The 144,179-nt window shown below is 44.4% G+C and overlaps 2 protein-coding genes across 3 annotated transcripts in view; both read left to right on the plus strand.

Moving 5' to 3' along the window:
- Positions 1 to 11,340: 11,340 nt before the first annotated feature.
- Positions 11,341 to 52,877, plus strand: BCL7A (BAF chromatin remodeling complex subunit BCL7A). 2 transcript variants are annotated; one of them, XM_069755508.1, is made up of 7 exons: positions 11,341 to 11,566; positions 31,045 to 31,126; positions 32,231 to 32,293; positions 34,629 to 34,725; positions 37,678 to 37,842; positions 44,256 to 44,374; positions 48,016 to 49,327. In XM_069755508.1, the coding sequence occupies exons 1-7, from the start codon at positions 11,475 to 11,477 to the stop codon at positions 48,088 to 48,090; spliced, it is 693 nt and encodes a 230-aa protein (XP_069611609.1). In that variant the 5' UTR covers positions 11,341 to 11,474; the 3' UTR covers positions 48,091 to 49,327. The 2 variants fall into 2 exon arrangements, with proteins under 2 accessions (XP_069611609.1, XP_069611615.1); XM_069755514.1 differs by lacking the exon at positions 32,231 to 32,293 and having other exon boundaries at positions 11,342 to 11,566; positions 48,016 to 52,877.
- Positions 52,878 to 111,230: 58,353 nt separating this feature from the next.
- Positions 111,231 to 144,179, plus strand: part of MLXIP (MLX interacting protein) — a 107,167-nt gene continuing 74,218 nt past the window's right edge. The window contains exon 1 of the mRNA XM_069755524.1: positions 111,231 to 111,717. Coding sequence (XP_069611625.1) covers positions 111,398 to 111,717 — 320 coding nt within the window. The 5' untranslated portion in view covers positions 111,231 to 111,397. The remainder of the gene's footprint in view (positions 111,718 to 144,179) is intronic.

Here is a 144,179-nt window from a genome sequence, read left to right on the forward strand (position 1 = left end):
CGAACCACATGCTGGAAGAACAATGGCACCAAATCAGAGGAGGAAGGTAATTTAGACAAGGGTACCAAATGGACCATCTTAGAGAAGCGATCACAGACCACCCAAATGACTGACATCTTTTGAGAGACTGGAAGATCTGAAATAAAATCCATAGAGATATGTGTCCAAGGCCTCTTCGGGACCGGCAAGGGCAAAAGCAACCCACTGGCACGAGAACAGCAGGGCTTAGCCCGAGCACAAATCCCACAGGACGTCACAAAAGTACGCACATCCCGCGACAGAGATGGCCACCAAAAGGATCTAGCCACTAACTCTCTGGTACCAAAGATTCCAGGATGACCAGCCAACACCGAACAATGAACCTCAGAGATAACTTTATTCGTCCACCTATCAGGGACAAACAGTTTCTCCGCTGGGCAACGATCAGGTTTATTAGCCTGAAATTTTTGCAGCACCCTCCGCCAATCAGGGGAGATGGCAGACACAATTACTCCCTCTTTGAGGATACCCGCCGGCTCAGATAAATCCGGAGAGTCGGGCACAAAACTCCTAGCCAGAGCATCCGCCTTCACATTTTTAGAGCCCGGAAGATACGAAATCGCAAAGTCAAAACGGGCAAAAAACAGCGACCAACGAGCCTGTCTAGGATTCAACCGCTTGGCAGACTCGAGATAAGTCAAGTTCTTATGATCAGTCAAGACCACCACGCGATGCTTAGCTCCTTCAAGCCAATGACGCCACTCCTCGAATGCCCACTTCATGGCCAGCAACTCTCGGTTGCCCACATCATAATTTCGCTCAGCAGGCGAAAACTTCCTGGAAAAGAAGGCGCATGGTTTCATCACCGAGCAATCAGAACTTCTCTGCGACAAAACAGCCCCTGCTCCAATCTCAGAAGCATCAACCTCGACCTGGAACGGAAGCGAAACATCTGGTTGACACAACACAGGGGCAGAAGAAAAACGACGCTTCAACTCTTGAAAAGCTTCCACAGCAGCAGAAGACCAAGTGACCACATCAGCACCCTTCTTGGTCAAATCGGTCAATGGTTTAGCAATACTAGAAAAATTGCAGATGAAGCGACGATGAAAAAATTAGCAAAGCCCAGGAACTTTTGCAGACTTTTCAGAGATGTAGGCTGAGTCCAATCATGGATGGCTTGGACCTTAACAGGGTCCATCTCGATAGTAGAAGGGGAAAAGATGAACCCCAAAAATGAAACCTTCTGAACACCAAAGAGACACTTTGATCCCTTCACATGAGACTCCCAATCATCCGAGAAGATCAAAATGTCATATAAGTACACAATCAGGAATTTATCCAGGTACTCTCGGAAGATGTCATGTATAAAGGACTGAAACACTGATGGAGCATTGGCAAGTCCGAATGGCATTACTAGATACTCAAAATGGCCCTCGGGCGTATTAAATGCGGTTTTCCATTCATCGCCTCGCTTAATATGCACAAGATTATACGCACCACGAAGATCTATCTTGGTGAACCAACTAGCCCCCTTAATCCGAGCAAACAAATCAGATAACAACGGCAAGGGGTACTGAAATTTAACTGTGATCTTATTTAGAAGGCGGTAATCTATACAAGGTCTCAGTGAACCATCCTTCTTGGCTACAAAAAAGAACCCTGCTCCTAATGGTGACAATGACGGGCGAATATGCCCCTTCTCCAAGGACTCCTTCACATAACTCCGCATAGCGGCGTGCTCAGGCACAGATAAATTAAACAGTCGACCTTTTGGGAATTTACTATCAGGAATCAAATCGATAGCACAATCACAATCCCTATGCGGAGGTAGGGTATCGGACTTGGGCTCATCAAATACATCCCGGTAATCAGACAAGAACTCTGGAACCTCAGAAGGGGTGGATGACGAAATAGTCAGAAATGGGACATCACCATGTACCCCCTGACAACCCCAGCTGGACACAGACATGGATTTCCAATCTAATACTGGATTATGGACTTGTAGCCATGGCAACCCCAACACGACCACATCATGCAGATTATGCAACACCAGAAAGCGAATAACCTCCTGATGTGCAGGAGCCATGCACATGGTCAGCTGGGTCCAGTACTGAGGCTTATTCTTGGCCAAAGGCGTAGCATCAATTCCTCTCAATGGAATAGGACACTGCAAGGGCTCCAAGAAAAACCCACAACGCCTAGCATACTCCAAGTCCATCAAATTCAGGGCAGCGCCTGAATCCACAAATGCCATGACAGAATACGATGACAAAGAGCAAATCAAGGTAACGGACAGAAGAAATTTTGACTGTACCGTACCAATGGTGGCAGACCTAGCGAACCGCTTAGTGCGCTTAGGACAATCAGAGATAGCATGAGTGGAATCACCACAGTAGAAACACAGCCCATTCAGACGTCTGTGTTCTTCCCGTTCAACTCTGGTCAAAGTCCTATCGCACTGCATAGGCCCAGGTTTAAGCTCAGGTAATACCGCCAAATGGTGCACAGATTTACGATCACGCAAGCGTCGACCGATCTGAATGGCCAAAGACATAGACTCATTCAGACCAGCAGGCATAGGAAATCCCACCATGACATCCTTAAGGGCTTCAGAGAGACCTTTTCTGAAAATAGCTGCGAGCGCACCTTCATTCCATTGAGTGAGTACGGACCACTTTCTAAATTTCTGACAATATACCTCTATCTCATCCTGACCCTGACACAGAGCCAGCAAATTTTTCTCTGCCTGATCCACTGAATTAGGTTCATCGTACAGCAATCCGAGCGCCAGGAAAAGCGCATCGATATTACTTAATGCAGGATCTCCTGACGCAAGAGAAAATGCCCAGTCCTGAGGGTCGCCACGTAAAAAAGAAATAATGATCCTAACTTGTTGAACTGGGTCACCAGAAGAGCGAGGTTTCAAAGCCAGAAATAATTTACAATTATTTTTGAAACTCAGAAATTTAGTTCTATCTCCAAAAAACAAATCAGGAATAGGAATTCTCGTTCTAACATAGAATTCTGAACCACAAAGTCTTGAATCTTTTGTACTCTTGCCGTGAGCTGATCCACACATGAAGACAGACCTTTAATGTCCATCGCTACACCTGTGTCCTGAACCACCCAAATGTCTAGGGGGAAAAAAAGGCAAAACACAGTGCAGAGAAAAAAAAATGGTCTCAGAACTTTTTTCCCTCTATTGAGAATCATTAGTACTTTGGGCCTCCAGTACTGTTATGATAAGGTAATTCAGTACCACAATGGACATAGAGGTCAGAGCACATACAGTGACCTGACAATAACCCAAAAACATAGAACGAGCTCTGAGACGTGGGAACTCTGCTGACCGCAATCCCTAATCCTCTCCAACCACACTAGAGGCAGCCGTGGATTGCGCCTAACGCTCCCTATGCAACTCGGCACAGCCTGAGAAACTAGCTAGCCTGAAGATAGAAAATAAGCCTACCTTGCCTCAGAGAAATACCCCAAAGGAAAAGGCAGCCCCCACATATAATGACTGAGTTAAGATGAAAAGACAAACGTAGAGATGAAATAGATTTAGCAAAGTGAGGCCCGACTTTCTGAACAGAGCGAGGATAGGAAAGGTAACTTTGCGGTCAACACAAAACCCTACAAAAACCACGCAAAGGGGGCAAAAAGACCCTCCGTACCGAACTAACGGCACGGAGGTACACCATCTGCGTCCCAGAGCTTCCAGCAAGCAGGAAAAAACAAATAGACAAACTGGACAGAAAAATACAGCAAACAAAATAGCAAAGCGAAACTGCAGCAGGCCACAGGAACGATCCAGGAGGAAACAGGTCCAATACTAGAACATTGACTGGAGGCCAGGATCAAAGCACTAGGTGGAGTTAAATAGAGCAGCACCTAACGACTTCACCACATCACCTGAGGAAGGAAACTCAGAAGCCGCAGTACCACTTTCCTCCACCAACGGAAGCTCACAGAGAGAATCAGCCGAAGTACCACTTGTGACCACAGGAGGGAGCTCTGCCACAGAATTCACAACACCGACCCCCCTAATTTGGCCACAAAAAACTGGGAAAACTTAATGACTCGAGTATAAGCCTAGGGTGGGAAATGCAGCAGCTACCGGTAAATGTAAAAAGTAAAAATAGATACCAATAAAAGTAAAATTAATTGAGACATCAGTAGGTTAAGTGTTTTTAAATATCCATATTGAATCAGGAGCGCCATATAATGCTCCATACAGTTTATGATGGGCCCCATAAGATGCTCCATATTAAAATATGCCCCATATAATCCTGCATAAAGGTTAATAATGGCCCCATAAGATGCTCCATAGACACATTTACCCAATATAATGCTGCACAAATGCTGATTATGGCCCCATAAGATGCTCCATAAAGATATTTGTCCCATATAGTGCTGCACAAACCTTGATTATGGCAATATAAGATACTCCATACAGACACTTGCCCCATATACCGTAATGCTCCACAAACGTTAATTATGTCCCCATACAGACACTTGCCCCATATAGTGCTGCACAAATGTTATGGCCCCATACAGTGCTGCACAAACGTTATGGCCCCTTATATTGCTGCACAAACGTTATGGCCCCATATAGTGCTGCACAAACGTTATGGCCCCATATAGTGCTGCACAAACGTTATGGCCCCATATAGTGCTGCACAAACGTTATGGCCCCATATAGTGCTGCACAAATGTTATGGCCCCATATAGTGCTGCACAAATGTTATGGCCCCATATAGTGCCATAGTGCTGCACAAACCTTATGGCCCCATAGATGCTCCATACAGACACTTGCCCCATTTGCTGCGATAAAAAAAAAATCAAAAAAAAAAAAATCGCATACTCGCCTCTCTGTCGCTCAGGCCCCGGCACTTTCAATAGTTACCTGCTCCTTGTTCCGGTGCGGCTCAGTCTTCTGCACTGACGTTCAGCAGAGGGCGCGCACTAACCACGTCACCGCGCCCTCTGACCTAAGCGTCACAGCTGGAGACAGAGCGACGCCCAGAACGAGGAAAGGTGACTATCGCGCAGCGCTCCTTCTCCCGGTATACTCACCTGGTCCTGGCGCGGTGCAGTCCCTGTTTCCCCGACGCCGCAGCTTCTTCCTGTATTGAGCGGTCACCGTTACCGCTCATTACAGTAATGAATATGCGGCTCCACCTCTATGGGAGGTGGAGCCGCATATTCATTACTGTAATGAGCGGTACCATGTGACCGCTCAGTACAGGAAGAATCTGCTGCTGCCGGGGAAGCCAGAGACCTTCAGGGACTGCACCAGGAGTAGGTGAGTCTAATTTCACAGCCCCCGCTCCCCCTCCCCTGCGTATGACTCGAGTATAAGCCGAGAGGGGGACTTTCAGCCCAAAAAAGTGGGCTGAAAATCTCGGCTTATACTCGAGTATATACGGTAATTAGCATGTCTGAGCTTCCTGATTGAGGGCTTGGCACATTTCCTGTCACCTGCTGAACTCTTGCGTATTTTACGCTAGTCACACGCATAGTCCATGTGTAGTCCGTATTTTTTGCGCACCCAGACTTTCATTGGCGGATTTTTTGCGCAATACGCTGACAAACGCAGCATGCTGCAATTTTCTACGCCCGTAAAATACAGATGTGTAATATACGCTAAATAGGGGTTGCCCCATAGAGAATCATTGGTCCATGTGCAATGCGTTGTTTTTGCGCCTCGCATACGTCCGGAAAACTCTCTAGTGTGATGCTGGCCTTAGTGGTAAAGTGGATTTATTTTTCGGGTCGGTGCGATTACAGCTATACCAGATTTTTTTTTTTTAGTTTCTGCTGCTATCACGCAGTAAAAATGCTTGTTTATAAAAAGTAGGGGTTTCTTTCACCATATTCTGAGGGTATGTGTCCACGTTCAGGATTGCATTAGAATTTGGTCAGGATTTAACGCAGGTAAAATCTGCACCAAATCTGCACCTGAGGTCACTGGCAGGTCACCTGCGTTTTTCATGCGTTTGACGCGTCGCCGCATTGTAAGGACATGCTGCGTTCTGAAAAGACGCGCCGTATGTCTTTTTCCGCGGGTATGCCGCATGCGTCTTTTAATGCATAGTGGAGACGGGATTTCATGAAATCCCCTCCACTATGCTGTAACATCTGGACGCTGCGTGTTTGACGCTGCGGCTCTATGCAGCGTCAAACACGCTGCGTTTCCTGAACGTGGAAACATACCCTTAGAGCTGTAACTTTGTTTTTGGTGAGCAGAGCTGTTTGAGGGCTTAGTTGGAGATGTTTTTGGTACCATTTTGGGGTACATAATATTTTTTGATCGCTTTATTCAGATTTTTCAGACAAAGAATGAACAAATGTGTAAACAAGTTCGGACTTGCATAACAGTAGCCGAGAAAGATAACCAGAAAATTAAATATAAAACCAAATTTTACTAATCAGATTTAAAATAACACATCAAAAGAAGATCAACAGCAGATTGCCCAGAAGGGGGAAAGGCATGCTATCCTGTATGGTACATGTAAGGTTAATATATAATATTAGTGTGCGCTCTTGCCAAGCAAAATATAAATCCAATTGATACAGATTACAATATAGGGGTGCCTGCCTGTAAAATATTTGTGGTGCATATCACTAGAAACCAAAATGAATAACCAAATCCTAAATATATCAAATGTAGACCATATATAGCCTACTAATGTATCAAATCCTTTCATAGAAAAAATGCGGCAGCACTCACCGATCCTGGAGTGAGGAAGGTCTTTATTGAGACATGTGACAAAGCATCTTCACGGCTCGGGGGATGTGCAGTGACAACAGGAATGTGCAGGAGTCGACGACGGCCGTTTTGCGCTCTGTCTAGCATGGATCCGTAGAAGCGCTAGCCACAGCACGAAACGGCCGTCGTCGACCCCTGCACATTCCCATTGTCACTGCACATCCCCCGAGCCGTGAAGATGCTTTGTCACATGTCTCAATAAAGACTTTCCTCACTCCAGGATCGGTGAGTGCTGCCGCATTTTTTCTATGAAAGGATTTGTTACATACCTATGTTCCATGCGAGCACACGTGATCAGCGGTCAGGATTTCAGCTGGTTCAGTACGCATCTTGTTCTTTCCCCTCTGTGCCCAAGCAGTGCTGCCCTACTGTTTTTCTTTTTTTGGTTCTACTAATGTATCTATGGCAGTGACACAAGTGCCCATGGAAGATCAGAGAGGACTGTCTGACGAAAAATAAATGAATATGAATTTTGTTGTGCTTTTTACAGCAATCCCCAAACAGAATAAATAATGTCCCAGTTTTATAGAGTGGGTTGTTCCGGACACGGCAATACCAATTATGTGTACTTTTGTTTTATCACAAACGCTACGTTTTGAGTGGCTAAACAGATTTTAAAAGGGAACCTGTCACCCCCAAAATCGAGGGTGAGCTAAGCCCACCGGCATCAGGGGCTTATCCACAGCATTCTGTAATGCTGTACATAAGCCCCCGATGTATCCTAAAAGATGAGAAAAAGAGGTTAGAATATACTCACCTGGGCAGGCGGTCCGATCCGGGGCCTCCCATCTTCATAGGATGACGTCCTCTTCTGGACTTCACGCTGCGGCTCCGGCGCAGGCGTAGTTTGTCTGCCCTGTTAAGGGCAGAGCAAAGTTCTGCAGTGCGCAGACGTCGGGAAAGGTCAGAGAGGCTGAGCCTGCGCACTGCAGTACTTTCCTCTACCCTCAACAGGGCAGACAAAGTACGCCTGCATCGGAGCCGCAGCGTGAAGACCAGAAGAGGACGTCATCACATGAAGATGGGAGGCGCCGGACCGCGACACCCATCGGACCGGACCAGGACCGCCCAAAGATCGGGACCGCCCCTGGGCGAGTATAATCTAACATCTTTTTCTTATCTTTTAGGATACATCGGGGGCTTATCTACAGCATTACAGAATGCTGTAGATAAGCCCTGATGCTGGTCGGCTTAGCTCACCCTCGATTTTGGGGGTGACAGATTCCCTTTAATGATTTGTGTGCATTTTTTGTTTTTTACGTTTTATTTTACTTTTTTTCACTTATACAGTTGGATGTGTATAATTTTTTATTTTGTTCACTTGACTCACTGACAGTGCCCATGAGACTTGACTAATTGCTGGATCTCACATGCCACCATACCCTGGGGTCATCACATGACCTCATAGTACCATAGTAACCATCGGGACCCGCGATCTCATTCCGGAGGTCGGGTGATTACTAAGGGGATCTTGTGAACCCCTTTCAACAACTTAAATACTGCTATTGCGATTGACAGCAGTATTTAAGGGGTTCATCGGCCCCGATTGGTCGCAAAACTGGTCACGTTTAATACTGCAGGGTGTCAGCTGTCATGTACAGCTAACACCTGTGTGAATCGCCAGCGCTCGGCGGTGCGATTCCCTTATGAGGGAATAAGTACCCTTAACCACCATTTTAATGCATATCGGCGGTTAAGGGGTTAAATAGAAGCACCTGCAGTGTGATTGGACAGGCTACATAGCAAATGGAAAACACATGCTGTCCGAAAAGAATGGACAAAAGGTAATCAGCACCTGGACAGCAACAGAATCTGCTGAGGCTCAGTGGACAGAGACGCTGACAGAAGAGAACAGGACTGTTGCATCGAATCCCGAGGCATAACAAGACTTTTGGCAGATCGATGGAGGCTTCTTAAGATTATGTTTCCAATGCCCCTTTAAATCTTTATCAATGCAAATGTTCAAAAAAAGTTAAGGAATCCTGCCTTATCTTAGACTTATTTAACTAATGTTAAAACTATCCATAAATCTTTTAAAAGAGCAATCAAATGACCATGATATCAGTATATGGGGCACCACCAATATGTGTTGACCTTCCTGAAAAACAAATTGTGTCCTCCTACCAGCACAGGAGAAATTAACATAAATAGGGGCGCATAAGATCCCCATAGCTGGTGGTAGAACTAAAACAGAAATGGTTATGTGTCAAGGGCGTTTTTCCCGCAGAAAAAATGGAGATCGCGGCGGCCGTTTTCCTGCAGCCGAGATGCGAACTCGGCTTCAGGAAAATGGCCGTCGAGATCGCCATCTGCGCACGCGCAGCATCCGGCGGCCATTTTCCTGAAGCCCCGGGAAGCCGAGAAAACCATCTGCGCACGTGCGGCCTCACAAAGATGGCCGCGCCCACCGATAAACGGCTGAATAGCGCAGATCGCGCTATTTTCCTTGAAGCTGCGCAGTGGATTCGCCACTTGGACATGCGCACACCACTACGCCACCAACGGAGATCTGGGGGAGAAACAGCGCTGTCACCACGCCCATATGACCTGACGAGCGAGAGTGACAGCCCAAAATGGCGACTTTACAAAGGTATTTCGGCAGCATAGGTGGGGAATAAAGGCTCCAAAATACACTAATGTAAAGCCCAGCTCTGCCCCTATTTAACGCTATTTTTAGCTCTTCTTGAAAAAACGGGGTGACAGGTTCCCTTTAATGGGGGCAGAAAATCTGCAACATCACAAACTCACTAAAAGCTCATTGTGGAAATGTAGCCGAAGTGTATTCTGAGATCAGAAAAATGTTTCTAGGAACAGCACCGTCCCTGACTTTGCTGTCCTGCTATTGTCGTCCGCCCTGGTGCAAGATCCTTTACTGTAAACTCAGCACACTTTCGTGGATTTTTTGTGTGCATATTTGTCAATCGAAAAAGACTAAAGGTATGTGCCCACGATCTGGAGTCACTGCAATTTGAAACTGTGTATTTATGTAGCATCAAACCTGCAGTGGACAGATGTTACAGCACAGTGGACGGGATTTCAAGAAATTCGCGGAGACGGACATGCGGCGCGTCTTTCCAGACTGCAGTATGTGAATTTACATCAATAGAATGTATTGGACGCGGTAATTACGCACAGTTCAGTGATCACATGTGGATTCACCTGAGTTCAATAGTTGGCAGCGCTTTACATGCAGCGAACATGTGCGGTGTCCATAGCGCTGCCACTTCCGGATTGTGGACACCTGGCCCAATAAGAAAAATGGCGTGCCATGTTTTTTCTTATCAAACGTGGAATTAAAGATCATTTCTTTAAAGCAGGGGTCAGACAAGCTAATGAAAAATTGGCCGTTTTTCACCTTGCAAAAAAAGATTTTTGTCATCTGCATTTTACCTGTATGCCCCTTCTTGGCACCTGTATGACACCTGTCTTTATACATCGACAATACATGGACAAATACCGTTCCCATGTTAATAAGTGCAATGGACCTGTTAAACCCTACAAGTCTCAGTTTTGCTTTTTTTTTTGACGGGCGAGATTTATACCAAAACGGATTGGAGTAGTGTACGGTGGGGTCAGGGAGCACTACCCCATTCATAGGGGCGTAGGGCCCGCTTGGCGCAGACAGTACTTGGATCCAGTGTCGGACTGGGATGCCAAGGGCCCACCAGTAACATTGCTTTTGGGGGCCCACTTTTCACCTGCATACAAATATTATACTACCGTCATTCACAAATTTACTTATAACTCTACATAATAATAAAGTGGGCAGTGTGGTTATTGAATGAGGAGATGCTGCTTTTTTCTGTACAGAGAGAATGAAGTGAATTATAATAATAATCTTTATTTTTATATAGCGCTAACATATTCCACAGCGCTTTACAGTTTGCACACATTATCATCACTGTCCCCGATTGGGCTCACAATCTAGAATTCCTATCAGTATGTCTTTGGAATGTGAGAGGAAACCGGAGTACCCGGAGGAAACCCACGCAAACACGGAGAGAACATACAAACTCTTTGCAGATGTTGTCCTGGGTGGGATTAGAACCCAGGACCCCAGCGCTGCAAGGCTGAAGTGCTATCCACTGAGCCGCCGTGCTGCCCTTATGCCAAGTACTGCCCATACAGTGGGGTTGGGGGCCCAGATCTACACAGGGGCCCCCCGGGGGATTCCCTGATGGGCCAGTCAGCGCCTGCTTGGCTCCTCATGTGAAAGCGCCATCCTGGCTCCAACATATGATAGCGGCACAGTGCGCCATTGTCCTGTATGAAGGCCCTAGCCTGGTGATGACCGTGTAATGCACCTGTGACACTATATAATTCCCCTATATAATGCCCCTAACAGACCAAGCTAAAAACTTCCCTGGGCCATACACCCCAGATTCTTATCTGACGACCTACCCCCACAGCATACCAGAGCCCACAGTGTATATGTCTGCACACACAGGCATTATGTCCCCTCTGTCTCCCCAGCATCTCTCCGCCATCAGCGCCCTAGAACAGGGCACAGAACAGGGTGCAGGACTGATGCATTGTAATTGTGGGTGTGCAGCGCTTCCCTTCCCATCCCCCCGCTGCGAGTCCCGGCAGGCAGGATACTGCGCATGCGCGGTGTGCCTGTGCTCGGCCGTATGTGAGTGTGTGTGTGAGAGAAAAGAAAGCTACAAGTAACCGGCGGCGGCTCTCCTCCGCTCCCCCTCCCTGAGCACCCGCTGCAGTCATGTCGGGACGTTCGGTCAGAGCCGAGACGCGAAGCAGAGCTAAAGATGATATCAAACGGGTTATGGCCGCCATCGAAAAAGTACGGAAATGGTAAGAAAAAGGACAACAAAGGAGAGAAATGGAGGGAGGTGGCGGCAGCGGCGGCGTGACTGGAGAGCGGTGCTGTGGGGAGCCCTGCGCCTCCTGGAAGCCCCCGATACCTCACCGTCACCACAGGAGCTCCGCGCTCCCGCCAAAGCCGGCAGCCATGTCAGCTCCGAGAGCCGGCAGAGGGGAGGCCGGTGCTGCCGGTGGTAATGCTGCTGCCGCCGCCTCCTCCCCGCTCACTGCGGAGCGGCCTCCTATTTATATCTGAGCAGGGAGCGCAGATTTGGTTTAAATTTAGCGCTTTGGCCCCGAGGCTCGGAGCTCCCTCCTCCCCGTGCGGAGGGAAGATGGGGCTGGAGAGGAAGTGCGGCTGCACGGCCGAGCTCCCCCCGGGGCGGGAGGCGGCGGGGCCCCGGTCTTCTCCCGCTCACACGTGTGTGCCGGGCTGGCACCGGTGCGGTCCGTCACCCCGGCGGTCGCCGATTGCATCACCCCAGCCTTCATTGTCTGCCATCACTCGGAGCGGGCGGAATTCTCGGATGTTCTCCCGGCCCGGATGAGCGATCTGTGCGACACCTCCATCAGCAGCACGAAAAGTTTCATCGAGTTGTTTTCATCTATTTATTGTGAAATAGACACCTCGGTCAGACACACGGGAGCCAATGGGAAGCCGCCGTCTTATTGTGGGATGACCTTATTGGACAGTCATTTAAATGGCCGTGAAGTTTCTATATGATTAGGAGCCCTGCGATCTGTGGTGGAGGTGCAGTGTGCGACCCTCACTGTAGCCAGGGGGTGGGAGTGCAGATTGGCCGTCACTGAGACTCTCCAGAAAAGACAAACCATGATCTGATACCTATTCAAAACAAAAGAGAGGTTGGGGCATAAGAGCTAACCATCTACACAAATTTACACTGCTCACCTTCATTAACTATATCGGAGCATAGTGGTTATGGATGAGCTGTGGCTCCAGCCCCCTACAGAAATATCCTGTTCTGGTCCCAGTGTACTGTTATGTGTGGGGTGCATTACTCACTTGTGGGCCATAGGCCTCCGCTGGCTCTGGCCTTCCACCTTCCAGATCATCATGTGGGCCATAGGCCTCCGCTGGCTCTGGCCTTCCACCTTCCGGATCGTCATGTGGGCCTTAGGCCTACACTGGCTCGGGCCTTCCACCTTCCAGATCGTCATGTGGGCCATAGGCCTCCGCTGGCTCTGTCCTTCCTCCTTCTGGATCGTCATGTGGGTCATAGGCCTCCACTGGCTCTGGCCTTCCACCTTCCAGATCATCATGTGGGCCATAGGCCTCCGCTGGCTCTGGCCTTCTACCTTCTGGATTGTCATGTGGGCCATAGGCCCTCCGCTGGCTCTGGCCCTCTACATTCCAGATCATCATGTGAGCCGTAGGCCCTCCGCTGGCTCCAGGCTTCCACCTTCTGGATCGTCAAGTGGGCCATGGGCCTCCGCTGGCTCTTGCCTTCCACCTTCCGGATCGTCATGTGGGCCATAGGCCTCCGCTGGCTCCAGGCTTCCACCTTCCAGATCGTCATGTGGGCCATAGGCCTCTGCTGGCTCGGGCCTTCTACATTCCAGATCATCATGTGGGCCATAGGCCTCCGCTGGCTCTGGCCTTCTACCTTCTGGATTGTCATGTGGGCCATTGGCCTCCGCTGGCTCTGACCTTCTACATTCCAGATCATCATGTGAGCCATAGGCCCTCCGCTGGCTCCAGGCTTCCACCTTCTGGATCGTCAAGTGGGCCATGGGCCTCCGCTGGCTCTTGCCTTCCACCTTCCGGATCGTCATGTGGGCCATAGGCCTCCGCTGGCTCTGGCCTTCCACCTTCTGGAACCGTCGCACACAATCCATGGGACACCAAGTGCTTTTCAACAGTCACATATTTACTTAACAGTTCATGGTTATTGCAGTGGAGCATGTGAGAGAGACTGTAACCTGTTATGCCCCTTTCTCTCAGGTACCGGGCATAACTTCAGCGCTTGCACTTGTTCTGCATGGAGCATCCCTTTTCCTGCTGAAGTCACTAACACTAGGAATTACTCTCCACTGATGGCAATGCACCCGAATTCCATTACTGGCTGCCTTAGAGAGTCTGTATCCATTTTTCCCTGCAGGCTCCCATGGCCCTGACTCCAGTCTCGAGGTGCCGGGCCCAACCGACGCATCCGCATTGAAGGGTTATATGGCAATCCACTGTCCGAGTTATAGGCCCATGGTGGCCGTAGCAGCCCACTGCACTTGACCTCAACAGTGAACTTGCTTCTCCTTTTATCTACTACGGACTTGCATCAATCGGAAAGTGCTCACTTTTTATTAACACTATTGCACTCCCATCTGTGGGCTTGTACCTAACATGAACTGTTCCTTATCTATTTCCTATCTTTACAGTGTATTACTAATAACCTTTTCTCTTTATTATCTAACATCACTCATAGGCTATCATGGGATTCCCACATTTGCCCCACCACTATTCTGCATATTACCATAACACATTACATAGGAATTGTTCATATACACATTAAATGCATAAAAATGCATAGCACTGTTCACACTACACAGATGCATGTCAGTTGTCGTCAGGGCAGGAAGAAAGTAGACAGTCCTCATCCTCCCATAACAAGCATTGATCAACTATATTAAAGTCTCAATGTTCGTTTATGCACCCAGTGATGGGGACAGACTGATCACACTGCTCCATATACAGTATCATGTTATCGGCAGCATATCCAAAGTTTTTACTAGGCTATGTGTTGTTAGTAACTGAGTCTTATTTATACGTAGAAATCATATTGCCCAACAAAGAGGCTTTTTGCTCCTGATTGCAGCATGTTTAAAGTGCCAGATAATCCAGAAAGAGTATTACTATAAACGCTCATTCACCAGTTATTTTCTCATGTATAAGGGCTATAAGACTATTCACATCTGCAGATGTTTATGACTGAAGCCATGGCCCAATGTTGGAACCAGTGTACAACTGTACCAATGTGCCCAACCTACCTCATTAGCTTATCGCAGCTTCTTTTAAAAAGAAAGAACTAGTCAAATCTGAATTTTCAATTTAGGGTCCAACATAAACATGAGCACAGCTTAAAAGTGCGTATACATTGAGAGATTATCGTAGATAGAGGGAACTTGTCATGTCCTGCTGATGTAGGCTTCATTTATGGGTCATATGAAACCAGAACACATGAGCTGCGCGCACAGTGAACAAGCCCGTAGAGACATGTTCACACCACCAAGAGACTTGAAAACACAAAAAAGCACAGTAAAACCAAAAACACACTGTTGCAAAAAAATCACAGTGGACAGCAAGTGCTAGTAAAAAGATGGAAAAAACAGGGTATTTGGTTGATACGTTTTTTGCAAAAAATGTATATTAAGCCGCTCTACCAAGCGTCAAGGAATACCCATATCAGAGCAGTCCTAACTAATGTATGTAATCCCTATCTGATATATTTAAAACCTGGTCATATGTACAATACCTGTATGAGCAGGATTCAGAAAAGGAATGTCCGTGTGGACACGCTGGACAGAACGGCTCCTGTGCGCACAGCTCAAAAAAAGAGGGGTGGAGGCCTCCCCAGTCTTGTGGACACAAGAAAACAATTATATGAAACCAGAACACATGAGCTGCGCGCACAGTGAACAAGCCCGTAGAGACATGTTCACACCATCAAGAGACTTGAAAACACAAAAAAGCACAGTAAGACCACACAGTTTTACTGTGCTTTTTTGTGTTTTTAATTTATGGGTCAGTAGCCTTCCAGTGCTGCCTGGCTCCCTTACTGAAAGCACATCTACCATGATAGAATCTACTTTATTTCTCCCTGGAGCTGCCGGCTTTCAGTCACCGCTCAGTACTTGGTCACCTCTGCACTTACATGTACAGCCTGCTCTGCAGCCATCTGTGCAGAGGGAGCTGTCCATCAAGGTGTCGGGGTGTGCTTACTACCAGTTCTGTGAGTGGTGCAGCCACCCTGGCACTCCTCTATGGCTGAAAGACGGAGGATTGTGGGAGGAGTAAAGTTAATTTCCTCCCAGAAGCTGCAAATTCAGATAGGCGGTCAGGCAGCACTGGAACACAACCTGCAGATTAACGCTATATTTACAGGCTTGTAGCATTTGTGGACATGACTGTTTCTTTCTCACAATTCCATATTCTCGATAAGTTGGGTGACACGATCTTTTGTACTGCACAAAAGATTGTTCTTGGCATCACATCACCCTGTGTAAACAGGATGAGCACTGCTGAGAAGAGTATGATGGCAGCCTATGCGCACTGAGAAATTCCTTACCGATCATTCAGTGTGCACCGTTCACTAGTCTGTATATGTAAAAAGGCTATTAAATAATGGCCAATCACCCGGTTAGAGGCCATGGCGCTCCATGTAAACTCATTTTAAGGGAGCTACATGCCGACAATGACATTATCTCATTATGCTACTACTGCATTGCAGCATAATGCAAGTTAATGCGGTTGCATTGCGTCACACACATTTTTGCCACTGCAACAGGCAAGGTAAAAAAAATCTGATTTTAAATGTTTGCAACTTGATTGTTGTGGTTGCTTGAAATTACCATAACTTTTTTTGTGACAGTTCTGGTGAGCGTCAGAGCTGGATTAGTAGAACTATAAAGCTCAGCACAAGTTCTGCTGTTACAGATTGAGCCGACAGTGGTTTGTTCTGAATCTATGCTGTTAGAACTATGTTTACTCAGATAACAGGGCATTTGAACAAGCACAGGGCTCTGGACAGTGAGAGCCCTGAGGCTGAGTGCTAGTGATTGTGATTCTTCATGATCGATAAGAACAACTGTTGTCAGGCCTTGAAGGGCAGGTAGGTGAGTAAGGGTACCGTCACACTATACGATTTACCTACGATCACGACCTGCGATATGACCTGGCCGTGATCGTAGGTAAATCGTAGTGTGGTCGCTGGGGAGCTGTCACACAGACAGCTCTCCAGCGACCAACGATGCCGAGGTCCCTGGGTAACCAGGGTAAACATCGGGTAACTAAGCGCAGGACCGCGCTTAGTAACCCGATGTTTACCTTGGTTACAAGCGTAAAACTAAAAAAAAACAAACAGCACATACTTACATTCTGGTGTCTGTCAGGTCCCTTGCAGTCTCTGCTTCCCGCACTGTGACTACCGGCCGTAAAGTGAAAGTGAAAGCACAGCCGCTGTGCTCTGCTTTCACTTTACGGCCGGCAGTCACAGTGCTGGAAGCAGACGGCAAGGGACCTGACGGACACCAGAATGTAAGTATGTGCTGTTTGTTTTTTTTTAGTTTTACGCTTGTAACCAGGGTAAACATCGGGTTACTAAGCGCGGTCCTGCGCTTAGTTACCCGATGTTTACCCTGGTTACAAGCGAACGCATCGCTGGATCGCATCGCTAGATCGGTGTCACACACACCGATCTAGCGATGACAGCGGGAGATCCAGCGATGAAAGAAAGTTCTAAACGATCTGCTACGACGTACGATTCTCAGCAGGATCCCTGATCGCTGCTGCGTGTCAGACACAGCGATATCGTAACGATATCGCTGGAACGTCACGAATCGTACCGTCGTAGCGATCGAAATGGTATAGTGTGACGGTACCCTAACTGTTCTACATAGATAGTGGGCTGGAGAAAGGTGATTGATATGTCAGACGTTAACACCTATCCTGGAGTGTAATTACTGTACATATTCAGCCAGGATCTGGGTTGGCAGTAGTTGTCAAATTCCATGGAAACCAGCTGCACATTATGAAAGATAAAAGCTCTCACTACAGAATATCAGAAAGAAAAAGCAAGTCCAACTTGCCTATTTTATTCTGTCTAATTAATGCCATTCAATAACTGGAGAATACATGTTTAACCCCTTCCCGACCTGTGACACAGCGTATGCGTCATGAAAGTCGGTGCCAATCCGACCTGTGACGCATATGCTGTGTCACAGAAAGATCGCGTCCCTGCAGGCCGGGTGAAAGGGTTAACTCCAATTTCACCCGGCCTGCAGGGACAGGGGGAGTGGTAGTTTAGCCCGGGGGGGTGGCTTAACCCCCCCCCCCCCCCCCCCGTGGCTACGATCGCTCTGATTGGCAGTTTCACTTTCAACAGCCAATCAGAGCGATTTGTAATATTTCACCTAAAAAACTGGTGAAATATTACAATCCAGCCATGGCCGATGCTGCAATATCATCGGCCATGGCTGGAAACACTGATGTGCCCCCACCCCACCGATCGCCCCCCCCAGCCCTCCGATCTGTGGTCCGCTCCCCTCCGTCCTGTGCTCCGCTCCCCCGTCCTCCTGTCCGCTCCCCCCCGTGCTCCAATCTCACCCCCGTGCTCCAATCAAACTCCCCCGCACTCCGATCACCCCCCCGCACAGCGATTTCCACCCCCCTGCACAGCGATCCCCCACCCCGTGTTCCGATCCACCCCCCCATGCTCCGATCCACCCCCCGTGCTCCGACGCCCCCCCCCCGTGCCCTGATCTCCCCCCCCCCCCCCTTATACTTACCTAGCCTCCCGGGATCCGTCCGTCTTCTTTCCTGGGCGCCGCCATCTTCCAAAATGGCGGGCGCATGTGCAGTGCGCCCGCCGAATCTGCCGGCCGGCAGATTCGTTCCAGAGTGAATTTTGATCACTGAGATAGGTTATATCTCAGTGATCAAAATAAAAAAAATAGTAAAGGCCCCCCCCCCCCCTTTGTCACCCCCATAGGTAGGGACAATAAAAAAAAATAATAATTTTTTTCCACTAAGGTTGGAGTAAGAACTAGGGTTAGGGGTAGGGTTATTGCTAGGGTTAGGGTTTCGGTATGTGCACACGTATTCTGTTCCTCTGCGGATTTTTCCGCTGCGGATTTGATAAATCCGCAGTGCTAAACCGCTGTGGATTTATCGCGGATTTACCGCGGTTTTTCTGCGCATTTCACTGCGGTTTTACAACTGCGATTTTCTATTGGAGCAGTTGTAAAACGGCTGCAGAATCCGCAGAAAGAAGTGACATGCTGTGGAATGTAAACCGCTGCGTTTCCGTGCAGTTTTTCCGCAGCATGTGTACAGTGATTTTTGTTTCCCATAGGTTTACATTGAACTGTAAACTCATGGGAAACTGCTGCGGATCCGCAGCGTTTTCCGCAGCATGTGCACATACCTTTAGAATTAGGCTATGTGCACACGGTGCGGATTTGGCTGCGGATCCGCAGCGGATTGGCCGCTGCGGATTCGCAGCAGTGTTCCATCAGGTTTACAGTACCATGTAAACATATGGAAAACCAAATCCGCTGTGCCCATGATGCGGAAAATACCGCGCGGAAACGCTGCGTTGTATTTTCCGCAGCATGTCAATTCTTTGTGCGGATTCCGCAGCGTTTTACACCTGTTCCTCAATAGGAATCCGCAGGTGAAATCCGCACAAAAAACACTGGAAATCCACGGTAAATCCGCAGGTAAAACGCAGTGCCTTTTACCCACGGATTTTTCAAAAATGATGCTGAAAAATCTCGCACGAATCCGCAACGTGGGGACATAGCCTTAGGGTTAGGGTTGGAATTAGGGTTGTGGTTAGGGGTGTGTTGGGGTTATGGGTGTGATTAGGGTTATGGCTACAGTTGGGATTAGGGTTAGGGGTGTGGGGGGGTTAGTGTTGGAGGTAGAATTGAGGGGTTTCCACTGTTTAGGCACATCAGGGGTCTCCAAACGCAACATGGCGCCACCATTGATTCCAGCCAATCTTGTATTCATAAATTCAAATGGTGCTCCCTCACTTCCGAGCCCCGACGTGTGCCCAAACAGTGGTTTACCCCCACATATGGGGTACCAGCATACTCAGGACAAACTGTGCAACAATTACTGGGGTCCAATTTCTCCTGTTACCCTTGTGAAAATAAAAAAATGCTTGCTAAAACATCATTTTTGAGGAAAGAAAAATTATTTTTTATTTTCACGGCTCTGCGTTGTAAACGTCTGTGAAGCACTTGGGGGTTCAAAGTGCTCACCACATATCTAGATAAGTTCCTTGGGGGGTCTAGTTTCTAAAATGGGGTCACTTGTGGGGGGTTTCTACTGTTTAGGCACACCAGGGGCTCTGCAAACGCAACGTGACGTCCGCAGACCATTCCATCAAAGTCTGCATTTCAAAAGTCACTACTTCCCTTCTGAGCCCCGACGTGTGCCCAAACAGTGGTTTACCCCCACACATGGGGTATCGGCGTACTCAGGAGAAACTGGACAACAACTTTTGGGGTCCAATTTCTCCTGTAACCCTTGGGAAAATAAAAAATTCTGGGCTAAAAAATTATTTTTGAGGAAAGAAAACGTATTTATTATTTTCACGGCTCTGTGTTATAAACTTCTGTAAAGCACTTGGGGGTTGAAAGTGCTCACCACATATCTAGATAAGTTCCTTTGGGGGTCTAGTTTCCAAAATGGGGTCACTTGTGGGGGGTTTCTACTGTTTAGGCACACCAGGGGCTCTGCAAACGCAACGTGACGCCCGCAGACCATTCCATCAAAGTCTGCATTTCAAAAGTCACTACTTCACTTCCGAGCCCCAGCATGTGCCTAAACAGTGGTTTACCCCCACATATGGGGTATCGGCGTACTCAGGAGAAACTGGACAACAACATTTGTGGTCCAATTTCTCCTATTACCATTGGCAAAATAGGAAATTCCAGGCTAAAAAATCATTTTTGAGAAAAGAAAAATTATTTTTTATTTTCATGGCTCTGCATTATAAACTTCTGTGAAGCACCTGGGGGTTTAAAGTGCTCAGTATGCATCTAGATAAGTTCCTTGGGGGGTCTAGTTTCCAAAATGGGGTCACTTGTGGGGGAGCTCCAATGCATAGGCACACAGGGGCTCTCCAAACGCGACATGGTGTCCGCTAACAATTGGAGCTAATTTTCCATTCAAAAAGTCAAAAGGCGCGCCTTCCCTTCCGAGCCCTGCCGTGTGCCCAAACAGTGGTTTACCCCCACATATGAGGTATCGGCGTACTCGGGAGAAATTGCTCAACAAATTTTAGGATCCATTTTATCCTATTGCCCATGTGAAAATGAAAAAATTGAGGCGAAAAGAAATTTTGTGTGAAAAAAAAGTACTTTTTCATTTTTACGGATCAATTTGTGAAGCACCTGGGGGTTTAAAGGGCTCACTATGCATGTAGATAAGTTCCTTGGGGCGTCTAGTTTCCAAAATGGGGTCACTTGTGGGGGAGCTCCAATGTTTAGGCACACAGGGGCTCTCCAAACGTGACATGGTGTCCGCTAACGATGGAGATAATTTTTCATTCAAAAAGTCAAATGGCACTCCTTCCCTTCCGAGCCTTACCATGTGCCCAAACAGTGGTTTACCTCCACATGTGAGGTATCATTGTACTCAGGAGAAATTGCCCAACAAATTTTAGGATCCATTTTATCCTGTTGTCCATGTGAAAATGAAAAAATTGAGGCTAAAAGAATTTTTTTGTGAAAAAAAGTACTTTTTCATTTTTACGGATCAATTTGTGAAGCACCTGGGGGTTTAAAGGGCTCACTATGCATGTAGATAAGTTCCTTGGGGCGTCTAGTTTCCAAAATGGGGTCACTTGTGGGGGAGCTCCAATTTTTAGGCACACGGGGGCTCTCCAAACGTGACTTGGTGTCCGCTAAAGAGTGCAGCCAATTTTTCATTCAAAAAGTCAAATGGCGCTCCTTCCCTTCCAAGCCCTGCCGTGCGCCCCAACAGTGGTTTACCCTCACATATGAGTTATCAGTGTACTCAGGACAAATTGGACAACAACTTTCCTGGTTCAGTTTCTCCTTTTACCATTGGGAAAATAAAAAAAATTGTTGCTGAAAAATCATTTTTGTGACTAAAAAGTTAAATGTTCATTTTTTCCTTCCATGTTGCTTCTGCTGCTGTGAAGCACCTGAAGGGTTAATAAACTTCTTGATGTGGTTTTGTGCACCTTGAGAGCTGCAGTTTTTAGAATGGTGTCACTTTTGGGTATTTTCAGCCATATAGACCCCTCAAACTGACTTCAAATGTGAGGTGGTCCCTAAAAAAAATGGTTTTGTAAATTTCGTTGTAAAAATGAGAAATCGCTGGTCAAATTTTAACCCTTATAACTTCCTAGCAAAAAAAAATTTTGTTTCCAAAATTGTGCTGATGTAAAGTATACATGTGGGAAATGTTATTTATTAACTATTTTGTGTCACATAACTCTCTGGTTTAACAGAATAAAAATTCAAAATGTGAAAATTGCGAAATTTTCAAAATTTTCGCCAAATTTCCGTTTTTATCACAAATGAACGCAGAATTTATTGACCTAAATTTACCACTAACATGAAGCCCAATATGTCACGAAAAAACAATCTCAGAACCGCTAGGATCCATTGAAGCGTTCCTGAGTTATTACCTCATAAAGGGACACTGGTCCGAATTGCAAAAAACGGCAAGGTCTTTAAGGTCAAAATAGGCTGGGTCATGAAGGGGTTAATGACCTATGACATACATTTCATGGGTGACTGAGGGCTGTATGAAGATGGCTCATTAGTTGAGCTTGCTTCATACCAGGCAGATGCCAGCTGTGTTATTTATCCAGCATCTGCCTGTAACTACAGCAACTTGAGCTTTCCCCGATCCCTACAGTGTAACCAATTTAATGCTGCTCTCAATCTAATGTACTGTAGATTAAGTAGTTGCCATTGCCTTATTAAAAATAAATGGCAACAAATATACTTAGTATTGTCATGTCCCAAAAAGTTTGAGCTATCAAAATGTAAAATTATTGAAACCGTGTGTTAAATGGCAAAAATAAAATCAATTATCTTAAATTCTTTTTTTTTTTTTTTTTTTAAAGCAAACCTGTCGGCAGTTTTTGGCCACTATAAGATAATGCTGTAGATAAGCCCCCGGTCTGACCTAAAAGTTAAGAAAAATAAGGTATATTATACTCACCCCGGGGAAGGGGGGGGGGGGGGGGAGGGGGCGGTCTGGTCCGATGGGTGTCACAGGTCCGGTACCTCCCATCTTCTTGTGATGCCACCCTCCTGTTGCTTCATCGCTCCCTAGCATCGCGCTTCTGAACTGGCATACTTATCTGGGCAGAGTAAAATACTGTAGTGCCAACGCGCTGGGAAAGGTCAGAGAGGCTCAGCGCCTGCGCACTGCAGTACTTTACTCTGCAGTCAAAAAGGCAGATAAGTACGCCAGTGCAGAAGTGAGATGTCAGGGAGCCCCCCGAGGTTTGTATAATAAAACTTATTTTTCTTTTAGGTCGGACTGGGGGCTTATCTACAGCATTATAGAATGCTGTAGATAAGCCCTGAAAGGCAGTGGCAGTATCTTATAGTGGCCAAAACTGCTGACAGGTTCCCTTGTAAGGGTATGTGCCCACGTCAGGATTTCTTGCAGAAATTTCCTGAAGAAAACCGGAAATTTTCTGCAAGAAATACGCATTTATTTTTTTTTGCGTGTTTTTTTCGTGTGTGTGTTTTTTTATTTTTTTTTATTTAGCATTTTGCAAGCGAAATTAGCTTGCAGAATGCTAAAGTTTTCCAAGCGATCTGTAGCATCGCTTGGAAAACTGACTGACAGGTTGGTCACACTTGTCAAACATAGTGTTTGACAAGTGTGACCAACTTTTTACTATAGATGCTGCCTATGCAGCATCAATAGTAAAAGATAGAATGTTTAAAAATAATAAAAAAAAAAAGGTTATACTTACCTGCAAACAAGCGATCTCCTCAGCGGCGTCCATTCCTATAGATGGTGTGTGTGCAGGACCTTCGATGACGTCGCGGTCACGTGAGCGGTCATGCGACCAATCACAAGACGGCGACGTCATCGCAGGTCCTTCACACAGAGCATCTATAGGAACGGAAGCGGCAGCGTGCACCGATGAGAGGCGGGAAGACTCCGGGGCCATCAGAGGGTGAGTATATGACTATTTTTTATTTTAATTCTTTTTTTTTTTTACCAATTATATGGTGCCCAGTCCGTGGAGGAGAGTCTCCTCTCCTCCACCCTGGGTACCAACCGCACATAATCTGCTTACTTTCCGCATGGTGTGCACAGCCCCATGCGGAAAGTAAGCAGATCAATGCATTCCTAGGTGTGTGGAATCCCCGCAATTCCGCAAATTTAATGAACATGTTGCTTTTTTTCCGCAATGCGATTTTTTTATTTATTTATTTTTCCCCCCCCCCTGCGGAAAAAAAAGCAACGTTTGCACTAGAAATGCGGAATACACTGTAAATAATAGGAGGCATATGTAAGCGTTTTGTTTCGCGTTTTTATAGCGAAAAAACGCGAAAAATACTGAACGTGTGCACATGGCCTAAGTGCGGTTACAAAAAAAAAAAATAGAATACCATATGTACACAAAAATGGAATTAAAACGTCAGCTAAGTAAGCATGCAAAAGAAAACAAGCCCTCAACATAGTGATGGGACTCAGGAAATGACAACACAAACAAAAACATATTTTTCATTACAAATTTCAGTGGCCCCCAATACTGTGAACTATTTTTTTTTTTTAATCTAATATTGAAGATATTCGTGGAGCTGAGGTAAGAAGCTGCTCACGTGACTGTCCACCATGTATCTGGTCTAATACTGGAGAGACAAGGGGTGTTGAGATAACAAGAGGATGCTCACACTGCTGTCCACCATTTTCCTGAATGCTGAGTCTGTGCTGTCACCTGGAGGTAACCTATAACACTTACTGTGACGCTATCTCCAGGTCACAAAAGCCATTCTGCATTCAGAAAAAATAGATCGATAGGCATGGTGGGCAGCAGCGTGAAGAGACTCTTCTTACCTCCGCACCACTGGTATCTCCAGTATTAGATCAGAAAGACCTGGTGGACAGCAGTGTGAGAGGTCTCTTCTTACCTCAGCATCACTGGTATCTCCAGTATTAGATCAGGTAGACATGGTGGACAGCAGTGTGTGCAGCCTCTTCTCACCTCAGCACCCCGATATCTGCAGTATTAGATCAGGTAGACATGGTGGACAGCAGTGTGAGCAGCCTCTTCTTACCTCAGCACCCCGATATCTCCAGTTTTAGATCAGGTAGACAGGGTGGACAGCAGTGTGAGCAGCCTCTTCTTACCTCAGCACCCCTGGTGTCTCCAGTGTTAGATCAGGTAGACTGGGTAGACAGCAGTGTGAGCAGCCTCTTCTCACCTCAGCACCACTGGTATCTCCAGTATTAGATCAGGTAGACATGGTGGACAGCAGTGTGAGCAGCCTCTTCTTACCTCAGCACCCCAGTATCTCCAGTATTAGATCAGGTAGACATGGTTGACAGCAGTGTGAGCAGCCTCTTCTCACCTCAGCACCCCAGTATCTCCAGTATTAGATCAGGTAGACATGGTGGACAGCAGTGTGAGCAGCCTCTTCTTACCTCGGCACCCCTGGTGTCTCCAGTGTTAGATCAGGTAGACCGGGTAGACAGCAGTGTGAGCAGCCTCTTCTTACCTCAGCACCACTGGCATCTCCAGTATTAGATCAGATAGACATGGTGGACAGCAGTGTGTGCAGCCTCTTCTTACCTCAGCACCCCTGGTATCTCCAGTATTAGATCAGATAGACATGGTGGACAGCAGTGTGAGCAGCCTCTTCTTACCTCAGCACCCCAGTATCTCCAGTATTAGATCAGGAAGACATGGTGGACAGCAGTGTGAGCAGCCTCTTCTTACCTCAGCACCTTAGTATCTCCAGTATTAGATCAGATAGACATGGTGGACAGCAGTGTGTGCAGCCTCTTCTTACCTCAGCACCCCTGGTATCTCCAGTATTAGATCAGGTAGACAGGGTGGACAGCAGTGTGAGCAGCCTCTTCTCACCTCAGCACCCCAGTATCTCCAGTATTAGATCAGATAGACATGGTGGACAGCAGTGTGAACAGCCTCTTCTTACCTCAGCACCCCAGTATCTCCAGTATTAGATCAGATAGACATGGTGGACAGCAGTGTGAGCAGCCTCTTCTCACCTCAGCATCACTGGTATCTCCAGTATTAGATCAGGTAGGCAGTGTGGACAGCAGTGTGAGCAGCCTCTTCTTACCTCAGCACCTTGGTATCTCCAGTATTAGATCAGGTAGACATGGTGGACAGCAGTGTGAGCAGCCTCTTCTCACCTCAGCACCACTAGTATCTCCAGTATTAGATCAGGTAGGCAGTGTGGACAGCAGTGTGTGCAGCCTCTTCTTACCTCAGCATCACTGGTATCTCCAGTATTAGATCAGGTAGGCAGTGTGGACAGCAGTGTGAGCAGCCTCTTCTTACCTCAGCACCTTGGTATCTCCAGTATTAGATCAGATAGACATGGTGGACAGTAGTGTGAGCAGCCTCTTCTCACCTCAGCACCATTGGTATCTCCAGTATTAGATCAGGTAGGCAGTGTGGACAGCAGTGTGAGCAGCCTCTTCTTACCTCAGCACCTTGGTATCTCCAGTATTAGATCAGGTAGACATGGTGGACAGCAGTGTGAGCAGCCTCTTCTCACCTCAGCACCACTGGTATCTCCAGTATTAGATCAGGTAGGCAGTGTGGACAGCAGTGTGTGCAGCCTCTTACCTCAGCATCACTGGTATCTCCAGTATTAGATCAGGTAGGCAGTGTGGACAGCAGTGTGAGCAGCCTCTTCTTACCTCAGCACCTTGGTATCTCCAGTATTAGATCAGATAGACATGGTGGACAGCAGTGTGAGCAGCCTCTTCTCACCTCAGCACCCCAGTATCTCCAGTATTAGATCAGATAGACATGGTGGACAGCAGTGTGAACAGCCTCTTCTTACCTCAGCACCCCAGTATCTCCAGTATTAGATCAGATAGACATGGTGGACAGCAGTGTGAGCAGCCTCTTCTCACCTCAGCATCACTGGTATCTCCAGTATTAGATCAGGTAGGCAGTGTGGACAGCAGTGTGAGCAGCCTCTTCTTACCTCAGCACCTTGGTATCTCCAGTATTAGATCAGATAGACATGGTGGACAGCAGTGTGAGCAGCCTCTTCTCACCTCAGCACCACTGGTATCTCCAGTATTAGATCAGGTAGGCAGTGTGGACAGCAGTGTGTGCAGCCTCTTCTCACCTCAGCACCTTGGTATCTCCAGTATTAGATCAGGTAGACATGGTGGACAGCAGTGTGAGCAGCCTCTTCTCACCTCAGCACCTTGGTATCTCCAGTATTAGATCAGGTAGACATGGTGGACAGCAGTGTGAGCAGCCTCTTCTTACCTCAGCACCCCAGTATCTCCAGTATTAGATCAGAAAGACATGGTAGACAGCAGTGTGTGCAGCCTCTTCTCACCTCAGCACCTTGGTATCTCCAGTATTAGATCAGGTAGACATGGTGGACAGCAGTGTGAGCAGCCTCTTCTCACCTCAGCACCTTGGTATCTCCAGTATTAGATCAGGTAGACATGGTGGACAGCAGTGTGAGCAGCCTCTTCTTACCTCAGCACCTTGGTATCTCCAGTATTAGACCAGGTAGACATGGTGGACAGTAGTGTGAGCAGCCTCTTCTCACCTCAGCACCTTGGTATCTCCAGTATTAGATCAGGTAGACATGGTGGACAGCAGTGTGAGCAGCCTCTTCTTACCTCAGCACCACTGATATCTCCAGTGATAGTTCAAAATATCCACTACAAGCACTAATTTCTACACAGAGGCGGAGCTTCTACTGCACATGCTCGCAGACATCTGTCCCTACATTCCAGGACAAGTTTCTGTCAGTGTAACCAGATGATGGACATTTTAATTCTGTAGAGATCTATACTATTGTCTGTTGCCTGTTTAGAGAAAATGATTGAGATTTGCTAACTGAAAATATTTAGGAATTTCTTTCTAATGACATTTCCTTTAGCTAGTTATCTCCTTCCATTACTGGAGAATGGCTCCTTTCACCACTAGTGGTTTTATAGCATTTCTTGGGCTTACTGCAGCATAACGCCACAGTAGTTTTAAGACCTAACCAGGGTGGTGTTTCTTTAGGTTTCACTCTTGATTTTGGTTTTGTAAATACTGATGTAAAATAGTGTGAAAGTGGCCTTCAGCATACAAGCGGTTTGTGAAACTGGTGAACATCCAGCAAAAAAAATACAAACTTACTCTTTATAAAGACCTGTGGTTTGTGGCTGTCTTGGTTTTCTCATCATCGTAAAATTGCAAAGTGTTTTTACATGCAATCACCTTCGTAATAAAATCACATATTAATCTGCAAAAAATAAATGTAACGGATCATGTGACTGTTCTTGAAACTAAAAAGTAAAAGACAAAAATTTAATTTTGTGAAAAATTCATCAACCCACAAACGCCATTTTGAAGAATTTGACGCGCAAAACAGGAACGAATACTTCAATGCAAAAAAGTCACTTAAAAACAAAACAAAATGCAAATTATGAATATGAGTCCAACTAGAGACTGCCAGAGCTTATCAGTCCAGTGTATTAAATGGAATCTGTCACCAGGTTTTTGCTAACTCATCTGAGAGTAGCAAGATGTAGGGAAAGAGACCCTGATTCCGGCAATATATCACTTAGTTTACTTTGTGCAGCAGTTGTGGTACAATCCCACGTTTTTAGATGTAGCAGAGCTCAGAAAGATTCCCCCGCCCCCACTTGTTATCATAACTTACTGTGTATATTAAAAACCAAAGACAGAAACATAATGATTAAATGCCCTGCAGTAAATAAATAAATAGCATAGTGCATGAAAATAATATACGGTACTTAACATGTTTTTTGATTTAAAAAAAAATGCAAAAGCCATCCCGCCTCGTCACGGTGATCGTAACTGGGACAGTCCTAACTCTAAGGCCGGCGTCACACTGGTATTTTAAACGGCCGAGTGCAATGCGATAAAAAATTGCATTGCACTCGGACCAATGTTAGCATATGGGGCAGCTCCCAGCAGCCAACTTTTTGTCGGCCGTTTTCCTTGGTCCGAGACAATCGCAGCATGCGGACCGAGGAAAACTCGGCTCACTCGCACCCATATAAGCCTATGGGTGCGAGCGAGACAGCGCACGCCACTCGGATATCATCCGAGTGATGTGCGCTTTAAGCGGACCCCAGCAATGGAGGAGATGGAGAAATTCATTTCTCCGCCTCCTCCGCAGCTGTGCTCCGATCCTCCCTGTGCGAGACAATCTGAGCACAGACGCATGACACTCGGCTCCTGCTCTGCTGCGAGCAGGAGCAGAGTGTCATTAGCATATCGCATCCGATGATCTCGCATCGGATGCAATACGCCAGTGTGACCTCGGCCTAATAATAAAAACCTTACCGTTTTGTCAAGTGACATTCATGTGGATAAGGGCTGAGGAGGACTGAGTGCAACTAGTGGACATACAGACATGGGAGACCTCATCAATATAATGCCCAGCTCAAAGGAAAAGCATGTCACACCTTTATATGCACATGATGCAAACAGACAAGGAAAAAAACTACTGTGTATATTGTGTAGTGACAGTAAGCTCATTGTATTGAAACAGCACACAGGCTAATAAGCGACACATCACTGGAGTCAGTGGCTCATGCTGTCCTCAGATTATAAAGCAAAAACCTACTGACTGATTCCTTCCAATGAGTTGAACATGGACTCTGCCATGTAAATAAATAGATATATCTATCTTTGTCAAATAGCCATTGTGACATGTACAGTAAAGGTACCATTACACTCAGCGACGCTGCAGCGATATAGACAACGAGCCGATCGCTGGAGCGTCGCTGTTTAGGTCGCTGTAGAGACGTCAAACACAGCAGCTCCAGAACGATGCAGGAGCGATCCAGTGACGTAACGGCGACTCACTTATTGTTCTCACTGGTTGTTCGCTCCCTGTAAAACGTTGCTGGCGTCGTTGCTTTTGATGTCAAACATGACGATACATGCCGACCTGACGACAAAATAAAGTTCCGGACTTCTAGCTCCGACCAGCGATGGCACAGCGGGATCCAGATCGCTGCTGTGTGTCAAACACAACGAGATCGCTATCCAGGACGCTGCAACGTCACGGATCGCTGTCGCTCTCGTTGGAAAGTTGCTGAGTGTGACGGTACCTTAAGTGCTCCAGCATTGTCTGATCGAAACCATCTGTTTAGTATTTTCTGCAGCTCACACAGATCCTCTTTGAACATTTTCTAAAATCTAATGGTCCAATGACAAGTGCTAATCACAATCTAGTTTCACTTTGCTAGTTCTATGTGGCACATGAAACCTCTCGGGCTCCTAGGTCTGTCCTTATAAGTGCCATTAGTCTGTAGACCATTTCTAATGCTTCCATCCTAGTAATCCTTTATGGTGTGGAGTGAAGTTCCTGAACTCTGCTGAAGGATCTGGAGTATATAAACAGTATGATGCATTTTGTAGTAGGAGCTAATGGGTCCAGCACTGCGATATAAACTGCTGTGTGTAATCAGTGGAAGAAGTGTGCAAGAACTTTGAAAAAGGAGCTGCCTCAATCAGCGGGTGACGCTCCTGAATACCACAATGATTGGCTATTGCTGGTGCATATGGCAAACATACAATGCAAACTCCACGTGAAAGTGGCCTAAATAAGCAGCTCACGCCATCATCCCTATTACTAATCTTAGAACCAGATACAATGAATAAGCCCTCAGTAACAATGTAACTAATCCTGCTACATTGTATATAAGAGCTCCTTGTTGCATTAAAGGGGTTGACTGCAGTCACTTTGTGACTAATGACTATAGACTCTGAATCCTTACAGCGTGTTCACCACAAGCTGTCAGGATTCTCCGGGGTTGGGGTCCAGACCGAGCAGTCACGTCACCACAAGTATGTGATCTGCACACATGCGGTCACGTGCCGACTAAATGTGCTCAGCCTCTCAATACAAGTGAATTCAGCAAGACTTGGCATGTCCGTCCGAATGTGGCCGGGGGTACGCAAATCGCATACTTGCATTCAAATGACCGCCTGCTCTCGACCTCCACACCGGAGAATCCTGATTGTTAAAGTGTGCATGCTTTCAGGATTCAGAAGTCTGTAGTCACATAGTGGCTTCAGACTTATCAAAAGACTGTACAACCCCTTTAAATGGTTTTCCAGTACTGGGCAACCCTAGTTTAATAATTTTAGGGCCCCAATTAAAATAAAAATAATTGATATCGCCCTCCTGCAGCGGAGCTGTTCCCCGATGTCACCATTGCTTATAGAGGTTGACATAACATTACTCGGCCATGTGCCAACTCATCCGCTACAGCTCCTCAATATTCCACCAGCCCGAATGTCTGCTCTGACGAAATAGTGAAGGCTACAGGTGACGAGTGGCAGCTCCATGTCAGCAGCTGGCATGGGACAATAATTCACATCACTCTCCGGGGACCGCTCCAGGGAGCATGGATTGTGTCCATTTTAATTGGGGACCTATAATGATGAAGCTATGGTAGTCGAGTATTGGACACCCCCCTTTCAAGAATCCACAGATTATATTATTTTCTCTTGTATTTCTAGGGAGAAGAAATGGGTGACTGTTGGAGATACCTCACTTAGGATTTACAAATGGGTGCCGGTTGCTGAGCCAAAAGGGGATGATGTAAGCTTTCATTAGTTTGTTCACTTTTTAATTGAGGGCTTATAGACACAACACTACATGAAAGGCTCACTCTTTTTCTTTATTTTACACCGACTTGTGTGCATCCTATATATGCATATTTGTACGAGGCAGCAGCATTATATCTGGAAGCAAAAAAAATAAATAGTGATTCTTTGCAAGTGGAAATTGTTTACTGAGTTTGCACACACATTTTTGAATATTTGTAAACGTGTAACCTGGTAATGAATTGTTCCCTCTATACGTTTGAATGGGTAAAGTCCACCTATCCATAAGCTCTAGCTAAAATAGGGCACTTTCCTTCTCACCAGTTGGTCTCCAAAAACTAGTCATGCCTTCCTTCTATACACTCTTTGGTCTGTCAGGGCAGCTGTAGATATGCAGAAAATGGGGTCATTGCTCTCCATAGTAGTTTACTACAAGTGCTACCCCTCGTTCTTTTAACAATTCTGTACTTAAGATCAACCAGTATTCCCTGAATGCATAAAACTTGTGGCCATACTGTGCCCAGACTAAATGAACAGTTAAGACTTCCTGACAAATTACTTTTTAAGTAGGTAAAAAAAAAATCATTTTGACCAGCTTTTATAGCTCTATCCAGAAGAAAATGATTTTTTCTTACCCAACCTTGGGTCGAGGGGGAGACTGACTATTGGTATCCCATCCCAAGAATTGGGCTCTACAGAGCTCATCTGAATCATGGGTAGGTCGAGCATGCTTACCTCTGCGCCATTCATTCTTTATGGGATTGGCGGACATAGGAAAGATGAGAACCATCTCCCCTTTAACCATAACAAAGTGCCTCATCATGAGACTGACCAACCTGATATTCGCATACTAAAAAAAAAAATGCTTGCTTCCATACTGCAAAAAAAATCTTGTCTTGGTTGCTCTCTGAAGAAATGAAAAAGAAATGTATAAAGTGACATAAAGGTAAAAAAAGTATTAAAAAGAATAAATTGTGAATGTTCCTCTGCAGTCTGTTTATTAGTCTCCCTCTGGGGGCACAGATATATTTAATACAGGTCAATAGCACTGGAAATCTACATCCAGTCAATTTATTTCTGTACATTTCTTTCCCTTCAGATTGATTTGAAAGTGACAGATGAGAATTCGGGACTTCTGAGGCGACCAAAACCTTGTGGAAAAGTCAGATTCTGTCTTTTCTACTATAGTTTGATTTCAGTGTTGCAGGACGTGGGTTCATCACTAACACACAAGCATGATGATTTCTACGCTACTCTGAGACTAACCATGTGGATTTGCTGCTTTTTAATGATGAAAGCTCAAATGCTAGTGAAAAAATGACACCTTGTAGGTTTATACGTCTACCAGCAGCTCGGTCTGCAGAGGACCTAACATTAATGTCCCCGATGTCTTATACCTAGGCTTCGGGTTGCATCATTATGTGATTTTCATTATGACGCATACTATGGTCATGTAGATCTAAGTTAGTTGTCGGTGTGGAAACATCTGCTTTATGTCACCAGAGTCAGAAATAATGAAAACCTAATGGAATAATAATAATGTAATATCGAGATAATGGCTAAATTGTCACCTGTTCAATTGAAATGAGACATTTGTAGTATTTCAGCTTTCATCATTATTTTACATTGAGATATTTCATTAGGAGGATTGTAGACTTTAATAAAAAGTTTCCCAGTAGGTAGCGGTCAGGACGGTTGCCACTTTTTAGCAGCATGTAGTCCCGGAGTCAGATACAACCAAGAGTAACCCCTGCAGGGGTGTGATCGTGTATTGTATAATCTCTCTGCGTATGTTGCTCCTGGGTTTTATAGTTTCCTTCCACACTTCAAAAACATGGTGGTTGGTTCACTCTTTCTATAGCATTGGCTGTGGCTGGTGTAACTGGAGACATCCCCCGTAAAGCTATGCTCAATATGATGGTGTTATATAAGCAGCAGTAAATATTTGCCGTTCCCGATACTGCTTTTTTTTATTTTTAAGAAACCTCTTGTCTTTTCAATTCATGCCTGACATTTGCACCAAAGATCTCTGCCCTCAGAAGCCATGCAAAATAGTTGCATGGTGGCCAAATATTGACAGGTATTGAAAAGTGGCAACGGTCTTGATTTATTGCCTTGGGACATCTTTTTATTAAAGTGCTGAATATGTTTGACGTTAGGATCTAAGTTACATGTTGTATTGTGAACACTCGCTATAGTACATTTCCATTATAAGACATAGGGTTGCTGTAGCAGGAAAATCTTATCCAAATGGCCCTCGAATGTTTAGGAATTAATGTGCACATTTTAAAGGGGTTGTCCATTGCTTTTATACTGTTATCCTATCCTTCGGATAGACCACTAATATCAGATCGGTGGGGTCCAACATTGGGCACCCCCATTGATTATCTGTTATAGGCTCTCGCGGCGGCCGAATGTAAGCAGTGTTTGGAGTGGAACACCGCAGCTCCATTCACTGTTTAGTGGTGGTTGCTGAGAGATGCAGCTCGTATGATCTGAGCTGCTATTTTCACCACTAAACAGGGTATATGACATCTTGTTACGCTCCAAACATTGCCTACATCTGGCTCCAGCTGACAATAGCTAAAGGATGGGGGTGACTTTTGACGGACGCCCACAAATCTGGTATTGTTGATCTAGCCCAGTGTTTCCCAAACTCCAGTCCTCCCGGACCCCAACAGGTCATAGTTTCAGGATTTCCTTAGTATTGCACAGGTGATGGAAGTATCAGGAGTTCTCGCACTTGTGCAGCACTATGGAAATCCTGAAAACATGACCTGTTGGGAGCCGTGAGGACTGGAGTTTGGGAAATACTGAGCCTAAGCATAGGCCACTAGTATGAATGTAGTGGACAGCCCTTTAAAAAATATGCAAGATGTTCGTTCTTTTGGGGACTTACAGACTTATTGCTAATTTTCCAAATTTTATGGAGAAGGAAAAAAAAATCTGCAACCGCATCTGCAGGTAATGCAGTGTTATACATTACCTCTAGATCGGAATACAAATCCTCAAATACATTTTTTAAACACTTTTTTTTTGTGTGTAGGTTTGTTTTTTTCTTTGCTTCTACAGAAACAAACTTGCAAAATTTAGACTCTTAAAAAACAATAAATTGTTTACTGTTAGTAGTTATAAATAATTATGTATTTGATAGATTCTTCCAAATTTGAGCAATCTAGAATATTTTCCTGTATTTTTAATGTCCATTTACTATTTTCTTATTCATTCTGTTACTGTCCATAGAAGGGTAGGTGCCTAATTTAAAGACTGCATGCTAACCATACTAACTACACTTATATATGACTTGTGTACATGGGGGGGGCTCTATTTCTGGGTAGTTGATATTAAATACAGTAATATTTACCTCTTAATTAACTTTAATTTTCTTACTTCGCCCTTTGAGATACGTTGATGATTGTCATATGTTAATTTTTTTTTTTTAAATATTGTGGTGGTTTTTTTTTCCTTTTGTATTTCCTTTTTACTTCTCAATTCAGAAGAGTAAAAACAAAAAGAAAACAAAAGATGAAAAATGTGGTTCTGAACTGACTACCCCAGAAAATAGCTCTTCCCCAGGGATGATGGACATGCACGGTAGGTATAGAGGTGTATATATACTATCATTTAGGCATTCCTCACTTTAGCATCATGCCTTCATTTCTTATCAAAGCTGCGTTGGACTTGTTTTCTAACGGATTCCACTTTCTGTATAACAGGGTCCATCAGCTTCACATATAGACTAGCCTCAAAACTTCAGTGTGAATCTTCGATATATATATATAGATGTGTATTTATAAAACAAAAAGTGTGTGTGTTTATAACCACTGCACTGGTAGATAAGGAAATAAATCTTGGAACTTGTAGATTTTTCTACTTTGATCTGAAGTTCTAAAACAAGTGGACCGTCGTTTTTGCTATGCCATCTGAGAGCAGCATAATGTAAAGGGAGAGAACCTGATTCCAGCAATATATCACTTACTTTCATGCTTCTTTCTCCTCCTGAATTGATCATTCATTTTCCCAGGTAAAATCTGTATTCAGTGAAGACAGATTGTCGCATTACTGAGATAGAATCTTATCATTGGCCACTGTTCTCTCCTATGTGGGAGGGAGAGGTAGGAGCAGAGCCCCTCCATCCTCCTCCCCATTCTACTATACATATAATCTCATCGGTTATCAAAAGCTAGCCGCTGGTACTGTACAAGATACTTATATGCACAGTAAGCAATATATTTTTATACATAAAGTACCTACATATAGGACTATAATGGAAAAGGAATTCATTGCCATTGTGAAGATGAGAGCATAGAAAGGAAAAATGCACACAGAACTAGGTACACACAAAGTTTTTATTAAATTATTTGGATTCAAAATGTTAAAAAGGTAGGGCAGGTGAGTAGTGGCTGGAAGACAAGAGAAAGGAGAACCACAGATTGTCAGCGTACAGACAAAAAGCATTTTGAGATATTAAGACTAGTGATGAGCAAGTGTGTTCGTTACTCGATTTTTCCTAGCATGCTCGGGTGCTCTCCGAGAATTTTGGGCATGCTCGTAGATTATGTTTGTGTCCCCGCAGCTGCATTATTTTCAGGCTGCTAGACAGCCTGAATACATGTGGGCATTCCCTAACAAACAGGCAATCTCTGCATGTGATCAGGCTGTTTAACAGCCACAAATCATGCAGCTGCGGGGACACAAACATAATCTACAAGCATGCGCAAAATTCTCAGAGAACACCCGAGCATGCTCGCTCATCACTAATTAAGACCAAAATATAAACATCAAGTAGAGAGCATAGTTCAGCCGTTGTCAAGACGTAAGGATAACTAAACCCTGTACCTGAGCCAAGCCATGGTGCCACTGCCCCTACGCGCGTTTCGGGGGGAGTGCCATCATAACCACCCTAAGCCCCTTAAATATTTAGAGTTCAGTCACATAGCACATAACAAATATAGTGTAATTTGGCAGGATCAACCTTACTTAGCAATGCTTTATTAATTGTCTGTACGCTGCCAATCTGTGGTGCCCTTTTTATTGGCTCCCAGCCACTCTTCACTTGCCCTACCTTTTTAATATTTTGTATCCAAATAATTTAATAAAGTTTTTTTGTGTATCTAGTTCTCTGTGCTTTTCCTTTTATATATGCTCTCAAAATCTCATCAGTAGCAACTTGTGTCCATCTGCATATTCGCCTGTCTGTTTTTTCATGCTGAATTAACTCCTGGAGGTTTTTTTGGTTTTAATTTTTGCTCCCATTCTTCCCAGCCATAACTTTGTCAATATGGCCATGTTAGGGCTTGTTTTTTGCGGGAATAGTTGTGCTTTTGAATTACACCACTGGTATTACCATATTGTGTACTAGGAAACGGGGAAAAAAATTCCAAGTGTAGTGAAATTGCAAAAAAAAGTGCAATCCCACAGTTTTTTGTTTTAGCTTTTTTACCATGTTAACTAAATGCTAAAACTGAGCTGCCAATATGATTCTCCAGGTCATTACGAGTTCATAGACATCAAACGTGTCTAGGTTCTTTTTTATCTAAGTGGTGAAAAAAAAATTCCAAAGTTTGTTAAAAAAAAAAAAAAATTGCACCATTTTCCGATACCCATAGCGTTTCTATTTTTCGTGATCTGGGGTTGGGTGAGGGCTTATTTTTTGCATGCCGAGCTGACTTTTTTAAGGATACCATTTTGGTGCAGATACGATCTTTTGATCGCCTATTATTGCATTTTAATGCAATATCGCGGTGACCAAAAAAACTGAATTCTGGCGTTTTTTACTTTTTTTCTCGCTACGCCGTTTAGAGACCAGGTTATTCCTTTTTTTATTGATCGGGCGATTCTGAACGTGGCGATACCAAATATGTGTATGTTTTGATTTTGTTTTTATTGTTTATTTCAAATGGGGAAAAGGGGGGTGATTTCAACTTTTTTTTTTTTTTTTTTTTTTTGGCATGCTTCAATAGTCTCCATAGGAGTCTAGAAGCTGCCACAACCTGATCGGCTCTGCTACATAGAGGCGATGATCAGATCGCCTCTACATAGTAGATTTACTCACTTGCTATGAGCGCCGACCACTGGGTGGCGCTCACAGCAAGCCAGCACTGACAACCATAGAGGTCTCCAGGAGACCTCAGGTTGTCATGCCAAGACACCAGTGACCTGTGATCACGTGACGGGGGGTCATCGGTGTGCATATTGCCGGAAGCATGATTTTAATGCCGCTGTCAGTTTAACAGCGGCATTTAACTAGTTAATAGCCACGGGTGGATCGCGATTTCCACCTGCGGCTATTGTGGGCACATGGCAGCTGTTCAAAACAGCTGACATGTCCCGGGAAAGATGTGGGCTCACCGTCGGAGCCCACATCAAAGGGATGGATACCGACATCGGCTTACTTTTACGCCCGATGTCGATAAGGGGTTAAAACTATATAGACTGATGACATAACTGCATTTTTCCATTGGTTTGTGCATGTATTGGTTCTATGTAAATTGTTTTTTCGAGCAAGGAAACGATCATAATAAGCGATGCATTCCTACCTTTCAGATGATAATAGCAACCAGAGTTCAATAGCCGATGCATCACCAATAAAACAGGAGAACAGCAGCAATTGTAGCCCTGCCCCGGAAAACCTAAACACACAGGTTGACAGTACTGAGATGAAGTCTGAGGAAGGCCACTCCAATAACAGTGAACACCAGGACTCTGAAGGTAGGACCGGACACTTGTGTGCCTGCCTATTGTTTGAGTGAATTTCGCACACAGTAGATTTGCACTCCAAAAAAACAAAAAAAATGTAGGTATCACTCCTATTTATCGCATTAGTAGAAAAACTGTATGCTTGCATCCAGAACAGGCGGTTGCAGTAATTTACAGCTGGTTTTGGAGACCACCTTTGCTAGTCCTTCAACCTCTGTGGAGCTTGAGGGAGGCTGGCCTGCCTGAGGCTTAGGCTAAAATATTGCGTCTCAGTATACGGCTACATTTATATCTCTATTATTCAGGAATGTGTATGTTTCTTTTTCACTAATTTGACAGATTCAATTGTAATTTTTGAGACTATATATATTTTAATTTTTTTTTCTCTTGACCAGTAGTTTAAAGGGAATCTGTCACCCCATTTTAGGCCCATAAGCTAAGGCCACTGCCATCAGGGGCTTATCTACAGCATTCTGTAATGCTGTAGATAAGCCCCCGATGTAACCGGAAAAACAAGATTATACTCACCCAGGGGCGGTCCCGGTGCGGTCCGGTCAGATGGGTGTCGCGGTCTGGGTTCGGCGCCTCCAATCTTCATACGATGACGTCCTTTTCTTTGCTTTCTGCCGCAGCTGCGTATTTTGCCCTGTTGAGGGCAGTACTGCAGTGCGCAGGCATCGGGAAAAGTCAGAGAGGCCTCTTTTCACTGTTTAAGGGTGCAGCCAGACTGCCATAATAGTAATTCGAGAATCGCATCGCAATCCTCAGACTGGCTGTTGGCTGTCTCATGCATTTCTTTGCAGCTGTCACGCTCGGGTCCGGAGACCCGATGGCCAATTTCAAGGATTGCGAAGCGATCCTCGCGCGAGTGATACAGCAGTATGATTGCACCCTAATGCTATGCTCTGACACTGTTTTATAAAACCTCCATCAGTCGTTTTCTTTTTGGTAAATCACTGCTGGAACCCACACCAAAGGAGAAGACACGACATGCGCAGTACTAGAACGGCGCATGTCGTGAAGGGGTTAATATGTCTGTGACGTCAGGCAGGATTTCTAGCTCTTGTGCTGCCCAGCTACGCTGTATACCTGGACACACCAAGCATCCTCCTTGTTCTTCTTCCTAATGTTCCTTTCTGATCAATTTAATAAAATGCAAAGTGAATGAACAAAAGCTAAATCTAAATAAAATCCATATTTGGCGCTACCACGCTTTCCCTTCAAAACAACATCAATTCTTTTAGGTACACTTGCACAGTCAAGGAATTTTCAAGATTAGTCAGTTGTACGAGTAACCATTTATACCAAACATCATTTTCATATGTAGGGTAAGATAATATAATTAAAGGGAACCTGTCACCTCCAAAATCGAAGGTGAGCTAAGCCCACTGGCATCAGGGGCTTATCTACAGCATTCTGTAATGCTGTAGATAAGCCCCCCGATGTATCCTGAAAGATAAGAGAAAGGTTAGATTATACTCACCCAGGGGTGGTCCCGGTCCGGTTCTGGTCCGATGGGCGTCACGGTCCGGTCCGGGGCCTCCCATCTTCTTATGATGACGTCCTCTTCTTGTCTCCACGCTGCGGCTCCGGCGCAGGCGTACTTTGTCTGTCCTGTTGAGCAAAGTACTGCAGTGCGCAGGTGCAGAGAAAGGTCAGAGAGGCCCTGCGCACTGCAGAATTTTGCTCTGCTCTCAACAGGACAGACAAAGTGCGCAGGAGCCACAGCGTGAAGACCAGAAGAGGACGTCATCATAAGAAGATGGGAGGCCCCGGACCGCGACGCCCATTGGATCGGACCGCCCGCCCAGGGGAGTATAATCTAACCTCTTTTTCTCATCTTTCAGGATACATCGGGGCTTATCTACAGCATTACAGAATGCTGTAGATAAGCCCCTGATGCCGGTGGGCTTAGCTAACCTTCAAATTTTGGGGGTGACAGGTTCCCTTTAACAGAAACGGCTGTGTAGGAGGCTTAATACTTGGTGAGCAACAGTCAAACTCCACTACAAAGTTGAGGTTGTGGAAGACCGTTTCATGTCCCTGGTAATGCAGCAACAAGACACCAGAAAGTTATACTCAACCAGCAACAACTTTCCCAGGCTAAGATTTCTAGAAATGTGCAAGTTTGAGGACCGTATACGCAGTGGTCAGCAAAAGAAACTCAGTGCAACAGTTTGTTTAATGATCATTTCCCTTCGAAATGGGAAGATGTTCAGCACTACCATCAGCACAGAACTGACAGCAACCTGTGGGATCCAGATACACCCATCTGCTGTTCGGAAATGTCTGACCAGAAGTGGTCTTCATGGCAGAATTGCGACCAAAAAGCCATACCTGAACATGGGATCAAAGCTGAATGACTCACCTGTGCATCTACTATATAATTGTCTAAGGGTCACTTCCGTCTGTCCTTCTGTCTGTCACGGATATTCATTGGTCGCGGCCTCTGTCTGTCATGGAATCCAAGTCGCTGATTGGTCGTGGCAAAACGCCCACGACCATTGCCACGACCAATCAGCGACGGGCACAGTGCGGTGGCAACATGGCCGCTCCTTCCTCCCCGCAGTCAGTCTGCTCCTTATTCCCCGCAGTCACCGCTCACACAGGGTTAATACCAGCAGTAACGGACCGCGTTATGCCGCGAGTAACTCACTCCGTTTCCGCCGCTATTAACCCTGTGTGACCAAGTTTTTACTATTGATGCTGCCTATGCAGCTTCAATAGTAAAAGGATCTAATGTTAAAAATAAAAAATCATTATATACTCACCTTCCGCCGCCTTTCCCGCTCCTTGCGACCCTCCGGTAACCTCTCCATGCAAGCGTCAGGTTCCGGTGGCAAGGATGGTATGCGACAAGGACCTGCCATGACGTCACAGTCATGTGACCGCGACCTCATCACAGGTCCTGCGCGAGAAGGACCTGCCATGACGTCACGGTCATGTGACCGCGACGTCATCACGGGTCCTGCGCTACCAACCCTGGGACTGGAAGCTGCCGAGTGCACCGCACACAGGCGACATGACTACAAGGGCTCCCTCGGAAGGTGGGTATATGTTTATTTTTTAACCTGTGACATACGTGGCTGGGCAATATACTACGTAGCTGGGCAATATACTACGTGGCTGGGCAATATACTACGTGGCTCTGGGCAATATACTACGTGGCTCTGTGCTGTATACTACGTCGCTGTGCAATATACTACGTAACTGCAATATACTACGTGACTGGGCAATATACTATGTGGCTGGGCAATATACTACGTGGTTGGGCAATATACTACGTGGCTCTGTGCTGTATATTACGTGGCTGTGCAATATACTACGTGGCTGGGCAATATACTACGTGGCTGGGCAATATACTACGTGGCTGGGCAATATACTACGTGGTTGGGCAATATACTACGTGGCTCTGTGCTGTATATTACTTGGCTGGGCAATATACTACGTGGCTGGGCAATATACTACGTGGCTGGGCAATATACTACGTGGCTGGGCAATATACTTCGTGGCTGGGCAATATACTACGTGGCTGGGCAATATACTATGTGGCTGGGCAATATGCTATGTGGCTGGGCAATATACAGTTATATGAAAAAGTTTGGGCACCCTTATCATTTTCTTGTTTTAAATACTCCTACCTACTTTTTACTGACTTACTAAAGCACTTTTTTTGGTTTTCTAACCTCATTGAGCTTTGAACTTCTTAGCCAGGTGTATGCAATCATGAGAAAAGCTACTTAGTGGCCACTTGCAAGTTGTTCTCCTGTTTGAATCTCCTCTGAAGAGTGGCATCATGGGCTCCTCAAAACAATTGTCTAATGATCTGAAAACAAAGATTATTCAACATAGTTGTTCAGGGGAAGGATACAAAAAGCTGTCTCAGAGATTTAACCTGTCAATATCCACTGTGAGGAACATAGTAAGGAAATGGAAGAACAAAGGTACAGTTCTTATTAAGGCCAGAAGTGGCAGGCCAAGAAAAACATCAGAAAGGCAGAGAAGAAGAATGGTGAGATCAGTCAAGGACAATCCTCAGACCACCTCCAGAGAGCTGCAGCATCAACTTGCTGCAGATGGTGTCACTGTGCATCGGTCAACTATACAACGCACTTTGCACAAGGAGAAGCTGTATGGGAGAGTGATGCGAAAGAAGCCGTTTCTGCAAGTACGCCACAAACCGAATCGGCTGAGGTATGCAAAAGCACATTTGGAGAAGCCAATTTCTTTTTGGAAGAAGGTCCTGTGGACTGATGAAACCAAGATTGAGTTGCTTGGTCATACAAAAAGGTGTTATGCATGACAGCCAAAAAACACAGCATTCCAAGAAAAACACTTGCTACCCACAGTAAAATTTGGTGGAGGTTCCATCATGCTTTGGGGCTTTGTGGCCAATGCCGGCACCGGGAATCTTGTTAAAGTTGAGGGACGCATGGATTCCTCTCAGTATCAGCAGATTCTTGACAATAATGTTCACGAATCTGTGACAAAGTTGAAGTTACGCAGGGGATGGATCTTTCAGCAAGACAATGATCCAAAACACCGCTCCAAATCTACTCAGGCATTCATGCAGAGGAACAATTACACTGTTCTGGAATGGTTAGAGAAAAAAAAAATTTCCTTTCTTGGCGCTTCCGGAAGACAAGGATAGTTTGAAGAACCTTCAAACTATCCTTGTCTTCCGGAAGCGCCAAGAAAGGAAATTTTTTTTTTCTCTAACCATTGTATTCACATGCAATCCTTGGATCAAGGCTGGCATAGTTCCTGCAATAGTGCTGCATACCGGAATATTATAAGGTGTGGATCCATCATACGGATCAATTGAATGTACATATAAGACATCTAAAGGGTGAGTGCAACAATATATATTTCTTGCCGTGAATATACACCTACATTTAGACTCTGCGCCCCTTGTCTCCCCTTTTATATCTCCTTCCGATATCCTTGTGACTGTTCTGGAATGGCCATCCCAGTCCCCAGACCTGAATATCATTGAACATCTGTGGGATCATTTGAAGAGGGCTGTCCATGCTCGGCGACCATCAAACTTAACTGAACTGGAATTGTTTTGTAAAGTGGAATGGTCAAAAATACCTTCATCCAGGAACTCATTAAAAGCTACAGGAAGCGACTAGAGGCTGTTATTTTTGCAAAAGGAGGATCTACTAAATATTAATGTCACTTTTCTGGTGGGGTGCCCATACTTATGCACCTGTCAAATTTTGTTTGAATGCAGATTGCACATTTTCTGTTAGTACAATAAACCTCATTTCAAGGCAGAAACATTACTGTGTCCAACAGTTATTAGATATATGAAGCTGAAATATCTGTTGCAAAAAAAACAATTTTTATAAAACATTAAGCTTAAGATTAATAGGGGTGCCCAAACTTTTTCATATTACTGTACTACGTGGTTGGGCAATATACTACGTGGGCTGTGTAATATACTGTACTTTGTGGAGATGCATATTCTAGAATACCCGATGCGTTAGAATCGGGCCACCATCTAGTGAAAACAAGGACTGTGGTGTAGAAAAATGGCAGCAGGTGCTGTGGAATGAGTCAAAATGTGAAATATTTGGCTATTAAAAAAAGGCAGTTAGTTTGCCGACAGGCTGGAAACTGCAATAATGAGTGTCTTCAAGAAACAGTGACGCATGCTGGAGGCTGCTTGCAAGTTTGAGGCTGCATTTCAGCAAATGGGAGTTGGGGATTTGGTCCGGATTAATGGTGTAATTTGATAAATACTGGCACATGCTTAGATCCTGCGCTGTGCTGTCCCTTTTAGGCTGTGTACATGTTGCGGAAATTACTGCGGATCCCCAGCAGTTTCCTGTGAGTTTACAGTACAATGTAAACCTATGGGAAACCGAAAACGCTGTGCCCATGCTGCGGAATAAAATGCGCGTTAACGCAGCGGTTTACATTCCGCAGCATGTCAATTCTTTGTGCGGAATCCACAGCGGTTTTACACCTGCTCCATAATAGAAAACCGCAGGTGTAAGACCGCAGTGGAATCCGCACAAAAACCGTGGGAAATCCGCAGGAAAAGCAGAAAAAATCCGCAGAGGACCATTCTACGTGTGCACATAGCCTCATATTCCCTATCCTCAGGGTACAATATGAAAAATGTCAAATGCAGTAATATTACGTTATCGCATGGCTGCAGCCAGGCAAACAAGAGCAAAACTGAGCAGTAATGGAGATGCATCACTGCCTCGGGGACAGGGAGTCTTGGTGTGCTTATTTTCAACATTCTCAAGCTTATGCAGCAATCAAAGTCAATTGTGGACAACCTCTTTTGGGCATTAAAATCATTTTCTAAGAAAAATAGTTGTACCTGCCTAATAAACCATTATTCATTGAATGTCCATTCTTCATTAACTTTTTTCTTTTTCTGTGTCTTTTCTTTTTAAACAATTTAGTTACTTCAGGGCAAAATTCTCAGTCATCGGTTGAAAGTTCACTAAATAATTCAGATAAAACGGAAACGCAGAGCTCTGCTGATAAAGAGATCGTTACAGAGACCTCCAAAAATTCTCAGGTAATGACCGTCGACTGGATGAGTGTACGGTTTCTGAAAGGCACTGATCTAAGCTTCGATCTATGTGGACAGACTTTTTACTATGTCTCAAACATGTGGGGACAAATTTTACCCGTTGGCTAGAATAGTGGCTAGAAAATTAAATTCTGGAGCATAAATTAGTGCTAAAAAGTAGGCCTTTAATCTTAAGGGCACACGCTTGGATAATTTGGGATAATGCACCCTATCTGCAAAGTGGCAAACATTGGCATTTGACTATTACAGGTAGATTGATATCACTGATTTGGAAGCATATTTTTAAGAACTCGGCCATGTGCCATTATAACTCTTGAAAATTGACAACTGTATTATAATTTCACTTGTCAATGAGGTGTGGGAAAAATAAAGTTTAACCAGCTGAGGACAGATCCATTTTTCCCCGTTCCTGGCCACGCATATTTTTGCAGTTTATTGCTTTTAATGGCTCTAAAAAAAAAAAAAATTATTAATAAAAAAAATTCTTGCAGCTAGTCAAATAGGAGGCAAAAACTATTTTTTCCCGTTACATGAAGTTTAAATCTTTTTTGTTGTTGTCAAATTTGTAGTTTTTCTTGATTTTATGTATATACTAAAAAGGGAATTCATATAACAAAACAAAATAATGTCAACTGTGAAAACTGGTTAGTTAGCCCCTTTAATGACTGAGCCAATTTTGACTTTGATGACCAAGCCAAAGTTTACAATTCTGACCAGTCTCCTTTTATGTGGCTACAACTCTGGAACGCTGCAATGTATCCTACTAATTGAGATTTGTTTTTTCTTGACTTATTGTACCTCATGATAGTGGTAAAATTTCTTCAATATAACTTAAGTTTGTGAAAAAAACGAAAATTTGGCAAAAATTTTGAAACTTCAGCAATTATCAAAATGTAAAATTTTATGCTCTTAAATCACAGAGTGATGTCACACAAAATGGTTAATAGATAACATTTCCCACATGTCTACTTTACATCAGCGCAATTTTTGAAAAATAATTTTTTTTAGGAAGTTAGAAGGGGGCCCATTATACTGTATGGAGCACCATGTGAGGCCCATTACACTGTATGTAGCACCATGTGAGGCCCATTACACTGCATGACACACCATGTGGGGGACAATACACTGCATGACACACCATGTGAGGCCCATTACACTGTATGGCGCGCCATGGGGGGCCCATTATACTAAATGGACAGCTGTGTAAGGCCGGCGTCACACACAGCGTAAAACAATACGGTCCGTATATTACGGCCGTAATACGCTGAAAAGTCCCCCAAAAAATGGTCCGTTGCTCCTCCGTAGGCAGGCTGTGTCAGCGTTTTTTGCGCATGGCATCCTCCGTATGTAATCCGTATGGCATCCGTACTGCGTGGTTTTCTCGCAGGCTTGCAAAACCAACATACCGCTATAGAAGTGATCCATGTGTCCCAAAAAGAAAAGAATATATATATATATATATGTCAGTAGACACATATATGTATATATATTAATACTTTTCCAGCGCTATACAGCTTGAAAGCCGGTAATTCAATTACCGGCTTTTTCTTTCTCCTTCATAAAACCCGACATGATTTGAGACATGGTTTACATACAGTAAACCATGTCTTCTCTCCATTTTTTTTGCAGATTCCACACTACTAATGTCAGTAGTGTGTATCTGCAAAATTTGGCCGTTCTAGCTCTTAAAATAAAGGGTTAACTGGCGGAAAAAATTGGCGTGGGCTCCCGCGCAATTTTCTCCGCCAGAGTAGTAAAGCCAGTGACTGAGGGCAGATATTAATAGCCTGGAGAGGGTCCACGGTTATTGGCCCCCCCCCTGGCTAAAAATATCTGCCCCCAGCCACCCCAGAACAGGCACATCTGGAAGATGCGCCTATTCTGGCACTTGGCCACTCTCTTCCCATTCCCGTGTAGCGGTGGGATATGGGGTAATGAAGGGTTAATGCCACCTTGCTATTGTAAGGTGACATTAAGCCTAATTAATAATGGAGAGGCGTCAATTATGACACCTATCCATTATTAATCCAATTGTAGTGAAGGGTTAAATAAAACACAAACACATTCTTTAAAATTATTTTAATGAAATAAAAACAATGGTTGTTGTAGTATTTTATTCAACGCCCAATCCAGTCACTGAAGACCCTCGTTCTGTGAGTAAAGAAACATAATAAACCAACAATATACTTACCCTCCGCAGATCTGTAACGTCCAACGATGTAAATCCTTCTGAAGGGGTTAAAACATTTTGCAGCAAGGAGCTGTGCTAATGCAGGCTGCTCCTCGCTGCAAAACCCCAGGGAATGAGGCTAAAAATAGATCAATGATCTATATTTAGCATCATTTGCGGTGAGGCGCCCTCTGCTGGCTGTTCATAGATCGTGGGAAATTACCTAGAAAGCTCCCTGGCTCCCTGGCTTTCTAGGTAATTTCCCACGATCTATGAACGATCTATGCTCACTGAGTGACCTTTATTAAGGTACCTTCACACATAACGATTTCGTTAACGATATCGTTGCTTTTTGTGACGTAGCAACGATATCGTTAACTAAATAGTTATGCGTGACAGCAACCAACGATCAGGCCCCTGCTGGGAGATCATTGGTCGCTGGGAATGATCAGGACTTTTTTTTTGGTCGCTGATCACCAGCTGTCATCGCTGGATCGGCGTGTGTGACGCCGATCCAGCGATGTGTTCACTGGTAACCAGGGTAAATATCAGGTTACTAAGCGCAGGGCCGCGCTTAGTTACCAAATGTTTACCCTGGTTACCATTGTAAAAGTAAAAAAAAAAAAAACAGTACATACTCACATTCCAGTGTCTGTCACGTCCCCCGGCGTCAGCTTCCCTGCACTGTGTCTGCGCCGGCCGGCCGTAAAGCAGAGCACAGCGGTGACGTCACCGCTGTGTTCTGTTTTACGGCGGCCCTGCGCTTAGTAACCCGATGTTTACCCTGGTTACCTGGGGACTTCGGCATCGTTGGTCGCTGGAGAGCTGTCTGTGTGACAGCTCTCCAGCGACCACACAACGACCTAAACAGCGACGCTGCAGCGATCAGCATCGTTGTCTATATCGCTGCAGCGTCGCTAAATGTGACGGTACCCTTATACCACTCATTGCGCAAGGGCTGCCATTGTTCTCGGTAGTGTGAGTTCTGTTTCCATGGACCCGTTTTTAGACAGATCCGAGCTTTATTAAAGTGGCACTTTTACAAAAATCCCCCCCCCCCCTACCTGTAGTGTGTTAATATACTCGCCTTTCACTGTCTTCTCTGATATACAACACTGTTCCGCTCATCATCTGTAAGGTCATACAGAGCGCAGTAATGTAAGCCTATGGAGCTCCAGAACGAGACTTGCATGGTAAAAGAGCCATCTGGCTCACACAGAGGGTAGTATGATCCGGAGAGTCTGAATTGCTGTCACGTCACAAGAGGTCCAGAACGGCTGTGGATACAGGAGAAGACGAAGCTGGGGGGGGTTATTTACACACTGACCATACATACATACATACATACATGCATACATATGTTTAGGGAGAAAAAAAAGTCAATGGAAGGGCTTTAAGAACGCTCGTGCGGTTTACATGCTCCTAACTCTTGTCTCCTATTTTCCTTCCCATACAGGATTCTGATGATGGTGCCCCTCCTTGCAAAAAGGCTAAAGGTGACAGTTCGCAACAGAACACTGAAGCTATGTAGACTATCCAACACGGTTTCTCTTTATTTTATTTGGGGTCTGTTTACTGTAAGGTACATTGGTTATTGCAACAATAGGACAACCTTACTTAAAATACATCTTTATCTCCTTGATGAGAATAGGACTCTACTTTTTCAACCTACAAAGCAAAAATCTGACAATGCCTGGATAAGAGGCCAGGACATGAGAAAAATGAAATACTTCTGTGAGGAATCCGAATACCAATGACAGTCTTTTGAAGTGGTTGATGTGAACACTCAGGAGGGTCTACGCACTGTTTTCTGTAGTCATTTTTACATTTGTGTTGCTGCTGTATATATATATTTTTCCATTTTGCTATTTAACATGTAAAATATTTAAAGATGGTACCTGTTCAGTTTTACGCCACCATGTACATTTACGTTCTGGTTTTGTTTTTGTGCCTTTTTTTTTTTTTGGACCTATTTTGTTTACTGTTTAACTGAACTGTGTGAAAGTGGATAAATCTATTAGACAAATTCTAAGCCATTTTCACATGTGGAGTGATCATTTCTATTGTGTTTTCTCTTATTAGAATGCCTTCAGCTTTTCTAAACTGTTCATTCCAGCGTCTTCATCTTCTTACTTCCATTTGCATTGATAATGTAGCACACGTATTGTTATGATTTTTTTTTAACATCGGTATCTGCTTTCTGTATTTAAGGCAGCTAAACCTACTTTTAGAATTTTGCTGTAGAGCACATTTAATTTAAACTTTTTAGTTTACTATAACTTTATTTGTTTTTATTTTTTATTTTTTTTAATATTCTTCCAAGATCAAGTGTTTTAGTCAAAACAGTATTGGTATTTTTTATGTAATCTGCTACATGTTTTAATTTTTATTGGTCATAAAAAATATGTAATTTCTTCACATTATAGAAAAAAGACGAATGCTAGGCACTAGAGCAGACTAGTTTGGGTGAATAATGTAGTATTTCTATAGATGCTACATGACGCAGTAAGTGTTCTGATGCCATTCCATGAATTGTAGCACTGCTCTTTTATTGGATAAAAGTGCAAATGTTTTGTACAGAGGTTCCATTGGTCGATCTGTATTTTTAAATCACAATTTGGATAAAGCGCAGTCATCCTCCGTGATTGGTAGAGCTCTCGAATAATGTGTATAACTTAAAGATATGCCAACAGTCTGTGTGGATTGATATTTTAATGCTGCCGATCACTTTCACTTTTTAGCCAATAAACAATTGAATGAAAAACTTTCTTGATCTTGAAAATTCAGATTTTGTTTTTGGTTCTAATGTTATTCTAAATGGTGGCATTTTTTGTGTGACTCCTTAGCTGCTGAGGTATATTTGATGTATGCATTGATCAGATATGTTTCTCTGTGTTCCATAAGTGAAAATGGCTTCAAAAAAATGATTTAAGCAGACACATCCCATCACCACCACGAAGGCTCGATATATGCGAATTCTGTCTCACCTAGACTTTTGCAATTGGAATAACCTTTTCGTTCATGGTTGTAAGTTTTTTAATATTAAAGGGACTCTGTCACCTGAATTTGGCGGGACTGGTTTTGGGTCATATGGGCGGAGTTTTCGGGTGTTTGATTCACCCTTTCCTTACCCTCTGGCTGCATGCTGGCTGCAATATTGGATTGAAGTTCATTCTCTGTCCTCCATAGTACACGCCTGCGCAAAGCAATCTTGCCTTGTGCAGGCATGTACTATGGAGGACAGAGAATGAACTTCAATCCAATATTGCAGCCAGCATGCAGCCAGCGGGTAAGGAAAGGGTGAATCAAACACCCGAAAACTCCACCCATATGACCCAAAACCAGTCCCACCAAATTCAGGTGACAGGTTCCCTTTAACTCCCACTACATTCCCTATACAAGAATCATGAATATGGTGATTGTGTGTTCCTTTTCATTCTTAAATTGACCACTGAATGCTATTTGACACTGTATTATCTTCCATAAAATGTAACTGTTAGATGTTGGAAAGGAGACTGCCTGACTGCTGGTCGGCCCGAGATTGTTTTATCCTGCATAAACTGAAACCTTCTTGAAACCTTGGTCTGTGTGGAGCATGGATACACTGTCCTTGTTATTTTATCACTTTGCCTTTTTCGAATTCATTGACCAGAACTTATTTACTGCAGAAACCTGTGGAGCTATTGAGTTATGGTTATCATTGGTAATATACCTCAAAACTTTACAATAAAATGGGCGTTTTCTAATTACCATGAGTTGACTCCCTGCAGTGGTTTTGCATCACTAGTGCGAAGTTGTTTGTGGCAATATATACATTTCACTATGCATGCCCACCCTAAGTAATTTTTACACTTGAGCCAGCACAAAGGTGAGTTGAGTGATAATACTTCCATCTTATATTTGCTGCAACAGGACCATAATGTGGATTATAGCAATTGGTATGTCTACTTTACTGCATATTATTTGGGAATGTGCAATGTGAAATTGCTAATAATATCTGCATGTAGTCTTCAATGGTGTATTTATCCATGAAGTGGAGAAACCTAAAATGCTTTTCAAGCACTGTTACCATGAAATCCACAGAAATGACTGGTTTTAAGGAATGTTAGGGTACGTTCACATTTGCGGTTTGCGCCGCAGCGTCGCCGCCGCAACAAAACGCATGCGTCGTGCGGCCCTATCTTTAACATTGGCGCCGCATGGGGCCGCATGTGCATGCGTTGTGTTGCGTTTTACGCCGCATGCGGCGTTAGGGCGCACCTGTCTGGGCGCGGCAAACGCAACATGTTGGATTTTTTGTGCAGCGCCGACCTTTTAAAAAACGCATGCGTCGTGCGGCCCTATCTTTAACATTGGGGCCGCATGTGCATGCGTTTTGCTGCGTTTTTGTTTGCGTTGTGCGTTGCGGCGACGACGCTGCGGCGCACAACGCAAATGTGAACTTAGACTTAGATACATTGTGAATTAAGAAATGTTGTAATTAGTGATGTGCGAACGTGCTTTGATAACGTGTTATGCTGAGGTGTTATCCGAGAATCTTGGGCGTACTTGAATAATGTTTTCGAGTCCCCTCCGCTGTTAGACAGCCGCAACATATGCGGGGATTGCCTGTTGTTTGGGAATCCCCACATGTGTTGCTGCAAAATAGCAGACGCAGGGACTCGAACATATTATTAGAGTACACCCAAGATACTCGGATAGCACGTTAACCGAGCAAGTTCTTTCATCACTAATTTCACATTTTGTTTCTAAAGTAGAACAAGACAAGAAGGGGAACCATATTTAGCTAATCATTTTCTTTTTATACACCGCTCAGTTAAAGTACTTAAAAATTGCTTAGCTCCATTTCAACGGATGAGAATGTCATAATCCAACATTTTAAACTGTCTCGAGCTATGAAAGGTCTGAAAGAGGTTCTCCAACAGTGAGATAAAATGACCCCTTTCTTGGTTATGTAAAATAGCTACAGTTTGAGGAAACATTACCCCTGAGACCTGTGTCTCAACAGAAAGAGGAGCTTTACCGTGAGCCCATGTACCTCCGTGAGCCAAGGAGAAGGGCTGTAATATCAAAATAAATTTATCTTCTCGACTGAGTGAGCAAGGAGGGTAGGACTAACACATTCTTTTTGCTCAGTCAGCCTACAAGATTTATTTCTTCTGATATCACAGCCCTTCTCCAGAAGGGTGCGTGTGCTAACGATATAGCTCTTCTGTCAGTTGTTACAGGTCTTGAGAGCTGTGTTTTTCAGGCTGCAGTCCATCCTGACACGTGTGACTAGGACGAGCTTCCGTTAGAATTACGTGATGGATGCGATTTTATTACATTTTTGGAGAACCACTTTAAACAAAACCTGCACCAATTATATGAGTTATCCTTTTTGGATTGGATAGGGCATAACTTATTGATGCAACTGCACCGATCTCAACAATGGGCCTGGAGAGCCCAGTCTGAATGAAGCTGAAGATAAATATGTTTATTTTCTTTAGAACTGCAAAAGATGAGAGCAGCTTGCTTGGCAATTTCTGCCTGTCGCCCAATGAAGGGAGTATGCCTGAATTCTGCTTCATTCAGATAGGGCTCTCCAGGCCTTTCTTTGGGATGAATGGAGGGCTCCGTGGCTGTACTCATATAATTTGTTCAGCCCCGTTTTACCATGTCAACTAATCAAGAAAACTAACAGTTCTGTTAAAAATGAATCCTAAAATTAATTCTGGGGGCAAAAAAGTTTTGCTGTAAAAACTTTCTAGAATGGTCACATAGCATTACAACCAATTAAGTACAATTTTCTGTATTTGATGAATCATTAAGTTCTTTGTAATTCATAACCCAGTGAGAGAGGTTGAGTATAATATGTAAGCAGGCAGGCCTGCAGAAATCACACGGTTTTATTTTTTTCCCATTTAATATAAAGCTAGAGAATAAGAATAAGACCGGCTGGATAATTCTTAACTGGCGGTTGTATATGTGTAAGGTAATGTGCATTTAATTCTTACAGCTATCAACTTCATAAAGATAGAATGAATCTCGTTTTGATAAAAACCTCATTTGACTGGTCGATCTTTCTATATTTTTATTACCATTGAGCAGCTCTTCTAATAACTGGGTCTTATGATCTGTTTTTACACAGGAAGTACAACATAAATGTCTGTGACCACTGGCACCTGTAGGATTCTCACAAATGCATCATGTTCTGAGTATTTTAACTGGTTGAATTTCTAATTGTAACAGTCTTTTTTCCCTCTATTTATTTTATTAGTAGTTATGGGTTTGTACAATGTACAACAATTTCTTTTCAAATAAATTGGTTACAGAAACCTTTTTGGTCTATTCTTTTGAAACAAGCAGTTGACTGTTTTTTTGTTGTTATTTTTTTTAATTGATTGAACTAGAAAACCAATATGGCCAATGATGTAAAGGTATTTCAACAGATTTGAGGATGCAAGGAACTCTGATTTACCAGAGTTCATGTTAGAACTGATGTCTGTTTATAAATGAGAAACAAAGTCAAAATGAATTGCTTTACTTTCAATAAGTTTTTCCTACTGAAAAGAGCAATACTTGAGTGTGTGTATGTATTTCCTTTTCTTCAGTATTTGAACCTCCTTTTTATTTTTTTCTACTTAGGATGTATGTTACAGGATTCCCCTTTTTAGCTTTAGGGCTTATTCACATGTCCAGTAATTTTTTTTTTTTTTTACACGCAAAAGAAAGGACCAATTTGGTAAGTGCTTTCCTAGTATGCAAAGAAACAAATTGAGGTTTCTCAAGTGTCTGATATTAAACAGTGAAAAATAGACGATGCACAAATACTATCCAATTACTGTCTGATAATTCCTGACACCCTCCACAGACTGGTGGTTTTGCATTGGTGAGTTTGATAATTGACATGTCTCCCCGTTTTGGTGGAAGACAATTCAATCTGCAAACATACACAGACATGAGAACAGCCACATATACTATAATAGGTATATCTGTTAAAAACACAGATTGATCTCGTACTTTAAAAACTAATGTCCAACTGAACCTTTAGGCCGGGGTCTCACTTTTGTGTGTAATGCGAGAAACTCGCACGAGTCTCTCACATTAATTCCCGACAATGCCGCCGGGGGTTTGGACCGGGAGCGTTCAGCTGCATAGAAATACATGCAGCCGCCACTCTGCTTCTAAGTGCTGGCGGCAGTGCCAGGAATTGATGTGAGAGACTCGTGTGAGTTTCTCTCATTACACACGCAAGTGTGACCCCGGCCTTAGGCTGAGTTTGGCGTAGAGTTTATAGAACAAATAGTGCCCGAACTTAAAGGAAACCTGTCACTACCAGAAACTATTAGCCTGCAGATATGGGCTTAATTTGCAAGTTAATAATAGTGTTATTAACTGGCACAACGCCTGCACGCTGCTAGGAGAAAAATGAACTTGTACAGGAACTCTGCAATATTCTCTTTAAAAAAAAATTCACAAAATCACTTATAAAGAGGTCTACTGGTATTATAACGGCAGATAAAAACTACTGACTCGCTAATAAAAAATGGACTTTCCAATTAATATTTAAATTGGCAGTTCCATGAGTAACGAGAAAGTTACAAATATCAACTTGCCAAAAATCAACATACCCTTTTCCAGAAATGGTCACAAAAAAGAGATTTAAAGAAATTAACATGTCAGTTCAACAGATACTTGAATCACAAACCACCGCCATATTCCTGCAATTAAAGAACACCAATTCAAAAATCGATGAGACAGTTATAGCAGTACAAGACCTTCAATATAACCATAAAGAAACCATATCACATTTAAAGCATTACAAAAGGAGATTTCAACTGTAAAGCAGTAGGTAGCCAGTACTCAGGATTCTTCAAGGAAAAATCAGGGGAGAGCAGAAAAAAAATAACCTCATCAGAACTGGACAATTTTATTACTAACATGACCTCTCAACTTGTTACTGGACACTCTTTGGAGAAGATGGTGCTCAATGCACATAGGATTCCAAAATCCGTTATCTGTCAAAGGATACACCAAGAGACATTATTGTATCCTTTCAAATTAGAAACAAGCTACTGTCTGTAATGAGAGACTGTACAAAATTTTTGGCCCCATACAGCTCAATTTCCCTTTTTAAGGACCTTTCTAAACTGACACTACAGACAAGGAAGACATTCCAGAACTTCACAAAACAACTTTTACATTGCGGAATTAGATACCAGTGGATATATTATACAATCATTCAGATTTACCACCGAAACAGAATTTTCTCCACAACTCCTGAGGAGGGATCTGATCTCCTTCTCAGTCTCAGTATCCACCATATATCAGAGAGAGAATGCAACTTTGATATGTAAGTGGATTATAAGTATTCTATCCCTTCTTGCTTTCTCCTCATGATAATTGCCATATAAATTAATCATAACTCAGTCAGACCTTCTACCTATGTTATCTGGATTACAATCTAGTTCTTCATTAACACAAATTATTAAAAGCTATACAGGTAAAAGACTGGATTTCAAAATGGAACTTTTAACAGCGAGGCACACTGGATTACAATACATAGAAACCATTGGGTAGATAACTGGACGTTTACTTGGGATTACAACTATTCTAACAAAGATTACAACTTGGTCAACAATAGGGTTTATAACAACTGAAACCTGAACAGTCAACCCTATTAGAAACGAGTAATATTTAAAAATATTTCCATCTACTGGAAATTTAAACCATATAAGTACAACTCGACCATGCCAAAGAATGCGCTACCAAATCTATAATAAGGAAGTTCTGTATCATTTATCAACCACTGCCTTTTTCTCTTACTCTGTTTTATAATGTGATAATTAGTATCCCTAACTTAATTTACTTAATTTGCAACACTATAGATAGGACATTTTTTTTATACATATAAACAACGTAATATCATAACGGCATTTTAATGTACGGTAATCTAGAAAATACAGCTCTGGCAAAAATTAAGAGCCCACTGCAAATGTTCAGTTTGTCTGATTTTTCTCTTTATAGGTATATTTTTGAGTAAAATGCAAAGAAAACAAGTTAACCAGAAATCAATATTTTGTGGAATAACCATGATTTTTAATCACAGCTTTCATGCATCTTGGTATTCTTTCCACCAGTCTTTCACACTGCTTCTGGCGCAAAAATGTAAGCGGTTCTTTGTTTGATGGCTTGTGACTATCCATCAACCTCTTGATTACATTCCAGAGGTTTTCGATGGGGCTCAGGTCTGGAGATTGGGCTGCCCATGACAGGGTTTTGATGTGGTGGTCTCTTAATTTTTGCCAGATCCGTAGATGCTGCCCCACCGAGTGGCTTGATCCACAATTGCCCCTTTTCCGTCTCTTCAAGATGGGATAAACTTTAGAGGTTCTGTCAGCAATAACCAATTTCCTCACTTTGCCAATCAGCATTCCAGTATATCCCTCTAGCAGACTATATCTTATTGCCGGCTATAGCGTTTGCACAACACAGTGCATGTGGTGAATAAGTGAAAGCTTTGAAGCAACTTCAACATGGTCATCTAATTGTAAAGTATAATTTTGCTGTTCTCAAGTAATATCTGTTTGTTCCTCAGTTACAGGACTCTGGCCTTCCATCTCAAATATAATGAATCTGAAGTTTTCTTCTAGCTGCTGTTCACCTTCATTATTCATTCATTCTTATTCATCAGTTTAATTGTATTGATCATGTTTGCAGCATAGTCGGTTACAATGGCAAGAACCTGTTCTTTTTTGAGTTCATAATCTTGCAGAACTTTTTCCACTTAGGCCTAGAGAAACTGGTGGGTGTGATGAGCTTTAGTATCTTTTACTACCAGTATCTTTGTAACAATTTTCTTGTCACAAACAAATCGAACGTTGATAGCAAAATAATTCACTCTGTTAAGTGTGCAGGCATCCATTTTAAGAAATATAAAGCGTCTCTTGGGAGTCTTTTTGAAGATCCTCCTTTTGGTTAAGGGCATCTTCAACCACTAGTTTTCTAATACTTTCTTTTTCCAGAGAAAAACCAAGTTTGCAGGCCATTTCTCTATTAAGAGCTACAAAAGCTGCAAATAATGTTAATGGTACTCCGTCTTTTAAACATATCTGTTACAGTAACTTTGCCACTTACAAAATATCTTGTAAGTGATGTTTGAGACATTCTTTCCTCCTTCTTTGCATGGCGGGAACTGCTGGGCACTGGTTTCTTGGTGTTGCTGTGATCTTTCTATTTATACCCCTCCTTACATGTAAAGCGCCATGGAATAAATGGCGCTTCAATAAATAATAATAATAATAATCTTCCTCAGTCACAGGTTTGAAAATTTCTGGGTGTTGTAAATGTCTTTTTAGATTGCAAGCTCTCGTAGCAGCATTTTTATCACTGCCTGAGTATGCACTGATTTTGAGCTCACAGCATTTGCTTTCATCTGTCATACGCTGACACACTAAATATTTTTTATCATGAGTTAATGTAAAATGCTCAAATACAGCTGACTTCATAGGAAGCTTCTTAGGCATTTTATAATCATACAAATTTGCTCTCAAAATAAATTTGTCCTGTAAAAAAATGAGTTACTGTATATTGTAATTCCTGCAAGAATAAGGAATTATGTATAATTTTGGATAGAAATAATACAAGCTTTGCATAAATCAATAGTACAGATGATGACAAATAAAAAGTTTGTAATATATGTTCTTTGAAAGTTCGGATTAAAGCTTTCTATCTCAGGCATTTCTCAGGGTACAGCACAGCACATGTTTCACATCATGGTGTTTCACAGTCTGTGGAGAGGAGAAAGGAAGGAGCAAGTTTGTGCAGAATCATACCCCAGAAAGAAATTGAAACTGCTAGCAGAGCTAATAACATGAAGAGCATCATATCAACTAACCTGTCCAAACATGAGCACCGAGGAAAAGCAAATTAAAACATGAAGAATAAAGAGAAAACCTGCACTGGACTATTGATTTATGTACAGTTTATTGAAAGTTTAGATATGCTTTAACAAGTACTTGCCTTAATCCTGTTTTCTTGTTCACGCTAGCAGTTCGTGAGATGAGTGCAGAGCTGCAGGCATTCCTTGTCAGTGTTTTTTGCTCTGATCTATATAGGAGGAGCTTTACTACTGAGCATGTACGTAAAGTGCAGCACAGATTCATCTAAACTAAAAGCCAAGAACCTTAGATCAGAAATAGAACAGACATTTAAAGGACATTTCATAACTTTCCCAAAGTCTTATGAAAAAATATTCAGCACGTACTGCATTTAAATACTGTACTCAATTTATTATATATTTTTGGAGTCGGTCCATTTTATACTGACTCCAGCAAAATGGGCACCGACTCAATGACTCCGACTATGCAGCCCTGCCTCTAAGACATGCATTATGCCCAAATCACAGTTGGTTTCTAATAGCTTCAGGGTGCAAGTTTCCAAAATCACCAACTGGGCACAATGTATTGGGCAATTAACCCCTTCATGACCTTGGGATTTTTCGTTTTTCCGTGTTCGCTTTTCACTCCTCTCCTTCCCAGAGCCATAACTTTTTATTTTTCCGTGAATTTGGCCATGTGAGGGCTTATTTTTTGCGGGACGAGTTGTACTTTTGAACGACATCATTGGTTTTAGCATGTCGTGTACTAGAAAACGGGAAAAAAATTCCAAGTGTGGTGAAATTGCAAAAAAAGTGCAATCCCACACTTGTTTTTTGTTTGGCTTTTTTGCTAGGTTCACTAAATGCTAAAACTGACCTGCCATTATGATTCTCCAGGTCAGTACGAGTTCATAGACACCTAACATGACTAGGTTATTTTTTACCTAAGTTGTGAAAAAAAATTCAAAACTTTGCTAAAAAAAAAAATTGCGCCATTTTCCGATACCTGATCTGGGGTCGGTTGAGGGCTTATTTTTTGCGTGCCGAGATGACGTTTTTAATGATAGCATTTTGGTGCTGATACGTTCTTTTGATCGCCCGTTATTGCATTTTAATGCAATGTCGCGGCGACCAAAAAAACCTAATTCTGGCGTTTCGTATTTTTTTCTCGCTACGCCGTTTAGTGATCAGGTTAATGCTTTTTTTTAATTGATAGATCGGGCGATTCTGAGCGCGGCGATACCAAATATGTGTAGATTTGATTTCTTTTTATTCATTTATTTTGATTGGGGCGAAAGGGGGGTGATTTAGACTTTTATATATATTTTTTTTTTTTCACATTTTTTTTTACTTTTTTTTTTTACTTTTGCCATGCTTCAATAGCCTCCATGGGAGGCTAGAAGCAGGCATAGCATGATCGGCTCTGCTACATAGCAGCGATCATCAGATCGCTGCTATGTAGCAGAATTGCAGGTGTGCTGTGAGCGCCGACCACAAGGTGGCGCTCACAGCTGCCGAGGATCAGTAACCATAGAGTTCTCAAGGACCTCTATGGTTACCATTCTGAAGCATCGCCGACCCCTGATCATGTGACGGGGTCGGCGATGACGTCATTTCCGGCCGCCCGGCCGGAAATGGTACTTAAATGCCGCTGTCTGCGATTGACAGCGGCATTTAACTAGTTAATAGGTGCGGGCAGATCGCTATTCTGCCCACGCCTATTTCGGGCACATGTCAGCTGTTCAAAACAGCTGACATGTCCCGGCTTTGATGCGGGCTCACCGCGGAGCCCTGCATCAAAGCAGGGGATCTGACCTCGGACGTACTATCCCGTCTGAGGTCAGAAAGGGGTTAAAATAACAAATTTGCAGTTTTCAATATTTAATATCTACTCACTGTTTATTACAGGATCACATCTGTGGGGACAAAATAGTAACTGTACCCACAGATGAATTTCCTAAGGGGTGTAAATTCCTAGATGGGGTACATATTTTTTTCTGCTATCTTGGCGGCTAAAGCAGAGACAAATCTAGGTTTTCCTGCACCTGGGGCAAAATTCAGTTTCCAGGAAACTTCATGTAGGAATGCTCGGACCTGACACCCATAATGTGGTGGTGCACCATCTTGCTGGAAAAACTCAGGGAACTTGCCATCTTCAGTGCATAAAGAGGGCAACACATCATCATGATGGTCGTCCTGGGTCAGTTGAATGGCCACCAAGGTCTCCTGATCTGACCCCCTTAGACTTTTATCTTTGTGGTCATCTGAAGGCAATTGTCTATACTGTTAAGATAGGAGATGTGCAGTATCTGAAACAATGGATACTGGACGCCTGTGCTAGAATTTCTCCTGCGGTGTTGCTATCAGTGTGTCAAGAGTGGGAGAAGAGGGTTGCATTGACAATCCAACACAATGGGCAGCACTTTGAACAAATTTTATAAGTCATCATAAACTTGTAAATAAAGGCCCCTTCACATTAAGCGACGCTGCAGCGATACCGACAACGATCCGGATCGCTGCAGCGTCGCTGGAGAGCTGTCACACAGACCGCTCTCCAGCGACCAATGATGCCGGTAACCAGGGTAAACATCGGGTAACTAAGCGCAGGGCCGCGCTTAGTAACCCGATGTTTACCCTGGATACCATCCTAAAAGTAAAAAAAAACAAACACTAGATACTTACCTACAGCTGTCTGTCCTCCAGCGCTGCGCTCTGCTTCTCTGCTCTCCTCCTGTACTGGCTGTGAGCCGGAAAGCAGAGCGGTGACGTCACCGCTCTGCTTTCCGGCTCACAGCCAGTGCAGGAGGAGTGCAGAGCACAGCGCTGGAGGACAGACAGCGGTAGGTAAGTATCTAGTGTTTGTTTTTTTTACTTTTAGCATGGTAACCAGGGTAAACATCGGGTTACTAAGCGCGGCCCTGCGCTTAGTTACCCGATGTTTACCCTGGCTACCAGTGAAGACATCGCTGGATCGGTGTCACACACGCCGATCCAGCGATGTCTCCAGGGAGTCCAGCGACGAAATAAAGTTCTGGACTTTGTTCAGCGACCAACGATCTCCCAGCAGGGGCCTGATCGTTGGTCGCTGTCACACAGAACGATTTCATTAACGATATCGTTGCTACGTCACAAATAGCAACGATATCGTTAACAATATCGTTATGTGTGAAGGTACCTTAACTCATGAAAGAACAAAGTTATGTTAAAACCAAGCACATCTTAGTTTTTCTTGTGAAATTCTTAATAAGTTTGATGTGTCACATGACCCTCTTCCCATTGGGAAAAACTAAAGTTGGATCCAAAATGATCACCATGGTCACCACCCATCTTGAAAAGTTTCCCCTTCCCATATACTAATGTGCCACAAACAGGAAGTTGATATCACCAATTATTACCATTTTATTTAGGTGTATCCATATAAATGGCCCACCCTGTACATGTAGATGTCACTCGAAAACCGCCATCCAGTCTGTGCACTGCATACCAACCTTGTTCCGATTTATACAGCCGTTTGACTACGCCCTCACAGTCAAGTATCTAATAGTTGCTTTTCCTAAGTCTCTCAATTTTCAGTCAAAAACTACTGCCCCCGCTTCATCGTGGGAAGAGAAGATATTTGGCACGTGACCGTAAGTATAAAAATCGTATATGAATGGCATTCTCATGACCACTAGAATTGGCAAGCAAAGCACAATCCTAACAATGAACATATTTCAAGCTGTCAAGATTTGGCATTCAACAGTGCTAGTGCTTCATTTTATTGTTAATTCTCCTAACAAACACATATGCAGCAACCCTTAACTTGCCAGTTGGCTCAATATTTTATGGATCTAGCCATGTATCACATTTTCTGACAAGTTAGGCTAGGTTCTCATTGCGTTTTAGTGTGAGCGCTAACAGACAGCGTTGCAGGGCGAAATTAACGCCGTGCAACGCGTCCGTTAGCGCTCCCATTGCCAGCAATGTTAAAGCGCATCGCTAGCGCGTGCCATTCTTTTGTGGCGCGCCTCGGACGCTGCTGGCAGCGTCAGAGGCGTGCCCGAGGTCCATTCCCCGCTCTCGCAGATCGGGGATCTGCGCTAGCGGGGACGTTTAACGCGACCCCTAAAAAGACATTGCGTTAGCGCAATCCGCTAGCGCTTAGCGCTAAATGGATTGCCCTAACGCAATGAGAACCTAGCCTAATAGATTGTTATATGTGTAGAAGATCAGAAACAAGTACATGAATACATCACCTGAAACATCAACAGTACATAAATACATTACCAGAACCACAAGCACTACATCAATACATTACCAGAACCAGCTGTCTTGTTTATTTTGACTGGTTAAAATAGAGGGGGTCCCATGCCATTTTTTTTAATTATTTTTCCGTCGAGTCCCCAGAGTTTTGATAACCAGCCAAACTAAAGCAGAAAGCTGGGGTCTGATATTCTCAGGCCAGGAAGACCTACGAATATTTGTCTCTCCCCAGCCTAAAAATAGCAGCCCGCAGCCACCCCAGAAAATGCGTATCCATTAGATGTGCTAATTCTGGCACTTTGCCCGGCTTTTCCTGCTTGCCCTGGTACGTTGGCAAGCAAGGTAATAGTTTTGGGGTTGATATCAGATTTATAATTTCAGCTGACATCAAGCCCAGGGGATAGTAACGGAGACGTGTCTATCAGACACCCCCATTACTAACCCCGTAGTCAAAAGTAATAAACATACATGCAGAGAAAAGTTCTTCATTTGAACAAAACCCTCCCTGACAGTTACCCTCTTTTACTCATTTATTAAGATAAAATTAAAAATAAAAAAAAATAAAAATAATCCTCATCTGTCCAACGTTAATCCATAATAATCAGGTACCACGTTGACCCCTGACTACTATATCCAGATGCTGTGGTGAGCAGTGACATCAGAAACATGACACCTCACCACAGCATCTGGAGCACAGTGAGGTTAGCTTGAGAATCCAGCTGCTGCAGTGATGAGCGGTGGCATAATTAAGGTTACCACAGGTCACAGATAGTGGTTCTCACAGTAACCTCTATGTGAGCCGGCCTGTGACATGAGTTCATAGCAGCTGGTTCTTACGCTGTGCAGCACCAGTGCCAGACAAATGAACAGCCTTGAGTCCAGAACTCGGCATTCATCTGTCTGGCACTTGAGTTACCGTGAGACCCAGTGGCTGTGAAAACCTTTAAGAGTTTTTAGCTGCTGGAACACCCGGATACTGTGAACTAAAGTTACATTGGGCGTGTATTTTACTCTACTTGTTAATAAACTATATGACATGGGGTCTACCCCTATTTTAAAGCACCAACCGAGGGAAAGCAGATAGCTTGGGGCTGGTGTAATTCTGGGATATGACCAATATCCATAAAGGTTCCCAGCCTATTAATAGCTCACAGCTGTCTGCTTAGCCTTCCCTGGTTATTAAATAGGGGAGACTAACAAAAAAATAGTTGGGTTCCCTCCTATTTTTAACAACCAGCAAAGGTTAAACAGACAGCTGCAAGCTGATCTCATTTCACAGCAGCCCTCATGAGAACCAGCCGTTGTGAACTGAGATAACCTTACTGATGTCACCTCAACATGACACCTGGCAGTTGCGGCTGCTCCAGTATATGGAGCTGCATTCTTTGAACTGAGCTTTATACACTGGATGTAGCAGAGTTGGGGATCGTCATAGGACCTCCTTATGAATTTACGGCGGACAGGTGAGAATTAATTAGATTTTTTATTTTTAGATTAATAAATGGGTAAATGATAGAAATGTGGTATCATTGTTATCATACTGACCTGAAGAATAAAGCTGCCTTATTAATTTTACAACACGCGGAACAATATAAAATATATATATTGAAGCGCCAGCCAGGCGCGAAACGGCCGTCGTCCAGCTTTGCCGCACTCTTTGTATAGCACCCCCGGTCGTGAAGATGTATTGCACAGCGTTTGAATAAAGTTCCCTGCACCGGATGATCAGCGAGTGCGCTCCAGTTTCTTTCTCTTGTGATTTACACGTGGATCCTTTCCAGCGGAGCATCGCACCCAAGATCAGACACCTTGGCGCACCACACACAGGTGAGCGGATCCCACTTGACTGTTTTCGGCTGTGGTGCTGTCCGGCTGTTTTCTCTTACGTATATATATATATATATATATATATATATATATATATATATATATATATATATATATATTTGAATCTGCCTCCCAAAAATCTGAATAGAAAGCGAACAAAAAAATGTTATGTGGCAGAAAATGGTACCAATAAAAACATCAACTCCAAAAACAAGCCCTCATTTGACTCTGTCGGCTAAAATATGGAAAAATTATAGCTCCCAAAATATGCAATTGCAAAAAACAAGTTTTTGCAAAAAAGCGACTTGCGAGTGTGTGACAGCAGCCAAACATAATAAAAGATATTAATCTGGTATTGTTGTAATTGCACCGAGCCATAGAGTAAAGTCGCCTAATCACTTATACCGCACACAGAATGGCGTAAAAATAAATAAAAACAATTCTTCACCTTGTATTGATTTGTTCATCCTCCCTCCCAAAACAGCACAGTAAGGCTGTCGTGCCTATCGCCTCTCCCCCTGACCGCTGACATACTTACCCAGCCTTGCATCCTCCTGCTGCTGCCGCCGCATCTTCCGGGTCTTCCCTCAGCTCCTGGTGTTCCTCCCTGCGTGCACCCAGCAAGTGTGTGCGCCTCTCCTCCTACTCTCTTCCGGTCTCCTTGCCGTCTCCTGACTCCCGTCGGGTGCACATGCGCACTTCGCCTTCTGGCTTCTGTGGCGCACACGCACCTCCAATGACTGGTTCTCGGTCGCTCCGCTCCTCCTTTCCTTGACCCTGGAGATTCCTGACCTGGAAGTCATGTGGTACTCCTCCTATATCAGGTAGCCTCTCCTCCTGTTCCTTGCCTGATTGTCAATTGTGTTTTCACTTGATTTGGATCCCTCGCTTTCCTGCATTTCTCTGTCTACCTGCTAGCCAGTCCTGTACCTTGTCCTGCTTTGTTTCCTGTGCCGTCTACCCCTTACCTCCCTGCTTGCCCTCTTAGCACCTTTCGTTCGTCTCTGTAAGCCCCTTGTCTGTTCCGTGTTCCCTGCATGTCCTTCTGCCCTCTTCCCTTGTTTGACCATTAGTAGCCTTTACCTGTAGTCCCCAGTCTCCGTTATTTGTTTCCTTGTCCGCCTATTCCTCTTACTCCTACCCTCTGTCCCCAGGTATCAGCTTCCACGGCAATAGTCTCCCTTGGGCCTGCCCCTGACACTCCCTGTATAGGGGGTGGTCTACCAGGCCAGCTCTCCCTTGGGAGGTTTGTTGTCGCGGTCCTGCGGGTTCACCTTAGGAGTTTCTCTCTCAGACCTTACAAAGGCACGGCACACATTTATTCTACACCGAGCGCTTTCCATATGAACCTCTATCATGTGATTCAGACGGAACCACGCCGGAAGATTCCCTATAATGAGGCAGATGGAGGCACTGTGGACCTGCAATCCAGTGGTGTCCATCTTTTTAGGATTGCATAAAAATGCAGGTGGCCCCAGTTTAGTGCGCCTCTGAAAAGAAGGTCACCACTGAACAGAGGCCAGACGGAGTCCTGAGTAACTCTGCTGCCTCATTGTAGTGAATGGATTCCTCAAGGGTTTTTCCTCTGAATCACGTCACTCAGTGATTTAGATGGAAATACCAATGTAAGTGCTCAGCGTAGAGGATAAATGTGATCCCAAACGTTGTGTAAAATGTTACTAACAAAAGCTTGAACTCAATCTACTAAAGAAGCAAATACCCACTCAGGTCTGTCATCTGCTAACGGAATTATAGGGGGCCTCCACGTTACTGGTAGCACAAAGGCTTTGAAAAAGCGAAATGGCTCCTCACCCTCCAAAAGAAATTCATCAAATTCTGCACTCCCAAATCCAAGTGCCCCCTCCCTTCTGAGCCCCAGTGTGCCTAAACCACATATAGCGTCTACATGTTTGACATTTCTGTAGCGATGAGAGCCCGCTTAATTTACGGGTGCATGTCTCCAGAAGCATGAGCTGGGCAAAACGTATTGGTGACTGAAACGTACTGGTCACTACAGCGTACTGGTCACTACAACGGAAGTTTGCAATATTCACTCAGTAAACATACACTGCTGCATGTTTCTGGAAAACACCCATGGAGTCAAAATTGCCACTACACCCGTAGATAAATTCCCAAAGGGGTATAATTTTCAAAATAGAGTCACTTAAGGGAGGGTTTCTGCTCTTCTTGCATTTAGGGGTTCTATATACTGCAGAAGGTTTCAGCCGTTGACTTTGCAGACTCCTTCCTAGTTCTTCTGACTTTAAGACCCAGAGGCAACCTCCCCCGGCTCTAGTTGACACACCTGGACCGGGATTTTTATAACCCCCAGCTTGCTGCTGGGAGTTGTGGTTTACATTTCTATTTCCAGTTCCCTATTGCGGCTTGGAGCTATAGTAGTCGGCTATCTTCCTCTCTGGAGTTTGGAGGACGTCTGTGTTGCTCTCTGAGTCTATTCAAGCAAAGTGTTCCCCTTGTTTGTGTATCCCATCTGTCTTTAGTGGTAGTGGGGATTGACTAGGACATCATGTCCTTCCCTATGCAGGGCTATCGCCAGGGTCAGGCAGGGATTAGGTATCCTGCTTGGCGATAGGTGCGGAACCTATTTAGGAACAGGTCAGACAGATTGACATTAGATCTGTCTAGGGATCTCCACCCCCCTTCCCTAGTGTTTGGTTCCCTTTCCCTTATCCCTTCATGTTGCACTTAGTCTCCCTTCACTGTGCGTGACACTGCCATCTTGCTACTCTGTATATACCCTAAATCACACAAATGATGTTCCACTCTACACAAAAGTAAAATATATTATTTAGTAAAATGAATAACATACATATCAGTTCACATTAATCTATATATGTACAAGTAAAATGACAAACACTTAACCCCTTAACGACTGGCGATACGCCTTTTAACGGCGGCAGTTAAGGGTACCTATTCCTCAGCACCGCTTTTTATTGGCGCTGAGAAATAAGATTATAGCACCTCTCAGCTTTGGAAATTCCCCTGGGGTTTTGGCTACCCCGGAGAGCATGATTCGGGTTGGTTTTTACCGACCCCAGTGTTGCGATCACCGTTATTCACGGAATAACGGCAACCGCACAAAGTCTGATTTCCTATTTATTTCTCTCTCCTCTGATATGATCTAGCACATCAGAGAAGAGAGAAATGGGGTCCCCTGAGCCCCCCCAGTACCTACAGCACCTCCTGCATCCCCCGTTGATGTCCCCAGGCGTCTCCCGGGAAGAAAATAATGGGTGCATGATCAGTGTGCAAGCCGAGATCTGCCAGCCGGCACCCAGCAACAATAGGAGATTTTTCCTATTGGTTAATTTTGATCACTGTGATAGGGTCTATCAAAATAAAAAAAAAAAAGTAAATTAAACCCCCCTTTATCACCCCTTAGGTAAAAATAATAACATTTCCATTTTTCCATTAGGATTAGAGTTAGAGCTAGGGTTAGGGTTGGAGCTAGGGTTGGAGCTAAGCTTAGGGTTGGGGCTAGGGTTGGGGCTAGGGTTAGGGTTGGGGCTAGGGTTAGGGTTGGGGCTAGAGTTAGAGCTAGGGTTAGGGTTGGGCTAGGGTTAGGGTTGGGGCTAGGGTTAGGGTTATTCTAGGGTTAGGGTTGGGGCTAGGGTTAGAGCTAGGGTTAGGGTTGGGCTAGAGTTAGGGTTGGGCTAAGGTTATGTTGGGGTTAGGGTTGTGGCTAGGGTTATGGTTAGAGTTGGGATTAAGGATAGGGGTGTGTTAGGGTTAGGGCTGTGTTAGGGTTGGAGTTAGAATTGGGGGGTTTCCACTGTTTAGGTACATCAGGGGTTCTTCAAACGTGACATGGCGCCCGCCATTGATTCCAGCCAATTTTGTGTTTAAAAAGTCAAACAGTGCTCCCTTCTGAATTATTGAATCAAGTGTTAGTGTGCTCATATTGGCTGGCAGTGGCCCACAGCTGCAAAGGGGTCTACTGTGGGATTCAACTACTGTGGGCCAGTCCAAGTCTGAGCAGTCACATTATATGAGAAATCAGGCTCATAAAATGTTATGGTTCCTAGTAGGAATTAAAAAAAAAAAATAATTCCCAGTACAACTGCTTTATTATGTGAAAATATTTTTAAAAAACTCACATCAGTATCCTTGCTTCTGTAATGATCTAAACTATTAAATTATCACATTATTTATCCTGCACGATTAAAAAAGAAAAAGGCACAATGCCAGAATTGTTATTTTTGCTTTTCTCATTTCTAAAAAAATAATAGCACAAAACAGCTCAAAAAAACAATCCTATGTGCGGCGCCCCAGGGTCCTCGTCGTCACAGTGGTATTGCCTTCCTCTCGGGCAGACTCATTCTACGTTTGGAGGCAAAGAAGGATAACTGCATCCAGGTATCACAAACATGCAACACATTTCACACTCCAGACCACCAGGTCTGCTCCTATTTATTAGGTCACTCCCATATATATATAACTGGTAGTCTGTAGGGAAAGTTAGTTGGTTCCAGGCAGGAGTCAGTTCCTGGCAGAGCTCCAGACAGGAGTTCTGTTAGAAAGTTCCAGACACATGGACAAAAATTTCAAAGATCAAAGACAACAGTTTGATCGCAAAAAATTAACAACCACGAAGAGAGATTACAAAAACTCGAACGTAAATCTGCTGATTCGTCCTTTGACATTCAGGAACTCTCTGCAGAAGTTCATAAACTCAAACTCTCAGATGTGGAAGACAGAAGTCGCCGTAATAATTTAAAGATACGTGGTATCCCGGAAAGTGTCCCACCAGAACAGCTCTCCAACCACATCAAAGAGATTTTCAAATCAGCCATCCCAAATCTCTCCTCATCTGACCTAGAGATAGACAGGGCCCACAGACTTCCACAGCCCCCAAAAATAGCAGCTGATGTACCCAGAGACACAATTCTGAGAGTACACTTTTTCCAGATGAAGGAAAAAATCCTAAAATACCTAAAAGAACAAAAGGTGTTCCCTGAGCCATACGGTGGCCTGAAAGTCTTCCCAGATTTGTCAAAACTCACACTGGACGCCAGATGCTCCTTCTCCAATGTCACCTCTGTCCTCAGGGATAGAGGCATTCCGTACAACTGGGGGTTCCCTCTTAAACCCCTGATCCGCTACCAAGGCAAGACTATCCCCATCTTCAGCCCAGAGGAAGGTTCCAATTTTCTAAACTCCATCTCAAGACCAGGACAAAGCAATGGAAAGCGATACGCTTTTTTACTGCCTACCAGGTTCTCTTCATGCCCACACTGGGTTTCACTTTTACCCATCCACGAGTAATACCCCGAGTGTTTAGTAGCGATTCACTTTTGAGTGTCTGGCCTATGTTCGTTCTATTTCCATTGTATTTACTCTGTTTCTTTTCACAGATTGATTCCAGCTGTTTTTCGCTATTTGCATTTAAGCAATTGAACTTCCTATAATTGTAATTGTTTGTTATAGGATTCACAGATATTTACTAACCACTCTTGCACCTTTTCCAGACTGGAGTCAATATGAGCTTTAAACTCACCTCTTACAATGTTAAAAGCCTGAATAGCCCACGCAAGAGGTTCTCCCTTTGGAGGGAACTAGAAAAATCCCATTCCAACATCGTTTGTATTCAAGAATCTAAATTTATGTTTAATAACCACCCACAACTCAAGCACACTAAGTTCCCTCATATCTTTTCAGCCTGCGGCCCACAGAATAAAGCAGGAGTAATCACCATGATTAGTTCCTCCACTCCTTTTGAAGTTATAAATGAATATAAAGACACCAATGGTAGATACCTCATCTTAATATGTAAAATTAACGAGCAACTCTGCACCCTAGTAAACATTTACGCCACTAACCAGAAACAAATCCGATTCCTAAGCAAACTCATGAAAACTATCTCCAAAGTTAGAGAAGGAGAACTATTTCTCGTCGGAGACTTTAACATCACACCGGATAGTACGGTAGATTCTTCCTCACACACTCGGAGTTCCTCTGAAAATTTAAATCAGTGGATTTTTAAAAACAAACTATTCAATGTATTCTGGTGCCTCAACACGTCGTCAAGAGAATATACTTTCTTTTCCGACGTCCACCAGTCCGCGTCCCGGATCGATTTTATCTTCACAGACGTATTCACTCTACCTAGACTTCTAGATGTTTCCATAGGAAAAAAATCCTTTTCGGACCACGCTCCGGTATTTAGCTTAATTCAATAAGGTCCCCCTCTTAGGAAAGCTAACATGTGGAAGTGTAATCTAACATCATCCACAATCCCACCCATAAATAAAACAGAGAAAGCCATCTCTCAATTCTTTCTAGACAACAAATCTTCCTCTACCAACCCCTTCAACAATTGGTGTTCCCACAAAGCCGTACTTAGAGGTACCCTCATTGACATTTCGTCCAAAATTAAAAAAGAGACTAGAAGGAAGATCATAGAAACCCAAACCTTAATCCATAATAAAGAATCAGATATATTATCTCACCAAACGAAATCAACCTCTCTCCAATCTGAATTTATGAATTAAAGACTAAAACTCAAATCACTAATCTCCATTCCTTACAATGCCGCTGTAAAATCCTCGAAATATAAATACTACTCCGCACTAAACAAACCAACATTCTATATGTCAAAAAGAATAAATAGTAAAAGAATCCAAAACAGAATCAACAGAATTATAGCCACCTCTAAAAATGCTACCTTGACGCATCCCCAAGACATTATATATCCAAGAAAAAGAAAAAGAAAAAAGCACCTCCGCACAGCTGCAACAACTTAGATCGCCATGTCAGATAGCCAGGTAATGTTAGAGGCTCCTGCCGACAACCTCGGTGGTGCAGTATCCAAGAAAACAAGACGATAAATATCCAAATGCAGAAGAAGAGTGAGGAACGCACTCACCGATCAGGTAAAATCCAATTCTTTATTCAAGCACGGACAAACTTAGCAGGGAGGGGAGTGGAGGATGACGGACGATGATGGTCCGTCATCCTCCACTCCCCTCCCTGCTAAGTTTGTCCATGCTTGAATAAAGGATTGGATTTGGATTTGGATTTTATGTCAGTATTGATAAGAGAAATGGGACGGTAGTTGGTCATTAGTTCTGGGTTTCCCTTTGGTTTCGGTATTAAGACAATCGAAGCCTCAAGCATTTCTTTTGGAAAGAAACCTTGGTCTGCAGCGAAATTGAATACTTCCGCAATGTGGGGAGATAGAATTTTGCTAAATGTTTTGTAGTACGAATTGTTAAATCCGTCGGGGCCTGGGGACTTGTGGAGGGTTAGTTTGATGATGGCTTCTTCAATTTCATTTGGGGAGAAAGGGGCGTTCATACAGGCTAGGTCGTCTGTTGATAAGGATGGGAGGTTTATTGATTTGAGGTATTTATTAATAGTAGGGAGGTTGGGTTGTGAGGGGTAGGGGGTTGGTTTGAGATTATACAGTTTTTTATAAAATTGAGCGAATTTGTTTGCAATGTCTTGGGGATATCCAAATGCAGAAGAAGAGAGAGGAACGCACTCACCGATCAGGTAAAATCCAATCCTTTATTCAAGCATGGACAAACTTAGCAGGGAGGGGAGTGGAGGATGACGGACCATCATCGTCCGTCATCCTCCACTCCCCTCCCTGCTAAGTTTGTCCATGCTTGAATAAAGGATTGGATTTTACCTGATCGGTGAGTGCGTTCCTCTCTCTTCTTCTGCATTTGGATATCCCCAAGACATTGCAAACAAATTCGCTCAATTTTATAAAAAACTGTATAATCTCAAACCAACCCCCTACCCCTCACAACCCAACCTCCCTACTATTAATAAATACCTCAAATCAATAAACCTCCCATCCTTATCAACAGACGACCTAGCCTGTATGAACGCCCCTTTCTCCCCAAATGAAATTGAAGAAGCCATCATCAAACTAACCCTCCACAAGTCCCCAGGCCCCGACGGATTTAACAATTCATACTACAAAACATTTAGCAAAATTCTATCTCCCCACATTGCGGAAGTATTCAATTTCGCTGCAGACCAAGGTTTCTTTCCAAAAGAAATGCTTGAGGCTTCGATTGTCTTAATACCGAAACCAAAGGGAAACCCAGAACTAATGACCAACTACCGTCCCATTTCTCTTATCAATACTGACATAAAACTATTTTCCAAAATATTAGCCAATAGGCTGAGTACCTTTCTCCCGAACCTGCTGGTCAACGACCAAATGGGATTCACCCAAGGGAGACAACCTTCAGATGCTACAATGAGATCAATAAATGCTATTAGGTACGCCAATTCAACCAGAACTCCCACAGCACTAATCTCACTTGATGCCGAGAAGGCCTTCGATCAACTAGATTGGGGCTTTCTTCGGTACACTCTCTTTAAATTTGGGTTCAACCAACAACTAGTGACCACTATTATGGCTCTATATTCCAACCCAAGCGCAAAAATACTGTCCAATAATCACACCTCTAACTCCTTTTCCATCACAAAAGGCACTAGACAGGGGTGCCCCCTGTCACCCTTACTCTTTATCTTAGCCCTCGAACCCCTAGCCGAACAAATACGAAGCATCGAATAAATTAAAGGTATACATACCCGACATAAAGAACACTATTTGCTGACGACATCATATTGACGCTAACTGACCCTCATAACTCGACATCTGAGGTCTTCAGAGAACTAGATAAATTCTCAGACATATCTAACTACAAAATCAAAAAGTCAAAATCGAATATTCTTCCCCTCAACCTTGACACTGAACAAATAGATGCAATAAAGAAAACGACATCTCTTAACTGGTGTGACAAGGATATTCCCTACTTAGGTATCTCTCTTTGTAATAAGCTCGAGTACATGATAAAGACAAACCTGAGTAAAATAACTGATTCAATAAGCAAAGACTGTGCAATTTTTAAAGAGAAAGAGCTCTTATGGTGGGGGAAGAATTACACTCTAAAAACATTTATCCTCCCAAAAATTCTATATGTCCTCCGATGCCTACCTCTGCCTGTACCCGTCATCCTTTTGACAAATATTCAATCTATATTGAACACATTCCTATGGGGAGGTAAAAGGGCTAGAACCTCTACCCTTTCATTATACAAGTAAAAAAGAAACGGGAGTATGGGCCTTCCAAACATTATTGCACACTACCAAACCCTGCTGATCAAGCAAAGTGCCTATTGGATTTTTCATCACGACCCTCCAGCTTCGTTCGACCTAGAACTATTTTTAAACAATGGTAAACAATTAAGCAACATTATTTCACAAGCAATCTCAAACCACCGTCCCAACCCTTATGCCCATCCTATATTCTTTGCCATTGCCCAAGCATGGCGCAAATTCTCCAAACCAAAGAGACGGATACACACATTCTCCATTCTAAAAAATGTACCCCTCACTCTCATCTTTCGCCTCGCCAACAAAACTCTCCCCGCCATTTAGAATTGAAAATCTCAAAACTGGGGGATATCCACAATGGCTCTAATTTCATAAATTTCATATCGCTGAGGAAAAAATTCAACGCTCCCCCCTCCCTATTCACAGAATTTATCCTCCTAAAAGACAATGTCTTTACATTTCTCAACTCAAAAATGAACTTCACACATGCTTCCATAAAAGTTCTAAACAATCCCCATCACAAAATTTTTTGGAGCCATGGCTTCCTATATGATTCCTTCAACGACGAAAACATGGCAAAAACCCCCTACATGACCTCCTGGGAAAAAACCCTGAACTCTACCTTCTCCCCAGAACATTGGGAAGATGCTCTCTCAATAACATATAACTCCACAATCTCATTTCCACTCCAAGAGACACACTTCAAAATAATCAGCAGATGGTATCTTACTCCGGCAAAATTGGCTCACTTCGGTCCCTCAACATCCCCCCTCTGCTGGAGGGATTGCGGTTTCAAGGGAGACCTAATCCACATGTTTTGGGAATGCCCTAAAGTCAAAACAATTTGGTCTTTGATTTCCACTACTTTTAATAGACTCTCCAACAAAGCCTTTACCCTTACCCCCCAAATGGCCCTCCTAACCATTACCATGGATGAATTGGACTTAACACTCCAACCTCTATTCATTCATCTATGTCTTGTAGCAAAAAACACTCTCCCCTGGAAAAATAAAACACTACTCAATCCGGATATTATTTTACAATTATTCCAACAACATAGATCCCATGAACTGAAATTCGCTCTGATCAACAACCAGATTGGAAAATTTTGCAAGAAGTGGAACAAATGGGACAAGGCCTTTCCGCCTCCCATCACTTGATCTATTCACCTCTATATACATACATATAGGTGTAATATCACTTAATTCCATATTCTGTTAATTAATTAAACGATTAGTGTTAAATGTTGAATGATTAAACGCTGTTCACATATGATTGGCTTGCAATCAATTCAATCGTACTTCATTACCCTCAAAGTTCTTAGACAATTTGTATATTATACGCTATAATACAATGAATGTTCTTCTTGTTATACTGTAATAACTACAAGTTCTTGTTATACTTGTATAATTGATCCCCCGTCCCCCTTTTTCCATCCCCCCCTAACTCTCCCCCCTCTTTCCCCTCCCCCCTCCCACATTCCCTCTTGTCCTCATTTATCTTATAATAATAATAATAATAATAATAATAAATGTTTGGAAAAAGAAAGTTCCAGACAGTAGTCTGAGGTGGACAGAGGGTTCAAAGGAGCCGTGCATGCCCTCAGAGCTGCAGCTCCCAGAGAGAGACATTGAAAGAAGAATTGTATTGAAGCGAGCGTGAAGGAAGTCATAGCAAAGGAGAGGATACCAGAAGGGGACCAGCCCTACACAGGCTGCCTCCTTCTGAGGTGCAGAAGCCTGGTTGCCGGAACACCGAGGGAGTAAGGACCTTTATGCTTTGCTCCAGAGACCAGCAGGACAGCTATTTGCAAGTTACCTGTCCGTGCTTACACCCAGGAGGCACGGTGACAACTACAGAGTCGGGTTATCTAAGAGACCCTATAAACATGCTCAAGTCACCAGTCATATGGGTTTTGTCCTATCCTATATGGGGGACAGCGAGAGAAAGACATTACATCTGTGAGACCCTTATGTGAAGCCATAGGCAGTAAGGGACTACACCACTGCAGCGCAAAGGAAGGCTACTGATTTCCACCTGGACAAGGGGACTCTGGACTTGTCTCCAAACCGGCCGGACTCTGCCTGCCCTGTGATCTGGTGCCCTGGACTGTGGATGCTGAAGTCTTCAGTAAAGGTAAAGAGACTGCAACCTTGTGTCCTCGTGCTTCTCTGCGCGCCTCACCATACCACTGTCTACACACCGGGAAGCCCTGGGGACATACTTCACCTGTGGGAAGGTATACCATCTAGCTGCCATAACATCACCCCAGCAGACCCCTTAAAGCAGCGTCGGTCATCCTGATCGAATACCACAGGTGGCATCACAAACATTCCCCTTAAAGACCTTTCCCTTTTCACGGACGTCCCAGAGACGTCCCAGAGATCAAGCTTTGACTGCAGAAAAAAATGCAGCTAAAAGACAACGTGTGAACATGGCCTTATGGCTCTCAGAGAATGGCAACATTAGAAACAAAATATTAAAAAAAATATATATATCTACTATATAATTGTCTAAGGGTCACTTCCGTCTTTCTGTCTGTCCTTCTGTCACGGTTATTCATTCGCTGATTGGTCTCGCCAGCTGCCTGTCATGGCTGTCGCGACCAATCAGCGACGGCCACAGTCCGGAAGAAAATGGCCGCTCCTTACTCCCCGCAGTCAGTGCCTGTCGCCCGCATACTCCCCTCCGGTCACCGCTAACACAGGGTTAATGCCGGCGGTAATGGACCGCGTTATGCCGAGGGTAACGCACTCCGTTACCGCCGCTATTAACCCTGTGTGTCCCCAACTTTTTACTATTGATGCTGCCTATGCGGCATCAATAGTAAAAAATCTAATGTTAATAATAATAAAAAAAACAAAAAACCTGCTATACTCACACTTCGTTGTCCGCCGAGCCGCTCGCGCCGGCCGCCATCTTCCGTTCCCGGCGATGCATTGCGAAATTACCCAGAAGACTTAGCAGCCTCGCGAGACCGCTAAGTCATCTGGGTAATTTCGCAATGCATCCTGGGAACGGAAGATGGCAGCCGTGCGCTCATCACCTGCGCCAGATCCGAAGGTGAGTATGTTACAACTACAAGGGGCCCTCGGATCCGAAGGTGAGTATGTTTATTTTTTATTTTTTAACCTGTGACATACGTGGCTGGGCAATATACTACTTGGCTGGACAATATACTACGTCACTGGGCAATATACTACGTGACTGGGCAATATACTACGTGGCTGGGCAATATACTACGTGGCTGGGCAATATACTACGTGGCTCTGTGCTGTATACTACATCACTGTGCAATATGCTATGTCGCTGTGCAATATACTACGTGGCTTTGTGCTATATACTACGTTACTGTGCAATATACTACGTCACTGGGCAATATACTACGTGGCTGGGCAATATACTATGTAGCTGGGCAATATACTACGTGGTTGGGCAATATACTACGTCACTGGGCAATATACTACGTCACTGGGCAATATACTACGTGACTGCGCAATATACTACGTAGCTGGGCAATATACTATGTGACTGGGCAATATACTACGTGACTGGGCAATATACTATGTGGCTGGGCAATATACTATGTGGCTCTATGCTGTATACTACGTCGCTGTGCAATATACTACGTCACTGGGCAATATACTACGTAGCTGGGCAATATACTACATGGCTGGCCAATATATTACGTCACTAGGCAATATACTACGTGGCTGCGCAATATACTACGTAGCTGGGCAATATACTACATGGCTGGGCAATATACTACGTGACTGGGCAATATACTTCGTGACTTGGCAATATACTACGTGGCTGGCCAATATACTACGTCACTGGGCAATATACTACGTGGCTGGGCAATATACTACGTGGCTGGGTAATATACTACGTGGACATGCATATTCTAGAATACCTGATGCGTTAGAATCGGGCCACCATCTAGTATATATATATATACACTAGCTATTGAACCCGTTCTACGCCCGGGTGACGAGCATTTATATTGGTATATGGTCTCCATCCTGTCATGTGCTGCTCCATCCTGCGTCCCCATCCTGTCATGTGCTGCTCCATCCTGCATCCCCATCCTGTCATGTGCTGCTCCATCCTGCGCCTCCATCCTGTCATGTGCTGCTCCATCCTGCGCCGCCATCCTGTCATGTGCTGCACCCATCCTGCACCTCCATTCTGACATGTGCTGCACCCATCCTGCGCCCCCATCCTGTCATGTGCTGCACCCATCCTGCGCCTCCATTCTGACATGTGCTGCACCCATCCTGCGCCCCCATCCTGGCATGTGCTGCTCCCATCCTGCGCCCCCGTTCTGTCATGTGCTGCTGCCATCCTGCGCCCCTGTTCTGTCATGTGCTGCTGCCATCCTGCACCCCCGTTCTGTCATGTGCTGCCCTATTCTGTCATGTGCTGCTCCCATCCTGTGCCCCCGTTCTGTTATGTGCTGCTCCCATCCTGCGCCACCGTTCTGTAATTTGCTGCTCCCATCCATATGCCCCATACACGGCTCCATAAAAGTTTATGGCCCCCATAAGATGTTCCATAGTATATGCTCCGTACACTGCTCCATAAAGGTTTATGGCCCCCATAAGATGTTCCATAGTATATGCCCCGTACACTGCTCCATAAAGGTTTATGGCCCCCATAAGATGCTCCATAGTATATGCCCCATACACTGCTCCATAAAGGTTTATGGCCCCCATAAGATGCTCCATAGTATATGCGCCGTACACTGCTCCATAAAGGTTTATGGCCCCCATAAGATGCTCCATAAAGGTTTATGGCCCCCATAACATGCTCCATAGTATTATATGGCCCGTACGCTGCTCCATAAAGGTTTATGGCCCCCATAACATGCTCCATGGTATTATATGCCCCGTACACTGCTCCATTATGGTTGATAGCCCCATAAGATGCTCCATGGTATTATATGCCCCCGTACACTGCTCCATTATGGTTGATGGCCCCATAAGATGCTCCATGGTATTATATGCCCCCGAACACTGCTCCATTATGGTTGATGGCACCATAAGATGCTCCATGGTATTATATGCCCCCGTACACTGCTCCATTATGGTTGATGGCCCCCATAAGATGCTCCATGGTATTATATGCCCCCGTACACTGCTCCATTATGGTTGATGGCCCCCATAAGATGCTCCATGGTATTATATGCCCCCGTACACTGCTCCATTATGGTTGATGGCCCCATAAGATGCTCCATGGTAATATATGCCCCCGTACACTGCTCCATTATGGTAGATGGCCCCCATAAGATGCTCCATGGTATTATATGCCCCCGTACACTACTCCATTATGGTTGATGGCCCCATAAGATGCTCCATTGTATTATATGCCCCGTATGCTGCTGCGATATATAAAAAAAAAATACCATACTCACCTATCGTCGCTGGGTGCCGAGTGCTGGGGGGCCTGAGCAGGCGGGGACACCGGCGAGCTGTGGGGGTCAGGTGCCGGAGTCGCCACTCACTCAGGCCCCCGACACTTGCTATATTCACCTGGCCCTGATCCAGCGCTGCGTCCGCTCCGTGTTCTGGCTCCTCTGGCTGTGCCTGTTCAGTCAGAGCGTGGCGCACATTAAGCGCGTCATCGCGCCCTCTGAACTGTGAACGTCACAGGCAGAGGACCCGGGAGACGGAGCCGCACGCAGCGCTGGAACGGGGGACAGGTGAATATAATACTCACCCTCCTGCCACGTCCCTGCCTCCCCGGTGGAGATCGCGGTGTGCATTTAGTGTTTACGCATACCGCGATCTCCTGGGAGCGTCACTCTGTGGGGTCCAGACTGCGCCGGCGCTTGCTCTTGCGCAGTCTATAAAGGCTTCGGAGAGAGTGACGCTCACAGCGTTATATTATAGATATATATACAGTGGGGCAAAAAAGTATTTAGTCAGTCAGCAATAGTGCAAGTTCCACCACTTAAAAAGATGAGAGGTGTCTGTAATTTACATCATAGGTAGACCTCAACTATGGGAGACAAACTGAGAAAAAAAATCCAGAAAATCACATTGTCTGTTTTTTTATCATTTTTTTTGCATTTTATGGTGGAAAATAAGTATTTGGTCAGAAACAAACAATCAAGATTTCTGGCTCTCACAGACCTGTAACTTCTTCTTTAAGAGTCTCCTCTTTCCTCCACTCATTACCTGTAGTAATGGCACCTGTTTAAACTTGTTATCAGTACAAAAAGACACCTGTGCACACCCTCAAACAGTCTGACTCCAAACTCCACTATGGTGAAGACCAAAGAGCTGTCAAAGGACACCAGAAACAAAATTGTAGCCCTGCACCAGGCTGGGAAGACTGAATCTGCAATAGCCAACCAGCTTGGAGTGAAGAAATCAACAGTGGGAGCAATAATTAGAAAATGGAAGACATACAAGACCACTGATAATCTCCCTCGATCTGGGGCTCCACGCAAAATCCCACCCCGTGGGGTCAGAATGATCACAAGAACGGTGAGCAAAAATCCCAGAACCACGCGGGGGGACCTAGTGAATGAACTGCAGAGAGCTGGGACCAATGTAACAAGGCCTACCATAAGTAACACACTACGCCACCATGGACTCAGATCCTGCAGTGCCAGACGTGTCCCACTGCTTAAGCCAGTACATGTCCGGGCCCGTCTGAAGTTTGCTAGAGAGCATTTGGATGATCCAGAGGAGTTTTGGGAGAATGTCCTATGGTCTGATGAAACCAAACTGGAACTGTTTGGTAGAAACACAACTTGTCGTGTTTGGAGGAAAAAGAATACTGAGTTGCATCCATCAAACACCATACCTACTGTAAAGCATGGTGGTGGAAACATCATGCTTTGGGGCTGTTTCTCTGCAAAGGGGCCAGAACGACTGATCCGGGTACATGAAAGAATGAATGGGGCCATGTATCATGAGATTTTGAGTGCAAACCTCCTTCCATCAGCAAGGGCATTGAAGATGAAACGTGGCTGGGTCTTTCAACATGACAATGATCCAAAGCACACCGCCAGGGCAACAAAGGAGTGGCTTCGTAAGAAGCATTTCAAGGTCCTGGAGTGGCCTAGCCAGTCTCCAGATCTCAACCCTATAGAAAACCTTTGGAGGGAGTTGAAAGTCCGTGTTGCCAAGCGAAAAGCCAAAAACATCACTGCTCTAGAGGAGATCTGCATGGAGGAATGGGCCAACATACCAACAACAGTGTGTGGCAACCTTGTGAAGACTTACAGAAAACGTTTGACCTCTGTCATTGCCAACAAATAATAAATTACAAAGTATTGAGATGAAATTTTGTTTCTGACCAAATACTTATTTTCCACCATAATATGCAAATAAAATGTTAAAAAAACAGACAATGTGATTTTCTGGATTTTTTTTCTCAGTTTGTCTCCCATAGTTGAGGTCTACCTATGATGTAAATTACAGACGCCTCTCATCTTTTTAAGTGGTGGAACTTGCACTATTGCTGACTGGCTAAATACTTTTTTGCCCCACTGTATATATATATGTGTATATATATATATATATATATATAACATAAGAACTATTTCCATTTGATGTAGCCATAATTGTAATACCTGTAAAATAAATAACATGCTATACATGCTGCAATGCTGCATGGGTGAACAACACAAAATGCAAAAAAACTGCAGACCAATAAAACAAGACTGGATAGACTGATGAAGAAATGGGGGGAGAGAAAAGATCTTAGGCCTAGTACTTTAGGGGTTAAAGGATATCATTTTCTCATCTTTCTTTTCTAGCTGTGACTACAGCAATGCAAAAGCTGCAAACTATTGGCCAAGCTCATGGAGACATAGGCCATTGTCCAACGATTTTATTAAACCTGTATACCAAAAAGCAAATCAAAACTGAGAAGGAGAAAAGTGAACCAAACACTGTATCATATAAGAATTACTCCATAATTATACAAAATAAGACAAAAAGATATATATTTTATTAGTAATTGGACATCTTCTAAACTTTTGGACATGCCCAGTGCGCCTCTGAACCTGAGAACTGTACACCTGGCTCCAGAGCCACAGTGACGCTGCTGGAATGAGCGGCGCGCATGCGCAAGATTTGCATGAGCGGCGATGACGCTGCTCGTGCAAATTATGTTATCATGCCCACAAGGGTGTGATAACATAGAAAGAGGGCTGACTGGTCTGAGGCAACTAATGCCCCATCGATTAGTCAAAGCCCTCATTAGTATAGGAAACGGAAATATCAATTATTTTTATACCTTGTTTTCACTCAGTAATGTTATACAGGACTGGTTAGGCAGGAAATTTACTCATACATGGGTGAGGGTTGGAAGGAATGGGGGTCTTGACAGGTTTCCTTTAACAGTGTCTTAGGTAATGAAACATCCCATATAATTATTTTCAATGTTAATTTGGGGGCTTAAAGTGCTATAAAAGCCACTTTCTGAAGCCAGAATTCTATTGTAATTAATGAACTATTAAATATCCCAGAAACTAGAGCCAATCTGGCAAAAACCAAAGTAATATTCTTAATCAGCGCCAAAAACTTAATATAAAACCGTTCAGACATTGTTGGCCCCCAAACCACTGTATACCAATGTAATCAATGCCACCCATTCAAAAAAAATCCCAAACCTCTAATATCCATGTTGATCTTGTCCCCACCACTCAAATGCAGGACCAGAAAGAAAAGGGGAGTATTAATACAATAGTTTCATCCCCACATCAAACAATATACTGGTATTCATATAGGGCAACACGGTGGCACAGTGGTTAGCACAGCAGCCTTGCAGCGCTGGAGTCCTGGGTTCAAACCTCTCCAAGGACAACATCTGCAAAGAGTTTGTATGTTCTCTTTGTGTTTGCGTGGGTTTCCTCCGTGCACTCCGGTTTCCTCCCACATTCCAAAGACATACTGATAGGGAATTTAGATTGTGAGCCCCATCGGGGACAGCGATGATAATGTGTGTAAAGCGCTGCGGAATATGTTAGCGCTATATAAAAATAAAGATTATTATTATTATTTATTATCTGATATATCAGAAAGGACAACAGTATCCCTAAGGCTATGTGCACACGTTCAGGATTTCTCGCAGAAAATTCCGGACATTTTCTGCAAGAAATCCGCAAGAAAACCGCATGCGGTTTTGACGCGTTTTTTTCCGGACACTTCCCAATGCATTTTGGAGTGGGAAATCCGCAAAAAAACGGAAAATTAATGAACATGCTGCGTTTTTTTACCGTGATGCGTTTTTTTCGCGGAAAAAAAACGCATCATGTGCACAAAACATGCAGAATTCATTCTAAATGATGGGATGCTTATTGTATGCGTTTTTTTTGCGGTTTTATAGCGTTTTTATCGGGAAAAACCGCGAAAAAACCGCAATGTGTGCACACAGCCTAATGCTAAGTTCACATTAGCGGTTAAGTCAGCAGCGTGGTGCTGCGGACTTCTTTCCTTAAGCTCCGCCTACTTCCGCATGGGTCCTGCGTACCTATCTTTAACATTGTGTACACAGGGACATGTGTTGTATGCAGATGCGTCCGCATGCGTCGTTTTTACGTGCCCACCGAACGCAAGAAAATGCAACAGTTACTTAATATGATTGGTCGGTGTTATGTATCATGAGTGTGCACATGCTCTTGACTTTAACCCCTTAATCCCATATGACGTACTATCCCGTCAAGGTGACCTGGGACTTAATTCCCAGTGACGGGATAGTACGTCATATGCGATCGGCCGCGCTCACGGGGGGAGCACGGCCAATCGCGACCGGGTGTCAGGTGACTATCGCAGCTGACATCCGGCACTATGTGCCAGGAGCGGTCACGAACCGCTCCCGGCACATTAACCCCCAGCACACTGCGATCAAACATGATCGCACTGTTTCGGCGGTACAGGGAAGTATTGCGCAGGGAGGGGGCTCCCTGCATGCTTCCCTGAGACGATCGGTACAAGGCGATGTGCTCACCTTGTACCGAGCGTCTCCTCCCTGCAGGCCCCGGATCCAAAATGGCCGCGGGGCTACTTCCGGGTCCTGCAGGTAGGTGGCTTACCAAGTGCCTGCTCAGAGCAGGCACCTGTAAGCCTGCAGCAGTGCACGTCAGATCGCTGATCTGACACAGTGCTCTGCAAAGTGTCAGATCAGCGATCTGTCACTATACAGTGATGTCCCCCCGAGGACAAAGTAAAAAAGATAAAAAAAAATTTTTTAAATGTGTAAAAAAAAAAAAATATCCTAAATAAAGAGAGAAAAAAAAATATTGTTCCCATAAATACATTTCTTTATCTAAATAATAAAAAAAAACCAATACAAGTACACATATTTAGTATCGCCGCGTCCGTAACAACCCGACCTATAAAACTGGCCCACTAGTTAACCCCTTCAGTGAACACGGTAAAAAAAAAACAAGGCAAAAAACAACGCTTTATTATCATACCGCCGAACAAAAAGTGGAATAACACGCGATCAAAAAGACGGATATAAATAACCATAGTACCGCTGAAAACATCATCTTGCCCGCAAAAAACGAGCCGCCATACAGCATCATCAGCAAAAAAATTAAAAAAGTTATTATAAAAAAGTATTATTATAATACTCGTCAGAATAAAGCGATGCAAAAATAATTATTTTTTTTATAAAATAGTTTTTATCGTATAAAAGCGCCAAAACATTAAAAAAAATCTAAATTAGGTATCGCTGTAATCGTACTAACCCGAAGACTAAAACTGCTTTGTCCATTTTACCAAACGTGGAACGGTATAAACGCCCCCCGATCCCCCCCCCCCCCCCCAAAAAAAAAAAAACGAAAAAAAAAAAAAAAGAATAGTTGGTTTTTTGGTAATTCTGCCTCACAAAAATCGGAATAAAAAGCGATCAAAAAATGTCACATGCCCAAAAATGGTACCAATAAAAATGTCAACTAGTCCAGCAAAAAACAAGACCTCAATGACTATGTGGACCAAAATATGGAAAAATTACAGGTCTCAAAATGTGGTAACGCAAAAAATATTTTTTGCAATAAAAACCATCTTTTAGTGTGTGACGGCTGCAAATAATAAAAATCCGCTAAAAAACCCACTATAAAAGTAAATCAAACCCCCCTTCATCACCCCCTTAGTTAGGGAAACATAAATTTTTTTTTAAAAAATGTATTTATTTCCATTTTCCCATTAGGGCTAGGGTTAGGGCTAGGGCTAGGGTTAGGGCTAGCGTTAGGGCTAGGGTTAGGGCTGGGGCTAGGGTTAGGGCTAGGGTTAGGGCTAGGGTTGGGGCTAAGGTTAGGGCTAGGGTTAGGGCTAGGGTTGGGGCTAGGGTTGGGGTTAGGGTTGGGGTTAGGGGTGGGGCTAGGGTTAGAGTTGGGGCTAGGGTTAGGGCTACAGTTAGGGTTAGGGCTACAGTTAGGGTTGGGGCTAAAGTTAGGGCTGGGGCTAAAGTTAGGGTTAGGGCTGGGGCTAAAGTTAGGGTTAGGGTTGGGGCTAAAGTTAAGGTTAGGGCTACAGTTAGGGTTGGGGCTAAATTTAGGGTTAGGGTTGGGGTTAAAGCTAGAGTTAGGTTTGGGGCTAAAGTTAGGGTTAGGGTTGGGGCTAAAGTTAGGGTTACGGTTTGGATTACATTTACGGTTGGGATTAGGGTTAGGGGTGTGTCAGGGTTAGGGATGTAGTTAGGGTTATGGTTGGGATTAGGGTTAGGGGTGTGTTTGGGATAGGGTTTCAGTTAGAATTGGGGGTTTCCACTGTTTAGGCACATCAGGGCTCTACAAATGCGATAAAGCGTCTGATCTCTATTCCAGCCAATTCTGCGTTGGAAAAGTAAAACAGTGCTCCTTCCTTTCCGAGCTCTCCCGTGCACCAAAACAGGGGTTTACCCCAACATATGGGGTATCAGCATACTCAGGACTAATTGGGGTCCAATTTGTTAGCCTTGGGAAAATAAAAATTTGGGGGGCTAAAAAAAACATTTTTGTGGGAAAAAAATTAATTTTTATTTTCACAACTCTGCGTTATAAACTGTAGTGAAACACTTGGGGGTTCAAAGTTCTCACATCACATCTAGATAAGTTCCTTGGGGGGTCTAGTTTCCAAAATGGTGTCACTTGTGGGGGGTTTCTACTTTTTAGGTGCATCAGGGGCTCTGCAAATGCAACATGACGACTGCAGACCTATTCATCTAAGTCTCCATTCCAAATGGCGCTGCTTCCCTTCCGAGCGCTGCCATGCACCCAAACGGTGGTTCCCCCCCACATATGGGGTATCAGCGTACTCAGGACAAATTGGACAACTTTTGGGGTCCATTTTCTCCTGTTACCCTTGGGAAAATACAAAACTGGGGGCAAAAAAATAATTTTTGTGGAAAAAAAAGAATTTTTATTTTCACGGCTCTGCGTTATAAACTGTAGTGAAATACTTGGGGGTTCAAAGCCTTCAAAACACATCTAGATAAGCTCCTTAGGGGGTCTAATTTCCAAAATGGTGTAACTTGTGGGGGGTTACAATGTTTAGGCACATCAGGGGCTCTCCAAACGTGACATGGTGTCCTGTTATGACCTGGTGGTCAGGACAATAATGGACCTGGTGGTTAAGAGCACACGGAATGACCTGATAGTTACTGATAACATAGGACGAGCTCTGGGACGTGGGAACTCTGCTGACCGCAATCCCTAATCCTATCAACCACACTAGAAATAGCCGTGGATTGCTCCTAACGCTCCCTATGCAACTCGGCACAGCCTAAGGAACTAGCTAGCCCTAAAGATAGAAAAATAAAGCCTACCTTGCCTCAGAGAAATTCCCCAAAGGAAAAGGCAGCCCCCCACATATAATGACTGTGAGTAAAGATGAAAATACAAACACAGAGATGAAATAGATTAAGCAAAGTGAGGCCCGACTTACTGAACAGACTGAGGATAGGAAAGGTAGCTTTGCGGTCAGCACAAAAACCTACAAAAAGACCACGCAGAGGGCGCAAAAAGACCCTCCGCACCGACTCACGGTGCGGAGGCGCTCCCTCTGCGTCCCAGAGCTTCCAGCAAGCAAGACAACAATCAAAATAGCAAGCTGGACAGAAAAATAGCAAACCAGAGAAAAACAAGCAGTCACTTAGCTTCTGCTGGGAAGACAGGTCACAAGAACGATCCAGGAGTGAACTAGACCAATACTGGAACGTTGACAGGTGGCAAGGGGCAAAGATCTAAGTGGAGTTAAATAGAGCAGCCAGCTAACGGATTAACCTCGTCACCTGTGGAAGGAAACTCAGAAACACCCACAGCCACCAGAAAAAGTCCATGGACAGAACCAGCCGAAGTACCATTCACGACCACAGGAGGGAGCCAGACAACAGAATTCACAACAGTACCCCCCCCCTTGATGAGGGGTCACCGAACCCTCACCAGAGCCCCCAGGCCGACCAGGACGAGCCAAATGAAAGGCACGAACCAGATCGGCAGCATGAACATCAGAGGCAAAAACCCAGGAATTATCTTCCTGACCATAACCCTTCCACTTGACCAGGTACTGGAGTTTCCGTCTCGAAATACGAGAATCCAAAATCTTCTCCACCACATACTCCAACTCCCCCTCAACCAACACCGGGGCAGGAGGATCAACGGATGGAACCACAGGCGCCACGTATCTCCGCAACAACGACCTATGGAACACATTATGGATGGCAAAAGAAGCAGGAAGGGCCAAACGAAATGACACAGGATTGATAACCTCAGAAATCTTATACGGACCAATGAAACGAGGCTTAAACTTAGGAGAGGAAACCTTCATATGAACATAACGAGACGACAACCAAACCAAATCCCCAACACGAAGTCGGGGACCCACACAACGCCGGCGGTTAGCGAAACGTTGAGCCTTCTCCTGGGACAATGTCAAATTGTCCACCACATGAGTCCAAATCTGCTGCAACCTATCCACCACAGTATCTACACCAGGACAGTCCGAAGACTCAACCTGCCCTGAAGAGAAACGCGGATGGAAACCAGAATTGCAGAAAAACGGCGAAACCAAAGTAGCCGAGCTGGCCCGATTATTAAGGGCGAACTTAGCCAACGGCAAGAAAGACACCCAATCATCCTGATCAGCAGAAACAAAGCATCTCAGATATGTTTCCAAAGTCTAATTAGTTTGTTCGGTTTGGCCATTTGTCTGAGGATGGAAAGCCGAGGAAAAAGACAAATCAATGCCCATCCTAGCACAAAAAGATCGCCAAAACCTCGAAACAAACTGGGAACCTCTGTCAGAAACGATGTTCTCCGGGATACCATGTAAACGAACCACATGCTGGAAAAATAATGGCACCAAATCAGAGGAGGAAGGCAATTTAGACAAAGGTACCAAATGGACCATCTTAGAAAAGCGATCACAAACCACCCAAATGACCGACCTCTTTTGAGAGATGGGGAGATCCGAAATAAAATCCATAGAAATATGCGTCCAGGGCCTCTTCGGGACCGGCAAGGGCAAAAGCAACCCACTGGCACGAGAACAGCAGGGCTTAGCCCGAGCACAAGTCCCACAGGACTGCACAAAAGAACGCACATTGTTGTGAGTTCTGTTTTTGGGCTCCCTCTGGTGGTTACTGATGGTACTGGGTGACTTGTGTTCTCTGCGGTCTCTGGTGTCCACCTGTTCCATCAGGTTATGGGAGTTTCCTATTTAACCTGGCTTTTTTGTCATTTCCTCGCCGGCTATCAATGTAATCAGCGTGTCTTTTTACCTCTGCTACCTGCGTCTGTTATCTTCAGGACAAGCTAAGTTTTGATTTTCCTGTTCCACGTTTTGCTTAATTTTTGTCTTAGTCCAGCTTGCAGATATGTGATTCCTTGCTGCTGGTTGCTCTAGTGGGCTGAAATTACTCCTCATGTTCCATGAGTTGGCACATGAGTTCAAGTAATTTCAGGATGGATTTTTGAAGGGTTTTTCGCTGACCGCGCAGTTCACTTTTGTATCCTCTGCTATCTAGCTTTAGCGGGCCTCATTTTTGCTGATTCTATTTTCATAACTACGTATGTGTTTTCCTCTCATTTCACCGTTATTACATGTGGGGGGCTGCTATTTCTGTGGGGTGTTTCTCTGGAGGCAAGTGAGGTCTGTGTTTCTTCTAATAGGGGAAGTTAATCCTTCGGCTGGCGCGAGATGTCTAGGAATCATCGTAGGCACATTCCCCGGCTACTGCTAGTTGTGTGTTTAGGTTCAGGATCGTGGTCAGCTCAGGTTCCATCACCCTAGAGCTTGTTTTGTTTTTGTGCTTGTTCTTTTGTGATCCCCTGCCATTGGGATCATAACAGTATAGCCGGCCAAAAAAAATTGGTCATCGTTTTGGCTGAAGTAGGAGGAAAAGTAGTCTGATGAAGTTTTGTTTTTTTTTTTTTCCCCCTCAGTGTTTGCTGCCTAGCCTTAATTGCAGCTTGGCTGCTTCTTTCCTCCTCTTAATCCTTGAATGGCTCTGACCTCAGCTGTTTATCATGGACGTCCAGAGTTTGGCTTCCAGCCTGAATAATCTTGCTGCTAAGGTTCAAAATATACAAGATTTTGTTGTACATACTCCTATGTCTGAACCTAGAATTCCTATCACAGAGTATTTTTCTGGAGATAGATCTAGTTTTCTGAATTTTAGGAACAATTGCAAGTTGTTTCTTTCCTTGAAATCTCGCTCCTCTGGAGACCCTGCTCAGCAGGTCAAGATTGTTATATCTTTCCTGTGGGGTGACCCTCAGAATTGGGCATTTGCATTGGCACCAGGGGATCCTGCGTTGCTCAATGTGGATGCGTTTTTTCTGGCATTGGGTTTGCTCTATGAGGAACCTAACCTAGAGATTAAGGCTGAAAAAGCTTTATTGGCTCTCTCTCAGGGGCAAGATGAAGCAGAAATATATTGTCAGAAATTTCGGAAATGGTCGGTGGAATGAGTGCGCTCTGGCTGCAAAATTCAGAGATGGCCTTTCTGAGGCCATTAAAGATGTTATGGTGGGGTTCCCGGCGCCTACAGGTCTGAATGAGTCCATGACTATGGCTATTCAGATTGATCGGCGTTTACGGGAGCGCAAACCTGTGCACCATTTGGCGGTGTCTTCTGAACAGGCACCTGAGATAATGCAATGTGATAGAATTCAGTCCAGAAGTGAACGGCAAAATTATAGGCGGAAAAATGGATTGTGTTTTTATTGTGGTGATTCAGCTCATGTTATATCAGCATGCTCTAAACGCACAAAAAAGGTTGATAAGTCTGTTGCCATTGGTACTTTACAGTCTAAGTTCATTCTGTCTGTGACTCTGATTTGTTCATTATCATCCATTTCCGTCGATGCCTATGTGGATTCAGGCGCTGCCCTGAGTCTTATGGATTGGTCATTTGCCAATCGCTGTGGGTTTAGTCTGGAACCTCTGGAAGTTCCTATTCATTTGAAAGGAATTGACTCTACACCTTTGGCTATGAATAAACCTCAGTACTGGACACAGGTGACCATGCGTATGACTCCCGTTCATCAGGAGGTGATTCGCTTCCTGGTACTGTATAATTTACATGATGTCTTAGTGCTTGGTCTGCCATGGTTACAAACTCATAACCCAGTCCTGGACTGGAAAACAATGTCTGTGTTAAGCTGGGGATGTCAGGGGGTTCATGATGATGCATCTCCGATTTCTATCGCTTCATCTACTCCTTCTGAGGTTCCGGTATTTTTGTCTGATTATCGGGAGGTTTTTGAGGAGCCTAAGCTCAGTTCGCTTCCTCCTCACAGGGATTGCGATTGTGCTATAGATTTGATTCCTGGCAGTAAATTCCCTAAAGGTCGTTTGTTCAATCTGTCAGTGCCAGAGCATACTGCTATGCGGAATTATGTTAAGGAGTCCTTGGAAAAGGGACATATCCGTCCATCTTCGTCCCCTTTGGGAGCAGGTTTTTTTTCGTGGCCAAAAAAGATGATTCCTTGAGGCCTTGCATAGATTATCGTCTTTTGAATAAGATTACAGTCAAATATCAGTATCCTTTGCCATTGTTGACTGATTTGTTCGCTCGCATTAAGGGGGCTAAATGGTTCACTAAGATTGATCTTCGGGGTGCGTATAATCTTGTGCGGATAAGGCAGGGTGATGAGTGGAAAACCGCATTTAATACGCCTGAGGGCCATTTCGAGTATTTGGTGATGCCTTTTGGACTTTCTAATGCTCCTTCTGTCTTCCAGTCTTTTATGCACGATATTTTCCGTGAATATCTGGATAAATTTATTATCGTGTATTTGGATGATGTTTTGTTTTTTTCTGATGACTGGGAGTCTCATGTTCAGCAGGTCAGGAAGGTGTTTCAGGTCCTGCGGGCCAATTCTTTGTTTGTAAAAGGTTCTAAATGTCTCTTTGGAGTCCAGAAGATTTCTTTTTTGGGGTATATTTTTTCCCCTTCTACTATTGAGATGGATCCCGTCAAGGTTCAGGCTATTTGTGACTGGACGCAGCCTACATCTCTTAAGAGTCTACAGAAGTTCTTGGGCTTTGCTAATTTTTATCGTCGCTTCATAACTAATTTTTCTAGTGTTGTTAAGCCTTTGACGGATTTGACTAAGAAGGGTGCTGATGTTACTGATTGGTCTCCTGCGGCTGTGGAGGCCTTTCAGGAATTTAAGCGCCGGTTTTCTTCTGCTCCTGTGTTGCGTCAGCCAGATACGTCGCTTCCTTTTCAGGTTGAGGTTGATGCTTCCGAGATCGGAGCGGGGGCGGTTTTGTCACAGAGAAGCTCCGATGGCTCAGTGATGAAGCCATGTGCGTTCTTTTCTAGAAAATTTTCGCCCGCTGAACGGAATTATGATGTTGGTAATCGGGAGCTTTTGGCCATGAAGTGGGCATTTGAGGAGTGGCGTCATTGGCTTGAGGGTGCTAGACATCGTGTGGTGGTTTTGACTGATCACAAAAATCTGATGTACCTTGAGTCTGCCAAGCGTCTGAATCCTAGACAGGCTCGTTGGTCACTGTTTTTCTCCCGTTTCAATTTTGTGGTTTCATACCTGCCAGGTTCAAAGAATGTGAAGGCGGATGCTCTTTCTATGAGTTTTGTGCCTGACTCCCCTGGAAATTCTGAGCCCACTGGTATCCTTAGGGATGGGGTGATTTTTTCGGCTGTCTCCCCAGACTTGCGACGTGCTTTGCAGGAGTTTCAGGCGGATAAACCTGATCGTTGTCCGCCGGAAAGACTGTTTGTTCCGGATAATTGGACCAGTAGAGTCATCTCCGAGGTCCATTCTTCTGTGTTGGCAGGTCATCCTGGAATATTTGGTACTAGAGACTTGGTGGCCAGGTCTTTTTGGTGGCCTTCCTTGTCGAGGGATGTGCGTTCTTTCGTGCAGTCTTGTGGAGTTTGCGCTCGGGCTAAGCCTTGCTGTTCTCGGGCCAGTGGATTGTTGTCACCTTTGCCTATCCCGAAGAGGCCTTGGACGCACATTTCCATGGACTTTATTTCGGATCTCCCTGTCTCTCAAAAAATGTCCGTTATATGGGGTGTGTGTGACCGCTTTTCTAAGATGGTTCATCTGGTACCCTTGCCTAAGTTACCTTCCTCCTCTGAGTTGGTCCCTCTGTTTTTTCAAAACGTGGTCCGTTTGCATGGCATTCCGGAGAACATCGTTTCTGACAGGGGATCCCAGTTTGTGTCTAGATTTTGGCGGACGTTCTGTGCTAAGATGGGCATTGATTTGTCCTTTTCGTCTGCATTCCATCCCCAGACGAATGGCCAGACGGAACGAACTAATCAGACTTTAGAAACTTATTTAAGGTGTTTTGTTTCTGCTGATCAAGATGACTGGGTTACCTTTTTGCCGCTTGCCGAGTTTGCCCTTAATAATCGGGCTAGTTCTGCTACCTTGGTTTCTCCTTTCTTTTGTAATTCGGGGTTTCATCCTCGTTTTTCCTCTGGTCAGGTGGAGCCTTCTGATTGTCCTGGAGTGGACATGGTGGTGGATAGGTTGCATCAGATTTGGAGTCATGTGGTGGACAATTTGAAGTTGTCCCAGGAGAGGGCTCAGCAGTTTGCTAATCGCCGTCGCCGCGTGGGTCCTCGACTTCTTGTTGGGGACTTGGTGTGGTTGTCTTCTCGTTTTGTTCCTATGAAGGTCTCTTCTCCTAAGTTCAAGCCTCGGTTCATCGGTCCCTATAGGATCTTGGAAATTCTTAACCCTGTGTCGTTTCGTTTGGATCTCCCGGCATCGTTTGCTATTCATAATGTGTTCCATCGGTCGTTGTTGCGGAAGTATGAGGTACCTGTTGTTCCTTCGCTTGAGCCTCCTGCTCCGGTGCTGGTGGAGGGTGAATTGGAGTATGTTGTGGAGAAGATCTTGGATTCTCGTGTTTCCAGACGGAAACTCCAGTATTTGGTCAAGTGGAAGGGTTATGGTCAGGAGGATAATTCTTGGGTGGTTGCCTCTGATGTTCATGCTGCCGATTTGATCCGTGCTTTTCATAGGGCTCATCCTGGTCGCCCTGGTGGTTCTCGTGAGGGTTCGGTGACCCCTCCTCAAGGGGGGGGTACTGTTGTGAGTTCTGTTTTTGGGCTCCCTCTGGTGGTTACTGATGGTACTGGGTGACTTGTGTTCTCTGCGGTCTATGGTGTCCACCTGTTCCATCAGGTTATGGGAGTTTCCTATTTAACCTGGCTTTTTTGTCATTTCCTCGCCGGCTATCAATGTAATCAGCGTGTCTTTTTACCTCTGCTACCTGCGTCTGTTATCTTCAGGACAAGCTAAGTTTTGATTTTCCTGTTCCACGTTTTGCTTAATTTTTGTCTTAGTCCAGCTTGCAGATATGTGATTCCTTGCTGCTGGTTGCTCTAGTGGGCTGAAATTACTCCTCATGTTCCATGAGTTGGCACATGAGTTCAAGTAATTTCAGGATGGTTTTTTGAAGGGTTTTTCGCTGACCGCGCAGTTCACTTTTGTATCCTCTGCTATCTAGCTTTAGCGGGCCTCATTTTTGCTGATTCTATTTTCATAACTACGTATGTGTTTTCCTCTCATTTCACCATTATTACATGTGGGGGGCTGCTATTTCTGTGGGGTGTTTCTCTGGAGGCAAGTGAGGTCTGTGTTTCTTCTAATAGGGGAAGTTAATCCTTCGGCTGGCGAGAGACGTCTAGGAATCATCGTAGGCACGTTCCCCGGCTACTGCTAGTTGTGTGTTTAGGTTCAGGATCGCGGTCAGCTCAGGTTCCATCACCCTAGAGCTTGTTTTGTTTTTGTGCTTGTTCTTTTGTGATCCCCTGCCATTGGGATCATGACAGCACATCCCGTGATAAAGACGGCCACCAAAAGGATCTAGCCACCAAATCTCTGGTACCAAAGATTCCAGGATGCCCAGCCAACACTGAACAATGAATCTCAGAGCTAACTCTACTAGTCCATCTATGAGGGACAAACAGTTTCTCTGCTGGGCAACGGTCAGGTCTATAATCCTGAAATTTTTGCAGCACCCGCCGCAAATCAGGGGAGATGGCAGACAAAATTACCCCCTCTTTGAGAATACCCGCCAGCTCAGGAACACCCGGAGAGTCAGGCACAAAACTCCTTGACAGGGCATCAGCCTTCACATTCTTAGAGCCCGGAAGATACGAAACCACAAAATCAAAACGGGAGAAAAATAACGACCATCGAGCCTGTCTCGGATTCAACCGTTTGGCAGACTCAAGATAAGTCAAATTCTTGTGATCTGTCAAGACCACCACGCGATGCTTGGCTCCTTCAAGCCAATGACGCCACTCCTCGAATGCCCACTTCATGGCCAACAACTCTCGATTACCAACATCATAATTGCGCTCAGCAGGCGAAAACTTTCTAGAAAAGAAAGCACATGGCTTCATCACCGAGCCATCAGAACTTCTTTGCGACAAAACAGCCCCAGCTCCAATCTCAGAAGCATCAACCTCAACCTGAAACGGGAGAGAAACATCTGGCTGGCACAACACAGGGGCAGAAGAAAAACGACGCTTCAACTCCTGAAAAGCCTCTACAGCTGCAGAAGACCAATTGACCACATCAGCACCCTTCTTGGTCAAATCAGTCAACGGTTTAGCAACACTAGAAAAATTAGCGATGAAGCGCCGATAAAAATTAGCAAAGCCCAGGAACTTTTGCAGGCTCTTCACAGATGTCCAATCGTAAATGGCTTGGACTTTAACAGGGTCCATCTCGATAGTAGAAGGGGAAAAAATGAACCCCAAAAATGAAACCCTCTGAACTCCAAAGAGACACTTTGACCCCTTCACAAACAAGGAATTCGCACGAAGGACCTGGAACACCATTCTGACCTGCTTCACATGAGACTCCCAATCATCCGAAAAGACCAAAATATCATCCAAATACACAATCAGGAATTTATCCAGGTACTCTTGGAAGATGTCATGCATAAAGGACTGAAATACTGATGGAGCATTGGAAAGCCCGAATGGCATAACCAGGTACTCAAAATGGTCCTCGGGCGTATTAAATGCTGTTTTCCATTCATCGCCTTGTTTAATACGCACAAGATTATACGCCCCTCGAAGATCTATCTTGGTGAACCAACTAGCCCCTTTAATACGAGCAAACAAATCAGACAGCAACGGCAAAGGATACTGAAATTTGACTGTAATTTTATTGAGAAGGCGGTAATAAATACAAGGTCTCAAAGAACCATCCTTCTTGGCCACAAAAAAGAACCCTACTCACAATGGTGACGACGACGGGCGAATATGGCCTTTCTCCAAGGATTCCTTTATATAACTCCGCATAGCGGCGTGTTCTGGCACAGATAAATTGAACAATCAGCCCTTAGGAAACTTACTACCAGGAATCAAATTGATAGCACAATCACAATCCCTATGAGGAGGTAGGGCACTGGCTTTGGGCTCATCAAATACATCCCGATAATCCGACAAAAACTCTGGAACTTCAGAAGGAGTGGAAGACGAAATAGACAAAAATGGAACATCACCATGTACCCCCTGACAACCCCAGCTGGACACAGACATAGATTTCCAGTCCAATACTGGATTATGAACCTGTAGCCATGGCAACCCCAAAACGACCACATCATGCAGATTATGCAACACCAGAAAGCGGATATCCTCCTGATGTGCAGGAGCCATGCACATGGTCAATTGGGTCCAGTACTGAGGCTTATTCTTGGCCAAAGGCGTAGCATCAATTCCTCTCAATGGAATAGGATACCGCAAGGGCTCCAAGAAAAAACCACAGCGCCTAGCATACTCCAAGTCCATCAAATTCAGGGCAGCGCCTGAATCCACAAATGCCATAACAGAATAGGATGACAAAGAACAAATCAGAGTAACGGACAATAGAAATTTAGACTGTACCGTACCAATGGTGGCAGACCTAGCGAACCGCTTAGTGCGCTTAGGACAATCGGAGATAGCATGAGTGGAATCACCACAGTAAAAACATAGCCCATTCCGACGTCTGTGTTCTTGCCGTTCAGCTCTGGTCAAAGTCCTATCACATTGCATAGGCTCAGGCCCATGCTCAGATAGTACCGCCAAATGGTGCACAGCTTTACGCTCACGCAAGCGTCGATCGATCTGAATGGCCAAAGACATAGACTCATTCAGACCAGCAGGCATGGGAAATCCCACCATGACATCCTTAAGGGCTTCAGAGAGACCCTTTCTGAAGATTGCTGCCAGGGCACATTCATTCCACTGAGTGAGCACAGACCACTTTCTAAACTTCTGACAATATATCGCTGCTTCATCCTGACCCTAACACAGAGCCAGCAAGATTTTCTCTGCCTGATCCACTGAATTAGGTTCATCATAAAGCAATCCAAGCGCCAGGAAAAACACATCAACATCACGCAATGCCAGATCTCCTGGCGCAAGGGAAAATGCCCAGTCTTGAGGGTCACCACGTAACAAAGAAATAATGATCTTTACTTGTTGAACAGGGTCACCTGAGGAGCGAGGTTTCAAGGCAAGAAACAATTTACAATTATTTTTGAAATTCAAGAACTTAGATCTATCACCAAAAAACAAATCAGGAATTGGAATCCTAGGCTCTGACATCGGATTCTGAACCGCAAAATCTTGAATGTTTTGTACACTTATAGTGAGATTATCCATCCAAGAGGACAGACCTTGAACGTCCATGTCTACACCTGTGTTCTGAACCACCCAGATGTAAAGGGGAAAAGAGAGACAAAACACACTGCAAAGAAAAAAAAATGGTCTCAGAACTTCTCTTATCCCTCTATTGAGATGCATTAGTACTTTGGGCCACCTGTACTGTTATGACCTGGTGGTCAGGACAATAATGGACCTGGTGGTTAAGAGCACACGGAATGACCTGATAGTTACTGATAATATAGGATGAGCTCTGGGACGTGGGAACTCTGCTGACCGCAATCCCTAATCCTATCAACCACACTAGAAATAGCCGTGGATTGCTCCTAACGCTCCCTAATGCTACTCGGCACAGCCTAAGGAACTAGCTAGCCCTAAATATAGAAAAATAAAGCCTACCTTGCCTCAGAGAAATTCCCCAAAGTAAAAGGCAGCCCCCCACATATAATGACTGTGAGTAAAGATGAAAATACAAACACAGAGATGAAATAGATTAAGCAAAGTGAGGCCCGACTTACTGAACAGACTGAGGATAGGAAAGGTAGCTTTGCGGTCAGCACAAAAACCTACAAAAAGACCACGCAGAGGGCGCAAAAAGACCCTCCGCACCGACTCACGGTGCGGAGGCGCACCCTCTGCGTCCCAGAGCTTCCAGCAAGCAAGACAACAATCAAAATAGCAAGCTGGACAGAAAAATAGCAAACCAGAGAAAAACAAGCAGTCACTTAGCTTCTGCTGGGAAGACAGGTCACAAGAACGATCCAGGAGTGAATTAGACCAATACTGGAACATTGACAGGTGGCAAGGAGCAAAGATCTAAGTGGAGTTAAATAGAGCAGCCAGCTAACGGATTAACCTCGTCACCTGTGGAAGGAAACTCAGAAACACCCACAGCCACCAGAGAAAGTCCATGGACAGAACCAGCCGAAGTACCATTCACGACCACAGGAGGGGGCCCGACAACAGAATTCACAACAGTGTCCCATCTCAATTCCAGCCAATTTTGCATTGAAAAGTAAAATGGCGCTCCTTCCCTTCCGAGCTCTGCCATGTACCCAAACAGTGGTTTACCCCCACATATGGGGTATCGGCGTACTCCGGATAAATGTCACAACAACTTTTGTTGTCCAATTTCTATTCTTACCCTTGGGAAAATAAAAAATTGGGGGCGAAAAGATCATATTTGTGAAAATTATGATTTTTTATTTTTACGGCTCTGCATTATAAACTTCTGTGAAGCACTTGATGGATTAAAGTGCTCACCACACATCTAGAGAAGTTCCTTAGGGGGTCTACTTTCCAAAATGATGTCACTTGTGGGGAGTTTCAATGTTTAGGCACATCAGGGGCTCTGCAAACGCAACATGGCGACCCATCTCAATTCCAGTCAATTTTGCATTAAAAAGTCCAATGGCGCTCCTTCCCTTCCGAGCTCTGCCATGCACCCAAACAGTGGTTTACCCCCACATATGGGGCATCATCGTACTCAGAACAAATTGTACAACAACTTTTGGGGTCCATTTTCTCCTGTTATCCTTGGTAAAATAAAACAAATTGGAGCTGAAGTAAATTTGTTTGTGAAAAAAGTTAAAGTGTTCATTTTTTTTAAACATTCCAAAAACTCCTGTAAAACACCCGAAGGGTTAATAAACTTCTTGAATGTGGTTTTGAGCACCTTGAGGGGTGCAGTTTTTAAAATGGTGTCACAATTGGTTATTTTCTATCATATAGATCCCTCAAAATGACTTCAAATGTGATGTGGTCCCTAAAAAATATTGGTGTTGTAAAAATTAGAAATTGCTGGTCAACTTTTAACCCTTATAACTCCCTCACAAATTTTGGTTCCAAAATTGTGCTGATGTAAAGTAGACATGTGGGAAATGTTACTCATTAATTATTTTGTGTGACATATCTCTGTGATTTAAGGACATAAAAATTCAAAGTTGGAAAATTGCAAAATTTTCGCCAAATTTCCATTTTTTTTTCACAAATAAATGCATGTTGTATCTAAGAAATTTTACCACTATCATGAAGTACAATATGTTACGAGAATACAATGTCAGAATCGCCAAGATCCGCTGAAGCGTTCCAGAGTTATAACCTCATAAAGGGACAGTGGTCAGAATTGTAACAATTGGCCCAGTCATTAATGTGCAAACCACCCTTGGGGCTTAAGGGGTTAACATTTGTGTAATACTAACCAGATTTAAGACTATCATACTACACTATTTTCTAGGCAATACCCTTCTATTCTATACTAGCCTTTGGCCATCTAGTGGCCTTTCATGATAATGCTTTATATTTTATAATATTGTGTCCTGTCTTCTTGTGTTTTTATGTTTATATGTTTTTTAACAATTATGAAGTGTTTTCAGTAAATTACTAATAAGATATATATATTTTTTTCATCTTATTTTGTATAATTATGGGATAATTATTATATGATTTTCCTATTCTCCTTAATCACTTTTTGTGTCCTTTAACACAGACTGTGGATTAATCATTAGTAAGAACAGACTTTCCGTAATCATTAGTAAGAACAGACTTTCGGATACATTTCTATTTGTCATGACTCTGGACAGGATGGTTCCGCCTCCATCCTGGTCAGGTCAGGGTTAATTCAGTCCACCTCTCTTTGGTTTTGGGGTTGCTATTTAATGTTAGCAGTACCAGCATTTAGTGTCAGTGATACTTCCGTATGCTCGGTTAGACTTCTTTCACACTTCCGTTTTTACAATCTGCACAGGATCCATCAAAATGTTGAAATGACGGATCCTGTGCAGATTGTAAAAAACGGGTGCACTGGGCCCGTTTTTCTGATGGACCCGTCGAGACTATGTGCACCTGTTGTGTATGCATCTTCGCAACGGTTTTCCGCTGCGAAAACGCATACACAACACAACACAGGTTAAAAATGTTAATAATAAAAAAAATCGCCTTCTTACCTTCCAGCATCCCGCGCAGCGTTACCGATGCTCGCGATGATCCCGGCAGCTGGCGTTCCCAGTAATGCCTTGCGTGCAATGACCTCTGATGACGTAGCGGTCTCGGGTCATCGGGTCATTTCGCAATGCATTACTGGGAACGCTAGCTGCCGGGATCATCGCGAGCATCGGTAACGCTGCGCGGGACGCCGGAAGGTAAGAATATTGCAATTTTTTTTTTTTTTAATTATTTTTAACATTATATCTTGTTACTATTGATGCTGCATAGGCAGCATCTATAGTAAAAAGAGAGAGAGAGAAAGAATTTCCCTGACTGGAAATTCTTCTGCGCATGCTCAGTTTCAAAAGACGGAACCCATCGTTGGATTCCTGCTTTTGACAGTCAGCGACGGATCCTGCTTCCATAGGCTTCCATTATAGCCAACAACGGGCAGCGCAGGATGCGCCGCTGAGCCATTTTCCGACATGCAGAAAAAAACGTTCCTCTGAACGTTTTCTACGCCCGACGGACAGCAATTTTCCGTCGGGAAAATCCAGTGCACGACGGATGAAACGGATGGCCATCCATCACAATCCGTCGCTAATACAAGTCTATGGGAAAAAACAGGATCCAGCAGAAAAATTTGCTGGATCTTGTTTTTTCAAAAATAGATGGATTTCGACAGGAGCTCAAAGACAGAAGTGTGAAAGAGTTTTATTCCAAAAAAAAACACTTGAACAACTAAATCCATAATTACCACATAATACACAATATTGTCTTCATAATATACATAGTTTTTATTAAAGACACCAATCTGATTTAACACAAAACATGACAAAAAAACATATAACAATACTAAAAACAAGGAGAGCAGGGCACCATATATAATCAGATTAAATTCATAATAAATAAGGTGCTATGTAGATCCAATTAATACTGGTAAGTAAAGGCACACATATATACTCTATACTAAATATTCCATAATCTATCAAAATCCATAAAGTGCTTATATATATATTTCGAGTCCTAGTAGTACCTATATATAAGTGAAATGCTTAATGCATGTATGGTAAGGTATATGTAAACCCAAAAGTATCATAAAGTGCAATCGTATCCCATAACCTCTTCCATAAGAGTTATAAGAGTTAGAAGTATAATATATATCCGTAGTATACTAACCAGGATTCATTCCCAATATGGTGCCGCTGCTGCCCCACACTCCAACGCGCGTTTCACACGTTGCGTCTTAAACGTGTGCCTCTGTGCTTGTGTGCCTTGCTGTGTATGATTCAGTTTGTCCCCTGACTCCTGCCTCTGAATCATGCTTTTGTACTGCTCTGTCTCTCCTGGTTATCTGACCCCTTGGCTTTTCCCCGTTTACTCTTTGTCTTGTCCCTAGGTACTGTGCGTTCGTCTGGCTTCTGACTCTTGGCTCTCCTTCACCACGTTTACTGTCCTTCCCTGCACTCACGTGTGGTGCCTCCGCCCCCCCAGTCACGTGATCACTCAGTGCCAGGTCCTGTGCTCACTACTGTAGTCTAAGGTCTTTGTGCACTGCGTTCCTTCTGCCTGCACTCCCTGCGCTCAGTCACCCGTCCCCTGATAGCGCCCCCTGGGCAGCGCCAGTGACACCTCAGGTGCCATTACATATTACATTCAATTTCTGCATTGTGATTCTGTATCTGTACTTTTTAAAACTCCTATTGGAGATTTCCTAATTGTGAGTAATAACGCTCTAATCTTATCTAAAGTAAAATACTTAATAGATCTAAAACTACAAATGAACAGTATCAGGGTTCAAAAGAGAAAAAATATCTTTACATATATTTATCATCTGAATTTACACACAGTGTTCAGCGTAAATGAGTACACCCCCTTTGAAAAGTTAGATTTTACTTATTATATCACTGAAAACAAGAACAAATTCCAAAATCTTGACAAGACTGACTTTCATAGAACATTTTTTTTAACCTATATTGTGAAATTAAGGTAATAATATACAGTAACTTTCATTACAAAATCTTCAGTTTTACTCAAATTAGTTGACGCAAAAATGAATACACCCCACAAATTTTTAACAATTTGACATGAAGAATGCCTGTTGAGTCACGGGTAATGTTTTCTCCAGGTATTTCTAACATATGAGTCTACAGTCGTGGTTTTGAGACTAATACAAATTTTGGTTTTCACAAAGTTTCTGTTTCAGTGTTTTTAGATCTTTCAATCTAATCTGATATTTCTAAAGTTACTGAAGTACAATTATAAACATTTTCTACCATGCTGGATAACAGCTTTTAGGTCACATCCTGACAGATAGTAACTAATGATAGGCAAATGTGGTCAGATAACATGTTATCTGAGCATTCTCCTGTGCTAACAGAGTGTCTTCGGCGTGCTCGAATAATATGTTCGAGCCACCGCGGCTGCATGACAGCTGCAACACATGCAGGGATTGCCTAACAAACGGGCAATCCCTGTTGAACAGACGTGACACATACTGCCGCAGTGACTTAAGCATATTTTCTGACCACACCGAAGACGCTTGGTTAGTACATGAGCTTGCGCGGATAATAGCTTATGAACCATCACTAATACTAACTCATTTTTGTATTATTTGAGCTTGGAGCTTATTATAATTTATGTATTTTGTTTGTCCACCCACTTTTTGAGGGTCGACCTCAGGTTCTCATTTGAGATTTGGAGAGTTTCCTGGCCGTAGACCCAAATTCCAATGTTTGTTGCACCAAAACATTAACTGATCAGTTTTGCCTAGTGAAATGATGTTCTGTAAGGTGTGCAGGGTGGTAGTCATGGGCGAGGAGCTGCTGTGTTCCCACACCTTGGCACCCCACAAGTAAATTGTGTCCCGTTTCCCTTGTGCTGTGGGTGTAAGTTATAACACTCATGGTTTAGCTGGAAGCTATCTCTGTCTCCACAATTCCTGATCCAGGAACAGCCGCATATTGAACAGGAGACACTTGATCCTTTTCCTTTGATTTTACTTAACAGTCCAAACTCCATCTCAGTTACATTACGATGTTACTTCACATTTCTTTCAGTCTGAGATATTACCTTTCTTGTCTGGCACCTCTGGCCCCAGTGATACTGTCAGGCTCCACAGCTCTCATGGGTGCCGACCTGCTTTTCTAATGCGGTTCCCCGTCCTGCTTTCTCTTCTGGAAAGTGGTGAAGGCATGCTCTACTGTACCTAATTTTGAAATTTTGATCAGGAAACTCACAGAAATATTGATAAACTCCAAGCAATGATAAGGTAAGAATGGTTTGCCAACAGGCAGGATTTAGCCCAGACGCTGATATCCAGCATGTCATGGCAAATTCTTGTAAAATAAGGGTCAACACTGTAAATATTTAGTCTTTTTTTTTTTTAAACCTCATGTTTATTGAAATTTTCAGAAAATACATTAGCACACCAGACTGTAGAATAAAATCAAATGCCCTTGGGCACACGGGGCAGATAATACCGACTTTTGCAAATTAAGCTGGCATGACCTAAACACAAAAATTTAAATCTTTAAACTATCATCAACTATTTAAACATGTGACTTGGTGTTACGCCTGGGGGGGGTGTGAGAGACAAGAGTAGACCCACTGGACCGTAATACCGAACCTCCCTCGAGCGAGCGAACCAGATGGACCAACCCCTATACAGGGATCGTTAGGGCGCAAGCTCGAAGGTCTCAAGTACCACGGATGCCAGGACCAGGGATCGGCTCCAGAGGAGGATATAGTAAAGCACGGAAACGAATACCGGGAAATGTGGAAGAGATCCACGGAAAAGAAGCCGGACAATGAGCTCCAGGGAAAAGGAAATAAGGAACACAGGGCAGGAGGACAAGGAAACTGGACTAAGGTGAGGAAAGTGATAAGAAGGACCTGGGTGCAAAGCAAAACACAGAGAAGCCCTGAGCCAAACTCAACAAACAGGCGCCTTTACAACAGAAAGGGCGGCCTGAAATACAAAGTGGCTGCCTCCTATTGGCCCAGCAATGCTGCCGGGTCAGGTTGCAGCCATAAGAGAAGCAGAGCGTGCACACACCCGGTCCCTAAGGACACGATGGGAGGAGACCGGACGCGTGACGGACAGCACAAGGGAGGCGCGCCGACGCGCACGAAGAGACACGTGCCGGACGCGGACCATGAAAGAGTAGGGAGCGATGCGGGAGCGCTGTCCGAAGAGGAGGAAGAGGCAGCGGGCGCAGACGCTGACAGGGACAGAGCCAGGAGCGGCAGAGGTAAGTATAGATGTAACACTTGGCTGATATTGAGTTTAAAAAAAATGTTATTTTGTATCAAATTATAAATTATAAACACTGACCTAGGAATAACCTCCCCTACTTTAATTCAGCCGCAATAGCCCCAGGTTGTTCTTGAGAACCTCAAGTATGTACTGTGCTGTAGATTTGAAGGGCTCAACTATATTCCTTTTTTCTCCCAAAGAGCAACAATTCACAATAAATTGCCTCCATTTTAGAAGAAACTTGCCAGCTTGCTTTTCTTTATTACATAATGCATCCCTTTGCTCCACCTCCATGAAATGCTTCAATTGTGCTATCTATTCTACAATGGGGGGGGAGGGTTTGACAATATTTAAGGAGCCGTTTCTTTGCCAATATAAGCAAGGTATGCATCAGTATAGGAGGACCGTCCACCTTTCTGCCATGATTATCCACATTACTCCAGAAGTGTAATAAGGCTAACTATGGAGATAGGGTGTACCCTGAGCCCAAACCGTTTTAACCAAGCTTAAAACTAGTCTCCAAAATGAAACTGACGCAGGGCAAGACCAATGGCCGTGCATGAGATCGGAGGTAATCAGGTGGCGTTTAGGACACACAGTTAGTCTGTTTGACAGAGGATCTTTTTTAGTCATATTGAAAGCATAGATGGCTCCATACATAATTTCATATTGGGTTTCTCGCCACGCTTCATTTATAATGTGTTTCCTGAACACACTCCACCCTGCCCTGATCTTACTATGAATCTCCACATTGTCCACCTGTTGTTTCTAATACTTAAAAAAATGTCCGGGTGAACCCCCAATAAATTGGACATCATTACAGAGTACAGAACCGATATAGAGGGAGTACCCATTGGAGATAACAGAATGACATCCAACTTGTTCTGAGCGACCTCAAATGTAACGTCTTTTAAGTTGACCATAAAGGAGAGTCTGATTTGTTCAAACTGAAAATACTGTTGGAAAGGCATCTTATATTTCTCCAGACACTCTGTGCATGTCAGCCATCTCTGCTCAGTTGTGTGGAGAAGATGCGAGATGTTATTAACCCCTGCCTGCTGCCATTTGGAAAAAAAGTTATTTTCATTGCCTTGGGGGAATTCAGGATTAAGCCATAGTGGAAGGTGTTTTGAGACTGTAAACAATAGGCCAAATTTTTGCCTAACTGCCTTCCAAGTGGAAATAATATTGAATCTTTACATAAAGTTAACATATTTGCAAGTATAAAAATGTAGGAAATGCTTATAATTGTACTTCAGTAACCATAGAAAATCTGACACTGAATGATCTAAAAACACTTAAGCAGCAAAGTGTTTGAAAACCAAATTTTGTGCCTCACTCTAAACTTTTGGTTGTGGCACACAAAGACGGAATACACAATGAAATGTAATGACTTACTGGTATCATCTCTGGCCCAGACCATCACCATTTCTTCCCATTATGTCTTGCTTCCTCTCCTTTGCTGCTGCTCCTCACCATATACACTAGTACAAAATCCTCGAGGCATCACACACAGAAGAGCATAATCTCACAAGCTTTGCTACATGTAATAATAGTGTCACACATTAGGCCCCCTGAAATAATAATCTACACTTTACCCAGAAACTAATTTTAAATCATTACTTAAACACTGTGTGTACAACTATTAGGAAAGTATTTTGACCATATCATCATTTTATGCAGATTTTCAATCCCCAACTGTATAAACATGAATACTTATTGGATAAAACAGTTCAGGTGATGTGCATTTGTGTAATGAAGTGGAGTACAGTAACTATGTCAACACTGTTTATCAAGATGTGCAGAATTATTAGGCATCTTGTTTTCCTCATTCAAAACTGGCCAAAAAATAGATTTACTGATTCTGAAAAGTAAAAAAATGTGTTACAAGTCTTACAGATGGATGAAGCACTCTTGAAAATGTCAAGATACTGGGGCATAATCACAGAACCACCAAAGGTTTTGAAGTAAATAGTCAACAGGGCGGCAAAAAAATGTTGAGAAAAAAGGTGCACATTAAAGGGAACCTGTCACCCCGAAAATCGCGGGTGAGGTAATCCCACCGGCATCAGGGGCTTATCTGCAGCATTCTGTAATGCTGTAGATAAGCCCCCGATGTTACCTGAAAAAGGAGAAAAAGACGTTAGATTATACTCACCCAGGGGCGGTCCCGCTGCTGGTCAGGTCGGATGGGCGTCTCCGGTCCGCTGCGGCGCCTCCCATCTTCTTTCCATGACGTCCTCTTCTGATCTTCAGCCATGGCTCCGGTGCAGGCGTACTTTGCTCTGCCCTCTTGAGGGCAGAGGATAGTACTGCAGTGCGCAGGCGCCGGAAAGGTCAGAGGCCCGGCGCCTGCGCACTGCAGTACTTTGTCTGCCCTCAACAGGGCAGAGCAAAGTACGCCTGCGCCGGAGCCGTGGCTGAAGATCAGAAGAGGACGTCATGGAAAGAAGATAGGAGGCGCCGCTGCGGACCGGAGACGCCCATCCGACCTGACCAGCAGCGGGACCGCCCCTGGGTGAGTATAATATAACGTCTTTTTCTCCTTTTTCAGGTAACATCGGGGGCTTATCTACAGCATTACAGAATGCTGCAGATAAGCCCCTGATGCCGGTGGGATTACCTCACCCGCGATTTTCGGGGTGACAGGTTCCCTTTAACTGCCAAAGATTTGAGAAGAGTCAAATTGACCAGGAAAACAATTACCTTCCAGTGTATGTTTTGTTCATTATGAGTTGTTTAGTTATTATTCTCACTTAAACAGATAAAAATGAAAAATTGAGAGGGTAAAATTTTCATTTTTAATTTAGTTGGATAATTCTGCACACTAATAGTTGGCCAATAATTCTGCACACACAGATATTCTCTTAAGAAAGACAAAACCTCAAATTTTACTTTCTTAAATATTGAAGTTTAAAGGGAACCTGTCACCCCCAAAATCGAAGGTGAGCTAAGCCCACCGGCATCAGGGGCTTATCTACAGCATTCTGTAATGCTGTAGATAAACCCCTGATGTATCCTGAAAGATAAGAAAAAGAGGTTAGATTATAATCACCTGGGCAGGCAGCCCGATCCAATGGGCATCGCGGTCCGGGGCCTCCCATCTTCATAGGATGACGTCCTCTTCTGGTCTACTCTCTGCAGCTCTGGCGCAGGCGTACTTTGTCTGCCCTGTTGAGGACAGAGCAAAATACTGCAGTGCGCAGGCGCCGGGAAAGGTCAGAGAGGCCCAGCACCTGCGCACTGCTGTACAACAGGGCAGACAAAGTACGCCTGTGCCAGAGCTGCAGAGTGAGGACCAGAAGAGGATGTCATCTGATGAAGATAGGAGGTGCCGGACAGGACTGCAGCACCCATCGGACCGGACCAGCAGCGGCAAGGCCCCTGGGTGAGTATAATCTAACCTCTTTTTCTCATTTTTCAGGTTACATCGAGGGCTTATCAACAGCATTACAGAATGCTGTAGATAAGCCCCGATGCCGGTGGGCTTACCTCACCCTCGATTTTGGGGGTGACAGGTTCCCTTTAATAATTGCTTTTAGCAATGTAGTTATTCAATAATAATAATTACATAATTTCTATAGCGCCAAAATATTCAGCAGCACTTTACAGTTTGCACACATTGTCATTGTTGTCCCCGATGGGGCTCACAATCTAAATTCGCTATCAGTCTTTGGAATGTGGGAGGAAACCACGGGGAAACCCACGCAAACACGGGGAGAACATACAAACTGTATGCAGATATTGTCCTTGGTGGGTTTAGAACCCAGGACTCCAGCGCTGCAAGGCTGCAGTGCTATCCACTGAGCCACCGTGAATAATAAAATTAATCATCAAAAATACTAATTGACTAATAATTGTGCATATAGTGTATACGCCACTCTCGCTCAGTGAGACTCAAATTGATGAGGAGAAAGTGTACTGACATTTAAAAATATTTATATATCAATGACCAATATGATCTTCAATAGCAGGGCATAAGCCTTTCATCCATGGAGTCTGTCAGTTTCTTAATTTGTTGGCAATCAACTTTTTAGGTAGCACCAACCACAGCCTCCCAGACACTGTTCAGAGTACTGACTTCCTGAAACGTACATCTCCCGTTTAGGAAGGGCCCATAAGTTCTCAATAGGGTTTAGGTCAGGTGAGGAAGGGGCCATGTGTTTACTGCTTGGCTGCCAATAAAGGCTTTATGAAGGAAAGGATAAACACTTTGATTCATCCGATGGAGCATTGACCTGCATACATATCATGGTTTTCTTGAAAGATGCAGACATTTCTCTGTATCACTACTTGAAGAAAGTGTATTCTAAAAACTGTAATTTAGGTTTAGAAGTTAATTGTGAGTCCATCTTCAACTTCAAAAGGTCTATTTAGCTCAGGGGTCTTAAACACGTGGCCCGCGGGCCATATGAGGCCCCTGAGGCTGCTTCATTCGGTATGCAGGCACCGTAGACCTCTTGATGATCATGGCCCTGTCAGGGGGTCCACTGATGGCAGCGTTTAATTTCAGTTGAATGTGCGTCTGTCACGACACAGCTGTCGGGTGACCCGGGGACTAGGGGCACCTTCCCTGTCCTTAACACTAGGGGGCACCCTAGCTCGCCCTGCTCACCAAGATAGTTCAGATGGCAAAGATGCCTCCACGCTTGCCTTATCTACTGAGTTATCCCTCTGTCTGTTCTCTTCCCCCACCCAGGGAAGAGGGGGCACTACTGTGCACCGTAGTACACCAACCCGATAAACAAGGCAAAACAAACAAGGGTTACCCGAAAACTACAGGCATACAAAATATTCACTCACATGTAACATAGGAATGCATCGGTTCAGGGACTGACAAGGCCGTTTGAGGTTCAAGTTCTGGTTCAGGAACAGACAGGACAGGTTTAGGTTCAGGGACCGACAAGGCAGTTTCATGTTCAGATACCGAAAAGGCGGTTTTAGGTTCAGGGACTGACAAGGTGGCTTCTGCTTCAAGGACTGACAAGGCGGTTTAAAGTTCAAGGTCTGGTTCAGGAACCGACAGGACATGTTTAGGTTCAGGGACCAACAAGGCGGTTTCATGTTCAGGTACCGACAAGGCAGTTTCAAGATCTGGTTAAGGAACAGACAGGACAGGTTCAGGGACCGACAAGGCGGTTTCATGTTCAGGTACCGACAAGGCAGTTTCAAGATCTGGTTAAGGAACAGACAGGACAGGTTCAGGTTCAGGGACCGACAAGGCGGTTTCATGTTCAGGTACTGACAAGGCAGTTTCAGGTTCAGGGACCGACAAGGCGGTGTCAGGTTCAGGAACCGACAAGGCGGTTTAAAGTTCAAGGTCTGGTTCAGGAACAGACAGGACAGGTTTAGATTCAAGGACCAACAAGGCGGTTTCATGTTCTGGTACCGACAAGGCAGTTTCAGGTTCAGGGACCTATAAGGCGGCTTCAGGTTCAGTGACCTACAAGGCGGCTTCAGGTCCAGTGACCTACAAGGCGGCTTTAGGTTCAGGGACTAACAAGGTGGTTTCAGGTTCAGGGACCGACCAGACGGTTTCAGGTCCGGATCGTGGGCACATAGCCAAAGGCTTAGGATTTCCCCCACTGATAGATTTGATGTGTTCAGTAAATAAATTTGCTAGAAACTTGACAAATTGACAAATAAACGGCACTCACTACCTAAGGTCTGGACAAAGATGGATAGGAATTGCATTAATGATGTTTGAGACATAATTGCAAGATTACTAGAATGAGCCTCTCTGAGCAGCTCTACCCTACTAGTTTCTTAACAATCCATAATTTTATCAGTGTTAATTCCACTCTCCTATGATCAATTCTGTGAATTAATAGAAAAAGATCTTGTAATACTCAGTAAGGCTACGCTCCCAAGATAAGTGATTGGCGACTTTTTGTTGTTGCAGATTTTCCACAGGATATCTGCACCTATCACATTACTTTTTGTTTCTTTCATCATGTAATTTATTTTTTTTACATGAGCTTTTATTGTATGTTTTTTACACCGTCTCTCTTTTTAGTTTGTCAAGTTTTAAGTAAAGTTACTTTGTTTTTGATACTTCCTGGTATGTGGCTTTGATAAAACTTTATTGATACCATCATGTGTGGATTACATAGATTTTTAGTGTAATTATCCACAGCACCACTCCATGGGGTGTAACAGTGGCGCAACCATGGCAATGGCTCTAACTTCTGAATTTCTTATTTGGACATCTTTATGTTCTGTTTTGACCGGAGGACATCAATAAGGGGCATTATTAAGAGTATGGTGAAGGGTTTCCATTTTGAGGACACAGTCCTGGAATAGACTTGGTTAGAGGTGAAGCTTGCACAGAATTGGTGGTCACAGTACACACTAGGTGGCACTATAACACTTGTCGGTGGCCAGTCACTGCTGGTGTTGCGAAATACATGGATATTCTGTAATATAAAATAAATAACAACATCGACAGTTAAGGGTTAACTTAGGTCAGGCCCTCCAGACAGTAACAATAATAATTCACAAATCAATATCATTTACTAACCCAACTTCTGTCCTGAGGGTCTCTTCTACATCCAGCATTATAAGGTGTTGTTTGGGTCTGTAGACAGGGAGGGGGAGCTCTGGTCTGGGGGCTGCAAACAGAGTGAGACCATAAACAGTGAGGATAAGGGGACTGTATTTTTGGAGGGACTAGGGTCCACATTTTCTGATTATTTGGGGGGTTCTTGTATCAGGTCCATATTTATTTAGGATTAATTTAGGGTGCCTGATCTGGGTTTTCTAATAGCGGGGGATGGGGCTGGAATAATAAATACAGATACTTCTCACAAAATTAGAAAATCACCAAAGTTAATTTATTTCAGTTCTTCAATACAAAAAGTGAAACTCAAATATTATATAGTCATTACATACAGTGATCTATTCCTAGTGTATATTTCTGTTAATGTCAATGATTATGGCGTACAGCCAAGTGGTGCCCGTGTACACCTACCTATTCAGCATAACAGGGCGATTCAGAGGCCTCTTTCTTGGATTTGGTGATGGTCTCAGAGGTCAAACCTTCCGCAAATAGTAAGTTGTACCTGTGCTAAACTGAGAACCCTTATAGGGGAATCAGGAGTTTGCCACCTAATGTGAGAGCAGCACAATGTAGAGACAAAGACCTTGATTCCAGTGATGTGCCACCTACTGGGCTACTTAGTGTAGTTTTGATAAAATTACTGTTTTATTAGCAGATTATCATTAGAGGACTAGTAAACCTGCTGCCAGGTAGTCCTCCATATCCATGAGCTCTGTTTAACCCCGCCCACACCACTGATTGACAGCTTTCTGTGTGCACTGTACATAGGCATCAAGCTGCCAATCAGTGGTGTGTGTGTGTGTGTGTGTGTGTGTGTGTGTGTGTGTGTGTGTGTGTGTGTGTGTGTGTGTGTGTGTGTGTGTGTGTGTGGGGTTATACAGGGCTCAGCATTAGAGAGCTGCTAGACCTGCAGCAGAAAAAAACTGTGGTTTTATAAAAATGACAGCAAGCAGCTCAGTAAGTGACACATCGCTGGGATCAGGGTTTCAGCCCCTACATTATGCTTTTTTCAAATGGTGCAGCAAAAACCTGGTGACAGATTCCCTTTAAGATCTGATTTTGAAAAAAAAAGAAACCATGTTTATAGTAATACAGTGTAAGATCACAATGCAAGTAAATGTGCTCCAGCAGATTGGTGAGGGTGGATCATTTCCTTTGGTGGGCTCAGGAAACCCCAGTGTTAGGCTATAGCTACGCGTGATGTGCGACACTGAAGGCATTGTTACATTGCGTCTAATGATTTCCTACGGGGTTGCATTGCAAAATCTTTCCAAATGCGCTGGACTTTGTGTGGCACACGGCTCATGTCTGACTGGCGTAACCTGCCCAAAATTTGGACATATTTTATAGCAAAAAAAAGCTTCAAAATAATCAGGAGACAGGAAGTCGCAGACAGTGGCACAATGGGGGCTGGTCCAAAACATCAGTTAGCACGTGCGCATTTTTGGATCGTAATACAGCAGTATGAATGTACATGCACTACAGGGAATCAATGAGCGCATTATATATACTGTATATATATATATATATATACACACTGGGCAGTGAGGTGGGATCCGCCCACGTGGTGACCACTCCAATGATCTATGGTGATCAGTGGTGATGAATGGAGACCATGGATCCCCTGCAGGGCGGGGGTCTCATCAGCGGCCCGAACACTACAGAGGCCACGTACATGGAACAATAGAAAGTGGAAGCAGCAGCACAATCAGCAGCACGGAGCAGCCGCACGGCACCCACTGAACAGAGTCAGCGTCACTGAGTGGGCGTTGTAGAGGGCCGGTCAACTAGGCAACCAATCCTGGACAAGGCTCCTCCCCTTCTGACTTGTTGTTGGCGCATAACCGCTGTTTATTGGTGGGGAGGCACGTGACGTCAGCGAGGCCCCTCTGAGCCCGGCCTCGCCAGTGACAATAACGCCGAGAGCCATCGGTCCTGCCTGGAATGTCCCGGTGCTGGCTGCCGGAGGGATGATGACGGCTCAGGCGCTGCCCATGCGCTTGGCGCACGCTGCTGTCATGGTGAAGCAGGAGCCGGACGATGACTCGGACATGGACGAGCCCAATCTGCTGCTCAAGAAGCTGGACAGCACCGAGGCGCAAATCATCCACAGCGGCCACTTCATGGTGTCCTCCCCGCACAGCGAGCACCCGCCCAAGAAAGGCTACGACTTCGACACGGTGAATGAGAAGGCCTGCCAGACGTACAGCTTCGGCAAGACCAGCTCCTGCCACCTGTCTATAGACGCGTCCCTCACCAAGCTGCTGGAGTGCATGACCCTGGCATACAGGTACCACCGGCGGCCCCGGGCTCTACCCGCCGTGTGCGGGCGGCCATTGTCCTGCAGGGCCTTGTGTGCTGCTATTCCTGCTGCTCCCCTATACAGCGCCGTCTGCGGGTCCATACACGGCACTGGGCCAGATGTGGCGCCATATGCTCCTTTCTCAGAAGTGGTTGTTTCTGCTCTTCTGTCCCTCTACTCTGTTTCTCGCCCTTCTTTTCAATGGGAAACTTACAGAAATTTCCAGCAGCACTTGGTGTCCCCGGGCACAACCTACCCCCAGCCGCCACGGCCCCAGACCTCAGATCTCCCCCCCGTGGGCACAGCCTCAGACACACACCCCCATCCTGGGCACGGCCCCTGACCTCCCCCGTAGGCATGGCCTTAGACACCCCCCATCCCAGGCATGGCCTCAGACACCCTCCCCATCCCAGGCACGGTCCCTGACCTCCCCCAAAGGGCACGGCCTCAGACCTCCCCCCTGGGCACGGCCTCAGACCCCCCCCCCCCCCATCCCAGGCACGGTCCCTGACCTCCCCCAAAGGGCACGGCCTCAGACCTCCCCCCTGGGCACGGCCTCAGACACCCCCCCCCCCATCCCGGGCACAGTCCCTGACCTCCCCCAAAGGGCACGGCCTCAGACCTCCCCCCTGGGCACGGCCTCAGACACCCCCCCCCCCCCCCATCCCAGGCACGGTCCCTGACCTCCCCCAAAGGGCACGGCCTCAGACACCCCCCCCCCCCCCCCCATCCCAGGCACGGCCTCAGACACTCTCCCCATCCCAAGCACGGTCCTTGACCTCCCCCAAAGGGCACGGCCTCAGACCTCCCCCCCTGGGCATGGCCTCAGACACCCTCCCCATCCCAGGCACGGTCCCTGACCTCCCCCAAAGGGCACGGCCTCAGACCTCCCCCCTGGGCACGGCCTCAGACACCCCCCCCCCCCCCCATCCCAGGCACAGCCTCAGACACTCTCCCCATGCCGGGCACGGTCCCTAACCTCCCCCAAAGGGCACGGCCTCAGACACTTCCCCCCCATCCCGGTCACGGTCCCTGACCTCCCCCGTAGGCACGGCCTCAGACACCCCCCCTGGGCATGGCCTTAGACACCCCCCATCCCAGGCACGGCCTCAGACACTCCCCCAAAGGGCACGGCCTCAGACCTCCCCCCGTCCTGGGCATGGCCTTAGAGACCCCATCCCGGGCACGGCCTCAGACCCCCCCCCCCCCCCCCCCAATCCCGGGCACGGTCCCTAACCTCCCCCAAAGGGCACGGCCTCAGACCTCCCCCTGGGCACGGCCTTAGACAACCCCCCCCTCCCCCATCCCGGGCACGGCCTCTGACCTCCCCCATCCCGGGCACGGCCTCTGACCTCCCCCTCAGAGCTATGCTGAAATCCAGGGCGGCCGCCAGGGAAAGGTACATGGGGAAGAAATGGTGTGGAATATTTTATTTTATTAAAAGTATACAGGTTTAGATGGCCATAGTACGTGTATATGCATCCGTCATACATCTGCTATGTACAAAGGTGCACCAAGCCATATGGGGAGCTGTATATGCTGTCTATATGGAGAGAACCTATACTGTAGCGCAGTCTGCTGAGTTGCTCTCCTGCCCACAGTCCATTCTGGGCTCATCAGTCAGGTTTAAGGATACGTTCCCATGATGAATTTTTGGTGTGTGTGTTTTTTTTTTTTTTTTTTGTTTGTGTGTTTTTTTTTTTTTTTTTTTTTTTTTTTTTTTTAAACTCTGTTTTCGAAAAAATGCAAGTAGCCTAAAAAGCTCGCCGTGGGAATGCAGAATAAGAGGAAACCCCTGCACCCACGAGAGACCCTCAAATTCCAGCCAGACGCTGCCTAGGCACAAGGAAAAAGCAGAAGACTTCCCCAGAGGTTGATTAAATATCCACTGAGAAATAGGGCCCTGTTCACATCACGGTCTGTGTTATCGTTCTGAACCTTCTAAGGTACAAACAAATGAGCCCGGCATGTCACACGGCTTATGTCAGGGCGTCCCATCGTATTGGCATGTTGTGGTCTCACTGTCAGCGATGGCTTCCCGCAGGGGTTCTACACTGGTAATTACCGGATTATAATCTGACATTTACAGTACAAATGTTAGGGATTTTGACATTAGTCCTCAATAAAACATTTCTATAAATGTTTGCGTTGGTACAAGGGCACTGGTACTAACATCCAGCAGCAGATTTTCATACTATTAGTGTAATCGCCAATATTTTATGTGGACTCTCCTGCTATATTGATGGCCCACTGTAAGGATAGGTCCTCACTATAAGATCTTGGGGGGGTCTACACTGTACCGATAAGGCTACTTTCACACTAGCGTTAACTGCAATCCGTCACAATGCGTCGTTTTGCAGAAAAAACGCATCCTGCAAAAGTGCTTACAGGATGCGTTTTTTCCCCATAGACTTGTATTGACGACGGATTGCCACACGTCGCATCCGTCGTGCGACGGATGTGTCGTGCTTTGGCGGACCGTCGGGAGCAAAAAACGCTACATGGACCGTTTTTTCCGACCGCGCATGCGCGGCCGGAACTCCGCCCCCACCTCCCCGCACCTCACAATGGGGCAGCGGATGCGCCGGAGAAATGCATCCGCTGCCTTCGTTGTGCAGTGCGTTAAACGCTAGCGTGGGAATCTCTGCCCAACGCATTGCGACGGGGAGATTCCGACGCTAGTGTGAAAGTAGCCTTAGTTGTCATTTCCTTCAGTAGCAAACAGTGTACGGGGCAGAACAGCACTGTCCTGCACACTAGTAGCTGCTGCTGGGTACTGCAGATCAGGTCCTATTCTCTTCAATACAGCTGACCTGCAGTACTGGGCAGTCGCCACTACAGTGTGGTGGAGCTGTGCTGTTCTCTCTCCATATACTGTTTACATCTGACTACTGGCAGAGATAATTACGTGGGGGTGGCGGGTTAGGTCATCAGGAATGCCCGGCACTTCCTCCAGGGGTGTTATATTCTAGGTATCTGATGATGCTACAAGGCTGGGTACAAACACAGGAAATGTTTCCTCTGCAGACCCGCAGCATGATCCACCTGTGACGCTACCACGCCACTATATTGACAGCGGAAAATCTGCAGCATAAACTGACCGGATGCAGATTTTAAAATCCGCACTGCAGGCCAATGTTAGTGTGTGATGTGGATGAGATCTGCTGGTACACATGACTGGTCCTATCATCCACTGCTGATTTTTATGTGCGCAAATCCGACCTAAAAATATGAAGCACTTCCTGTTTACCTGCATCCGTATGCCCACACTGGTATCGTATGATTATTTGTTAAATTGTTATTCCCTTTTCATGGTATTACTTGCTGATCTCTGATGCTCTGACCACTGGGACCAGCGCCTACTGGAATCCTGAGGACTCTTCTGCCCCATCCTATAAGGAGGGGAGATGCGCCTGCTCGGACTCCGTTCCAGTTATGGTAACATAGTTAGTAAGGCCGAAAAAAGACATTTGTCCATCCAGTTCAGCCTATATTCCATCATAATAAATCCCCAGATCTACGTCCTTCTACAGAACCTAATTGTATGATACAATATTGTTCTGCTCCAGGAAGACATCCAGGCCTCTCTTGAACCCCTCGACTGAGTTCGCCATCACCACCTCCTCAGGCAAGCAATTCCAGATTCTCACTGCCCTAACAGTAAAGAATCCTCTTCTATGTTGGTGGAAAAACCTTCTCTCCTCCAGACGCAAAGAATGCCCCCTTGTGCCCGTCACCTTCCTTGGTATAAACAGATCCTCAGCGAGATATTTGTATTGTCCCCTTATATACTTATACATGGTTATTAGATCGCCCCTCAGTCGTCTTTTTTCTAGACTAAATAATCCTAATTTCGCTAATCTATCTGGGTATTGTAGTTCTCCCATCCCCTTTATTAATTTTGTCGCCCTCCTTTGTACTCTCTCTAGTTCCATTATATCCTTCCTGAGCACCGGTGCCCAAAACTGGACACAGTACTCCATGTGCGGTCTAACTAGGGATTTGTACAGAGGCAGTATAATGCTCTCATCATGTGTATCCAGACCTCTTTTAATGCACCCCATGATCCTGTTTGCCTTGGCAGCTGCTGCCTGGCACTGGCTGCTCCAGGTAAGTTTATCATTAACTAGGATCCCCAAGTCCTTCTCCCTGTCAGATTTACCCAGTGGTTTCCCGTTCAGTGTGTAATGGTGACATTGATTCCTTCTTCCCATGTGTATAACCTTACATTTATCATTGTTAAACCTCATCTGCCACCTTTCAGCCCAAATTTCCAACTTATCCAGATCCATCTGTAGCAGAATACTATCTTCTCTTGTATTAACTGCTTTACATAGTTTTGTATCATCTGCAAATATCGATATTTTACTGTGTAAACCTTCTACCAGATCATTAATGAATATGTTGAAGAGAACAGGTCCCAATACTGACCCCTGGGGTACCCCACTGGTCACAGCGACCCAGTTAGAGACTATACCATTTATAACCACCCTCTGCTTTCTATCACTAAGCCAGTTACTAACCCATTTACACACATTTTCCCCCAGACCAAGCATTCTCATTTTGTGTACCAACCTCTTGTGCGGCACGGTATCAAACGCTTTGGAAAAATCGAGATATACCACGTCCAATGACTCACCGTGGTCCAGCCTATAGCTTACCTCTTCATAAAAACTGATTAGATTGGTTTGACAGGAGCGATTTCTCATAAACCCATGCTGATATGGAGTTAAACAGTTATTCTCATTGAGATAATCCAGAATAACATCCCTCAGAAACCCTTCAAATATTTTACCAACAATAGAGGTTAGACTTACTGGCCTATAATTTCCAGGTTCACTTTTAGAGACCTTTTTGAATATTGGCACCACATTTGCTATGCGCCAATCCTGCGGAACAGACCCTGTCGCTATAGAGTCCCTAAAAATAAGAAATAATGGTTTATCTATTACATTACTTAGTTCTCTTAGTACTCGTGGGTGTATGCCATCCGGACCCGGAGATTTATCTATTTTAATCTTATTTAGCCGGTTTCGCACCTCTTCTTGGGTTAGATTGGTGACCCTTAATATAGGGTTTTCATTGTTTCTTGGGATTTCACCTAGCATTTCATTTTCCACCGTGAATACCGTGGAGAAGAAGGTGTTTAATATGTTAGCTTTCTCCTCGTCATCTACAACCATTCTTTCCTCACTATTTTTTAAGGGGCCTACATTTTCAGTTTTTATTCTTTTACTATTGATATAGTTGAAGAACAGTTTGGGATTAGTTTTACTCTCCTTAGCAATGTGCTTCTCTGTTTCCTTTTTGGCAGCTTTAATTAGTTTTTTAGATAAAGTATTTTTCTCCCTATAGTTTTTTAGAGCTTCAATGGTGCCATCCTGCTTTAGTAGTGCAAATGCTTTCTTTTTACTGTTAATTGCCTGTCTTACTTCTTTGTTTAGCCACATTGGGTTTTTCCTATTTCTAGTCCTTTTATTCCCATAAGGTATAAACCGCTTACACTGCCTATTTAGGATGTTCTTAAACATTTCCCATTTATTATCTGTATTATTAGTTCTGAGGATATTGTCCCAGTCTACCAGATTAAGGGCATCTCTAAGCTGTTCAAACTTTGCCTTCCTAAAGTTCAATGTTTTTGTGACTCCCTGACAAGTCCCCCTAGTGAAAGACAGGTGAAACTGTACAATATTGTGGTCGCTATTTCCTAGATGCCCGACCACCTGCAGATTTGTTATTCTGTCAGGTCTATTAGATAGTATTAGGTCTAAAAGTGCTGCTCCTCTGGTTGGATTCTGCACCAATTGTGAAAGATAATTTTTCTTGGTTATTAGCAGAAACCTGTTGCCTTTATGGGTTTCACAGGTTTCTGTTTCCCAGTTAATATCCGGGTAGTTAAAGTCCCCCATAACCAGGACCTCATTATGGGTTGCAGCTTCATCTATCTGCTTTAGAAGTAGACTTTCCATGGTTTCTGTTATATTTGGGGGTTTGTAACAGACCCCAATGAGAATTTTGTTACCATTTTTCCCTCCATGAATTTCGACCCATATGGACTCGACATCCTCATTTCCTTCGCTAATATCCTCCCTTAAAGTGGACTTTAGACAAGACTTTACATAGAGACAAACCCCTCCTCCTCTCCGATTTTTACGATCCTTTCTAAACAGACTGTAACCCTGTAAGTTAACTGCCCAGTCATAGCTTTCATCTAACCATGTCTCGGTTATTCCCACTATGTCAAAGTTACCTGTAGATATTTCTGCTTCTAGTTCTTCCATCTTGTTTGTCAGGCTTCTGGCGTTTGCAAGCATGCAGTTTAGAGGATTTTGTTTTGTTCCAATCTCCTCGCTGTGGATTGTTTTAGAAATGTTCTTACCTCCCTTCTGAGTATGTTTTCCTGGATCTTCTTTGTTCAAGTCTGTTTTTCTTCCCGTCCCCTCTTCTTCTAGTTTAACGCCCTCCTGATGAGTGTAGCGAGTCTTCTGGCGAATGTGTGTTTCCCAGGTATGGTGTATGGGGGCTTCCGAGCACTGAATTCTGCTGTTTCACATGGAATGAAGCGGAGGTCGAGCACGTGCACCCCCCCCCCCCGCGCTGTATTCAGGACTAGGCTGCACATCTCCGATATTAGATCACTCAATTGATGATGTGAGTCTTGTTTCTCCTTGTTATTGATGCAGACTATTAAGTTTCCTGTCTACTAAGAAGTGTCAACAATTACTTCTCTCAATGCTTTTACCTTTATGGATAACTGCATGACTCATGTCTTGAAGTGCTTGAAAAGGACACATGATGATGTGAGGTTTTTAACTTTCAGGACCTGATGTGTGTGTCATGATTCCTCCTTTGTGTGGAAAATAGTGACTCGGTTATCGGATCTGGGGCAGGGGCGTGCTGAGCTGTCAGTGTAGTGAGTGACAGTCAAGTCGTCCATTCAGGGTGTGCTGAATTTCTTACAGGTGTCTCCTGTTTGGAATGATTCCCAGTTGTACCTCTGCTCAGTTTGGTGGGTGTCTGTTGCCTCTGTGCTTTGAGTGCTAGTATTTTGATCTTTGTTGACCAACCTTCGATTTGCTTTGACCATCCATTTGCCTAGCCCCTTTGTCTTGATCCACTACTTTCATAGAATTTTTGACCCGTACTGTGACCTCACTACTACTTTGCCTCACCCCTTTTTTGACCTCAAACTCCCTGACTTCCCCTCCTCACAGCATGACTAGTGTCACATTACAACTGGTCATTAGTGATAAGTGAATGTGCTCAGATAAGGTGTTATCCAAGCATGCTTGTGTGCTCAGTAGGTGTCTTTAGAGTGCTCGAAAAATATGTTTGAGTCCCCCGTGGCTGCATGTCTTGTGGCTGTTCGACAGCCGCAAGACATTCAGTCATGGAGACTCTAACATATTTTTCTCTAGTCACCTTCCACGACGGCATATGGAGGTTGTCTCTTTGCCCTAATGGGGAACAGTAAATCCAGAGAGGTTAAAAGGACCTCCCACTTGCCAGTGTCTTTCCTGTTCCCCATGGGACAGGGAGAGGTGTTCCATGTGCTGTAGTGGCCGGCGACTGCAGTACCTTTTACAGGCTTTGCCTGTTAGCCAGGCAGCTGATGGTGCTCCCGTCGTCCTGCGTGCAGGTACCTCGGGACCCCTTCCCGGCCTTCCCACGCCCCCCCAGAGGGCAAATAGGCTAGGGATCCCCTGCCGGGCTCCTCTCTGAGCTCCCCGGCTTCTCCTCCATTGTGCTCGGTGTTCCGGAAGTGAAGTCAGCGGTCGCGCGCGTCACTGCCGGTTTTCGTATTTCCCTGAAGCTGGTACTTCTGGCTTTCGCTGGCCGGCGTGTCAGGCCTAATGGCGTCTCGCACATGAATCCAGGAGGGGGAGTATATCATCGCTCTAGGCAGGTGCTGGGATGGATGTCTATAAAATCCTGCAGAAGTCACCACTGAGGTAAGGCTGAATACCCTCAGTGTGGATGGCTCTTCATGCCCTGCGTCTGCAGAGCCCAGCGCTGCCCCTGCTACAGTGAGTGTATGCAGGGATGGGGTCGTACTTTTTAGGGGGATTCTCTGTCCTCACTCCTCTCTCCCTTTAATTTTAGGAAGAAAAGTCTATCCCTAAAGCTATATATTCTAATAGACAAACGACTGAAGGAGCGATTCCCAATATAACAATGTTTATTATTAAAATTATGATACAAAATACATATTGTGCAAAAATAATCAAAGAAGAGTACATATCAGATGGTACAACCATCTATAAGCTAGTATCAGCAGAAAAAGAAAATCCACGAGTGCATAACACAAAGATCAAAAAGACCTAATTGAAATAGCACAGGATGCTTTGCAAAAATGAGCACAAGTGAATATGCCATATGAAGCACATAATGATGGTTATAAAGTGATAGGGTCGTATATATCCTTACCAAAAAAGTCACTACCTCATGTATTGCACTAAACCCATTAGCCTAAAATAACATCTTTAGCTCATAAGGTATAACTACAATGGCAAACGCATAATACCTGCGGTCATGATGGTCTTAGTGTGTGAACCCGTAGAATGAACACCTCGACGCGCGTTTCACCACGCCAGTGGCTTCGTCAGGAGGTGAGTAAGCAGCGTATGTAATCCCTTTAAATACTATAAGGTTGTGGAGTAATTACCTTCAGCCGTCTGCGGCGCGCCCCCGCCATGTTGCGACGCGCCGAGGAGAGCGGCGCTCCAGATGCGCGTCACCACTTCACATGATCCGGTCAGATGACCAGGCCCGTGACCATGGCAACGCGTCACCTACGCAGAGCGCCACCTACCACCGCGCGGAGCAGCACATGTGCGGTGCGCGTACTGGCGAGGTATCGGAGGAGAGAAGGTAGACGTGTGTACCCAAAAATATATAGTGTCAGTGGCATAGTGAATATCAGACTGATGCCATAAGCAAATGCTGACAGTAGGCCTAAGACCGGTACAGATATCAGGGTAAACACAGTGACCTGGTGCTCAAAAAAGAGAGAATACACAGCATGGACCCGACACACATGTACGTCCCACCAATGAAAGTATATATACAACAGAAGTGTGTATCTTACCGTATAGCACTCAGAAAATGCTAGCCTATAAAGACAATTTATTATACTACACAAAGCAATTGGTCTTGTGATGGGCTGCAATATTCGTAATTGGTGGGTCCAACAAATCTTCATGCAAGAATTACAAAGTCCATACAATAGTCCAGGACACTATCCTCCTCTTCTCCCCGTTATTCCGCCAGATGGTCCAAAAAAGTGTGTTAAACAACAATGTACAACTGAACTGTGTGACTAAAAGTAAAAGAAAACAAGTTAAAAACTAAACACAAACCACAAAGAAAAAAGCATAAAATTCGCACCTACCCATTAAATAAAGGACTTGAAGCTTAGTGCCTCATTCAGGCCTTTAAGGTACCGTTACACTAAACGATTTACCAACGATCACGACCAGCGATACGACCTGACCATGATCGTTGGTAAGTCGTTGTGTGGTCGCTGGGGAGCTGTCACACAGACAGCTCTCTCCAGCGACCAACGATCAGGGGAACAACTTCGGCATCGTTGAAACTGTCTTCAACGATGCCGAAGTCCCCGGGTAACCAGGGTAAACATCGGGTTAGTAAGTGCAGGGCTGCGCTTAGTAACCCGATATTTACCCTGGTTACCATTGTAAAAGTAAAAAAAAAAAACACTACATACTCACATTCCGATGTCTGTCACCGCTGTGACGTCACCGATGTGCTCTGCTTTACGGCCGGCCGGCGCTGACAGTGCAGGGACGCTGACGGCGAGGGATGTGACAGACATCGGAATGTGAGTATGTAGTCGTCTGGGGATGATGCGCTGAGGAGGCATGAAGGAGGGCATTTACCGCTGTGTTTTTACGATATACATCAGTGGTCAAATAGCCATTGCTATCCGTCTGTATGAGGACATCGAAAAATTTCACTTCCTTTTTACTATATTTATTAGTAAGTTTGATGTTATTCGAATTATCGTTCAAATTTGTCATGAAGGAAATCAATGATGCCTCTGAGCCCTGCCATATAAATAATATATCATCGATATATCTGGACCATGAGCCCACAGCAGAGAAGTCCCCCATTTCATAGACCACCTTTCTCCCACAGCCCCAGGAACAAATTTGCGTATGAGGGCGCACAAGTCGCCCCCATCGCTGTTCCCTGGAGCTGTAGGAAAAATACTGTCAGCATTTGCTTATGGCATCAGTCTGATATTCACTGTGCCACTGACACTCTCTATATTTTTGGGTACACACGTCTACCTTCTATCCTCCGATACCTGGCCAGTACGCGCACCGCACATGCGTTGTTCCGCGCGGTGGTGGGTGGCGCTATGCGTAGGTGACGCGTTGCCATGGTCATGGGCCTGGTCATCTGACCGGATCATGTGAAGTGGTGACGCGCATCTGGAGCGCCGCTAACCTCGGCGCGTCGCAACATGGCGGGGGCGCGCCGCACACGGCTGAAGGTAATTACTCCACAACCTTATAGTATTTAAAGGGATTACATACGCTGCTTACTCACCTCCTGACGAAGCCACTGGCGTGGTGAAACGCGCGTCGAGGTGTTCATTCTACGGGTTCACACACTAGGACCATCATGACCGCAGGTATTATGCGTTTGCCATTGTAGTTATACCTTATCATGAGCTAAAGATGTTATTTTAGGCTAATGGGTTTAGTGCAATACATGAGGTAGTGACTTTTTTGGTAAGGATATATACGACCCTATCACTTTATATCCATCATTATGTGCTTCATATGGCATATTTACTTGTGCTCATTTTTGCAAAGCATCCTGTGCTATTTCAATTAGGTCTTTTTGATCTTTGTGTTATGCACTCGTGGATTTTCTGCCGATACTAGCTTATAGATGTGTTACGCTCACGCCCTGACTGGTGGGCGTGAGCTCGGGGGTTTTGTGGCCCCACTGTGCCACAAACCAGACTACCCTGGAAGGGGCGTGACTATGACAGCTGCCTGGGTTTTCACTGGAGCCTCTGATGGTGAGGACAGGCTTGTGCAGCAGGCAGCTGCCAGGTGCTACTCCAGGGTGGTGTCTGGCTGTGGCTGCTGATCCCACTTGGGAGACAGGAAGACCAGGATTGGTGCGGGCATTAGGCAGGACTGGCAGAAGAGCACGGCTGGAACACAGACGAGTAGGCTGGCACGGCTGAGACAGGGCTGGCAGATACACGGCAGAGAACACAGGGCTGGCAGAGACACGGCAGGAAACAGGACTGGAAGGCAGGGCAGGAACGGCAGGACTGGCAGGAACACAGGATTGGGAGGCACGGCAGAGAACACAGGACTGGTTGATGTGGTATATGAAGGAACAGGTAAGGGCCTGTTCACACTGGACGTGCAGGTACAGATATGTAGTTTGGAACACAGGGCTGGCAGAGACACGGCAGAGACACGGCAGAGAACACAGGGCTTGCTAGGACGGCAGGAGACACAGGACTGACTTAGGACGGCAGGAGACAGGACTGGCTAGGACGGCAGGAAACACAGGACAAAGCTGATGAGATATTAGAATCAGGCTGCACTCAGATGACACCCGAGTGCAGTCCAATTTTGAGTGAGATGAAGGAACAGGTAGGGATATATAGTTTGGAGGAACAGGTAGGGACCTGTTCACACAGGAGAGGAGTGCAAGACTGCAGATAGGAATGGAAAAGCAGCAAGCGGTAGCGTAGCGACAAAAGCTGAGCAGAGCCACAAAGAATGTGGAGAGAAGCTGCAGCAAGAGATACTGCAGAAGCTAAGCAAAGTGGAACCACAAGGATTGCAGAGAGGAACTGCAGCAAGAGGTTTCTGCAGCAACGGGAGCGGAGCAGAGCAAGACGGAGCAGAACCGCAGAAGTGCGGAGCAGCGGCAAAGCCACCAAGATGCAGAGCAGGCAGAGCCGCAAGAGTGCGGAGTGCAAGCAGACCGAGAACACAAGGAAAGACACAGCAGGGAAGGAAGCCACACACAAGGAGACCGAGACAAGACTAAGTACAGACAAGGCAATGGAACAAGACACAGGGACAAAGACACAGGGACCAGGATATTCTGCTTCCTGGAGGGCGGACAAAGATAAAGGCAAATGCACAGAGAAAAGCCTCCAGAGAGGGAGTAACTCGGAGCATGGCCAGGCAAACTCAGAAGCAAAACACTAACTGAGCAAACACATTGCACAGGCCCAGACCACAGGGTGGAGCTGCACTATATACAGGAGGCCGCTCGGTAATTGGTCAGGAACTGATTGGACAGGTGCACCTGATTCCTATAAGAACCAGAGAGTTCAGGCGCCGGCCCCCTATACACATAGCCATGAGGCATGCAGAGAGCAGAGACACAGAACATGGAGCTGGCATTAAACAGAAACCACATCATGACCTGGAGCAGTGGGTAAGATTGTGTGAGAGATGTGAGGCCATGCTGTGATGCCAGCAGAGTTGTTACAAGATGGTTGTACCATCTGATATGTACTCTTCGTTTATTATTTTTGCACAATATGTATTTTGTATCATCATAATTTTGATAATAAATATTGTTATAATGGGAATCGCTCCTTCAGTCGTTTCTCTATTGGAATATGTATTTATGTGGAGGTTAAAATCCCCCCCCCCTTTTGGTTGTTTCTAATAGTACAGGTCCTTCTCAAAAAATTAGCATATAGTGTTAAATTTCATTATTTACCATAATGTAATGATTACAATTAAACTTTCATATATTATAGATTCATTATCCACCAACTGAAATTTGTCAGGTCTTTTATTGTTTTAATACTGATGATTTTGGCATACAACTCCTGATAACCCAAAAAACCTGTCTCAATAAATTAGCATATCAAGAAAAGGTTCTCTAAACGACCGATTACCCTAATCTTCTGAATCAACTAATTGTACCGTCACACATAGCGACGCTGCAGCGATACCGACAACGATCCGGATCGCTGCAGCGTCGCTGTTTGGTCGCTGGAGAGCTGTCACACAGACCGCTCTCCAGCGACCAACGATCCCGAGGTCCCCGGTAACCAGGGTAAACATCGGGTAACTAAGCGCAGGGCCGCGCTTAGTAACCCGATGTTTACCCTGGTTACCATCCTAAAAAGTAAAAAAAACAAACGCTACATACTTACCTACCGCTGTCTGTCCTCGGCGCTCTGCTTCTCTGGTCTGGCTGTGAACGCCGGGCAGCCAGAAAGCAGAGCGGTGACGTCACCGCTCTGCTTTCCGGCTGACCGACGCTCACAGCCAGAGCAGGAGGAGAGCAGAGCAGAGCACAGCGCTGGAGGACAGACGGCTGTAGGTAAGTATGTACTGTTTGTTTTTTTACTTTTAGGATGGTAACCAGGGTAAACATCGGGTTACTAAGCGCGGCCCTGCGCTTAGTTACCCGATGTTTACCCTGGTTACCAGCAAAGACATCGCTGAATCGGTGTCACACACGCCGATTCAGCGATGTCTACGGGGAGTCCAGCGACGAAATAAAGTTCTGGACTTTCTTCCCCGACCAGCGATCTCCCAGCAGGGGCCTGATCGCTGCTGCCTGTCACACTGGACGATATCGCTAGCGAGGACGCTGCAACGTCACGGATCGCTAGCGATATCGTCTAGTGTGACAGTACCTTAAGACTAGCGACCTGACAGATGTCAAGAAGGCCATCATTGACACCCTCAAGCAAGAGGGTAAGACCCAGAAAGAAATTTCTCAACAAATAGGCTGTTCCCAGAGTGCTGTATCAAGGCACCTCAATGGTAAGTCTGTTGGAAGGAAACAATGTGGCAGAAAACGCTGTACAACGAGAAGAGGAGACCGGACCCTGAGGAAGATTGTGGAGAAGGACCGATTCCAGACTTTGGGGAACCTGAGGAAGCAGTGGACTGAGTCTGGTGTGGAAACATCCAGAGCCACCGTGCACAGGCGTGTGCAGGAAATGGGCTACAGGTGCCGCATTCCCCAGGTAAAGCCACTTTTGAACCATAAACAGCGGCAGAGGCGCCTGACCTGGGCTACAGAGAAGCAGCACTGGACTGTTGCTAAGTGGTCCCAAGTACTTTTTTCTGATGAAAGCAAATTTTGCATGTCATTCGGAAATCAAGGTGCCAGAGTCTGGAGGAAGACTGGGGAGAAGGAAATGCCAAAATGCCTGAAGTCCAGTGTCAAGTACCCACAGTCAGTGATGGTGTGGGGTGCCATGTCAGCTGATGGTGTTGGTCCACTGTATTTCATCAAGGGCAGGGTCAATGCAGCTAGCTATCAGGAGATTTTGGAGCACTTCATGCTTCCATCGGCTGAAATGCTTTATGGAGATGAAGATTTCATTTTTCAGCACGACCTGGCACCTGCTCACAGTGCCAAAACCACTGGTAAATGGTTTACTGACCATGGTATTACTGTGCTCAATTGGCCTGCCAACGCTCCTGACCTGAACCCCATAGAGAATCTGTGGGATATTGTGAAGAGAAAGTTGAGAGACGCAAGACCCAACACTCTGGATGAGCTTAAGGCCGCTATTGAAGCATCCTGGGCCTCCATAACATCTCAGCAGTGTCACAGGCTGATTGCCTCCATGCCACGCCGCATTGAAGCGGTCATTTCTGCCAAAGGATTCCCGACCAAGTATTGAGTGCATAACTGAACATTATTATTTGTTGGTTTTTTTGTTTGTTATTAAAAAACACTTTTATTTGATTGGATGGGTGAAATATGCTAATTTATTGAGACAGGTTTTTTGGGTTATCAGGAGTTGTATGCCAAAATCATCAGTATTAAAACAATAAAAGACCTGACAAATTTCAGTTGGTGGATAATGAATCTATAATATATGAAAGTTTAATTGTAATCATTACATTATGGTAAATAATGAAATTTAACACTATATGCTAATTTTTTGAGAAGGACCTGTATATGAAGTGTTCTCTTTAAGTCTATCTATCTATCTATCTATCTATCTATCTATCTATCTATCTATCTATCTATCTATCTATCTATCTATCTATCTATCTATCTATCTATCTATCTATCTATCCTAAATTCCCTCCTCTCTGGGATAAAAAAAAACTCTGCCAGCCATGCACTGACAGGATAGTAAAAGCCGAGCAACCATCTGTTAGATGAAATACCCTCTCTTGTAAAACAGGAGGTACAATCTTCCTTGGCAGCTTTTACTCCTCCACCTCCGCCACCACATTCTCCAGCTAAAAAGAGGAAGATGCAGGTTGTGGAATCTGATTCTGATTCAGACCTCTCTCATACCTTGTCTTTTGGTTGGGAAGATCCGGTTTCACCTAAGGCTGAGGTCAGAAAATACCACTTCTCCTCAGAATACATTGAGGATCTAGTGTCTGCTGTTTGTAACACTATGGGACTAGAAGAGGAATCTGAACCACAGTCCATACAGGATCAAATGTTCAGTGGGCTTAGATCGGAGAAAAGGTTGGGGTTCCCAGTATACGCTAATATCATTAGTATGATGGAATGGGAACTACCAGAGAAACGCCTCAGCACCCCCTCGGAAATGAAACATAGATTTCTTCTAGAGGTTGAATTTAAGTGGGACATCCCAGGGTTGATGATCAGGTGGCTACAGTTGCCAAGAGAACAGCGCTCCCTTTTGAAGATTCTTCACAATTGAAGGATCCTATGGATAGGAAGATTGAATTCTCCTCAAGAAGTCATGGGAAACTTCTACATCTGTCCTTAAGGCTAACATTGCCTCTACTTGTGTAGCTAGAGCCCTCTCCCGTTGGCTAGAGAAATTGGAAACCCATATATCTCAGGGTACCTCAAGAGGTGAAATATTAGATTTTCTCCCTATTCTACTTATGGCTACTCGTTTCCTGTCAGATGCTTCTCTGGAATCTGTTAGATTTGCCGCCAGGTCCCTAGTGCCTTCCAACTCTGCCAGAAGAGCTCTCTGGCTTAAAATGTGGAGTGACGACATTACTTCTAAAGCCAAACTGTATGCCATACCCTTTAAAGGGGAATATGTCTTCGGTCCGACCCTAGATTACATTTTGACAAAGCTACTGACAAGAAAAAGGCACTCCCGGAGCAAAAACCACCTAGGAAACGTTTTTTTCGTGCCTCACAGTCTCGGCCCTCTCAAGCGAGAGGTAAAGGCAAGTCCGGCAGATGGCGCTATACAAAGGGTAGATGGAAAAATATTTTTGTCCTACAACAGCAGCAGCAATCCCAACAGGACAAACAATGACTTCGACCCGGTGGGGGGAAGACTCTCAAAATATGCCGGTCAGTGGGAAAACATCACCAGTTCCCACTGGGTTCTCAATGTTATCAAGGAGGGCCTATTGATGGAGTTAATCTCCTACCCCCCTCCCCCCCTCGGGGTCTAAAAATCACTACCCTTCCAACATCAAAAGATCACAATTTATTGACATTAGGTCTCAGGAATCTTGTGAAATCAAACGTGATCTCCCCAGTTTCACAATCGGAATGGGGGCTAGGACATTATTCCCGATTATTCCTGGTACCCAAACCATCAGGGGACGTCCGTATCATTATAAACTTAAAGGGTCTAAATCAACATGTGAAATATCGCAAGTTCCAGATGGAATCTGTAAAATCAGCCATTCCGTTGATAGGCCATCAATCCTTTTTGGCAACCGTCGACCTAAAGGATGCATATTTTCACATTCCCATCCACCCGAGACACAGAAAATATCTCAGGTTTGCGATACAGGAGAGTCGTCAAGTCGAGCACTATCAGTTTGGAGTCCTTCCCTTCGGCATTTTATCACACCGAGTGTTCTCCAAGGTAATGGCAGAGGCGGTTTCTTTTATCCGGAAACAAGGTGTCTGTATAGTGCCCTATCTGGACGATCTCCTGATAGTACTGTAGCTCCCACTGAGATGACCCTGATATCCCATGTGTCAACCACTTTAGAGATATTGAGGTCTTTGGGTTGGATTCCAAATATAAAAAAAAAATCCCAGCTTCAACCCTCCAAAACCAGGAAATTTTTTGGAGTACTTCTGGATTCTGCAAAACAGATGTCCTTTCTTCCAGATGATCACAGACTACCATTAGTACTAAAGGTCAGAAAATTCAAAGAGATGATCTCCTACTCTCCGAGAGGGAATGTCGCTCTTAGGCTCCATGACAGCCTGTATACAGTCGGTGGCTTGGGCTCAAGCCCACTCGAGAATCCTTCAAGCCCACATTCTAGACAATTGGGACGGTCGTCCTGGTACTTTAACCAAAGGATTCACACACAAGGGCGAGTGAAAGCATCCTTAGCATGGTGGATGAATTCCAGAAACCTCCTCAAGGGTGTGAGTTGGATTCAGTTTCCACTAACCACGATCAAGTCGGATGCCAGCATGAGTGGCTGGGGAGCCATGATAAACCATGTTCCTTATCAAGGTCTTTGGGACCAGTCGATCAGAGGGAAATCGTCAAATTTCAGAGAGCTCAAAGCCATCGAGGAGGCCCTGATAGCAGCACGTCGTCAGATTTCTGGACAACACGTTCAGATATATTCAGACAACATGACCACGGTGGCTTATATCAAGCACCAGGGCAGTACAAAATTCATCAGCGTAAAGAAAATCTCCGCTTGAATATTTTGTTGGGCCGAAAAACACTTACTATCCCTGATGGCAATTCACTTGAAGGGTTCTGCCAATATTCAGGCAGATTCTGAGTCGCCAGGACATTCACCTCAGCGAGTGGAGCCTGGATTATCAAACATTCAACATGCTAGTACACAAGTGGGGTCTCCCAGAAGTCGACCTCTTTGCCTCTCACCAAAACGCAAAAGTCGAAACTTTCTTCTCCTTGAACCAAGGGGCAATCCCAGAGGAGTGGATGCCTTAGTCCAGAACTGGCATTTTCATCTAGCTTACGCGTTTCCACCAATCCCAATTCTTGCAAAAGTTCTACGGAAGATACGAATAGAAAGGACCCTGACCATTTTGATAGCTCCATTGTGGCCCAAAAGAAGTTGTTTCAACTTGATCATCCAGCTACAGGTGGACGGCCAGTAAGGTTACCAGTAAAAGACAATCTCCTCAGGATAAGAGTTGGCATAAGAGCATGCTTGGAATAACATGCTCTTACCTACTGGCCATACTTTTGTCTTTCACCAGTATGGATCCTGTTCACATGCCTTGTGACGAAGTGGGGAATCTGACACAGAGGATTCAGGATCTGGCTAAGGAATACCAGTCTGGAGTCATTGCAGGGTCAGATTAGTTTGGTGAAAACTTTCTATGGCCCTCCACTTCCGGCAGTGGCTGTGAAGTTGGTTCCTTCTGATGTACAGTTGGTCTTTCCTGAACCAGTAATGGCCCTCCCTGATAAATTTTTGGAGAGAAAAAAACAGTTTAGGGTGTTGAGGGAGAACTTTTTTTTCTCCCCATCTCTTCAGAGGATGAGTTTCTGCTGGTGTGGATAAATATGTCCCTACTGTGTCGGGTTATTCAGACCTGGGTGTTTTCTTTGTCTGCACAAGCCCCAGAACAGTCTTCTGTTGACTCTTTAGGTTTCATCTATGATGAACCTGACAGGATCCAGACCGTTAAGGCAAAGATCATGAACCTGGCACAGGGGAGGACATGTTCCTGGGGACTACTGCACAGAGTTCTGGCAATGGTCCACTTATGATGTTTCTCATGTACAGCACCATGGAATCAATGGTGCTATATAAATAATAATAATAATAATTATTATTATTATTATTATTATTATTATTATTATTATTATTATTATTATGTTGTATGGAATAGTGCAGCTCCCAGGTCCCAGTTTTGCAAAGGTGTTTGAGACTCTTAAGGACACTCTGGTTTTTCATGATTCCCATTGTTCTCTGATGGAGGCATGACCAAGCCATACTGTTGGACCGTAGAATCCATGGTAGACGTGGTGAGTAGCAGTGTGCCCATTATACTTCTCCGGAGCAGGTCCATTTACCAGTGGTAGAGCCTTTGGAGGTAGGAATTGCCAGTTTTCAAGCTGTCAAGTCGTAGACTAGGTCTTTGACTTTGTCTATATTGTGGTCTCTCAGAACATTTTTTTTTTTTTTTAAAGGACTGTTCAATTCACTGTCTAGAAAGCTCATAAGTATGGATGATTGTTGAGAGGTCTCCCAATACGTCTTTTTACTGACCTCAGATATGAGAATAGCCTCCTGTAACGGGGTCTACCAAGCTGGGGTACCTCTTTCAGTACCACCCCGTGTTTCAGGAGGTCCACTCTGCTTTGGCTGGAGTCTGAATGAAGGACGCTGGCTGGAATTGCTTGGTTACATGGGCGCATATAAAAGATCACTGCTTCTCCACGTATTTCCTGTCTGACAACACTTTACTCACAGGACACAGAATATATCACACAGATACAGAGGGCAGGCCAATAGAAAAGCGGCAGGCCAGACATGCATTACAATAGCCGCAGGTGGCCGGAGCCTGCAGATATTTACTGTGGGAATTACAAAGGTGGGGGCGGACAAAAGGGGAATATCGTGCCCCCTCTGCCCAGGGGCGCAGCCTGTGGGCTGATGCATTAGGGACATGCATCTCACATGGAACCTATTGTACATACATATAACTTGTCTCGCCCCTCTGTTTATGATGTTTCCTCCTGGCTTTTTAAACGGACTCCCTGACTTTCCCAAATCACGATGCCTCTGTAAGAAGTGACTAGTGTCACGTTTTCCTCTTGTTCTTTCAAGAGCCATAACGTTTTTTTTTTTTTTTGCTTGGTCGTAAAAAAAAAAAAATTACTTGTCAATATGATTTTTTTTTTTTTTTTTTCCAGGTCAGTACAACTCCAAAAACTAAACATTAACTGAACACAAAAACAAAGTATTGACAAGATTATTATTATTTTTTTTTTTTTTTACCCATTACATGAAAGTAAGGTGAAAGGGGTTGTCCGGTCCAAATTAAGTTACCGTGTGACTTCAGACTTATGAATCCCTCCAGCGCATGCACTTTGATTCACCGGTTTCTGAGTTGGGACCGGCGAATACCTATGCGTTATACCTGCTCATGGGCAGAGCTCATCCAGTGGGCACGGTCTCATCTAGTGACGTAGCCATCCAGTGGGTAACGCCTCACTCCATACAAGTGTATGGAACGAGGTCGCGCCCACTAGTTGGGTTCCAGCCGGGAGTGTGTATAATGCTGGAGTCACACTAGCATATAGCATCGGATGTGAGCGGGAGCCGAGTGTCATGCTTCTGTGCTCCAATCCTCTTGCATGACCGGATCAGACTACAGCTGCGGAGAAGACTGATAATGTAATTTCTCCATCTCCTGTGCTGCCAGGGATCACACTGCACTTGGGTGATATCAGAGTGCAGTGTGATGTTTCACTCGCACCCTAAACTTGTATGGGTGCGGGTGAACAGAGTTTCGCTGCCAATCGCAACATGCTGCAAAGGGGCATTGAGAAAATAATTGCAGATCTGAGCTGCCCCATAGTTTAACACTGGGCAGAGTGCTATGTGATGGTTTAGCACTTGGCCGTGTTAGGCGGAAGTCACTACATACCCAGCTCAGAAACCGGCGAATCCCCGCAGTGTAGGCCTTAGGTTGTGATGGGTAAGTGTGCACCTCGTCGTTTTTTTTTTTTTTTTTTCTCCTGAGTTTTTGGAGAAGAAACTGAATGGAAACTCTCCAAATCCTAAAAAAAAAAAATATAAAACCTGATGCTTGGGATTCCGCTAAAAAAAACAAACCAAAACAGTACAAAAAGGCTACGTGTGCTCTTAGCTTTATAGAGTCTCCTCTGTACTTTTCCTGGGGAAGAGAAAAATAACTAACTGGTTTTTGTATGGTTTCCAGTATAACCCAAAGAGTTGTAATTTCCTGTATATTAACCCACAATTATGAAAGTTCACAAACAAACCAGTTATAGTTTTTGTGCTGCTATAAATGTTAAACACCTCCTCCATGGTGACCACATAGTTATATCCACAGGAGTTTTCAAGCACAAACGGTTTCAGGAACCTTCTTTTTTTGGCGGAGGTTTGGAAGAGTTTCTATTGGACGGTGTCTAGTTTGCAAAGGCTCCTTGAGGATTTGCTTCAAAGGATTGACGTGCACTATATAATTTTACCCTCCTAGTTGTTCAAAAGATCTTAAGAGTATGTGCACACGTCAGGATTTCTGGCAGTAATTTTCCTGACAAAAAACGGACACTTCTGCCGGAAATCCACATGCGGTTTTTTTTTCGTGCGTTTTTTTGTGTGTTTTTTTTTGTGTTTTTTTTTCGTTTTTCCCAAATGCATAGAATAGTGGGGGAAAAATGCAAAAAACCCACAAAATTAATGAACATGCTGCTTTTTGTACCGCGATGCGTTTTTTTCGCGGAAAAAACACGTGCACAAAAATTGCAGAATGCATTCTAAATGATAGGATGCATAATGCATGCGTTTTTAATGAGTTTTTATTGCGCATAAACGTGAAAAAAACCTGAACGTGTGCACATACCCTAAGGGGGGAAAAAATAAAGCGTCAGAAACTCCTCACATGAACGGCAAAATTGATTTCCCATAGAAATTTAATTAGAAGAGTTTTCCTATAGTGTGTAAAGGGAACCTGTCATGTGAAAATCCGCTGTGAATCTGCAGGTAAATGGCGTCCTGATCCTGCCTTGCGTCTCCACTTTGACCCCTGGTGCCAGTAGGACATTAAGTTTATTTCTTCCGCCAGTGTTCGAGTTTGTCACGAGGGTGGCACCGGCGTGGGCTCAGTCACCGCTTTGTGTACAGGTTTCGCCGTCTGTAACTGCTCCCTCGGTCTTGACTGACAGTAGACCCTAATGCAGAGCCAGCTGTTGGTCAAAGAATTATCTTTTAACTCTGTACGTTTATTCGTATTTTTTATTAAAAATAATCAGTAGAGAATGTCGACATGAATGTTAAAAGGTGGACTTGCATTGTTGGCAAAGTGAGCCCTTTACATTCCTTGCACAACCGTCTCTAAAAGAAGAATTTGGATTGCAATAGAAAGCCGATATTGGGAAATGATCGTCCTTCATTCTTCTCTCCAGCAATGGGAAGTTGGTGACCAGTTTGCAGTTTTGTCCATTTTATGTGAAGCTCTTCTGGAGGGAGTAGTCTTACCCAATGCAGTTCCCTAAAATATCAGTTGCAGTGATAACGTGGAGGTCGTATTTTCCTTTTTTGTTTCCTGTTACTATGTCACTATATTGTCACGTATAATTTTGTAGTTTTGTCATTATAGTGATGTTTAGATATGAATCTGAAATTCTCCATTTCGCTATCTATTTATAACTGCCAGTCAATATTATGTGGCTAGTAATGACCTGCGGGGTTTATTTGCTTGCTCACATAGCACAGACTTATTTTGCAACTCATATAAGATATTGTCTTTGGTTAAATCTTATATCTCATTGAAAAAAAATATATATATATAGAAACCGACTCCATGAGGATGGTCCACAGATGGGGGTTGTGCTCACAGCCCAACACCGTGCAGGACGCTTGGCATTTGCCATAGAACACCAGGATTGTCAAATTCGCCACTGGCGCCTGTGCTCTTCATAGATGAAAGCAGGTTCACACTGAGCACATGTGACAGTCTGGAAACGCGGTGGAGAGCGATCTGCTACCTGCAACATCCTTCAGCATGACCGGTTTGGCAGTGGGTCAGTAATGGTGTGGGGTGGCATTTCTTTGGAGGGCCGCACAGCCCTCCATGTGCTCGCCAGAGGTATTCTGACTGCCATTAGGTACCGAGATGAGATCCTCAGACCCCTTCTGAGACCATATGCTGGTGCAGTTCCTGCAAGATGAAGGCATTGAAGCTATGGGCTGGCCCGCCCATTCCCCAAACCTGAATCCGATTAAACACATCTGGGACACCATGTCTCGCACCATCCATGTCGGGATCACACTCAGTCGGAGCAGCCTTTGGAAGTGGGGAATCACCAGAAATAATACACAAGACACGTCTTGTATAGTGTATCACTGGGAAGTCTCTGAAGCACGCCTGCGTTCAAGGTGCTATCCCTTCTTTATATAGTTGTTTCAGTAGGTTTAGTGGTTATACAAGTTTTGCATGTTTAAACAAAGAGACAAAACAGGAAAGAAAGAAAAGAAAAGAAAACAGTTTCGTGGGCGGCAGTTTCACAACAAACAGTACAAAGGCAATTCCACAGACAAGAAAAACAGGATTTCATACTATAGCTAAAATGTCCTTGAATGGACAGGTCAATATTTATCACAAATTCTTTTTTTTTTATTTTTTTGTTCATTGAGGTAATCATTTTTGTTCTGCTCTTCACAATCCCCCCTTTGACATATTCCATTCAAAACCTTGTCGATCATTTTAGTCATTCTTTTTGTGATATCACAAAAAAAAAAACTTTATATTCTCGCATCCATTACACAAAATTTATTTGTGCATACCGAGATACCCTTGAGTACAACCTTGAATAATACATATATAATTACAATAACCATAACTGTATGTATTAGGCTTTGCATAATCCCGGTAACCCACCCACCGATCCCTCTGAACCAATTGGCCGGGTTAAGAAAAGAAAAGGTATCTGACCACCAGCTATCCTTATTTTGGTCATTGTCTTTGTCATACTGATCCCTGAGTCGTTGTACGTCTTTTAATTTAAATCTCATACTCATAGTACTATTCGGGTCTATATAATGACAGCAGGTGGGTCCGATGATTTGACACATACCCCCTTGTGAGGCAGTTAGGTAATCCAATACCAGGGTATGTTGGTTAGTGACTATTATAAGCTGATTCTGTACAGCTATACTAGTATTTAATATGTCCAATATATCCCAAATCTGATCATCTAGATAATCCGTGGCTCTAACTAATTTATCCCACATTTGTGTTAACATAGGATAAATAAAAATGGTACTAGCAATTTTGTTGGGAATTCCCATTTGTACTATATGCGGCCTCCCCGAGGGACGTGGTGAGTTATCTGCAGCTCTTTTATACAGTGTGTGCTTGGGCACGGCTTGCATATTCACTTGTTTATTTGAAATTATGAAAGTAGCCGGGGTTAGGCGTCCTAATATACAAGTACCCTTTATACCTACGGGAAGCCATTTATATGCTCCTTCTCCGCATATCCAAAATGTACCCTCAGGCAGATCCCACAAAGCTGAGTGCTGCAATACCAATCTGTGAGCCAAATCCACAAAACTAGATACATTCTGAAGCATACACCAAGAGGGTTTTTGTCCCAAGGGGCTACAGTACCCGGCTGCGGGATTCCCACATACATGCATTCCGTTGACATACTCATTGGATTCATTACAAACCAGGTTCCCCGGCTTACTTGTACAACTGTTTGCATCACCTTGGGGGAACAACTCAGAATGTTCCCATTTTCTATTATGTATGTATCTTTCCAATACTGTAGGTTTGAAAGCATCAGAGGAAGGGGTGGTTGTACTGAAACTGAGCTGTAGATTTTCAGTGGGGACCTGTCCTAAATCAGTTAATCCAGTCTTATTCCTAGGTACCCATTTTCCTCCCTTGAATGCTAAATATTGTAAGTTGTCTATTTTTCCTGTAAGATTGCCCTGCCACCAAGGAAATTCTACCCATCCCACAATTGGTATGGCGATTGTAGTATTCCATAGTCTAGTATTGCCAGGTTGGTTGTTGGCCAGGTTGTCTGAACAATTAGGCCAAGCGAATATTTCTTCAGCTGACACGGGAACTGCTAGAAAAGGTATACTTGTGGCTGATACTGGTGAATGGGTACAGATCCAACAATCTGCCAGGGGTTGCGTATTATTTAACAAGTCATGCACTAATTTTCTATGATGTTGTACGAATCTATTGTTCAAAGGGGCTAGAGAATTCAGTCTTTCCCATGCCTCCGTTGAGGTTAACATTATTAACATCAATATCATGAGTCTTATACTGCTTTTTTGCAATGGCTTGCATGTATCCATGATGCCTTTCCTTCAAGCTTGACTGCTGTTGGAGTTGTTAACAGGACTTGGAAAGGTCCGTCAAATCTCGGTTCCAGAGTCTTTCTGGTGTGTCTTTTCACGTAGACTTGATCACCAGGTTCCAACTTGTGGCCTCCTTCGAGATTTTCTGGATCTGGAAGGGAAGCAAAAACTTGCGAATGCACTTTAGTTAAACGTTTTTGTAATTCTTGTACATAAGCAGTTAAAGTCTCAGTATTCAACATCAGTTGTTGTGGAAAATAACAACCCAAATTTGCTGCTCTACCAAAAAGAATCTCATGTGGTGACAGCTTAGCCTTCCCCCTTGGGGTGTTTCGGATGGAATACAGGGCAAGTGGTAGACACTCGGTCCAAGGCTTTCCTGTTTCTGCCATGGCCTTCTGGATTTTTAATTTTATTGTCCCATTTAATCTTTCCACTTTACCTGAACTCTGTGGATGATATGGAGTGTGAAACTGGTTTTCTACTCCTAACATTTTCATAACATTCTGGAATATTTCCCCAGTAAAATGGGTACCCCTATCTGACTCGATCACCTCAGGCATACCGTAACGGGGTATCAGTTCATGTGCTATTTTAATGGCAGTAGTTTTTGCTGAGGCTTTACGAACTGGATAAGCCTCTGGCCACCCTGAGAACATGTCCACACACAAGCACATATTCGTATCCATTGTACCTAGGAAGTTGGATGCAGTCGATCTGGAGTCTTTGAAAGGGATACAGTGGTCTTACATGATGCTTGGTTGGGGTTTTAATGGCCTGACCTGGATTGTGTGCCAGGCATATAGCGCATGCAGCACACATGTTCCGAGCAAAATTACCAAAGCCTGGAGCCAACCACCTTTCTTTTACCTTGAGCGTCATACCATTTGCCGACACATGCGTGGGTAGGTGGAGGTCACTTGCCACTGCGGGGTACCAGGCTCTGGGTAAACACAACAAAGTTCCTTTTTTCCATAATCCTTGCTGATCTTCTGCCCCTTTTTTCTGCCACTGCCCTCGTTCTTCGTCGTCTACCTGTTTCTGAGCTTCCTTCAATCTTTCCTCATCATCTTCAGAGCTATCTAGTGTGTGGGCATGATGTAAGGGTTTACGTGCTGCCTGTTTTGCTGCCTTATCGGCTTTATCGTTACCCCTGGCTTCCTCGGTGTCGAGTCTCACATGTGCAGCTACCTTTATCACCGCTATTTCTTTAGTTTCTTGTGCTGCCTCCAGAATCTGTCTAATGAGGGAGGCATGTTTAACAGGTTGGCCTGAAGCAGTCATATAACCTCTGGCTCTCCATATTACGCCAAAATCGAAAATAATGCCATGTGCATATCTAGAATCAGTGTATATGTTTGCTGTCTGATCTTTGGCTATTTTTAGAGCTTCAACTAATGCTGTAAGTTCTGCTTCTTGTGCAGACTGATTAGCAGGGAGAGGTTCTGCTTTCAGCACTTCATGCTCAGTTACTACCGCATAACCTGTATGAAATTGTCCATTCATATCTGCATATCTACTGCCATCTATGAAAAGTTCAAATGTAGCATTACAGAGTGGCTTGTCACGTACATTACATAAGCCCTGAGTCTCTTGTTCCATTAATTGTACACAATCATGCATTGACTTTGATGGGTCAAAGGAGTTGGAGAGTGCAGTTTCAAAGGAGTTGGGGAGTGCAGTTTCCTCAGGTATGGTACCCCCCTCAGACTCTAAAGGGAGCAAAGACGCGAGATTAAGAGTCTGAATCCTGGCAAAGGAAATGTTGGGCGGCAGTAGTAGGGAACATTGGAGACGGAGGTGTCTGGCCATTGAAATATGTTTAGGTTGGACCTGGTTAAGAATGCCATGTACATCATGAGTGGTCTGAACTAGAAGTGGGTGATCAAGAACAATCTCAGAAGCTTTATCTAATAACAGTGAAATTGCGGCTACTACTCTTAAGGTACTGTCACACTAGACGATATCGCTAGCGATCCGTGACGTTGCAGCGTCCTCGCTAGCGATATCGTCCAGTGTGACAGGCAGCAGCGATCAGGCCCCTGCTGTGATGTCGCTGGTCGGGGAAGAAAGTCCAGAACTTTATTTCGTCGCTGGACTCCCCGTAGACATCGCTGAATCGGCGTGTGTGACACCGATTCAGCGATGTCTTTGCTGGTAACCAGGGTAAACATCGGGTAACTAAGCGCAGGGCCGCGCTTAGTAACCCGATGTTTACCCTGGTTACCAGCGTAAAAAAACAAACAGTACATACTTACATTCAGCTGTCTGTCCCTTGCCGTCTGCTTCCTGCACTGACTGCTGGCCGTAAAGTGAAAGCAGAGCACAGCCACAGCGGTGAGTCACCGCTGTGTGACTCACCGCTGTGCTGTGCTTTCACTTTCACTTTACAGCCAGCAGTTAGAGCAGGAACCAGACGGCAAGGGACAGACAGCTGAATGTAAGTATGTACTGTTTGTTTTTTTACGCTGGTAACCAGGGTAAACATCGGGTTACTAAGCGCGGCCCTGCGCTTAGTTACCCGATGTTTACCCTGGTTACCGGGGACCTCGGGATCGTTGGTCGCTGGAGAGCTGTCTGTGTGACAGCTCTCCAGCGACCAAACAGCGACGCTGCAGCGATCCGGATCGTTGTCGGTATCGCTGCAGCGTCGCTATGTGTGACGGTACCTTTACACAAGAAGGTGCGGCTCTAGCTACAGGGTCCAGATGAGCTGATATGTATGCCACAGGTCTCTGTTTGTTTCCATGTTTTTGTGTGAGCACCCCTGTAGCATGTGAGGATATCTCAGCTGCCATCAATTGAAAAGGATTAGTGTAGTCTGGGAGTCCCAAAGCCGGAGCTGATACCAGTGCAGTTTTCAAAGAGGAAAATGACTGTTTAGCCTCTTCACTGAGTGAATATGGTGTGTTGGCAATACAGTCATATAAAGGCTGCATGAGTTGACTTGCATGTATGATCCACTGTCTACAGTGTGAAACAATACCTAGGAAAGCACGCAGCTGTTTGTGATTCCTGGGTTCAAGCATGTTACGTATGGCTTCCGTACGTTGAGGTGTGAGGTGTCTGATGCCCTGTGATATGCAGTGACCTAAAAACACGACTGTTTGTTGACAAGCCTGGAGTTTCTGTCTATTTACTTTACAGCCTTCTTGCGCTAGGAAAATTAAGAAATTAACAGTTGAGGTAACTGCCGTCTGCTCATCAGGGCAACAAATAAGTAAGTCATCTACATACTGTAGAATGACTACTCCTGGTTCTGGGATGAAATTTTTTAGCACGATCTGCATTGCTTCAGAGTACAAAGTTGGTGAGTGTACCATACCTTGTGGCAATCTTGTCCATGCTAATTGTTTACCCTTGAATGTAAAGGCAAACAAATGCCAACAGTTCTTATGTAGTGGCACAGAAAAAAATGCGTTTGATAAGTCAATTACCGTAAAATATGCAGCAGTGCTGGGAATGAGACAGTAAGGTATGAGGATTCGGTACCACAGGGGTGACCGGTGCCAAAACCTTATTGATTTCCCGTAAGTCGTGCACCATGCGATATTTCACCATAGTTTCTTTGGAGGACACTTTCTTTTTAACAGGATATAAGGGTGTATTGGCGGGTGACCTGATTTCTACCAAAACACCTTGTAACACATAATCCTGAATTTGTTGAGAAATCGCCTGTTCTTGCTGGGCGCTGATGGGGTATTGCCTAAGCTGAGGTAATATGGTTCCCGGGGCAGTTTCTAACAGTATAGGAGCTACTGATAAAAATCCTACATCAGTGTCTCCTTTTGCCCATAGGCTGTCAGGAACCCGAGACAAGTCAATTTTTGCTTGTTGAGTGTAAATTTCGGGAAAATCCTCCATTGCCTGTATTCTAACATATGGTTCCAGAGTTTCTGCATCTTCAGGGATGGTCAGCATAACTGTGCCATCTTCTCTAAAATGGATGTTTGCATGCATTGTACTGATGTCTTAAGTAACCAACAAGCAGGTAGGTGCACCTTTAGCAAATAAAAATTTGGATACAAAAGTTTTAGGGCCAAAGCTCACATTTAAAGGTTTTGTAAAGGGCAACTTGTATTATTGGTCTTCTAGAAGGAAGAGAGACCTGCATAACTTTCAGTCATTCTGAGCTGTCTGTTTGATCAGGCACTGGGTTATTTATCCTATTTTTGGGTACAAAGGTTCCTGAATCTATATCTGCTTTTCTCTTCCTACATTCCCTTTGGAAATGTCCTGGCTTCTTACAGTAATGACAAGTAAACTTTTGATTAGCAGAGCCAGTATTAGCCTGTGCAATTCTTACTGGCTTAGAATTTTCTCTTAAGTCCATTTCTATCCCTACAGCTTTCGGTCTAGCCAGGTGTGGGTCTTCCAAGGTTCTCCAATCAGGGGTTGCGGCCTTAAGCTTTTCCTTCACTTTTGGAGACAATCCATCTATAAAGGTTTTTGTAACTAACCTCATCATTCCTGGAGCGGTTAGATCCATGCCTTCATCTCTGAAATTATTTTCTACACTTAGATAATATTTGTCTACTGATTGTCCAGATTTCTGAGCCACCACTCCCGTTGTTCCTCTCTGCCTCTGTCTCTCCCTCATGAAAACCATTAAGTGATCTACAAATTGTGTACCTGATTCTATCGTTTGTAAGGCACCATCTCCTGCTTGGGGCCTATGTACCTGTAGATTTGCTAATAGCTCCTGGAAGAGTCCAGGAGTCATTTTCATTCTACATAATTCTTCTCCATCTGCCCAAACTCCAGCGTGAGTCTGCATAATTTGCTGTATATATTGTGCAAATCTAACTGGACACTGGGTGGGATCTGGTGCGTTATGCAAGAGAGACATGCCTTCAGCGGGGGACCAAGGGAAATATTGTCGAGTTTGGTGATATCTAGTTCCCATTACTCCGTCAGCACCAGGTTCCCTAAAGGGTCTTGGTACTACCCTAACAGGGGCAAGTACAGCGCCATGTCTAGGTGTACCACAGGCTAGGCAATCATTTCTCCAGTCTGGATTTTGTTGTCCACAGTGCAGACATACCCATCCTCCTGGTCCGGCTAAACTTTGAGGTGGTGTTTGGAGAAAAGATGGGGCATGTGGGTTAAGGTATGGGGGTGGGGTATTTTTAGATTCCACATTTTGTTTTTCTCCACAGCCTGTGGGTCTAATACACCACTTTTTACTCTGTTGATTATATGTCCATCCCTCATTTTCTGCTACCCTAGAGACATCAATCAATGCTTGGATCTGATCTATCCATTTCTTGTCTCTGATTATGCCTTTTTTCCTTTCCTGAATTCCTTCCCATAGTTTTCTACTAAAAGCTTCTGCCCTAGTAACTCCAAACTTACTAAAAATCTTTTTCAGCCCCTTAGTGGCATCTTCACCACTTCTCTCCTTTATGATAGTATAGATATCTAATTCTTCTGGTTCCGACTTTGTTTGCTTATTCCCCATTTTCTTATCCTGAGCTTTCTTGCCCTAGGTGGCGTTTGGGTATGAGAATACCTCGTTACCTTCTTCCTAAGGAGCTAGGATGTTTAAACTGTGTTGATGTAAGAAAATCCTGATTCCTACACCTATAGCAAACAACACAAATGCAACCAGACAGAAAAAGAAAAAGAACATACAACGTATCTTGTCCCAGTCTAATTTATCTGTCCTGGGCTTATACTATCACATACAACGTATTCTTGTCCCAGGCTAATTTATCTGTCCTGGGCTCATGCTATCATACACTTATCCGTCACCAGGTTTTTGTCAAAGACCGGATCAGAGATTGAACATAGGCGCGGAGGTCTCCCCGAAAGGACGCAACCACGTTGCCCAGTGGGACAGTCACTTCTTCTGTTTCAACCCCCTGGGCGGCTTATAGGGCTATTCCCAACTTCCACACACCTTCTATTCACATTCACTCTCATTCAATGCCGTACTCCGTGAGGTGATCAATTCCTAAATAGTTCAAGAACCCGAGCTATAGGTATCCTCCTCTACTAGAACTACCCGCTAAAGAACACGACACAGAAAATCTTACGGACAGTGCAGGGCAGATATAAGAGATCTAACAGTGTCTCTTACCTGGCCAGGTTTTTGTTCATCTGCCGTCCATTATCCCAGATTCTCTTTTCGTTCGTATTCTGCCGGTGTTCTTGAAGGAATACACAGACCTCGGGTCCCTGTTCAGGCGCCAGGAAATGTCGGGATCACACTCAGTCGGAGCAGCCTTTGGAAGTGGGGAATCACCAGAAATAATACACAAGACACGTCTTGTATAATGTATCACTGGGAAGTCTCTGAAGCACGCCTGCCTTCAAGGTGCTATCCCTTCTTTATATAGTTGTTTCAGTAGGTTTAGTGGTTATACAAGTTTTGCATGTTTAAACAAAGAGACAAAACAGGAAAGAAAGAAAAGAAAAGAAAACAGTTTTTTTTTTATTTTTTTGTTCATTGAGGCAATCATTTTTGTTCTGCTCTTCACAATCCACCAACGTCATGTTGCACCACAGACTGTCCAGGAGGTGGCGGATGCTTTAGTCGAGGTCTGGGAGGAGATCCCTCAGGGGACCATCCGCTGCCTCATCAGGAGCATGCCCAGGCATTGTAGTCAGATCATACAGGCACGTGGAGGCCACACACACTACTGAGCATCATTTCCTTGTCTTTCGGCATTTTCACTGAAGCTGGATCAGCCTGTAACTTCATTTTCCACTTTGATTTTGAGCATCATTCCAACTCCAGACCTCAAAGGGATATTAGTTGTGATTTACATTGATCATTTTTTAGGTTTCTCAGCGCATTCCATTATATAATGAATAGATTTACAACTGGAATATTTAATTCAGTGATATCTAGGAATATATATATATATATATATATATATATATATATATATATATATATATATAATTTTACACCAAAAGTTTGGACAGACCTTCTCATGTAAAGATTTTTCTGTATTTTCATGACTATTAAAATTGTACACTCAAACTGAAGGCATCAAAACTATGAATTGACACATGTGGAATTGTATACTTAACAAAAAAGTGTGAAACAACTGGAATTATGTCTTGTATTCTAGGTTCTTCAAAGTAGCCATCTTTTGCTTTCATGACTGCTTTGCACACTCTTGGCATTCTCTTGATGAGCTTCAAGAGGTAGTCACTGGGAATGGTTTTCACTTCACAGGTGTGCCCTGTCAGGTTTAATAAGTGGGATTTCTAGCCTTATAAATGGGGTTGGGACCATCAGTTGTGTTGTGCAGATGTCTGGTGGATACACAGCTGATAGTCCTACTGAATAGACTGTTAGCTGATTTTTTTCTTGCCATAATACAAATTCTAAGTAAAGAAAAACGAGTGGCCATCATTACTTTAAAAAATGAAGGTCAGTCAGTCCGAAATATTGGGCAAACTTTGAAAGTGTTCCAAGTGCAGTGTCAAAAACCATCAGGAAAGGAAGACCAAGAGTCA

This window comes from Ranitomeya imitator, chromosome 1 (assembly GCF_032444005.1).
Source record: "Ranitomeya imitator isolate aRanImi1 chromosome 1, aRanImi1.pri, whole genome shotgun sequence".
NCBI lineage: Eukaryota > Metazoa > Chordata > Amphibia > Anura > Dendrobatidae > Ranitomeya > Ranitomeya imitator.

Bases quoted from the DNA above. Each gene is read 5' to 3' on its own strand.
- BCL7A (XM_069755508.1), top strand. From the start codon at position 11,475: ATGTCGGGACGTTCGGTCAGAGCCGAGACGCGAAGCAGAGCTAAAGAT. The intron at 11,567-31,044 runs GTAAGAAAAAGG...TTGTATTTCTAG, and splicing joins ATCGAAAAAGTACGGAAATG to GGAGAAGAAATGGGTGACTG. The intron at 31,127-32,230 runs GTAAGCTTTCAT...CTTTCCCTTCAG, and splicing joins CTGAGCCAAAAGGGGATGAT to ATTGATTTGAAAGTGACAGA.